We start from the raw sequence: 143,053 nt of genomic DNA, 5'->3' as shown, positions 1-143,053 counted from the left end.
GAATTTGTAATAAAAATAAATAAAAAGTTTAAAAAAGATTTATTTTATCTTTTTATTGGAAAGTCAGATTTATAGAGAGAAAGGAGAGAGAGAGAGAAGGATCTTCTGTCTGCTGGTTCACGCCCCAAGTGGCCACAGTGGCTAGAACTGAGCCGATCTGAAGCCAGGAGTCAGCAGCTTCTTCTGGGTCTCCCATGCGGGTGGAGGGTCCCAAAGCTTTGAGGCCATCCTAGACTGCTTTCCCAGGCCACAAGGAGGGAGCTGGATGGGAAGCAAGGCTGCTGGAATTAGAACTGGTTCCCATATGGGATCCTAGTGCATGCAAGGTGAGGACTTTAGCTGCTAGAGTACTACACTGGGCCCATGCCCTTTATTATTATTTTTTTTCATAGAAAATGTAAAGTATCTTTTAATTTCATTTTCTCACATTTTCTGAAGTGCCTTTGTACATAGGGCTACAGTTATGCAGAATCACTCAATACAAAGCCTGTTTCATAATAACGTATTGAATATATCATGTGGCTTAACATATAGCTCCTCCTAAATGCATATTGCTTCTACATCATCCTAAACTGAACAAAACGAAACAAGTCCATTAGTCGTTATTAGTCAGAGATCATCTGTACGTGCTTGTTATCTGTCCCCTCCGCTGATTATGAATTCCATGAGGCTAGGGGCTCTGTTTTGTTCATTGATATCTCTGAAACAATGGAACATGCCAGCTTGGCATGTATTAGTTAATCAGAAAACATTTATGACAGACCAGGTGACGCTTCTAACCTAATGAGCCCCAGGGTACGGATGGCAGAGCTGCAGATGATCAGCACTACGACGGATTTCTTGTCACTGGTTTTTCCGAAGTTTTACCCATTTAGGACAAATTTCTTTTAGGTATGATGAAAGTCTGTGAGTCAAATCATTGGCCTTGAGGAAACAAGAATCTGGTAGGTTCAGTTCTTCTAACTCAATCCCCCAGTGACTGCTGCTGTCATAGTCCATCAGCTTCTGTAGATCTTCAGGTGTGCCTGGCTTGCGCTCTGATTTTGCAAGAATATCAGTGATTTTCTTCTTTCTCCTCTTCTTAGTCTTGGTGCCACCCTCTTTTGTTGTCTTTGGTTGAATTAAGAAACATTCTTCAGGCTGTTTGGTTTTCTTCGACTGAGCAGGGACTGGAGCTGTCTCCACCTGCTTCAACATCTGATGCATCTGGACTGCTGGCTGCTCCTGCCGGCTGGTTCTCCCTCCACTCGTCTCCAAGATCCTCTGCCATCCCTTCTCGCAGTTCCAGGCCCAGGAAAAAGCAGCCGGCAACCGGCAGCCACACTGCACGCTGAGCCTCCTCCACACCTGCCCTTTATTTTTAAAATGTTTTTGTTTATATATTTGCAAGGTAGAATGACAGAAAAAAAGGGGGCGCGTGCACACACACACACACACATCCTCCGTTTGCAGGTTTACTTCTCACCTGCGTTTAAAAGCAAGGGCTAACCCAGACTGCAGTTAGGAACTAGGAATTCCAGCTGGATCTCCCACACATAAGAACAAGTATTCCAAGACCCTGGACCATCATCAGTTGTCTCCCAGGTACATTAGTGGGAAGCTGGATTAAAAGTAAAAACGGAGATGGGACTTGGTCCCAGACACTTGTGTATGGAAGGCAGCCATCCCAAGGAGCAGTTTAAGGTGCTGCATCAGAGTGCCTGCCCTGAAGGCCATGCTCTTTGGAACCAAGTTTCTCTATGGCCTGTCTCTAATTTCCCTGTCATTTACAGATCTGCCTTGTTTAGGGATTTTAGGGAAACACAGCAGGGTCCCTTGGATTCTGAGCTGTCTAGGCCTCGGGTCTTCCTCATTCTGTCCCCTGCATTTCTCTGGCAACCTGCTTCCTGCTGTCTTTTTTTTTTTTTTCCAGATTTATTTTTATTGCCAAGTCGGATATACAGATAGGAGGAGAGAGAGAGAGGAAGATTTTCTGTCCGATGGTTCACTCCCCAAGTGACCGCCACGGCTGGAGCTGAGCCAATCCAAAGCCAGGAGCCCAGAGCCTCTTCTGGCTCTCCCATGCGGGTGCAGGTTCTCAAGACTTTGGGCCATTCTCGACTGCTTTCCCAGGCCACAAGCAGGGAGCTGGGTGGCTAGTGGGATTGCCGGGATTAGAACAGATGCCTATGTAGGATCTTGGTGCATGCAAGGCAAGGAGTTTAGCCACTGCTGTCTTTTGTCTTAACGAAAAGGTGTGCTCGAGCTCCTGTGTCACACACCCTGTGCTGGTTTTTGAATCTTTGTGAAAGTCTTCCTTCCCCACAGCCTACAAAGACATCCTGCCCACCCTCCATCTTACAAATTAGTATGCAAGCCTCCCTTCGCATGCCCAGCCTCAAGCCACTGACAGGCTGCCTGGCAGCCCGGGGGTCAGCATGCACCTGTCTCGTTCCTGTGGAGTGCTAGGCATTGCTAGCCCTTCAGGGACGTGCACACACCCCTTCCACCTTGAACCTGCTCCCCAGGGTCTCAACTGACCTCGCCGTGGCCATATTGCCAGCTCCCACGTGTAACCGTCACACTGGTCGATGCCAGCTCTGGGTCAGCCTTTGCTTTTCCAAGACTGTGCTCTCTTCCCCCTCGCTTGGAGGTTGCCCATCTCCCGGACTGCTATCCTCTTGTTAGGACGCCACTCCTTGGTTTCCCCAAGAGAGATTTTCATCCTTGATTGTGCCCCGACATCCCGGCACTCCCCAGGGCAGCTTTTGTCTCCTTCTAGGTTTCCCTGGACAATGACATCCTTTTCATTTATGATGGTTTCAGAATCTTCTTTAGAGCTGGCTGTGTGCATGGTCACTCAGGTTTCAGGAACACTACACGGACTTTGTTAACTCTCTTGAGAAAAATCCTCCTCTTCTGATTCTGAGTCTAAATACAAGTTTCGGAGTTACAAGGTCGTGCAGTTCTGTCAGGCCTCTACAAGTCCGAGTCTGGTCCCCAAGGCGACCACTGCGAACTCTGCTGGCTGCTTCATCGGCACGAGTTGTCATGCTTCTAATAATGGGATGTTGTGGTTCATCCTTGTGTTAATTTTTGGCATTTTCCATGTGTCTCAGTTGGTTTGGGCTGTTAGAACAAAATACCATAAACCAAGTAGCCTTTAAGCAATAAAAACTCATTTCCCAGTTTTAAAAAAAAGGTAATTTGGGGCCCGGCGGCGTGGCCTAGCAGCTAAAGTCCTCACCTTGAATGCCCCGGGATCCCATAAGGGCGCTGGTTCTAATCCCGGCAGTTCCACTTCCCATCCAGCTCCCTGCTTGTGGCCTGGGAAAGCAGTTGAGGACGGCCCAAAGCCTTGGGACCCTGCACCTGCGTGGGAGACCCGGAAGAGGTTCCAGGTTCCCGGCATTGGATTGGCACAGCACCGGCTGTTGCGGCTCATCTGGGGAGTGAATCATCGGATGGAAGATCTTCCTCTCTGTCTCTCCTCCTCTCTGTATATATCTGACTTTGTAATAAAAAAAAAAGGTAATTTGGGAAAAATATTGTGGGATAGCAGGTAAAGCTGCCACCTGCGATAGCAGCATCCCGTCTGGGCATTGGTTCACGTCCCGGCTGTTCCAGTTCCCATCCAGCTCCCTGCTGGCAGCCTGGAAAAGTAAGTGAAAGATGGCCTGGTTACTTGGGTCCCTGCCACCCATTTGGGAAACCTGGTTAAACCTGACTCCTGCTTTCAACCTGGCCTGGTACTTAATCTTTTTTTTTTTTAATTTATTCATTTTTATTGGAAAGGTGGATATACAGAGAGGAGGAGAGACAGACAGGAAGATCTTCCGTCTGCTGGTTCACTCCCCAAGTGCCTGCAATGGCTGGAACTGAGCCAGTCCGAAGCCAGGAGCCAGGAGCTCTTCCGGGTCTCCCACGTGGGTGCAGGGACTCACGGCTTTGGGCCGTCCTCAACTGCTTTCCTAGGCCACAAGCAGGGAGCTGGATGGGAAGCGGGGCTGCCGGGATTAGAACCGGTGCCCAGGTGGGATCCTGGTGGGAGCAAGGCAAGGACCTTAACCACTACACTATTGCGCCGGGCCCTGGTACTGAATCTTGTGGCTACCTGGGAAGTGAAGCAGATGGAAGACCTCTCCCTCCCTCTGGGTTTCCTGATCTATCTGTAGCTCTTTCAAATCCGTAAATATTTTTAAATGTAGATTATATATTTTTAAAATTTATATTTTTTAATTGGAAAGTCAGATATACAGAGAGGAGGAGAGACAGACAGGAAGCTCTTCTGTCTGCCAATTGACTCTCCAAGTGGCCACAGTGGCTGGAGATCAGCCAGTCCGAAGCCAGGAGCCTCCTTTGGGTCTCTCACACGGATGCAGGGTCCCAAGGCTTTGGGCCATCCTTGACTGCTTTCCCAGGCCACAAGCAGGGAGCTGGATGGGAAGTGGAGCAGCCGGGACACAAACTGGTGTCCATATGGGATCCCGGTGCGTGAAAGGTGAGGAGTTTAGTTGCTAGGCTACCTCACCAGGCCCAGATATGCATTTTTTTTTTTTTTGTAGTAATTGGAAAGGCAGATATACAGAGAGGAGGAGAGACAGAGAGGAAGATCTTCCATCCAATGATTCACTCCCCAAGCTGCTCCAACGGCTGGAATTGAGTCAATCCAAAGCCAGGAGCTTCTTCCGGGTCTCCCACACGGGTGCAGGGTCCCAAAGCTTTGGGTCGTCCTGGACTGCTTTCCCAGGCCACAAGCAGGGAGCTGGTTGGGAAGTAGGACCATTGGGATTAGAACCTGCCCCCATATGGGATCCTGACATGTTCAAGGTGAGGACTTTAACTGCTGTGGTATCATGCCGGGCCACAGATATACATTTTTGATGATTTTTTTTCATCTGCTTAAAAGAAAAGATGGCTGGGTCAGGCCAAAGCCAGGATTCGGAGCTCTCTCTTTGGTGTACTGTACCCTGGTGTTGCACTTCAGTGTTTGTATTACATCCTGTTGGTTCCCAGGTGAGCCACATAGTTGGCCACGATTAGGTTCCTTGTCCAGCCTCTTTTTCTCTTACGGAACTGTTTGTTCCCGTGCATTTGTAATCGTCTCTTGAGCTAAAATGAATTTGTTTTCTTCCTCTGGACTCTGATGAAGTTATCAGTATTAAACTTAATTTATTGTTTGTTGTTGAGGCTCAGAAAACAGTGCTCCGGGGCCCGGCGACTGCGTGGCCTAGGAGCTAAAGTCCTTGCCTTGAAAGCCCCGGGATCCCATATGGGTGCCGGTTCTAATCCCGGCAGCTCCACTTCCCATCCAGCTCCCTGCTTGTGGTCTGGGAAAGCAGTCGAGGATGGCCCAAAGCTTTGGGACCCTGCACCCACGTGGGAGACCTGGAAGAGGTTCCTGGTTCCTGGCATCGGATCGGCGTGCACCGGCCCGTTGCGGCTCACTTGGGGAGTGAATCATCGGACGGAAGATCTTCCTCTCTGTCTCTCCTCCTCTCTGTATATCCGGCTTTCCAATAACATTTTACCCCTTGGTTGGTTACCATAACTTCATTTGCTTCCATCCAATCATATTTCTGCACGGCTCTTCCTTCTTCATCAGACCCAAATGTGAAAACAGACAGCTTCTCCTGGGGCCGCATGTCTTCCTGTCTGAGACGTCCCCTGTCACAGAAATCCTCATTTAACTGTGTTGGTTAGGTGGCCGAGAGCGTCCTGCCTGGAGCTTTCCCCGCCTGGCTGCATGCCTGCTTTTGGGACTTCCACTGTCTGCCATGCTAGAGTTTCCCCCTTGGGGCTCTGAATTTTCAGTTGCTGATTCCTTATTGTCCCTCTTGGCTTATCCTCTTGAGGCATGTCCCATTTCTCCAGGATTTCTGTGAGCCGGGTCTACATGTGGCTGGTGCTTGGAGCATTATGTCCACAGGTGGCTTTGTGGGAGTTACTGGCCTTAATAATGCTGATAGTGCTGCCCCTGCGTTTGTGCTTCTAATGTGTGTGCTCACTGCTGCACGTCACCATGACGTCAGAGGGGGCCTACTGGCTTTGCCGGCTGTCACCATGATGTTGTCAGAGGAGGGCTGCTGGCTTCGCTGGGCATCACCATGAGATCAGAGGGGGCGTGTTGGCTTTGCTGGGAGTCACCATGATGTTGTCAGAGGGGTCTTCCTGCTTTGCCGGGCATCACCATGGTGCTGTTTTCTGGGGTCCTTCTGTGTCTCAGAGAAGACTCCCCAGTCCTCCCTCTTCTGGGGCCAGACCTAGCTGCTAGTGCTCCAGACACCAGGGTGGGAGGCACCTGGACTTGAACCGGCACTCATGTGGGAGGTTGATGTTGCAGGCAACAGCTTAACATTCTGTGTTATGACCTAATGTTTTTTAAGTTATTTGAAAGGCAGAGGAGGAGATGGATTTTCCTACTGCTAGTTAGTTCCTTAAATACCTGCAACAGGTAGAACTGGGCTGGTTTAAAGCCAGGAGCTAGAGCCCAGTCTGAGTTTCCCATAGGAGTGGCAGGGACCCAAGTGCACGAACCATCACCTGCTGCTTCCTAGTGTGCAAAGTAGCGGGAAGCTGGAATTGAAAGCAGAGGATTCTGGTTAGGGATGTCCCCAGAGGCGCTGTAAGCACTGTACCAGATGCTCAATGTTTGCACATGTGCTAATTACACGTGCAGATGTTGCGGTGCAGTGGGTAAGGCTGCCGCTTGGGAAACCTACATTCGGTATCAGAGTGCTTGCTGGAGTCCCATCCCTTCTACTTCTGGGCTGGCTTCCTGCACATGCACCCTGGGAAGCAGCAGCTGATGGCTAAAGTGCTAGGCTCTACCACCCACTTGGGAGGCCCTGACGGAGTTCCTGGCTCCTGATTTCAGCCTGGCCCAATTCTGGCCATTGCAACCATTTGGGAAGCAAACCACTGGATGGAAGTGCGATCTCTTACATGTACCCCCTCTTTCTCTACTGCCGCCTTTCAAATCAGTCAGTTTTTAAAAAAGTGTTACCATTATGACAATTAAAAATTTATTTATGTTTATTGGAAAGGCCGATTTATAGAGAGAAGTAGAGTCACAGAGAGAAAACTTTCATCCATTGATTCACTCCCGAAATGGCTCAGCAGCCATAGCTGAGCTGATCTGATCCAAAGCTAGGAGCTAGGAACTTCTTCTGGGTCTTCCACATGGGTGCAAGGTCCCAAGGCTTTAGCAGCTGGGAGTACAACTGGCAATCCATATGGGATGCCAGCTCTTGTGAGAGGAGGATCAGCCTGTTGAGCCAGCACACCAGCCTCCATAAATCAGCCTTTAAAGGGACAACAATGGGGGTTCTGTCGCTGGCCCCTGCTTCTTGTTTTCTGGTTGAGCGCCCCCAGTGGTGGTTGTGGCCCCTTTGCTGGTGCGGCTTTCCCATTCCTCTTTCCTTCCAGCTCAGCTAAACATGAACATTTTTCTCAACCTAATTTTTGTTTGAAAGTATCCAGTATGTCTCTGGATTTTTGAACAGGAGGGGGGTCTGGATACCTCGGCCCCTGTCCCCCGCCCCTTCATCTACCTCCCTTTTGGTCGTCGGGCCCAGGAAAACACTCAGTGTGTGTCAGATGCAGCTTACGCCAGTGGAGGGCAGGTGAAGGAAGGAAGGAAGGACTGTCTTCTCACTTCCTGAAGCAGGGACAAGCTCCCCGATTCCAAGGGGGCACCACCTCCTCTCCCTGACATCTGCAGGGGCCCAGGAGGCTGCAGTAGCATCCTCCTCCGGGACTTCTTTACTTGACAGAGTTCCTAGCACAACAGTGGAGAGCAGAAGGGATTTCTCTGTTTTCTTTTTCCTTTAAGTGCTGGAATCATGGAAAGGTTTAACCCTTGCTGGGCGGAGTTCTCTTACAGCTGCCGGGGGCTCCACACAGCATCAGGACCTGTGGAGACATTAAGCCATTATGCTCAGTGAAACAAGCCAATCACAAAAGAACAAATACCATATATTCTCATATAAGGAAGCCAACATTAAAAGTGTAACTCCAACAGTCCAATCTATACTGTTTTTTTTTTTAAGTTTTATTTATTTATTTATTCTTGATTGTCTGTTTGCTCTTTTGGCTGTATCCCATATGTTTTGATGTTTTTATGTCAGTTTGCTTGCTTCCAAATAATCTCTTTTCTCTAGTAGAATTCATCAAGTGCTCATGAGGTATATGATGGCATCATCTTTCCCAAGAGACTTCTGTGTTTCCCTTTAGTTAAGCATGTGTTGCTTACTCAGTGGCACGTTATTTTATCAGGGTGCTGCAATGTGTTGTTGATGCTGTTGTTGTTGTTGTTGTTGTTGTGCTCGATGTGGCTGTTATGAAATGATGTCAATCCGAAAAACAGTAATATTATTTCAACCCCAAACAGTCTGTATCTCATGCAAGAAGATATTGTGACGTAACCAATGATATGAGGCAGATTGCTTATGATCTACATCAAAGAATTGTAAAACCTAATGTACTTGTAAGGCCCCATGATACTTGGAAATGGGGAGGGAGAGCAGAGAAATCTTACATCACCCTAGAAGGTATGAGGAAGATGGGAAATATAACCTATCAAGATCATAACTGGTAACTCATAGACAACAGACTCGAATTAGCATTAGACAATAGCAAAACTACAAAGGCATATGGGGGAATCAGGAGTAATCCTAACAACCTCTTAACAGGAGGTCATACGCATAGAGCAGGGGGGGACCCCAGAGTGGAGCAGGCGGAAAGGAGGAGGCTTTTATCCCAATCCTGAAGACTCCCAGATCCTCACCAAGGAGCACCGAGGACTACATCCGTACTGCCAAGGAGACCACGGGGAAATGGAGTGCCTTTGGAGGCCAAGAACTCTGAGGTCAACCACCCCCATTTGGATCTACCACATGGGATGGAAGAAGCCCAAATCCTGCCTTGCAGGTTCCAAGGTCATCGGAACAACAACCAGGAGCCCTGAGTGGTCCACAGAAACAGAAGAACAGTAAACTTCCTTCGGGACTAGGGAGAGGAGCTTTCTCTGGTCCTTGCCTGCTTCCAACTTTGGGTCCCCACCCTCTCTTGTAATAACCATGAGGAGCGCTCCAGAAACCTCTCAAAACAAACAAACAAACAAACAAAACTAGAATAGATAGAGAACAAAAAGGAAAGCTTAGAACCAGACAGGAAACGGTCAGCAGGGATGCACTTATAACTCACTGGGTGGGACACAAAGTTTAGTTACTCCTCACTGGGGTATGGAAGATTTCTCTGCACACCCCTCCTAAACATGCTCACCTAAACTGTTGACATATATCCTGTTAGAATTATAGAGTTAGACCACCCGAAAAACAGCCAGGTTCAGCGAAATCATGCTTCAATGCTATAAACTGCTAAAGACTAAAATTAAAATAGGCATGAGACAGTTGAATAGCAATCTAAGCCATTTTAAGGTGTATAGAATATGGTTGAATGTAAACCAAAATTGAAATGTCTATGAAGAAGTCACAGGTTGTGGTTGAGAACCTGCATTTTCCTGTTAACATATTGGTTAATCAATACCATGTCAATTAATGCCATAATGTTGTAAATGGTTGGAAATATTATGTTGGGACTTTTAATTGATTGGGATGATACTCTGCGGGCTCTACCTTCAGACCAGAGATGGTCTCACCAAGAAACTATTGAACTTACCAGGACAATAAGATGCTGGACTTTTTGCTTGGTAAATACCTCCAATGAAAGAATGTCAACTGAATTTGAACTATGGAAATGCAACAAGGTGGAGCAATCCATCGTGGGGGGAGGATGTAGGGAGGGGCGGGGGGAATCCCAGTGCATATAAAAATGTATCACATAATGCAATGTAATTAGTTTTTTTTAAAAAAAAGGAAATGCAATAAAAATAAATGTTTTAAAAAAAAAAGATGGCTGGGAACAGAACCCTGGGCCTGGTGACTTCCCCCTCTCCCCCCTGTTGAAAGAAAAGCCTGCCTTTGATGAGACAGACCCGCAGGCTGTGGTTTTCCATTTTCTGTCAACTCCCTTGTCAGGGGCTGCTTATTGATGCCGGGTCCTGTTTTAATTCACACTTCTGTGCTAATCAATTACAGCGTTTATCCATTAATCAGGTGTTCTGACAGGGTCAATAACTGCTTTTTGGGCTGTGTGTTATCAAGCAAAGACTAGGCTCAGGAGCTTATTTTAAAACGTGGTGTGACTTTCCCAGGCTGTGGGCTTCCTGAGCCATAAACATCTAGAGGGGGGATTTTGTATGGGTGGATATATATATATATATGGTCAGTGGCATTTTCTCACTGAACACTTCATTAGCAGGGCTCAACATGAGTGAAGTGTGGACAGGTGTGCCTCTGTTAAAAAAAAAGCCAGCCGACATCAAAAGGCCGTTATTCCCTTCACTTACCCATGGCTGCATTTGCCCCAAAGCGGTGTTAAATAGGAGCTTCCTTCATTCGTGTTAAATGTTTACCAACAGCCTCCTTGGCAGTAGGGCTTGTGAGCAAAGTAAAGGGAAAGCCAAAGTACTTGTAAACCAAGCGGAGGATGCCTTAGTATCCACAGCCGAGTTTTCCTGCTGTAAAGTTCCCGAGGAAGCCTGGCTTTTCCGCAGAGCGTATGTGCTATGTGTGTGTGTCCGTGTTCCCATCTGTGCAGACTCGTCTGGGCAGCCTCTTCGAGCCTCTGCAGCTGCTTGCAGCTTTCTGTGAGGTTGCAGTTGGTCCCAGAGATGAAATCCTCTTAGTCAAGCAAGCCTAAGGGAGAAGCGAAGGCAGCCACGCTTAGCACTTGAGTTGGAGTTTGGGTACTCCAGTCCCCACACACTACACACTACCATGTTCTGGGGCTCTTTTTTTAATGACAGATGTACCCGCGTTTAATTGTTTTTCACCAAGGGTGGAGAAGAAAGACACTTGTGTAGATTTTTCCATTCTGCTGCGTGTCACTTAGCTGCCCTCGCCGTTGTGCCGGCTGCTTTCTCTGCGCCTCCTCTCCGTGGTGAGTGTGTCATTGCCTCACGGTCAGCACTTTTGTTGTCTTTGTTTTTTGCAGCACCTCTGAAGCCCATCCTGGCTTTTATCTCCTTCCCATTCATGCGTGAGGGGACAGTTGTGCCCTGTTTGTGGGGATGTTCCGCTGGCTTTGGAACAGTAGGGCTTCTTTCTCTTCTCCTCTCTGCCGTACAATGGGGCTGAATGTCTGTTGCCGAAGGCACGCACTCATGTGCCAGGTTATTCGGTTTCTAAGAAGTCAATAAAAATACTCTGTTGAAGGCTCTGGCCTCGGCTCACTTGTTCCCTGCCTGCCTGCCTCTCCAGTCCGCGGAGATAAATCGGGCACGTGATCCTCTATGTTAGAACCAAATGTGGCATCAGGAGATACTCACAGGAACCCGTTCCTGGGTGGCGAGTGGAGCAGGTTCACATGAAGTGGGTGGGCTGCAGCTACTACTCTCCCTTTGGGGCCAGGAAGCCGCCGCCCCAGCTCACTGCTGGCAGCCACGATGCAGGAAGATGGGAGAAAGAGCGGAGGTCCCGAGTTGGCCTTGGTCAGATTTCCTGGTGTCAGAAGGCAGCACATGTGTGCGTGTCTAGGGGGTTCCACACAGTAGTTGGATTTTTTTTTTGGTGGGGGGTGGGGAAGCAAGATGTGAGGGTGAGCAGAGAAATCTCCAGTGCCAAGTACATGCTCCAGGGCCATCTGAGCTGCCAAAGGCCAGAGCCATAAAAAGCGAGAGATGCCTAAGACATTTTATTCTCATGTTCAGGGACAGTCTTCAGAATCCTCCCTAATGAGGCCACAAAGAGAAAAAGTGAACAAGTGCTCCCGTGTCCCTCACAAGGGCGTGTTGTTGGGGTCACTTGCCACCAGAGTCCCATTTGCAAAGGGATTGGGGTAGTCCCGTCAGGCATTGCATCAAGAAAAACTTCGATGAATTCTCTCCTCCCTCTTGTGCAACAGATCATTTCAGTAACACTGGGCTACTTCCTTCTGAGTGCTTGCTGAGGCCCCATGTTCTCAGCACATCCTGCTGGGCGTTAACATGTCCAGGCCCACTGGTTGCAGGACAGAGTGCTTCCCCTGGGCCAGGAAGACTGGGTCTCTGAAGCAGGATCATGAATGTGGACTCCAGGCCGAGGCCACAGCCTGCCTTTGAGCTGGTGGCCGGTCAAGATAGGAGAGTGTCATGGTGATTGTTCACTATGAACATCTCTCTCTCTCAGAGATGTGGCAGGATAAGTCTCAAATGTGGCTCTCAAGGGCAGCAAAAACAAGAAGGGAAATGAGGGCTCCCTGGGTGACCTCTAGCTGGGGCTGCTGGGGGCAGAGTGAACATGTGGCCAGGAAAGGCAGGAGCTGGAGGAAGCCAGACTGCCCGTCCCATGCTGTCATCTGTTTGCCATGAGGGCCATCCGAGAGGCTCCAGGGACATTCTTACAGTCGCTGCTGCAGAAGTCGGAGGGTGCTGTTAGCTCTGCACTATTTGGCTCTCTAGTTGGCCTAGCATCTATTTGGAGTACTGAGTTCCACTCCTCCTCGGGGACCTGTCCTCCACATAGGCGTTTTGCAAGCTGGTTTGGGAATGGTTTGTGACGCTTACGTACTGCAGATGTGAAATCCTGTTGAAAAGTCTGGTTTGGGTTTTAATGGACCGGAATAGCTCCCAGAGAGGTGTTGGGGGATGGGCTGCACCTGTTTACTTCCTGCAACCACTGTGTCAGTTCTTAGGATAGTTGACATCTGTCCTGTTAGTACTGCCATTGCACATGCGCATAAAGGCAGCAGGTTAACACCCTGGACAGAGTCTCTTCTTTTGTAGTGAAAGTATATGTTTTTTTTTTGTAAAGATTTGTTTATTTTCTTACAAAGTCAGATATACAGAGAGGAGGAGAGACAGAGAGGAAGATCTTCCATCCGATGATTCACTCCCCAAGTGAGCCGCAACGGGCCGGTGCACGCCGATCCGATGCCAGGAACCAGGAACCTCTTCCAGGTCTCCCATGCGGGTGCAGGGTCCCAATGCATTGGGCCGTCCTTGACTGCTTTCCCAGGCCACAAGCAGGGAGCTGGATGGGAAGTGGAGCTGCCGGGATTAGAACCGGTGCCCATGTGGGATGCCAGGGCATTCAAGGCGAGGACCGAGGACTTTAGCCGCTAGGCCACGGTGCCGGGGTGATTATCTTCTGATGATACAGTTTAGGGAGAAGGGAGAAAGAGGAGCACTGTGTTCTAAGCCACTTTTTTTTTTTCTCAGTAAGTATTCTTTTTTTTTTTTTAATCTTACTTAGTTTATTAGGGAACAAAGTGTCAAGGGCTACAGGGTGAAAGTGGGTAATACCATTGTTTCCACAGCAATATCATTTTACCCTGTATCTGGGGTCAGGGAAAAAAGCAAAGGGAAAAGCCTCACCCAACCTCCCACCCATCCCAGATCCCCAACGGGAGGCGCGCTCTGAGGGTCCTGCTCATACAGTTTTGATTGTTCATCAGTTCTGGATTGCTGCCAATATCTCAGTTCCAATCGCAATGAACCCTATTCAGAGTCCACTGGCTAACAGTCTCTTCATGGTTGGGGTTCTAAGATCAGCAGTTCAGTTGGAGCGATCTCCAAAGAAACTTCATTTGAGATGATCCCAGGCCTGATTCTTGCGCAAGTTTGCTGGTCGTTGGGGTTGCTGGGTTCGTTCTGTTTCCAGCCCTGTTTCCTCGTGAACCAACGGGTGTTGTAGTCCAGTTCGATCCTGCCCACTTCATACTTGGTCCTCACGCAAACCAGTTGGAGCTGCAGCCTAGTTGGGGCGACTCCCCATAACCCCCACCAGTTCTGCCCCCTACCCTGGTTCCCATGGTTGCCAGTACACACCGCAGCTAAGCCACTTTTTATTGGAAATTCAGATACACAGAGAGGAAGATCTTCCATCTGCCAGTTCACTCCCCAAGCGGCCGCAATGGCTGGAGCTCAGCCATTCTGAAGCCAGGACCCTGGAGCATCGTCTGGGTCTCCCACACGGGTGCAGGATCCCAAGTCTTTGGTCTGTCCTCCACTGCCTTCCTAGGCCACAAGCAGGTAGCTCAGTGGGAAGAGGGACCACCAGGATTAGAATCGGTGCCCATATGGGATCTCGGCGTGTTCAAGGCTCAGACTATAGCCACTAGGCTACCACGCTGGGCCCATCATGAGCCACTTTCTTTTCTTTTTAATTAATTTATTTTTTTTTTTAAAGATTTATTTTATTTTTATTACAAAGTCAGATATACTGAGAGGAGGAGAGACAGAGAGGAAGTGGAGCTGCCGGGATAAGAACCAGCAGCCATATGGGATCAAGGCGAGGACCTTAGCCACTAGGCCATGCTGCCAAGCCCTTTTTAATTTATTTTTAAAAATTTTTATTGCAAAGTCAGATATACAGAGAGGAGGAGAGACAGAAAGGAAGATTTTCCATCCGATGATTCACTCCCCAAGTGACAACAATAGCTGGTGCTGTGCCAATCTGAAGCCAGGAGCCAGGAACTTCCTCCAGATCTCCCACGTGGGTACAGGGTCCCAAGGCTTTTGGCAGTCCTCTACTGCTTTCCCAGGCCGCAAGCAGGGAGCTGGATGGGAAGTGGAGCTGCCGGGATTAGAATTGGCGCCCATATAGGATCCCAGCACTTTTAAGGCAAGGACTTTAGCTGTTAGGCCACCACGCCGGGCCCATGAGCCAGTTTCAACCCCTACTGAAAAGTTCCACTTGAATTTTATAGTGCTACAGTCCTTTCCCTTGTTTATAGTACTGAGTCAGCATGCTTAGTGATATCAGCACTATCTCAGTGTGCTTGGTAGTATTAGGACAGCGCTGTGGGTACTGTGCGTGGGGTCAGTACTGTGGGTACCGTGTGTGGGATTAACACTGTGGGTACTGTGCGTGAGGTCAGTACTGTGGGTACCGTGTGTGGGATTAACACTGTGGGTATTGTGCGTGGGGTCAGCACTGTGGGTGCCGTGTGTGGGGTCAGCACTGTGGGTGCCGTGTGTGGGGTCAGCACTGTGGGTACTGTGTATGGGGTTAACACTGTGTCTTGTGTGCCCTGGTTAGCACTGTGGGTACTGTGTGTGGGATTATCACTGTGTCCTGTGTGCCTGGTTAGCACTGTGGGTACTGTGCGTGGGGTTAACACTGTGGGCACCTTGTGTGGGGTTAGCACTGTGTCCGGTGTGTGCGGTTAGTGCCTTGGTCTTGTGTGTCTGTATTGGGTTGCTGGACAGGGCTGTCTCAGTTGCTGCAGGGCGCATCTTTCTAGCTTTCAAGGGTCAGGCCGTTTATGCTGCTGGGAACTGGCCTCTGGCTTGAATAGCAGGAACCCCTGATTCCGTTTTTTGCTCTGCTCCCTGTTTTATTTTGTTTTAGTAGCACTTCGCATGGAAACCATAGCACAGGCTGCAGATGTGCCAGAGGCCTGGCGAACCCTGGTGGGCAGCCCACCCCTCAGTGCTAAGGGGTGGGCAGCAAGTGTCTGACAGCTGTCTGACTGCCCTCCTGCCTGGACGGCACGCACACTGCTTCTCAAAGCCCCATCACTCCCAGAGGCTCAAGCTGCGGAAAGCAAGGAAGCCAAGGTGGAGGGCCACAGCCTGGGGTGGTGTTAGAAGGAACAGTACCTCAGGGCTGGGGACCAAGCCAGCAAAAAAGGCCTCTGAGCGAGCGTGGAGATCTCCAATAGCACCACTTCTGTTAGCAGTCAGGGCTTAGGAAGGTGGGGAGGAGGCCTGGCTTTATGGTGCTTCCGGGTAGGCCAGGTGCTGACAGCCCACACTGTGGGAAGAAAGCACACAGAGACAGAAGTTACCTGGATGGAGGAGGCACGCGTGCATCGGCAAGGCTTGTGGAGAAGTTGAGACAGCAGCAGGTGTCGGATGCAGTGAGTTAAGCTGCGGCTTGGAGCATCCCTGCCTGATGTCAGCTGTGCTTCCTGCTTCCTGCTTCGGGGCCTGGAAGACAGTAGGAAATGGCCTCAGAACCTGCATTCCTACCCCAAAACAGAGTTCCAGACTCCTGGCTTCCTCCTGGCTCAGCCCTAGTCAATTTAGATATGTGGAGAGTGAGCGAGTAGATGAGAGATCTTTCTCTCCCCCAGCCCACCCTAGCTCTACCTCTCAGATAAGTCACTATAATTTTTTTAAACTCTTTTTAAAAAAGATTTATTTATTTATTTATTTATTGGACAGTCAGATATACAGAGGAGGAGAAACAGAGAGGAAGATCTTCCGTCCGATGATTCATTCCCCAAGCAGCCACAGCTTCTGGAGCTGACCCAATCCGATGCCAGGAACCAGGAACCTCTTTCAGGTCTCCCACGCGGGTGCAGTGTCCCAATGCATTGGGCTGTCCTCGACTGCTTTCCCAGGCCACAAGCAGGGAGCTGGATGGGAAGCGGGGCCTGCCGGGGTTAGAACCGGCGCCCATATGGGATCCTGGCACATTCAAGGCGAGGACTTTAGCTGCTAGGCCACCACACTTGCAATGCCTGCTTGACTACCAGGCGGTGAAGGGAGCCTGCAGCCTCTACCCCCTTTCTGCTCTGGGTGGGCTTCCTACTCAGTCTGCCCGTGGTTGTCACTGCCTGGAACGCAGCCCTGAGTCGGCTACCAGATGTTGTCTCGGCGTATTGAAGGGAAGAAGGAAATTACAACAGAAGCTTTGAATGGGCTCAACTTTAATTTTGTTCGGACCTAACTGGATTGGGGCTCCGGGGTTAAGATTTTTCCTCGTTCCATCTGAGTAAGCTGGGAAATCTGCCATCCTTAATCTCCTGGGAGAAAAACTTCTCTCTGTGGTTTCTGGCTCATGTCTTCCACCACACTCTGCCTGCTTGTAGACAGACGCTTTGTGGGCTGCTCTGAGCCCCGTCCCTTCTCCTTCCCCACCCTCACATCCCCTGAGATCCCACAAAGCATAGGGAGCCCCTGGAGGACTGAGTTTCTGGGTTTGGGGTTGTAAAAGGCAGAAAAACTGGTCTGTTAGAATTTTATCAAAAACAAACATTGACTTTGGAGGTGGGAGAGTAAGAGCAGTGAGGGAAACTGAGAGATTTCATGAGCAAGTTCGTGGAAAATGATGCACACGTTATCTTGCGTTCCTGTGGCCTGTCAGCTTTCTGAAGTTCCTGCGTGCAGCACAGGCTGTCGCGGCTCACACCTTTGGTATACTGCACAGAATCAGCAGGTGCAGCTGTGGGAACCAGGGGCCCTGAGAGCGTTTTCTTTCCTTTTCTTTTGCTTTCTTTTCTTTTCTTTTCAATACTTATTTGTTTGAAAGGCAGTTACGGGGTGGCTGGTGCTGGCAGGAATCAGAGAGATCTTCCAGCTGCTGATTAATTCCCCAAATGTCCGCAGTAGCCAGGGCCAGGAGGCCAAAGCCAGGAGCCAGGAGCTCCCTCTAGCTCCCTCTAGCTCCCCCCTTCCATGTGGGTGCAAGGGCTCAAGCATTCAGGCCTTCCCTGGCTTAGATGTTGGAGCTAGATTGGAATTAGAACAGGTGGGACTCTTAACTGGCACCTGCTTGGAATGCTGGCATGGCAGGCAGAGCTTTTACACACTGCACCACAGTGCTGGCCTGGCCCTTGCCTTTCTGCTCATCAGCTTAGTTAGGATCAGGGCACTTCTTGGGCTGTGAGTCAGGGGTAGGGTGGGGTCTTCAAAGTGTGCCCATAGTTACCTAAGGCTAAGTCCTAAGAGGTATTCTTGACCGGATTGGCAGGCCCAACCCTGCTCTGTTTTCCATCAGCCCGCAGCCTAACAGTGACTTGTCTAGCTGGATGATGGCATGATGGGCCAATTTGACTTTTTTTTTTAAAGATTTATTTATTTTAATTACAAAGTCAGTTATACAGAGAGGAGAGACAGAGAGGAAGATCTTCCGTCCAATGATTCACTCCCCAAGTGAGCCACAATGGCCGGTGCGCGCCAAACCGAAGTCGGAAACCTGGAACCTCTTCCAGGTCTCCCATGCGGGTGCAGGGTGCCAAGGCTTTGGGCCATCCTCAACTGCTTTCCCAGGCCACAAGCAGGGAGCTGGATGGGAAGTGGAGCTGACAGGATTAGAACCGACGCCCATATGGGATGCCAGGGCGTTCAAGGCGAGGACTTTAGTTGCTAGGCCACGCCGCTGGGCCCTGGGGCAATTTGACTTTTATCTCTAGGTGTGCACAGTGCTATCCCCACTCCCCGGGAACCCTGTAAAGGAACCCACTCCTCTCATGCCTGGAAAACGTTACTGAAAGATTGTTCTCAACTTGGTTTTGAATGTCCTCGTGCATTTTCCATCCTCCCTCCGTGGAGTACTGCCTTCATAACCCATGGCAGTCTCTCCCTGTGCCGGAGTGGAGTGACTGCCAGCCTGGCCCTCTCACACACACACACATTTGTTGAGCCCTATTCTTTTATTATTTTTTATTGATTACATTGCATTATGTGACACAGTTTTATAGGCACTGGGACTCCCCCCGCTCTCCAAACCTCCCCCCCATGGTGGATTCCTCCACCTTGTTGCATTACCACAGTTCAAATTCAGTTGAAATTCTTTCATTGGAAGCATCTACCAGGCATAAAGTCCAGCATCTTATTGTCCAGATAAGTTCATCAATTTCTTGGGGAGACCATCTCTGGTCTGAAGGTAGAGCCCGCAGAGTATCATCCCAATCAATTAAAAGCCCTGACATTACATTAGTAACAATTTATAACGTTATAGAATTAGTTGACATGGTTTTAAGTAACCAATATGTTAAAAGAGAAAAAAAGAAAAAGAATGCAAGTTCTGAACCACATCCTGTGACTTCTACATTGACATTTCAATTATTAGTTTATATACAACTGGGTTCTATACACCTTAACATGGCTATAGATTACTATTCAGCTGTCTCATGTCTATTTTAATTTTAGTATTTAGCAGTTTATAGCATTGAAACATGATTTTGCTGAACCTGGCTGTTTTTCAGGTGGTCTAACTCTATAACTCTAACAAGACATATGTCAACAGTTTAGGTGAACAGTTTAAGGAGGGGTGTGCAGAGAAATCTTCCATACCCCAGTGAGGAGTAACTAATCTTTGTGTCCCAACCAATGAGTTAAAAGTGCATCCCTGCTGACCGTTTCCTGTCTGGTTCTAAGCTTTCCTTTTTGTTCTCTATCTATTCTAGTTTTGTTTGTTTGTTTGTTTGTTTTGAGAGGTTTCTGGAGTGATCCTGATGGTCATTACGAGAAAGGGTGGGGACCCAAAGTCGGAAGCAGGCAAGGACCAGAGAAAGCTCCTCTCCCTAGTCCCGAAGAAAGTTTACTGTTCTTCTGTTTCTGTGGACTGCTCAGGGCTCCTGGTTGTTGTTCCGATGACCTTGGAACCTGCAAGGCAGGATTTGGGCTTCTTCCATCCCATGTGGTAGATCCAAATGGGGGTGGTTGACCTCAGAGTTCTTGGCCTCTGAAGGCACTCCATTTCCCCGTGGTCTCCTTGGCAGTAGGGATGTAGTCCTCGGTGCGCTGAGCCATATTCTAAAGCCACAGGTAAAAATGATTTCAAAGGAGAAAAAAGGCATCTCCATTTTTTTTTTTTTTGCCTGAATCCTCAACTTCTTTTTTAACGAATGAAATTGTTCTGGACTATATGGGTGTCAGTTAATATGGTTTGACTTCTGCTAAACCCCAGAGAACTGATGTCATTTATGAAGTATGGCATAATATAAGGGTGCTTCCAGAAAGTGCATAAAAAATGGAGCCAGAAACTAAGCTTATTTGGTGTAAAAAAAAAGTATAAATTTATGCATAGTTTCTTGTCCTAATGTGCATTTTCTATGGTCTTTTTGAAGGTTTGTGTGTTGTCAGTAGCTTTCTGCTTGAAAACTTATAATTACAAAGCCGTAAACGCCTGTTTTCATGTATGAAACTACCTATTTCATTTGGGTTGTTTCATGGTTGGAGATAATGCAAATAAAGGACTCATTGAAATTTAAAAAGATTTTGGGATAGTCTAAACTGGCTTTTAACTCTAACAAGACATATGTCAACAGTTGCAGTGCAGAACAGTTTTAGGATGGGTGTGCAGAGAAATCTTTAATACCTTAGTGAGGAGTAACTAATCTTTGTGTCCTACCTAGTAAGGCATGTGTGAGTCCATGCTGACCATTTCCTGTCTGGTTCCAAGCTTTCCTTGTTGTTCTCTGTCTATTCCAATGTGTGTGTGTGTGTGTGTGTTTTGGGGTGGGGGCTCCGGAGTGATGGTCCTTGCAAGATAGGGTGGGGATCCAAAGTTGGAACTATGTGAGGACCAGAGAAAGCTCCTCTCGCTAGTCCTAAAGGAAGCTTACTGTTCCGATGACCGTGGATCCTGCAAGGAAGGGTTTAGGCTTCTTCCATCCCATGTGGTAGATCCATCTGGGAGTGGATGACCTCAGAGTTCTTGGCCTCCGAAGGCATTCCAGTTCCCCATGATCTCCTTGGCAGTTGGAATGTCGTTCTTGGTGCCCATACTGATAGTGCTTGGTGAGGATCCGGGAGTCCCCAGGGTTGGGATACAAGCCTCCTCCTGTCTACCTGCTCCACCCTGGGGTCCACCCCTACTGTGTGCATATGACCTCCTGTTAAGAGGTTGTCAGGATCGCTCTTGATTCCACCTGTATATCTTTGTAGTTTTACTATTGTCTAATGCTGATTCAAGTCTGTTGTCCATAAGTTACCTGTTATCTTCCTGATAGGTTATACTTCACGTCTTCCTCACACATTCTAAGGAACCAAGTTCAGCAAAATTAAGCTTCAACACTATAAACTGCTGAATGCTAAAATGAAAATAGTCACGAGACAGCTGAATAGTACCCTATAGCCATTTTAAGGTGTATAGCAGCCGGTTCTGTGCATAAATTAAAATTGAAATGTTGGGCCCGGCGACTGCGTGGCCTAGTGGCTAAAGTCCTCGCCTTGAATGTGCTGAGATGCCATATGGGCACTGGTTCTAATCCCGGCAGCTCCACTTCCCATCCAGCTCCCTGCTTGTGGCCTGGGAAAGCAGTCAAGGACGGCCCAAGGCTTTGGGACACTGCACCTGCATGGGAGACCTGGAAGAGGTTCCTGATTCCTGGCATCAGATCGGTGCAGCACCGGCCCATTGCGGCTCACTTGGGGAGTGAATCATTGGACGGAAGATCTTCCTCTGTCTTTCCTCTCTGTATATCTGACTTTGTAATAAAAATAAATAAATCTTTAAAAAATTTTTGAAATGTCAATGAAGTAGTCACAGGATGTGGTTAAGAACTTGCATTTTTAAACATACTTGTTACTCAATACCATGTCAATTAATTCCATAATGTAAATTGATGTTGATGTTATGTTGTGACTTTTAATTGATTGGGATGATATTCTGCCAGCTCTGCTTTCAGACCAGAGATGGTCTCCCCAAGAAACCGTTGAATTTATCTGGACAATAAGATGCTGGACTCTATGCTTGCAATGAAAGAATCTTGACTGAATTTGAACGTAACACTGCAACAAGGTGGAGGAATCCACCATGGGGGAAGGGTATGGGGAGGGGTTGGGGGAATCCCAGAGCCTATTAAACTGTGTCACATAATGCAATTTAAAAAGAGACACAAAGAGAAGTCTATGTTTGAGAATTTAGGTTTGTTCTCCTATGTTATGAGGTCTGGTACCTTTCATTTTTAACACTATTTGTGGTTTTAGAGGCTCAGTTTGGGTTGTAGGTACCTAAACAGTACTTTTGTAAATGTCAGTGAACACAGACGTATAACCTGCTTGTATCTCTGTTCAGCACAATTCTGAATTTAAAGGAAAGATCATCCTAGAGAATCTTTTTAAAGGGAAATTTTATTTGATGTGGATATTGCTTCAATCTTGTATATATATGTATTTTAAGATTCCTTTATTTTTATTTGAAAAGCAGATTTACAAATAGAGAAAGAGAGACGGCTCTTTCATCTGCTGGTTCACTCTCCGAATGGCTGGGCCAGTCCCATGCCATGAGCCAGGAGCTGCTTCTGGCTTGCCCACAGAAGTGCAGGGGCTGAAGCTCCTGGACCATTCTCGGTTGCTTTTCCAGGTGCATTAACAAGGAGCTCGATTGGAAGCAAATCAACAGAGTCTCAACTTGGTACCCATATGGGATGCTGGCGATGCAGGCACCAGTTTAACCCACTATGCCATAATGCTGGCCCTCTCTATATTTTCTATGGTGTCACCTGCTTAGCCTGGCCATGGGCTTCCCAGTTCCATTGACACGTGTGTCACTGTGTTCTGGCTGACAGAACACTGTTCCAGACCTGGTGTCCAACTCATGGGGGCCCAGGGAAGGGGAACCACTTCTCAGTAGAGCCACTGTTATTGATCAGACTTCCTGTGTGGGAGACAGTCAAGTGCGTATCCTGTATCATGTCATTGGCTTTTCACAACAGTCCTATCACCCTGTCAAACTCATAAATCTGAGGCTGAGGGAGTTTTAAATGTGACATTTAAAATGTCCCCAAGCTCAAGTCCACTGGAGCTCAGAGCTGGTGCTATGGATGGCTAGACTGTCCTTAACCTTCACCTCCCTTCCAGGGAGCAGGAACTCAGCTGTCAGGATGCGGAACTGCAGTGGTCCCTGCTAGCCTTGCAGCAGAGCTGGAGGGAGTTCCAGGCTCCTGGCTCAACTGTCCCACACTGGCAGTTGGGGCCATTTAAGGACTGAACCAGCAGCTGGAAGATCTTTCTGAATAACTCTGTTTTAAATAAATCAACCTAGGGGCTCATCCCTGTTTCTTCTGGAAGCACAGACCAGAGAGGTCACGTGGGAAAAGACATCACTGATCGTCGTGCCTCTGTCCTCTCTGAGCTCAAGTCCAATCCCACCCTCCTGCAGGACTCGCTCCTGGGTCACCACCACCCGTGTTCCTCTGGAACCCCCAGCAGTGGCACCAAGCACAGACATGAGGCAGTGTGTGCACTGAAGGTGACTGGGAGCCAGCCTGCCACACAGCTCACCCCCAGCTTCTAGGGCTGCTGGCTCCTGCAGGCTTCAGGGTAACCTGATGCTTTCTGGAGGCTTCTGAGGAATTGCGTGCGCGTGCAATTCGCTCTGTGCCTGGCGCTGCAAGTTTCAGGCGATGAGAAATGAGCTTCTTGGTAATTGAGAATGAAGTTGGGGGAAGAAAATTTTATTGTTAATCAAGAGCTTAATTGCCTTTGGGACATTTTAAATAAATGCCGTGTTGTACTTAAGGAGCAACGTTCTGTAAGTGAGACGCAAAAACTCTTTAATTAAACTGTCAAGGGTATTCCCTGATTGAAATATCTGCCTTTATCTTCGTAGTGAAACCTTCTTAATTCCTGTAACAACTCAATCAGGGATGGAGTAAATTAAGGGCTGCGTGAAGGAAGCTATCAATTGCATACAATTGACAGAGATCATTTCTGGGAGGGTCTTCCTCATGCTGCTGTCGTATGTGGGCCAAAAGATATTTGGGGAGCTCTTGTCCAGAAGCTGTGTCTCAGCCTGCGGCACCCACATTTTGTGGCAGTTCTGCAGTAATGTGCACACGGCTGTTAGGAGAGCTCCTCTGAGAGATGGAATGCGTTTTCTGAGTTTCTTGGTTGTTGAGCAAAGAGACATTTTCCCAGCTGATGGTGTGGGCAGGTAGGAAGCGACTAGGTCAGTCAACATACCTGAGTGTGGTCACCTGTATACCCCTGCGTTGGGTGCTGCCAAGCTTGGGCCAGTGTTGAGGAAGTGAAATTGATCCAGAAATTCAGCAGCTCTTGTCCTTTCGGTAGGAATGTGAAAGAATGCAAAGCGTAGGTATGCTGAAGGTTGTATTCAACGGGCCGCACGGTCTGTGGGCAGCAGTCGGCTGACACCCAGCTAGGTAAATGTAGGTGAATGGAAGGAAAGAGCAGAGGAGTGGGCGCAGGCACCGGGGGCGGGGCGGGGGGACGACTCGCCAACGCACCTGTCACTGCACTGCGTGTCTTTCTCTGGCTTGTTGGACACTCAGCTGCAAGTCTCACTGTGCCATTAGCTCACGTTGTCACGAGAATTCAGCAAGCACAGAGGCACAGACATCAGTGGCGTTCTAATGGTACCTGTGTAGCTTGCGTTGCTGTTTCCTGTAATTCAGAAAAAGAGAAGACTTGCTGTCAGATTTCAGCACCGAGGATTAAGTCTGCTTTTTGAATGTGTGTTTCGGCTGAATAACAGGCAAACAGCTGACACGGTCACCCAAGTTTTCACTCTCTTTTTCAGCATTCAGTGATGTAAGCAATGAAGCGCTCGAGAGGGTCTGGCGTTTTCAAGTGAGCACCCTGAGTAAGATATGTGGTATTGTATTTCTTTAAATCACTCTGTGATATTCAACGCATGTGAGCAAAATCAGGCCAGCTCTTTCCTTCCCTGCCCCAGAAGGACAGGGTGTACTGTCTTGGGACCACGCTGGCTAGCCTGTCCCCCGAGAAGCTCTCATCCTTAGGTTTCCTACTGGGAGCACCCAGGGATCTTACGAAACCTCAGGTGCAAAATTACACTCAGTTCTCCAGCCGTGGCTGCAGGCCTCAGGAGCCCTGTCTGACCCTGCTGCAGACAGACCCGCAGGACGCACGTGGAGCGCTGACGCAGCGTCTTCAGTGTTGATTCCCTGCCTTGGGAAGACCTGTGCCCGTGCCTCTGTGCACAGGGATGAGGATATCTGTGTACAGTCCCTGTCAGCGTCAGCGTGTCTCTGCTTACCCTGAAGAGGTGGCTACACGCCCCAGGGAAGACGCCTCTCTCCATGCCAGCAGCATCCGTTTGTAATGGTTCTTTGAAGGCCTCTTCTCTGCCGTGAACGTGCCTTTGAGAGCCAATGGTGAATATGCAGGGTACACAGTTAAGGGGGTCACGGTTCTTGGGACTAAACTCTCCTGCCGTTGGCAGAGCAACAGTAACTGCAAGCAGCCCTTAAGCCCCAATGGTTGCAAAGGAAAGAGTGCTGCCCACTGCAAGTCTTGGGGCCAGGCACTAGAACTGAATGTTTCCGTTATTCTGTGTGTGCTGGCCTTGCCTCTCGGTTCACTCACCACAGTCAGGAGGTATCCATTGTGTGACGCGATGTCCATGTTCCTACTGAACGAGCTGCAAAGTTGGTGCCTGTAGATTCTGCTTCTCTCTAGCTGGGATTTTTTTGGATTCATAAACAGGCGCCCCGTAGCTGCTGTCCCAGGGACTTCGCCTGCCAGATTGTAATCATGGTAATTAGCATGGAATGTTCAAGTCCTGCTCTCCCTCTTTATCAGTGCACACGGAGGAGAATTAGTGGCAGGAACTTAGGGTCCGGTCTTGGGGTGGCTTTCACCAGTCTATGGTGGACACTGTGTCTGGGGAATTCCCAGATGTACGTCAGGGACAGGGAAGTGGTGCAAAACCTGGGGTGGCAGAGGAAAGGAAGACTATTGATGCAACACCTGTCAAGGGCACGTGTGCTCAGGAGTATCCTGGTGGAGACAGATCACTGTGCATGCTTGTACCCCAAGTTCATGATCAATGAATTTGCTTTTCTCTTTCTTGCTTAGGCCAGTCTTAGGTTTTCCTAAATTGTCTCTTGTGAGAAGTGTTCCCTTTCTCTTCCAAAGAGAAAGTGCCTACAGATGACAGCCCAGGAGCTGGTGAAAAAACTCTGGGTGAGATAGGTGTTTGATGACACAGCTGGGGCAGCAATGTGCTGATGCCCTTTTATGTAATAAATGATCTGGGAAGTTGGGGGATGTTGGAGACACAGGGATACCCCAGGTAAGCCCCGGGGTACTTTCCTGTCAGGTACTTGCTCTCCAGTTCCTGGAGTGGGTTCCTCAGCAGACCAGTGAAGGCAGAGGCAGTAAGATTCAGTCTTAGGACATGGGGCCCTTGTATTTACCAGTGGAAGGTGAATGATTTATGTATGAATTGGAAGAGTGACTGCTGAATAAGGCTTAGGCTTCAACTTGTCCTATGACAGGATACATGGCTAAGTGCTTTCCCAAGCATCTAATTGCCAACATAAAGCTATTTGAGCAATACAATATCTCCAATGATATAATTAATCAGCTCAAAGAGAGAGGTAGGTAAATTAAAAAAAAAATGTGTGTGTGTTTTTTTCTTAAAGTTTGATTTTCCTAGAGATAGAAGCCAAGTGGGCCAGTGACCCAGCTGGCACCAGTCACCTGAGAAAGGTGCAGCCATTGGCCAGGGGACTTGCCTGGTGCTTCAGCTTGTGGCATTTGCATTGATTGACTAAGCTCGCCAGAATATGTATATGGAAAATGAGAATTGTGGTAAGTGTGTTTTGCATGTGTGCTGCCACAATGAGTTTGCTGCATGTGTTCAGTGAACTCCTGGGAACCTCATTTGACACCTGCGTTATGGTCTACATATTCACATGGAAGTGGGCTTTGTGTATCCACACAGACTTCCCATCTGCCACTCATCTGTCCCGGGGGATGTGCTGTCCAGGCTCCAGGGACAATGGCGGGGCTCCCCTTGTGCCCGTTTCCAGAAAATACAGCCGGTCCTCCAGGCCCCTTGGGCTCTTTCTGAAAAAGCCACTTGTTTCCAAACCTTGTTTAGCACACTCTTGGTATTTTTTTTCCCGTGAAATTCTTTTGTAGACCAACAAAGAATCTTCATTCTCAGTTTTATGTTTTTAAAATTTATTTATTTTTTTTACAGGAAAGTCAGATACACAGAGAGGAGGAGAGACAGAGAGGAAGATATTCCATCTGCTGGTTCACTCCCCAAGTGAGTGCAGTAGTTGGTGCTGAGCTGATCCGAAGCCAGGAGCCCAAAGCCTCTTCCGGGTCTCCCTCACAGGTGCAGGATCCCAAGGCTTTGGACCATTCTCCACTGCCTTCCAAGGCCACAACCAGGGAGCTGGATGGGAAGTGGGGCCTCCAGAATTAGAACCTTTGCCCACATGGGATGCAGGTGTGTGCAAGGCAAGGACTTTAGCCACTAGGCTACTGTGCTGGGCCCTCAATTTTATTTTTTAAAAATATGCTAAAATTGACACTTTTTATTTTTATTTTTTTTCTTTAATATTCATTTATTCATTAATTACATTGCATTACATGACACAATTTCATAGGTACTGGGATTCCCCCCCCTTCACCCCAAACCCTTCCCCCATCATGAATTCCTTCACCTTGATGCATAACCACAGCTCAAGTTCCGTTGAGATTCCCTAATTAAAAGTTTACACCATACAGAGTCCAGCATCCCACTTGTCCAGTTCAAGTTCAACGGCCTCTTAGGGAGGCCCTCTCAGGTTTGTAGGCAGAGCCAGCAGAGCGTCACCTCGATCAATTAGAAGCTCCAACATATCATCAGCAACAGTCCAGGTATGATGAGGCTGGTGCAGAGTCCACTGATTGACGTAGTCCGTCTTAGGGTTTCCCCTTGTCCAGTTTTCCGCTCCATGCTTCTTGCGTTTATTTGTAGAGTCAGTGTCCTGTCAGAGGAACTGTTCAGGTTCCTCCCTCCGACTCCTTCATGGTGTCGGGCTTCACGCATTCCAGCAGGTCCTTCGGCCAGCTCCGCTCTTCAATCCATTCTGGTTCCTGCTGTTGAGAGTTTCAGCCCAGCCACGGCTCGTCCATACCCACGCGTATCTCATATATGGCTCAGATGGGGTTGAGGCCTAGCCGAGCCCGTCCAACGTCTATCCTGGTCCTCCGGAGCACCAAACTGTGCTGTGGTCTAATCCAGCATGGTGCGTCAAAGCCGAATTGATATTTGTGCCAAGGGATTACAACTGTGACCCAACCAGAACTCAGCCTCCCTCCAGTTCCTGTGCCCCTTAGTGGTAGGCTCCACGCAGCCAGGGCCTCCACCACGCTCTCCAACCAGGCCTGTTGCCAGCCACTGTTAACTATGCCAGAGGTTGCTCTGGTCAGCCCAGAGCGTCCTATAGATTGTCATGCCTCCTGCATAGACTCCACTGGCCCTTCTAAACCGTCCAATGGGGTCAGAGTGTCAGGGGATTGGTCCACGCATGCCTCACACATTCTAGCCCCGAGTATGGTTCTTGAATGCCAGTCAGTGTCATAGTAATGCCTTCTGTGACCCCTCTGCTGATCCCTCATCCTATCAGGTAATGGGGCATCCTGCTGGACAAGCCCGGAATTTTGCCTTTTAAGTGAGCTGATGTTGGCGATCGGCACTATAAAGTGACTACAGGTTCTTCAGAGGAAGATTAAATGCCTTTGAAAAGCTTAAGGACTAATACATATTCTCAGAGTACTGTGGGTTCAGCACGGAGCGTCTCATGCAGCATATCAGAGAAACCAAATTCCAGAACTTCCTGGCCGGGCGGCCAGCAGGCGAAGCCTGGCGCCAAATGGCGCACTGGCCTCCCGAGAGCCTCGCACCCCATGTACCTGCGCAGGTGGTGGAAAGCTTGGCTGTGTTAGGCTGGAATCGTGGCAGGGACCCTCGCACCCGGGCCGCATGGTGGCCCGGGGCCAAGCTGCTTGGGCCCCCGCCTAAAATTGACACTTTTTAAAAAGAAGAATTCATGTCTAGGCTTGGCACCTCATCTAGGTTGCCCATTTGGGAGGCAGTGGATAAAGCACTTCAACCATCTGGCACTGCCTTCCCAGGCATATTAGCAAGGAGCTAGATCAGAAGTAAAGCAGCTGGACCTTAAACCAGTGCTCTGATTCGGGATGTTGGCATTGTAGGCAGTGGCTTAACTTACTGCACTACAATGCCAGCCCCTACTTATGTCATCTTAAAATAGTCATTATTTTGGAAAGATGAAGAGATACAGAAAGAGGGAGAGATCTTCTATCTACTGATTTTTTTTTTCCCCATGCCTGCAGCAGCCTGGGCTGGGCAAGGCCAAACCAGGAACTAGAGATTCCATCTGGGTCTCCCACAGAGCTGGCAGGGAGCCTGGCACTTGGGCCATCAGCTGTCCAGGGTTTGCATTAATAGGAAGCTGGAGCACAAGCAAAGTGACCAGGACATAGACCACGCACTCCAGGATGGGTGTGGCCCCTGCGGCTTGCTATTTTGACATTTAGTCTTATATATGTTGAGATGCTGTGCTTCAACTAAAATATACTTTAGCCAAGCATCAAAATCACGGAATTACACCTGTCCCCAACCTGTTGTCAACAATGGCTCTTTGTTATTTTAGAAATGTGGCAGAAGGGGCTGGCTCCATGGCTCAACAGGCTAATCCTCAGTCTGTAAGCACCAGCATCCCATATGGGCACCAGTTTGTGTCCTGGCTGCTCCACTTTCCATCCAGTTCCCTGCTTGTGGTCTGGGGAAGCAATTGAGGATGGCCCAAAGCTTTGGGACCATGCACCTGCTTGGGACACCTGAAAGAGGCTCTGGAAACCTGGCCTTGGATCACCTCAGTTCCAACCATCACAACCATTTGGAAAGTGAACAAGTAGATGGAAGATCTTTCTGTTTCTCTCCTCTCTGTGAATCTACCTTTCAAATAAAAATAGATAAATATTTAAAGAGACAGAAAAGAAAAAACACAGCAGAAAAATACTACTAAAATCTAGTTGGCTTCAAGGCCAAATAAGGGACCTGGCATGGTAGCCTAATGGCTGAAGTCCTTGCCTTGCATGTACCGGGATCCCATGTGGTCACTGGTTCTAATCCCGGCAGCTCCACTTCCCACCCAGCTCCCTGCTTGTGGCCTGGGAAAGCATTCAGGGATGGCCCAAAGCCTTGGGACACTGCACCTGCGTGGGAGACCCGGAAGAAGTTCCTGGCTCCTGGCTTTGGATTGGTGCAGTTCTGGCTGTAAATCAGACGGAAGATCTTCCTCTCTGTGTATGTAACTTTCTAATTAAAAAAAAAAAAGTAAAAAAAAAAAATTTTAAAAGCCAAGAAACCCAACAGCTGCAACATTTTCATTTCTTTAAAAAAAAAAAAAACCAAAAAAGTAATAATTTCAGAAACAACTTTAAAATTGATGCCAAATTTTGTGCAAATGCTTCTCAGGTCTTGCTTTTATGAATAAAGCTGTGAATTAGGCACACCAGAAATGACTTCTGTATTTGCTTAAGAAGTTCCAGTTTCTAGAAAGCCTCTGTTTGTATGTCAGTGATCCCAGAGGACTGTTGGGGGGTGAAGAGACCCAGCCCCGGTGGAGTGTCTTACTTGGCTTCCGGGATCTGCTCTGTCAGGGACTGGGTGATCTGTTTCGGTTGACTCGATTCTTTCCTGCTTTGCTTATTTCTTTTGTTGCTGGGAGCTGTGGGTGCTTGTCTGTGCCCTTCCTTGCTTTCCAATTTGCCGTGGGCTTTTTTTTTCGTTTCTTTTTCCTTGTGTTTCTCCCTTCCCAAAGAGAAATTGTTGCTGATCAAATTTAAAACTGTTTGGGGTGGAGGAGCCCTGCAGGGCCTTTTTAACTCTTCAGAACCGTAAAGGGCCTCCAGCAATAAGTACCTGAATTGCTTTTAATTACACAATAGAGCTTCATCATTTTGCTCCAGATGTTTTTTTGATTGATGCTGCCAGGCGATCTCAACCGCGGAAGATGGAATCAAGTGCTTCTTGAAGTGACTCTAGCTTCTTGTGGAAGCAAAGGGAAAGAGGAGAACACTTAGTTCCTTTTTGCTTGAGCTGCCTTTTTTCTTTGCTTACCCATAAAGCAATACAATTAACAAACATTATCCCCAGAGGTGAATTGAAATGTACATACAGACGGAAACCTGCTCTTGACTGCAATTAGACATATATGATCCAAGGCATTCTGGCCATTCATTAGTGCTAATTGTTTGAGAAACAAGTCCAGAACAAATGATTAAAATATAGGTGCTGTAACCTGGATTATTGCCATGTGTGCTAAAATGCAGCTGCCCCACGCGCTGCTTTGGAAAGCAGCTCTGGCCCTGTGAACGGCCTCTTGCTTCAGCTCGGTGGTGAGCGTGTGGTGTTTGTGCAAGACCTGGTGGTGTTTGTATCAACAGTTTCTATCTTTCCTTCTTAATGAATGAGAATTACTACAGGAAGGCTGGTGTTCTGTAATTTAATACCTGATGCTTTCCTGTGCCTTTGGGTGGTTCCTGCAATCAGTCCGACTTTGGTTACTGGCCATCGGGAGACCCTGAAGGCTTCTGTTCGCCTCCTCTGCTTCTTACCGGAGAACATCCCTTGCAATTATCCTGCTGTGGTTGGTTTTTCTTTTTTTGCGAGTTGGTCATCAGATGCGTGGGTGGAGAGGGAGAGGAGCATCCTATTGATCCTGCAGTGCTGGAGGCTTGGATCAGACACAGGAACCTGGCAAGGGTGACCTCGTCAGACATAAACTTTGGGGAAGCTGGTTGCCCCTGTGAACCACCAGCATTGCCAGGGTGCTCATGGCTGAAGCATCCCGGTTCAGGACCTGTCAGCCCCAGACAGGACCTACACGTGTGGAGCTCACCTAGCCCAAGTTGACCAGGGAGTAAGGACAAAAAGAGTGACAATTTTGTTTCCTTGGGATGTTTATAGAGGTGTGAGGACAGCAAGTCAGTGAGAGACTGAGAGGTCTCCCAGAGATGGCAGATGGCACTTGTATACATGAAGCGACAGGCCAGGTGGGTGGCAGCTGAAGGCCCTTGAAGTGTGTCCGACAATGGATGTTCCGGCCTCCTGGCTTGTAACTCTGGACTCGGCTCCTCTGCCTGAGTTCCTGCAGCCAGAGCCACAGCAGGGACCATTTGGAGATCCTCCGTTTGGTACCCTACAAACCTCTCACAACTCAGCCTCCATGGGTCTGTTGTTGTCACCCACATCATTGCATATCATTAGTAGGCTCTAATGGAAGACAGAAGAGGGACAAGGTAGATCTGGAGGGATTGTGAGATTAAATTCACCTTCAGAATTCCTGAAGCTGCCCTGGCTGTGCAGGCCACTGGATGAACCAATTCAATCTGCCTGTCACTGTCATGGAAGACTGCAAATTGAGTCATGAGCTGTAACCTGGATTTTTATAAACATGAAATGCAATTTGTGACTTTTAATCCCTTTATGTTTATAATAATACTATTATTTTTAGAATCTGAGCATTCAACGTAGTGAGACCTTAATTGCATATTTTGAGAAGAGTGGGATTTTGTTTTAAAGATTTATTTTATTTTATTTTATTGAAAAGTCAGATATACAGAGAGGAGGAAAGACAGAGAGGAAGATCTTCTATCTGCTGATTCACTCCCCAAGTGGCTGCAATGGCTGGTGCTGAGCTGAACTGAATCCAGGATCCAGGAGCTTCTTCCGGGTCTCCTATGCAGGTGCAGGGTCCTAATGCTTCGGTCTGTCCTCAACTGCTTTCCCAGGCCACAGGCAGGGAGCTGGATGGGAAATGGAGCCTCTAGGATTAGAACCTTTGCCCATATGGGATCCTGGTGCATGCAAGGACAGAACTTTAGCCACTAGGCTACTGTGCCAGGCCCAAGAGTGTGGGTTTTGAGAAGAGCTGTGGATACAGAGCAAAGAAACTGCACTTTGAGTTGGTGCACTGCTAAGCAATATGTTGAATAAAAAAAATCCAGTTCTCCTAAAATTTAAGAAAGTTCTGAGATGTAATGCCTTATAACAGTTTTAAAGAGGGTCTGGTACGGTGGCCTACTGGCTAAAGTCCTTGCCTTGAACGCGCCAGGATCCCATATGGGCACCAATTCTAATCCTGGCAGCCCCACTTCCCATCCAGCTCCCTGCTTGTGGCCTGGGAAAGCAGTAGAGGACGGCCCTGCACCCACGTGGGAGACCTGGAAGAGGTTCCTGGTTCCCGGCTTCAGATCGGCATGGAACTGGCCATTGTGCTCACTTGGGGAGTGAATCATTGGATGGAAGATCTTCCTCTCTGTCTCTTCTCCTCTCTGTATATATCTGCCTTTTCAATAAAAATAAATAAATCTTAACAGTATTTAAATAAACTGGCGCACATTTAATATACTCTAGAAAAAAATTGTGTTAGAGAAAGCTTGCCTGATAACATTCATATGTTTAGTTTTAATTTTCATCACACTTAGCTCTGAATAATCAAGAAGGAAAAAACAATCTTGGTCGTATCACAAGTTACACCCAATCAAAGCCACACACACGTGGTCTGTGATCACAGCTTGTACTCACAGCTTTCATGTGTGTAGTATGGGCCTGCCAGTTAGACTCGTGTTTTTCCTAGAAATTATTCAGTGCTAGAGAGAGAGCAATTTGAAACCCTCTTAAGAGCCACAACGTGGGATAATCAAGGGACAGAGTGTGGTTCCCGAAATGTCAGAATTGTGAGCTCTGTAACATCTCAGCAACCTCTCATTGGGATTGACAGTTGAAAGGAAATTTTGAGAGAAGCAAGGAAGAAAACAGAGATCCCACGATCACAGATCATTTTCATGACAGTTACCAAAATTAAAAAAAAAAAGAGGTGGGTAAAACTATTTTCTCAAAATTGCAGAACCGTCTTCTGGAGGAAGAAATTGCTGCCCCGTGATTACTTTCCTATCAAAGAGCACAGATTGGGGGAGGTGAATTCATCTGAGCTTTTGAAACTCTTTGCAGAGAAGCCATAGTTACATCTGTTGTTAGGGTCCGGTTTTGCCCTGGTTTTGCCCCCCCCAGAAATGACAAAGAGTCTCACTGGTAATGCGAAAGCAAGCAGAGTTTATTGTGCCAGCTTGCTGGGGTCAGACCGTTCTTGGGGCACACAGGCCAGCCAAGGAGGGGTTGGACCCCGAACCAGAGAAAGGCCAGTGATTCTATAGGCCTCTCTTGGGCATTACATACATCATAGCCAAACACAGCAAGTCAATTTTAAAGAGTAACACATTATCCAATCAAAGTAACACACTTCAAACATCATGGCCATGGGTTCTGGGTATCAATAGCTCATCCTGTTTCCTGGAACTGGACAAATGCCCTGCCACCCGGGTGTATTCTATAGATAGGGCTGGTGGCACTGGTCAATAGCCCTGACTCATCCTGACTAGGGTGGCATCTCCCAGTGGTCCTGGCTTATCCTAACTAAGCAAAGCAGCAGCTTGGCATCAAGGGGCCTGACAGCCTGGCCTAGCATTCTACTATTCTAACACTCTAACATTATACTGACACTCTAACAAAGGCAGTGGTTCTGGTGTGTCCTGCAGGCTGGCCTCAGGGTTTACCACCCGCTCTCTGGACAGGCGTCTACTTAGTAGGCTGAGTCCCCTGATTTGGGACTCCTCTGCTGGCCTCACTCTTGGAAATCCATCTTTACTCTCTCTGTAGGGTCGGGGCTGAACAGTTCAGCTGAGCCACACCACCAGTTAACCATTAACCACGGACAGCCTTTGACCCCTTTGTGTCTCCCAGAGCCGGCTGGTAACAGCCCAGAAGAGACGAGATGCTGATCGTTTTGTGCTCTTCAGGGTACTCAGTGAAGGGGATTTCCCTCTTGACCTCTGTGTCACCCAGGGCAAAAAAAGTCCCTCCCGTTGTCTCTTCAGAGAAAATTTGTGTTCCTCCTTCCCTTGTCCAAAATGGAGCAAGGGATTACGGCAAGTGCCCACTCACAGGCCCGTGTCCATTGTGGTCCCCTCTTGAATACAAAGTCAGGGGCTTGGCTGCAAAGCATAATGCCGCTCTCTTCTGCCTAACCCTAACCCGCTTCTCTTTGCTTGCCCCCTCCCCCATCCCTGGTCCTCTCCTCCAACTCGCCTTCCTTCTCAACATCCCACTGTCCCTACACATCCTTTCTCTTGCATTCCCCTCAGCTGGCTTCAAGAGGCAGCTCTGGAGAGTGGCAGTGGAGCACACAGCAAGGGCCTGCCGTATTCAGTACTTACCTGAATGAGCAATCAGTGTTGAATCTGATCAATAAACTGCTTATGAAATTATGAGAGAGTGAGAGTGATGAGGCAAACACATTTGGTGATTATTAGAGCTGTTTTAGGTTAGTTCTGTGACACTGAGGGTATCCTCATTATGTTTTTGAGGATTTATTTATTTTTATTGCAAAGTCAAATATACAGAGAGAAGGAAAGGAAGAGAGGAAGATCTTCCGCCTGATGATTCACTCCCCAAGTAAATGCTGCAATAATTGGAATTGAGTCGATTTGAAGCTTCTTCTGGGTTTCCCACGTGGGTGCAGGGTCCCAAGGCTTTGGACTGTCCTTGACTGTTTTCCCAGGCCACAAGCAGGGAGCTGGATTGGAAGTGGCGCTGCCGGGATTAGAACCGGCGCCCATATGGGATCCCTGCGTGTGCAAAGTGAGGGCTTTAGCCGCTAGGCTACCACGCTGGGCTTGGTATCCTCATTATTATGCAGCCGCCACCCCCTCCACAAGGCTGGCATGACACAGAAACCAGCACCCTGTCCCCATGAAACATAAGTCCTCTGCCCGACCTCTCAGCACAGGCCTTACTACTTTGTCACCATAAACCTAGCGTTGTGTGTAAATGCGACCTGTATGCTACCTTTCTCCCCACACTGGCCTATTTCACTGAGTAGATTAGAAAGTTCTAACTTGGGACGTATGCATTTCCCTGCTTTGTGGTTGGTGTCACGCAGTTCACGTGTAGGGACTCACTTTGCCCCTTGATGTGGATGGTTTCCAGAGGCCCTGAACCTGTCTGACAGATGCTTCCCACAGAGTGGCAGGGAGGGGGTGAAAAATGAGGGGCAGTGACACAAGGATAAGGCCTGTGCTTGTCCTCTACCCCGTGGCCAGTGTCCTGTTTGTGGCTGCTTTGGGTTCAAGACCACTTTTTCATTTCGGCACCAGGTGGAGCGCTTAGTAACTGCCTCCTGAGAAAGTTTGCCTTGACAAGGTCTTCAAGGCTTTCCTGATATCAGCATGCACCTGTCAGTATCCGCAGCACTCGCCAATCTCACGGACAGCCTTTGCCACCGGTGGGAGGGCCAGAGCCAGTCTTTTGCACGCATGTCCTTGGAAAGCTCCCTGTGTCTCGGTGCACTGTTGCCATAGTAACCGCAGCATAGTTCTTCATAGGGAAGGAATCTCGCGGGGAACTCGGGAACTTAGCAAAGTGAGAACACAAGTAGGCTGCAATTATTACGGATGCTGGTGTAAGTGCCTAGCTATTAATAGTCATCAGCGTGGTTGAAACTGGCAGGTGAATTTTGAAAGGCAGGAAGAATGGGCTCTGCTTGTCAGTTGGTGCTGCAGCTTTTTCTGTATCCATCAGAATTGCCAGACAAGGTTGAAACTGTGGGCCATACAACACAGCATTCAGGTTTTCCTGCTGTAGCTAGTCAAAGAAGAAGCCCTTCTAGCACTGCGATGCTTCCTCAGGAAACAACCACACAGCATTAAAGGGCACACCATTGGCAGACTTCTCTGCAAAAAGTTTTTGTTTTCAACCTTTATTAGCTCTTAGAGTCAAAATCTCTGTAAGGAGCTTACAGGACCATAGACTTTCTGTGTGCTATCCATTGTGGAAATGTACTAGTCTTTTTTTTTTTTTTGGATTTATATATTTTTTTATTGGAAAAGCAGATTTACACACACACATAGAGATAGAGATAGAGAGAGAGATAGATAGAGAGAGAGAGAGAGAGAGAGAGAGAGAAGGATCTGCTATTCACTGGTTTACTCTCCAAATGGCCACAGTGGCCAGTGTTGGGCTGATTTGAAACCAGGAGCCAGGAGCTTCTTCTGGATCTCCCATGTTGATGCAGGGTCCCAAGGCTGTAGACCATCCTCCACCGCATTCCCAGGCCACAGGCAGGGAGCTGGATGGGAAGTGGAGCAGCCAGGACGTGAACCAGTACCTGTGTGGGAGGTTAACACTTGCGATAGAAGATTAACCACTTGGACCAACGCTCTGGTCCCCTGGTCTGTTATCTTTAAGTTATGTCTCTTTTTTGTTTTTGTTAAAAAGAGGATTTATTATTAATTAATTTATTTGAAAGGCTGAGTAACATGAAGACAGAGATCATCCATGCACTCGTTCACTCCTCAAATGGCCACAATAGCAGCTCTGAGCCAGTTCAAAGCTGGAGGCCAAGAACTCCATCTGGGTCTCCCACGAGTGGCAACTGCTCAAGCTTGTGAGCAACTTCTGCTGTTTTCTCAGGCATATTAGCGGGGAGTTGGCTTGGAAATAGAGGTGCCAGGACTGAAACCAGTGCCCAATCCTCTTCACCATAGTGTCAACCCCTATTTTCTTATGGTTGAAAACAGATGTACTACAAGTGGTGGCAGCAGGACAAATACAAGGTGACTCTTGGATTACTATGGTTCATACCCTGGCCAGGGAGCAGCCTGGTCCCCCGGGAGCATCTGCATTGGCCTCTCTACATCCCGAGCTTCTCACTTGTCACCTCTGCATGGCCATGTTCTTTGCCTTTGAGGAGGCCGGCTCCTCCTGCTGGCGCCTGACACTGTCTGAGCAGTCAGGTCCGAGTCTTGGTGGGGGACTCCCCTTTCTCTGTGTACTCCTCTTGGTGCCTGAGCCTGGTGCTGGTGTGAGACTTGAGGCTGGATGCTCTATCTAATGCTACTTGCTGCCAAGTGTATACTAGGCAATTCTTCCTTTCCCAAGTCACCAACATATTTTAAAATCAGATTTTTCTAAAGTAAAATTGCTGTTTTTGTTTGTTTTTTGTTTGTTTTAAATACACCTGCTAGGGCCCAGCACAATTTAGCCTAGTGGTTAAATCCTTACGTTGCATCCACCGGGATCCCATACAGGTGTCGGTTAGATTCCTGGCTGCTCCACTTCCCATCCAGCTCCCTGCTTGTGACCTGGGAAAGCAGTAAAGGATGACCCAAAGCCTTGGGGTCCTGCCCCCATGTGGGAGACACAGAGAAAGCTCCTGGCTTCAGATTGACTCAGGTATGACCATTGCAGCCACTTTGGGGGATGAATCAGTGTATGGAAGATCTTTCTGTATATTCTCTCTGTAAATTTGCCTTTCCAATAAAAAAATAAAATAAATACACCTGCTATAGCATAAACATTTCAGCCAAATAAGAGCATGTTGGGTACTAGGCCAGTAATGAGTGGGCCCAGCCTTGTTGCTGGTGTCTGAGATCTCCCAGGGTAGGAGGTGGGAGGGTGTGTTCTTGTGGTGTGTAGTGGCTGGGCTGCTGCTTGCTAACTTGGGGTTCTGTGTGAACTGCCTTCAACTTTGTCCTCGCAAAGACTGCAGAGCTTCCCAACCAGACCCACTTTGTTGACTGCTTTTCTGAAAGTTTTTTTTTTTTTAAATATTCTTACTTGAAAGGCAGATTTATAAAGAGAAATGGAGAGAGAGAGAGAGCGAGTGAGAGCGAGCACGCCTCTATCCACCAGTTCATTCCCCAGCTGGCCACCATGGCCGGAGTTGGGCCGATCCAAAGCCAGGAACCTGGAGCTTCCTCCAGGTCTCATGTGGATGAGGCCCCCAAGGACGTAGGCCATCTTTTGCTGCTTTCCCGGGCTCATTAGCAGGGAGCTGGATCAGAAGTAGAGCAGCTAGGACTTGAACCATTGCCCATAGGATGCCAGCATTGTAGGTGGAATCCTAACCCGGTGTCTGTATGGGATGCCAGCACTGCAGGCAGAGCTTTGCCTACTATGGCATGGTGCTGGCCTCTGTTGAGAGCTTTATCCTCAGACATTTTGTCAAATACGTTTTCTGTATCTACTAAGGTGATCACGTTGGATTTTGTGAAAGGTATAAATTTCAGACAAATTGGCTGCAGCTAGAAAATATGTGACTGTAGAAAATACACGAGAAGGATAAGTGGTGGTCCCCAGATGGAGACAGTCTTTTTTGTTTGTTTGTTTGTTTGTTTTGAAAGATTCATTTATTTGAGAGGCGGAGTTGCAGAGACAAGGAAAGAGAGAAGTTTTTCATATGCTGATTCACTCCCTAGATGACCATGCCAGCGGGAGCTGGACCAGTCCAAAGCCAAGAGCATATTCCAGGTCTCCCATGAGAGGCGCAGGAGCCTTCCTGATACTTTCCCGGGTGTGTTAGTAGGGAGCTGGATTGGAAGTGGAGCACCTGAGACCCTAACCAGTGCTTGTGGTTTCTCGTGGATTGAAAGTGTCTCTTTGAGGTGAATTCTTTTGAGTTCCTTCTTGCCGGGTGGCTGTGGCCTAGGAAGAAAGCTGTGTGGTGATGTCTGGGCAGCTGCAGGGAAGAGCCACTCCTGCCCTTCACCATGGGCTAATTGATCTGGGGCCTGCCCTCTAGGTACAGAAGATGAATGGAGTTTGCCTACAGGGAGAGTGGTCACAGCCGTCTAGCTGGGTGGGGTCCCTGCCTGGCTCGCCCTGCCACTGCTTGTGCCTGAGACCCGCTGGTGTCCATCCTCTGGTCACCTCTGATGGGTGCTCTTAGCCATGTACTGTAACCACTCCTTTGCAGAAGGCTCTGTCAGAAACTTCTGAATTTTTCCACACCTTGTAAAACCAAGAGCATCCAGCTGTTGTCCTTTCTGTTCTCTGTCACCACCCTCCTCCACGGCCCCGTGTTGATGCCATGACGTGCTCTTCCAGGGCCAGAAGTGGGAAGTTGGCACAACCTTTTCCCATTCTCAGCTTCTACCCTCAGCTCATATTGGAAGTTACGTTGCCCACCATGCACTTCCTGCATGAGGCAAGGGCCACACATTGGACCCCCTGGGACATGGGTCCTGTGCCTTGACTGCGTGAGAGTCATCTACAGAAATTTGTGGAGAGCCAGATGCCCAGACAGAGCTCCCATCCTCAAGTTCACTCCTGCAGTGCTTGCAGCATCTTGGGCTGGAGCCAGGAGCTGGAAACTCAACCCCAATCTCCCTGTGGATGACACGGTCATCACTGTTGCTTTTCATGAATTGCTGTGGTGGGAAGCTGCTGTCTGGAGGTAGAGCCAGGACTCCAACTCAGATACTCTGGTGTGTACTGAAAGTGTCTTAGTCACTAGGCTAACTACCTATTCTCTTGCAGAACTTTTACAAGTCCCAGTGCCTCAGTGCACCTGGACCGATTACCAAAATTGTATGGGCTTGGTATAGCACATGTGAAACTCTCTGAGGGATTCCAGGGTGCAGCCAACCTGGAGAATCGACAACCCAGGACAGTGCTTCTTGAACTCTTGTGGCTCTTGTTAGCATGCAAGAGTTGCATGTCATTTCTCCCTTTTTTGTGTTTGTATGTTTGTTTTTTTAAAGATTGATATATTTGAAAGGCAGAGTGACTGGGAAAGAGATTTTTCATCTATTGATTTACTCTTCAAATGGCCACAATGACTGGGGCTAGATAAGGCTAAAGCCAGGAGCCAAGAGCTCCCTGCAGGTTACTCATGTAGGTAACAGATCCCCATAGACTTGGGCCACCTTCTGGGTTTCCCAGTGCCATTAGCAGAGAGCTGGATCAGGAGCAGAGCAGTCTAGATCCAAATTGGCTCTCCAGTAGGAGTTGCTGGCAATTGCAGTTGGCGACTTAACCTGTTGCGCCCCAACACTAGCCCCCAGATGTTGCATTTTTTGCAAGCTCCCCATCGGAACAGACCATCCTGCATGACGTAGGCAGCAGCCGGTTGCTTTTTATTACGGTGGCCTAGCGACGTTTGATAGATGCTGGAGCTGGGATCTGTTCCTGGTGTGGTTCATTTAATTGCACAGGGTAGGGCCCAGCCCAGAGTTGACGAATTTTTTAAAGCTCCCCAGGTGATTGTTTTCTCAAATCCCAGGTTGAGAATCCCTGTCATTAGGGACTAGTTACAACTCGAGTTACAAAAATGGTTAATTAATAGCATCAGGAGGAGGAAAAGAACAAGGCAGAAATGAGACCAGGAAGCCCTTCCGCCCCCGCCACTTTGGGATTTGGTGTTTAAAAAAAGGTCCCTCTGTAGACGGAACTCACCATAAGGCTACCAGATTTTTTTGTATGCATCTTAAGCTCATGCTTTGCATATTGTCTAAATACATTTACATGTTGACTATCAAGAGGCCCTAACTCCAAATACGTAAGACGAAATACAGTCCATTAGATCCTTTCTCCTACTGCAGTTGTATTCACACACAGCAGTCAGCTCTGAACAATGTCCAACTACAGAACAGATTTGGGAACAGCCGGGGCTGAGGGAAGGAGAGGGCTCACCAGCGGGCAGGGAGGAGGGCGTCTCCAGGCAGCCTGCCCTCCTCCTGAGCAGTGGCGGCTTCTGCACCTGCCTGGAGAGCCCCTCGCCAGTCCAGAGTCTGCAGTAGCACTGGAAGGCCCTGTCACCTGCGCCTTTCTTCTTTTCATTCTTTGGGTTGCTTTCCGCCTCCAGCCTTCTGTGTGTCAGCTCTGCACCTGCCTGACCCCATTTCACAGTCTGCTCTCCCTGCTGCTCATGCTGCCTCCCCACCAAGCGTATCCCAGGGCAGCTTGGAGCTGACCACTGCATACAGTTGTGCGGGATCTGCTGTGGGCAGGGGAACTTGTGTCCTGTAGCCTGGTCCCAAACCCCCAGGTCATGCTGCAGCGGGAGTTGGGCTACTCTTCACCCACTGCTCTTCCATGTCCTTTGGTAATCTGCACATTTATGTCAGGTGTGCTGGTGGAGACCAGGCAGGTCTCCCATTGGGTGTTTCCTAAGTGTTCATGGAATGAATGAATGAATGAATGAGTGAATGAACAAATGAGACTTCCGAGTTGTGTAAGGGAAAGTATAATGAAGCCCTCAACTGGGATGTAACATATTATGGGAAGGGAGGGATGGACAAAGAAGGGGTGAAAGGTTGGGACTGGGTCAGAGATTCCTGGGTGGGGAAGGGTAAAGGGGGGAATGAAGGTGACTTCCTACTGCGGTTGCTGTTGATGACAGGAACTGTCTAATTAAGGGGACCAGGCACAGCATCCCTGGGGCTGGAATATGTTGATTAGCACACATGGGTGACAAGTGCTACAGCTACATGCTCCTTTTACAAAAATGCGTTTATTTACAGAGGCAGAGATCTTCCATCTTGGATCACTTGCCCAAATACTTAGACAACAGCCAGGGCTCAGCCAGGCCGAAACCCAAACCCAGGAACCCAATCCAGGTTTCCCGAGGGAGTGGGAGAGACTCAACTGTTTGAGCCATCACCTGTTGCCTCCCAGGGTGTGCATTAGCAGGCAACTGGATGGAAGCAGAGCTAGGAGAAAAACCCAGGCCTTGCCAGCAATGTGTCACTACATCTATTGTCCGCACCCAGTAGCTTTCTTACTCTTTTTTTAAGATTTTTTCCCTGGAAAGGCAGATATACAGATAAGAGGAGAGACAGAGAGGAAGACCTTGTGTCTGATTATTCACTCCCCAAGTGGCCACAGTGGCCGGTGCTGAGTTGACTGGAGCCAGAAACCCAGAGCCTATTCCAGGTCTCTCATGGGGGTGCAGGGTTCCAAAGCCTTGGGCCATCCTTGACTGCTTGCCCAGACCACAGGCTGAGAGCTGGATGGGAAATGGGGCTGCTGGGATTAGAATTGGCGCCCATGTGGGATCCTGGTGTGTTCAAGGTGAGGACTTAGCCACTAGGCTACCATGCTGGGCCCAGCTTTCTTACTGTTTCTGGTGAACTTTCACCTGTGTGAGACATGGGCTGTGTGCCTCCTCTCCCTGACTGCCAGTCAAAACAGAGTTCCACCATCTACAATTACCATTTTGTAGGTCAAGCCCCAGCAATTTCAGTTCAGGCTAATACTTTCTGCTCTATTATGCTGCCACTTGAGACCTTTTAAGTGCTTTTATTGGTTTGTTTTCAGCAATTTGAAGGAAATAAAAAAAAAAACTAATGTTCTTTCCAACAAAGAGAAAAATAGGTAAAAAAAAAAAAACTCCTTGGAAGCAAAAATGTCTTAATCCCAAATTCTGGAGTACAGAGGCATTCCCAACGACATCGTAATATTTTCCTTTAACAGATTTTCTTTGTGGTTTTTGGAAAAGCTGAGGTAATATTGCGCATAATATTATATATAGCACAGCAAGGGGAAGCCACCAACTGAAATGACAACATCCCATGTTGACTGCTGTTTGTGCCCCACTGCACATCACTTCCCATCCAGCTCCTTGCTGTGGTGACTGGGAAGGCGGTGGGAGTTGGCCCATGTACCTGGGCTCCTACCACTTGCCCAGGAAACTCAGAAGGAGTTCTAGACTCCTGGCTTTGAAGGAAGAGAGATCTTACATCTTCTGGTTCACACTTCCCAAGTGGCCGCAATGGCCATGCCTGGGCCAGGCTGAAGCCAGGAGCCTGCAGCTTCCTTCAGGTCTCCCACGTGGGTGCAGGAGTCCTAGTATTTGAGTCATCCTCTGGTGCTTTCCCAGGCATATGAACAGGGAGCTGTATTAGAACTGGAGCAGCTAGAACTTGAACTGGCATCTGTGTGGGGTGCTGGCATCTCATTTTGGCCCCTAGCATTATATTTGCCTTGTTGAATTAATTTCTCGACATTTTATTTTTTTATCCTTTTGCATATGGAATTAATTTTATAGTTTCCTTTTTAGATTGTCTTTCTTAGTATATAGAAATGCAACTGATTTATGTTGATTTTGTATCTGCCTCTTTGCTGACATCATGTATTAGGTATGATAGGTGTGGATTTTTGTTGTTTTGTTTTGTTTTGGTAGAGTCTTAGGGGTTCCAGCTTATAGGATCAGGTCATCTGTGAATAGAGACAATTTTCTCCTGTTACAGTTCAAATGCCTTCTACTTATTTTTTGTCTTGCCCAATTGCTGTGGCCGGATCTTCCAGTACTATGTTAAATGGAAACAGTAAAGTAAGTGACCTCGGGCATGGCTTGCCCAGTGGCTAAAGTCCTCGCCTTGCATGCGCCGAGATCCCATATGGGCGGGAGGCCCCGCTTTCCATCCAGCTCCCTGCTTGTGGCCTGGGAAAACGGGAGAGGACGGCCAAAAGCCTTGGGATCCTGCAAGGGAGACCCTCCTTGTGGGAGACCTGGAAGAAGCTCCTGGCTCCTGGTTTTGGATTAGGTCAGCTCTGGCTATTGTGGGCTCTTGGGGAATAAACCAGTGGGTGAAGAATCTTTCTGTCTCTCCTTCTCTCTGTAAATCTGCCTTTCCAATAAGAATAGAATAAATCTTTTTTTTTAATTGATCTGGAATCCTTGACTTTTCCTACTGTAAAAGCTGTATTTGTAGGGTCAGTACAGTGGTATAGCAAGCCAGTCTTGTGTCTGTGGTTCTGTGATCACATGCCGGCTGGCTCCATTTCCGACCTGGTAAGGCAGTGGAGGATGACTCAAGTCTTTGGGCTCTGCACCCACATGGGAGACCCAGAAAGATGCTCCTGGCCTCAGATCAGCTCCAGTCACTGTGGCCCTCTGGGGGAGTGAACCAGGAAGTGTAGGATCTCTCTCTCTCTGTATCTCCTATATAAACTTTACCTTTCAAATAAAAATAAATAAATCTTTAAAATATTTTTATTTATGAAAAGCTGTATTGTCAGGAAGGCTCTATGTTAATCTTGATATGTTTTGATTGTTTTCTCTTTAATTAGCATTCAATTGTGGATACTACCATTGTTCGGTACTGTTTGGGTATCCACTTTTTGCCCTTTTCCTCTAAGATGCTGTCTGGATAGTGTACCACACGTGTTTTTCCAGGAGGAGCTAGGTTTGTCCTTCTTGCCTTAGATAACTACACCACTTAACAGTGCAATCTTTAAAGAAAAGATTAATTTTATTTATTTGAAAACCATGGTTACAGGGAGATCTCCATTCATTGGCTCAGTCCCCAAATGGTTGCATCAGCTGTGGCTGGACCAGGCTGAAACCAGAAGCCAGAAGCTTCATCCACATCTCCTGTGTGCGTACAAAGGACCTGGGCGGTTTTCCTCTGCTTTCCCAGGCACATTAACAAGGAGATGGACCCGAGGTGGGACAGCCAGGATGTGAATCAGTGCCCCGGTGGGATTTCAGAACTACAAGCAGCAGTTTAATCCAGGATACTAACAGTGCCAGCCTTAGTGCTATCCATTTATTAAAATCTCAGTCAAAATGATATTTCAGGCCCAGCGTGGTGGCCTAGCCACTGGAGTCCCTCACCTGGCATGCGCCAGGATCCCATATGGGGGCTGGTTCTAATTCCAGCACTCCCCCAATCCCATCCATCTCCCTGCTTGTGGCCTGGAAAAGCAATTGAAGACAGCCCAAAGTCTTGGGACGCTGCACCTGTGTGGGGGATCCAGAAGGGGCTCCTGGTTTTGCATTGGCTCAGCTCCAGCCATTGCAGCTGCTTGGGGAGTGAATCATCAGATGGACGGATCTTCTTCTCTGTCTCTTCTCCTCTCTGTATATGACTTTCCAATAAAAATTTTTAAAGAATGATATTCTATTTGTTCTTTGGCTGGTTATTTCTATTAGTGTTTGCCTAGTCTTCCACATGTGAATGTGCCCTAGCATAACTGAAAAAAGACTACCCACATGTTCTGTCCTGATTGGGCTTGAAATAAGCTTCTTCAGAAGTTTGTAGATAATAAGATTCTCTTCAGGACCAACCCCAGCTTGTTCTCTTGCAGGAAACCGTCCCCAGCGGTGGGCGTCCCCAGGCTTGGCTACAGCTCCTTGGCCTGTCGCAGGTACATTCCGCGGAGGGCAGTGCTCTATGTCCCTGGAAACGATGAGAAGAAAATCAAGAAGATTCCATCCCTGAAGGTGGACTGTGCGGTACTCGACTGTGAGGATGGTGTGGCTGCCAACAAGAAGGTGCTGGGTGTGATTTCATAATGGGGTGGGAGGAAATGGTTTGAAATGTGGTCACTTGTCTTGGTCACTCTTTGGAAAGACTTTGCCATGCTCATCGCTGGCTGATAACAAACTTTGATGCGGTCTTTATTGTTGGTTCTGAATGTGTGTGTTTGAGAAGCAGCAAGGGTCCTACCATATCATAACTTAAGGTTGAGGTGACCGTGTAACTTACAAAGACGCAGTTTGGGATGTCATATTTGCTAGCTTTGGTAAAGGAGTCTGCCATCATAGTGTGTATTGTTGAGATCAATTAAGTGCAATTAGGAGTAGGTTTCTTCTTTTGACCACCATGCATGGAGTAGTACTCTCATTTCTTCTGGGACAGGTGCCAGGAAGAGAAGAGACAGTCTCCTGTGAGTGAATACCATATTCCTTCCTTAATTCAAAGGAAGCTCCACATGGAACCAAGGGTTATTGGAACTTCTGGCAGATCTCCTCATGATCTGAGCAGACAAGTGAGTCTTAGAAAACACCCAGCTATAAAAAGCTTCCTGCTGGGCACTTGCATAGCGGGGACTTTTTGTTTCATTCTATTTAACTTTGTTTTCTAAATATTATTGTTTTTTTTTAAATAATGAACATGCACTTGTTCAGCAGTCAGGTAAGATGTGTAAACTTTTACAGTGATAATTTATGTTGATGTAGAACTTCTTTCATCAAAAAACGTTTCACTTGTCCTAACCTTCCCAGTCCCTCTGACAGGCAAGGTTGCACTGGGAATGGACGATGAGACTGGGACAGGGAGGGACCTTCTCTGGACTTGTCCCTGTTGGGGTGGTCTCTTCCTTGGGTGATCTGAAACACCATGACTGTACCGTGCAATGTTCTGAGCTAATTGGTTTACTTGGAGCTTCGAGCAGACAAATACTGGTCTTAATTTTAGAGAAAGTTAATTTATTCTAGTATGAAACCAAGGCTTTCTGAAGTGTTTAGAAAAGGATTAGAATAAGGGTGTGTTATCTACCGTGTGTCAAGGAAAATACAATTAATCTTCTTTCTCCCAGAGATTAAGGCAAGTAAGGCTTTTTATTAAAAAAAAAATGACATAATGTAATTCCAGTTTGCTCCCCTCCCAACACTCATGTAGAGTTCACGCTGGAATTAGGTGTTAAACTGTCATTGCAGTTCTGTGTGACCCGAGGCAATTCACTGTACTTCTGTGCCACAATTTCTTATCTGTTCTGTAGGGATGACAATATCTTCTTTTGTCAGGGGCAAGGATTACTATGAGAAGAAAGTTGACAAAGTGCCTGAGAGTAGCTTGATTTCCTTTAGAAAGTAGATTAGATAAGTCCTGTAGTAATCCTGATTAAAGGGGAGTTTATTTGAGCATTGTAGCATGGGGAGGCATCAGGTACCCTGATAAACTTCTAATCACATTTCTTGACAAATCTTGGGGCCGTCCTTCCACACCATCCTGAGGACGTTTCTTGCCTCCCAGGTGTGTTGGAAATATGGCCCGTGCCTATGTAACATTTCCTTGTTTATCTGTAGGAGAAGCCACTGAGTTTAGGTGTGAGGCTTGTGTGGGAGAAGGGGCAGACAGAACCAATGGTGAGTGAGCTGGCCCTGCCGTCTTGTAGTGCTTGTGGGTTTTTCTTTCTCTTAAAATATCTGAGACTTAATTTCATCTTGTAAATTCCATTTCATAACCCTCTAGCCCGTTGAGATCTTCCTGGGTTTCGATTTCATCATCCAACATTTAGATCCTCTGAGAATTTGACAGGCTCACCACAGGGAAATTTAACAGATTTTTGATGGGGAGATTGGAGATCTTGAAGCCAAGTGTCACACAAACATGTGCCACTAAAAACTTGTGTTTGAGTTTATTCAGCAGACATTCATACAGCCCCTGAACTTTGGCAACCCAAGGCGGTGTTCTTATACTTACTCTTCTCCAAATCATTTGGAGACACGATCATCTGGGGCCTCGCGATAGAGAAAGGTCAAGGTTGTGAAGAATGCTGTGTGCGTGGTCATTCGGTTGACTGGTTCTTCTCAAACCCAGTCCCTCCATGAGGAGCTAATGACTCTTTTTTAGGATACCTCCAGTGTACCTATCTGGGAAGGACTTCTCAGGCTAGTATTGTGGCATAGCAGGTAAAGCCACCTGGGACTTGGGCATCTGCTTTGGGTGCTGCTTCGTGTCCCTACTGCTTGGCCTCCCACCAAGCTGCCTGCTAATGGCCAGAGATGGCCTGTCTGTTTGGGTCCCTGCCACCTACCTGGGCTGTGGTGGAGCTCCTGGCGTTGACCAGGCGCGACCCTGGCTTTTGTGTCCACTCGGAGAGTGACCCCAAGAGTGGCTCTCCCTCTCTCTGTCTGTAACACTGACTTTCAAATAGGCAGATAAATCTTTAAAAAAATAAAAATAAAAAAGAAGGAAATAACTTTTGAGAACTTAAGTAACTTATTGCTAAGAAAAAAAACCCATATTAAAATGTCCATTTCAGATCTAGTTGTAGTTTTTTCAGCTCTAAACTGTTATTGCCTAATTCTGCTCTCTTGGAATTATTAAATGCAATGCTTCATATAATTTTTGAATTAAAAAAACGTATTTCACTCACTTGTTCCTATCGAGTGGGTTTATAATGAAAACATAGCACCTTCCAGCACTCTCTAATCCTATCCTGTTAATCCATTTGCTGTTGAAGTAGCTCCTTCAGTGTCGGGGGTCACAGCCAGCTCGTTTTCCCTGGCATGGAAGATGGAAGCCCTCCCTGCCTGTCTTCACCTTCCCTTGATCAAATTCGCAGGGAGGTGTGGGCCATCTAAGCCGCAGCTTGACAGACCACGGCAGGATGCGGTGAGCCGAGAAGGTAGGGAGAAGTGGAGGAGATGGAGGCAGAATGCCGGCTACCTCACTTCAGTAAATAGTATTCTTCATGTGTAAGTTTAAATATGTAAAATTTTAAAAATATTTAGATTTAAGTAAATCCTGAGGGCTTTTTCACCTCAGCACCATGGCAGGCTGGAGAGATACAGAGACGGTTACCTGGTCCCCAATCCAGAATAGTCATGCACTGGCAGCGAGACAGGCCAGAGGGTCAACCCTGAGATCCAACAAGAGTGGATCTTTATGTTATCCTTTGGCTCTAGATATTTTTAAAATGTAATTTTAATTGCTGCTTTGCTTGCACCATGAAAAAAGCAAATGCATCAGAAACTATTGTAAAGAATCAATTTGATTATTTTTATGTTTGCTTTGATCCAGTTTTCTTCCTTTGTTTGTTTAAAAAGATCCACTGCAGGGCACTATTTTTTTTAAAGATTTGTTTACTTTTATTGCAAAATCAGATATACAGAGAAGAGGCGAGACAGAAAGGTAGATCTTTTGTCTATTGATTTACGCCCGAAGTGGCTGCAGTGGCTGGAGCTGAGCCAATCTGAAGCCAGGAGCCTGGCGCTTCTCCTGGGTCGCCCACACTGGTATAGGGTCGCAGTGCTTTGGGCCTCTTCCACTGCTGGAGTCCAGCTCCAGCTGAGTTCGGAGCTCAGGAAGGGTGCATAGAGTCAGCGATAAAGAAAGACACGGACGCTGTCACTTGGTGCCCCCTCGCAACCGCTCAAGAAGCTGTCCTTTTTATTTACTCAGACACATGACAAGCCTCTACATAAACAACTAATTGTTCTATTTTGACTTCAAGACTAAGAGGGCATGTACAGACATTTGGTCATTCCGTCTGCACTTCAGGGCTAAGCAGGTGCCCCTAAAGATAATTCTGCAAAATACCATATTCTTATTCTTCAATGCAAGCCATTATTCATTCCTCAGTAGTAGTCATGGAGCGACAACCAGGACTCCAAGGCCAAGGCACATGCGATTACCTGCTAATCAGTATTATATTCCTACCACATTTCTATTTCTACAATTTACTCATTATTTGATGGGAAAATAGATTACAAGGGAAAAAACGTAAAATCCAAGACAAAAGTTTCAAATATTAAATCTCCCTACAACTATAGGCTCTACAACCCCATAAACAATAAAACAATAATTAAGAGCATATTTCCTTAATAAAAGCATCTTTAATTCCTCTAGCTAAAAATTATAGAAGTGGCTAAAATAGTTACATTTTCTATGCTCCAAAAAAAAAATTGCAAAGACAGGCTAACCTTTGAGATAACAATAGCTATATTTATTTATTTATTTTTCAACAATTTCATTTTTATTAGGCTATCGCCCAAACAGGATGTCTAATTGAATAAAATATTTATGTTTGTTTAAAGCAAGCATTGTTCATGAAATATATATCCTAAAGCACTGGTGAAGAAAAATTATAATCTTGTGAATAATATAATTTTCTGTATTTATTGTATAATTTCCTATTCCTTTTATTTTATCCCTTAAGAGTACTTTAGCATTTTACGTTTTCTCCAACATCAGATTCTTTCGAAGTTCAAAGTGATCTTTTACTCAAAAATTCCATTTACTTTCTTTACCTTACTTGATACCTATACCAGTAAAAACAGCCTATATTTTCACTAACTATATTTATTGCCATAGCAGTTTCAGCTCTCACTCCCATCACTTGCATTAATATTTAGGATGCTTATCAAGCCCTTTCCCAGAAGGTGTGCTACATGTCTGGGCCAGAATCAGAGGCAATGCTTAGCACACAATAAGGTGTCCAGAAATGGCATGGGCTTAATTGTGCTCCTGTGTGTAAATTGTCAAAGGCCCACTCACCAAGACATTATCAGTGACATTAACTCTCAAGCTCACATCGGTTGCAAAAGCCATCGCATAGGGCAAAACACAATGCCTCAATGGATTACAGAATTCTTAGTGGAGTGCTTGAGTGTCCATGTACACGGGGTGAAACAGCGTCAAGGTGGTCAGAGAGACATCTGCCGGGCCCTGCCAAACAGCCGGAAGCTCCCCTGGGCCCTGTCAAACAGGGGAGCTGTTCTCTTCACACCTTCGTGCCATCCACACCTACTGCACGGACCCCGCACTCCACTGCTTTCCCAGGCCACTAGCAGGGAGCTGGCTAGGAAGTTGGGAAGTGGAGCTGCCGGGGTTAGAACCGGCGCCCATATGGATCCTAGTGCGTGTAAGGGGAGGACTTTACATGCCAGGCCCCAGGGCACTACTTTTTAAAATCCAATAAAATTAAATTGTTAGAAAATAGTTAAATGATGCTGGATTGTCAGAACAGTCTCAAGTGCTGTAGAAGTTTCTAGACTTAACTCTCCACAGTGTACTCTCTTACATGGCATGGTGAGATTTTATGGAAGAGTGGGCCACAGACCACACTTGGAGTAGCAAGGACTTTGAGCTTCAATTTTGGCATTTTTTAAAAAATCCTTTATTTTTTCACATGTAGTGTAATAGTGACTAGAAAATGTAGTGTGAATCACGTTCTTTGAAATGTGCTGTCCTACTTCATGGGCTTGTATATGAGATAGTTTTGAAGATGTTCCATGGACTTAAAAATAAAGTATACTTTCTATTTACTAGCTGCAGCGTTCTGAATACTTTTCCATTTGACTAAGTTTGTTAATTATGCTGTTCATGTGTGTAAATTTGTATGAATCTTCATCTGCTTGATGTATCAGTAACTGGGAGGCTAACTGAAATCTATACCCCAGGGGATAATATGCCAGTTTTTTTTCCTGTCTCTCTTTTTCAAAGATTTATTTATCTATTTGAGAGGCAGAGTTACAAAGAGGAGGAGTGGAGAGAGCAAGAGATGTATCTTCCATTTGTTGGTTCACTTCCCAAATGAACGCAGTGGCCAGGCCTGGGTCAGGAGCCAAAAACTTCTTTCAGGTTTCCAGTGTGGGTGCAGGGACCCAAGCACTTAGTCCATCTCTTCTTTTTTTTTTTTTTTAGAAAAGATTTATTTATTTTTAATTGGAAAGGCAGATATACAGAGGAGAGACAGAAGAAGATCTTCTGTCCGATGCTTCACTCCCCAAGTGACTGCAACGGCCGGTGCTGCTGCGCCGATCCAAAGCCAGGAGTCAGGAACCTCTTCTGGGTCTCCCACATGTGTTCAGGGTCCCAAGGCCTTGGGCCGTCCTTGACTGCTGTCCCAGGCCACAAACAGGGGCTGGATGGGAAGCAGGGCCGCCAGGATTAGAACCAGTGCCCATATGGGATCCTGGCACGTGCAAGGTGAGGACCTTAACCATTGCACTATTGTGCCGGGCCCTTGGTCCATCTCTTTATTGACAAGGAGATGGATCAGAAGTGGGAAAGCCAGGACATAGTCCCATGAGGGATGCTGGTATGGTGGTGACATTGCTTGCCATGTCACAGCAGGCAAACTGCTGGTAGTTTGAGCTTGTGTTAATAGATTTAAAATGATTATGTCTTGCTGGTATTATGGAATCAGATCTCTCTTCTCCCAGTAATACTCTTTGCTATGAAGTTTATGTGATTCAGTTTTCATCCATTTGCTTTCAATTTTTCATATTTTTATGTTTTATATAAGCCTCTTACTGTTTTACTTTTTTAAATCGTGTTTGAAAGTCAGAGTTATGGAGAGATGGAGAGCCACAGAGAGAGATGGTCTGTTGGTTCACTCCTTAGATGGCTGCAGTGGCCAAGGCTGGACCTTCAACCAGGGTCCAGGAGCTTCTTCTGAGTCTCCCATGTGGGTGCCAGGAGCTTAAGCACTTGCTTTTGTTGGTTTTACCTATTATGCCAAAACAGTAGCCCCCTGTTAAAAACTTTTTTTTTTTAATCTTATTTCCATTTACCTGAAGATCAGAACAACAGAGAGGGAAGGAAAGAGGGGAGGGGGTGGCAATGAAGGTAAGAGAGAGAGCGAGCAAGTGAGCTCTTGAGATTGCGTTTGGTTTGCTCTCCAAATGCTTGCAAGAGCCACAGCTGTGCTAGGCTGAAGTACAAGCCTGGGTCTTCATGCAGGTGTCCACATGGCTGGCAGACCCAAGCACTGGAGCCATCATGTGGTGCCTCGTGGGGTGCTCCTAGCAGGATGCTAGATCAGAAGCAGAGCAGCTGGGACTCCAGGGTGGGCTGCAGCTATCTCAAGTGGTGCTTATCTCAATGCACCGCAATGCCTACACCTCATTTAAAGTTCTTCTATCTCTGTGAATAATCTTTGTCTTTAAACTGGAACATTCTTTTTGATGTGATCACTGACAAGTTTAGGTTTAATTGTATTATGTTTTGTCATTTTTTCCCTTTGTGTGTGTTTTTTTTTTATTTTTCTAGCCTCTTAAATGGGCTTTTTTGGTTTATTTTCTTGGTCCTTGTTTTCCTTTTGGTTCGAAAGTTATGATTATATTTTTCATTTTAAAATAATGCTTGGAAATTTTTCTGCAGAGAGACGAGTGTTGGTTTTCTTTCTTCTAGTTTTAAAGGTTTATTTATTTATTTTAAAGGCAGAGGTAGGGAGACACAAAGATCTTCCATCTGCTGAATCACTCCTCAAATGGCCACAGTGGCTGGAGCTGGGCAGGTGCAAGGCCGAGAGCCAGGAGCTTCTCCCGGGTCTCCATGTGCGTGTGGGGGCCAAATTACTTGGGCTATCCTTTGCTGCTTTCCCAGCACAGTAGCGGGAAGCTGGTCAGAAGTGGAGCATCTGGGATTCAAACCAGGACCCGTATGAGATGCTGATATTGCAGGCAGTGACTTTTACTGGCTGTCATAGTGCCAGCCCCTCTATTTCTAATTTGTATTAGTTATCCCTGAAACATTACCAAGCACACTTAGCAGCCTAAAATTAGTCTGTGTCTTTGTGGACTGCACAAGAATACTGGAAAAGTTAAAGTTCAAGCATTTCTCATGAGAAGTGAATGATTTCTACCTTGTATTTTAGTTATCTCTAACACCCTGTATTTCACATTGTTGTGATTCGTTTTCATATGTGCAATGATTATTTTGATTAACCTACAGATTTTGCCACTTTCTTTGTTGCCTCTCAGATTTTTTACCAGGGGTCAGCTTTCTGCTGAGGAGCATGCTACAGAATTCTCCTAGGGTAAAAATTGGCTGCTGGGAGACACTCAGTTTTTGCTCATTTGAAGATGTCTTCATGGGCCCAGCCTTATGGTGTTACAGGTAAAGGTGCTGCCTATGACACCAGAGGATCATATGTGTGCTGATTCCTGTCCCAGCTGCTCCACTTCCCATCTGGCTTTTTGCTAATGTGTCTGGGAAAGGCACTGGGAGGACAGCCCGCATGTTTGGGCCCCTGCCACACATGTGGAAGACCTAGATGATGCTCCTGACTCCTGGCTCCTGGCTTTGGTGTGGCCCAGACATGGCCATGGCAGCCACCCAGGGAGTGAGTAGCAGATGGAAGTCTCTCTCTCTTTCTTGCACTCTTTAACTCTGACTTTCAAATAAATAAACAAATCTTTGAAAATATTTTTGTTGTTTGGCTCAATGCAGAAATATAGATTGACAATTATTTCAAAACTTCAAAGATATTACTTTGTTTTCTGGTTATTGTTATTGCTATTAACAAGCTCCAGTGTCAGTCCAAAAAGTAGGCTTTTTGTGTTCTTTGGTTGATTATAGGATGTTTTTATCTTTAGTATATTTAATTTTACTAAAATATGACTAGTTAGAGTTTTTTCTTGGTGTAAGCTCTGTTGGTTGTACTTCTTACTCTTGTAGAGATTCGCTCTCTCCCCATCTTTCCTGTTCTCCCCTCAGAGATCCCTGTTAGCATCTGTTGGAGAGTTTCTTAGTCTATCCTCTGTATGTCTTAAACGTCTTCTGATTGTTCTCATCTCCTTGTCTCTCTGTCACATCCTGGGTTAATTCTTCATCCTTCATTTCTAATTTCCCACTGCTCTCTTCAGTTGCATCTAATCTGTTTAACCTGACCTCTGAGTTTTTATTTTTCATGTTTGGAAGCCCTGTTTCTTGTGCCAAATCTTGCTGGTATACTCTAAATCAGATAATCCCAGTATTGGAGATCTAAATAACTTTGTATTGTTACTGCTGATGCTTAAGAAGGATGGTGTGCCTGTATTCAGGGGGACCTCAGGGAGTGGATGGGGAAGGATGTCCTCATGTTTGCTCTGGTGCCAGGGACATTACTGGTCTGGGAGTTTCTGCTTCTCTCTAACCTTGTCAAGAATCTGAAGGCTAAATATTCTGGTACTAGGTCTGGTTCAAGGCATTTGATTCTCAGTTTTCTTCTTTTTTTTTCTCATCCCTCACAAATCAGAATTTGGCTTGCTGTTTTTGCCTTATGTTGGTGTCTGGAAAAGTTCCTGACAGTTTTACGAGCTGAGGGATGCATTAAAAAGTACCTCTGTTGAACTGTGTCCACTGTTTGGGGAAATGTGGTCTACCATATTGCCAGAAGCAAAGTACCCATCTTGGGAAAAAAAAAAAACCCAAAAACTTTTTGAAAACAAAATTTTAATAAGCCCCAAATTCGTTTTTACAAAAGATCAAATCATTGTACAATGAAGCAAGCCCCTAGCCATAACTCCCCCTCTGTTGCTTCTGGTGTCTCATTGCTTTGGAACACTGTATTTTCTGCAATTTCAGGCATCATAGATTGATGCCCTGTAGGGGCAGTGCCGATTCATCCCTCCCCCCACTCTCCCAGCACGTGTGAGCCTTGCTCCTCCCCTAATTGTTGGCTTACGTTTATGTTGTAAGTTTGGTGAGATTAGTAGCTGTGGTGTAAAAGCTGTTTTGAGGTGAGGGTGTGATAATAAATGGATGACTTTCCCTCTTCTGCCCTACCCATCGTCTTCTGTGCAGGTGGGAGTCATTAACCAAGTCTTTTCTGGTTAATCACATTTTACCAACACACCTTCTGAGTGCACCCAGGAGTCCATCAGTTTGTCAGCTCTCTGCCACCGCCCTGGAAACCTTCCCCTTGAGGGACGCCCTGCTTTCTGCCGGCTGACTTTTCGCTTCTGGATGCCTGCATGTTTGGATGCTGCGCCCGGGTCTGCAGAGGTTTGCAGGACAGGCCCCGCCTGCCAGTTGTGAAGCCATGAAGCAATTTGTGACCCTAATCCTGTTTCCCTTATCTGGTTTGTCAAGCAGGGGCGTGTCGGAAGTTTATGGTCTGAGGGCCCCACACAGACCCCTCAGGAAGCCAAGAGGTGGCGCTGAGTTGGCATTCCAGGAAGGCCCCTGGGCTAATGAGGCCTGAGATGTCACCTGTGGGCAATTTAATTGGACACCAGTAACCAGCTCAGTGGAAAGGCTGGGAGGCTTGGCAACAGAAAATGCCATTTAAATTTCCCCCATTTTGACACTATCTAGCCAGGAAACTTAAATCCCATAACCTCGGGAGCCTGTTTCCTTAATCTGTCCCATGAGGTTGGTGATAATGAAACACACACCACCCCCCACAGAGCCAGTTGGGGGCCCAAAGCAGAGGTGCACTTTGCAAACCCTGGAGTGCTGGATAAACAGTGCCACTTTGTTTTTCTGTGTTTTTTCCCTTTTTCTTTTTTTTTTTTAAGCAGCAGTATCATTTTTAAAGAGATAAGGCTTAGAAAATTCAGGGGAGAAGGGAAGAGTTGGCATGTTCCCTAAAGTGTGTTTTAGTATGAAAGCTCCACCAGAAGGCCAGGCAGACGAGGGAACTAGGTTCTGACTCTTGTCTTGGCCTCACAGTGTGAACTTGAACACATTATTCTCTGCCTCAGTTTCCTCTGTTGCCAAATGGGAATATGAAGGTGAAAACAGTACTGCCCTCCCAGGTTAGGACGGATTGGGTTGCTATGTACAAAGTGCTTGGAACAGGCCTACTCTGAGCTTGTGCTCAGCGAGTGGTAAACAGGGACATAGCCCCGGTCTTAGCAGTACTCCAGGCCAAGGCTCTGACAGCCTTAGTGCAAGTCTCTAGTAATTGCTTCACGAGCTAAGGTTTACTGGTGGTGATTAATTAATGCCCCATGCCTGACTCGCACATGGTAATGTACTGGGCAGGTCAATTTTTCCTCTAATACCATAGGTAGTGTGCCAGTTTTGCTACCTTTTTTTTTAAAGACTGATTTGTTTGACTTAAAAAAGTGACAGACAGAAAGAGATCTTCCATCCACTGGTTCATTCCCCAAATGGTCAAACAGCTAGAACTGGGCTGACCTGAAGCTGGGAGCCAGGAGCTTCTTCTGGGTCTCCCACTTGGGTGCAGGGTCCCAAGACCTTGGGCCGTCCTCTACTGCTTCTCCAGGCCACAAGCAGGGAGCTGGATGGGAAGGAGTGTGGCTGAAACTTGAACTGGCGCCCATAGGGGATGCTGGTGCTGCAGTCAGGAGACTAACTTGTTATGACACCGTGCTAGCTCCCTATTTTGCCATTTGTAAGAGATCTGTCTCTGTTACATAAAATCTCTGTCTCTTTTGAAATCTAAAACACCTCATGGATTTACATGTCATCCATAAGCAGGGGTCAGGATAATCTTCCCTGAGTTGTCCAATTTTAGTATTACCAAACTGAGCTCTAGACTTTTTTAAAAAAAATTATTTGAAAGGCAGAGAGACAGAGAGAGGGACAGTTTGAGACCTTCCATCCACTGATTAACTCCGCACATGGTCACCATGGCCAGGGATGGGCCAGGTAAAAACTAGGACTGTGTAACTTCATCCAGTCCTCTCACCTATGAGCCCCAAACACAGATTCTAGATATAGAAAAGTACTACTTTTCCATTCACTTGCCCTTGCAGATTTTTTTGAACACTTCAAGGATAGAAACAGCTCCTTTAGAAATCACCCCTGCCACCACCAGAAACCAGAGAAAAAAAATTATTTATTTATTGATTTGTTTTGGAAAGTCAGATGTACAGAGAGGAAGATCTTCCATCTCCAAGCAGCCACAATGGCTGGAGCTGAGCTGATTCGAAACCAGGAACTTCTACTGGGTGTCCCACAAAGGGTACAGGATCCCAAAGCCCTGGGTCATCCTCAACTGCTGTCCCAGGCCACAAGCAGGGAGCTGGATGGGAAGCAGGGCTGCTGGGACATGAACTAGAGCCCATAAGGGATCCCAGCACATGCAAGGCAAGGACTTTAGCCACTAGGCTTCCCTGCCAGGCCCAAGAAAATTCTTTATTGAGCTGTTAAGCAATAGAAATTTGCTTTGCATTTCTTTATGGTAAACTTTCTAAAAACTGGACCCAGCATTGTGGCATAGCAAAGTAAGCCTCTGCCTGTGCCTCTGGCATCCTGTGTGAGCATTGGTTCCAGTCTTGGCTGCTCCACTTCCAGTCAGCTCCCTGATAACGTTCCTGGAGAAGCAATCCAAGATGGCCCAAGTAGTTGGGTTCCTGCCACCCAGCTTGGGGACCTGGATGGTCTGGCTCATTGCTAGCTGTTCTTGTGAATTGGTGAGTGGAAGATGATCTCTCTTTCTGTCTCTGTCTCCCTGACTTTATCTCTGTTTCTCTCTCTCTGTAATTCTGACTTTCAAATAAATACATCTTTTTGTACCAAAGAAACTTTTCATTCGTTGATTTTTCTGTATTTATCTATTTGAGAGAAGGGGAGGCAGACATGCACCTCTCTACTGCTGGTTCACTCTTTAGATCAGCCAGAAGCCCAGAAATTGGTCTGAGTCTCCCGTGTGGGTAGCAGCGACCCAAATACTTGAGCCAGCACCTGCTGCCTCCCAGAGTGTATACACTAGCAGGAAGCTGCACTGAGGCACCCGGAAGTGGAACAGAGGTGTCCCAAACGCACCCCCTAGTACCGGGCCAAGTGCCACCCTCCTGTCTCTTGAGGTTGCACTTCTGGGCCAGTTGCTTGAGCAGCTTTCATAAGAAAAGGTGCCAGCAAAAGGCAACAAAATCAGCAGGGAGGAGTGGGGAGCTCCAGGGCAGTGCATGACCCTGGTCTGTGCCCTGAATGAGAAGTGTCCCTCTTGGGGGACACCTGTGGGTGGGCAGAGTTGGGGTGCCTGGAGAGAGCAGCAGCCACCCTCCCCGAAGTTGTCCTGGGGAGTGCCCCTCTCAGCCACCTGCTCCTGAGGCAGAGGGCCCAACGCTGCCGGGAGAGCTTCAGGGCCAGTTGTCCTCCACCAGGAAAAGCAAGAGGAAGCTGTTTGCCTTCTGAGAACAGTGCAGACATAAGCGGTGCCCTTCCTTTCTTCCGTCTCCCTCCATCCCAAGGATCTGGACCTGGGGAGGCATGAAGAAGGATTAGCAACAGTAGAGGAGACAGGAGTGGAGGGAGAACCGTGCCACTCTGTGTCTATGGATGACCCATTCCTGGGTGACTCCTTCCCTGGCGACAGCCCCGTCCTTGGCTCTTCTGTTCCATCACCTGTGTGAGTTGCTTGTTAAGCAGCACCAAACCTCCAGCGTGCTTGTTGGTTTGATCCTGCTCTCAGTTAATGGCCGTATGAGTTCCTGCCTTTGATTAGCTATGCAGAGGGATGATCTGCTCCCGTCCTGAGCAAATATGCTCTGTCTCCTATGCATTTCCTCCTTGCATCCATGTACACACACACACACACCCCACTGCCACCCCAACTTGTAAATTCCTTGACTGAAGGGGCGAGGTGTGCTTTGCCCACAGGGTCAGAGGCCCATGGTGGCTGTTAAGCTATCTACACGGGCAGGCATGTGGTGCCAACTCCTCTTCCAGGGGGAGTGGAATTAGGATGGGAAGGCTCCTTGCCCAGCTGCTTGCTTTTACTCAAAGACTTAAGAGCTTGGGCGATTTCATCAGTAGGTGCTGGTTTATCTGTGAGTCTTTGGGGGCAATATCACAGGCTCAACTGTGCTTAGGAACTCCATAAGGTCTTTTTGATGGTTCAAGGTTCTGATCTCAAACCAGGGTTTCACAAAAGTAGGCAGGTGTTTTCAGTCTTTCATTAATCCCTTTCTACCCTTAAATAACCTGTCCCTCTTTTGAGTAATTGTTAGAAAAAAAGAAAACCGAACAATCTTTTTTTTTTCCCTTGCATTTTTTCCCCTTCAAACCAGACATGTTCTTAATGCAAAGATTCAAGTATTTCTATTAGGGTCATAATAGTCAGCAATTTCCAGTTAATGAGCTCAACAAAGTCTTTCTACAAAGAGATGTGGGCTTTAAATGGCCAGTTATTTCCTTTCCTGCATTTTCTAGGAATCCAATTAAGTAAAAACCAAGTATGATGTATAATATGATATATCTGACTATGTTTAAAAGCTCAAGCTTGGGCAATAAAATGTATCTTTGAGCTAGCTTAAAATTAAGACTTAAAGAACAGAGAGCTAAGAATCTGGCTTAAACAATCTGAAGTGTCATTAACATGGACACTGGAACCATTTCCTCCACCGTGAAATGAGAGAATGCGGAGACCGCAATGAGCATCATTAAGCTTAATGTACTTACTTCCGCCTTAGCTACTAATTAAAAGTCCTCCCCTTCTTTATTTTAATATTGGAAGCAAGTCTGAGGGTAATGCTCACAAAATAAACCCAAAAGGTTTAATGTCGCTGAAGAACTAAGTGTAAGGGTTTTTCAGGAAGCTTGTGGAGGCGGCCTCAGGACATCCTGGGAAAATGCCTTGCTATTTACCTGTCTCAGAAAACCCAGCAAAGTTGTGACAATCTTCATGTTTACTTTAAGAACACCCAAGAAACTGCCCAGGCCATCAAAGGCGTATAAATCCAAAAATCCACCATTCCATTGTCATAGTGGTAGAGTTGGTAGGTGTGCCCAAGCCTAAAGGTGGGCTAGACCTAGGGTCAGTGGCCCAGAGGAAGTGCTGAACTTCTGTTGCACCTGCTAAATGATACAGAGAGTGACTCTGAACTTTAGGATTTGGGTATCGATTCTCTAATCCTTGAGTACCTCCAGGTGAACAAAGCATTCACCAAGTCCCAAAATACGGACTGAAAAGGAGCAAATTGTTCCTAAACTGGAGGAAGTAGATGGCCCTAAAGAGAAAGACCTCCCAGAAGAAACCAGAGATATAGCTTGAAATAAATGTGTATTAAACCAAGAAAGTTCATGGGAATTCCGTATCATGAAAAAAACAAAAACTATTCACTGATTCCAAAATACCTTTTCTCTTTTGGTTCCAGTTTCTGTGGTTTTGTGGTGTGCCCTCACAAAGGGAAGAAGACTTGAGGCCTTGCAGGGCAACATAAAGTAACATGGGTGAGGTCAAAAAAGAGCATTTTTCTTATTTCAGTGGTCACATTTATCAGAAGGTATTAAATACCAAAATGTCTTCAGTGGATATATTTTAAGGTTCCATGTAGTGTCCAATTTAGATAGGAAGTATTCTCACACTTAGGTATTCTTAATGTATCAGAGTATCACAGGGTGGTGATGCCGATGGTTTATTTCGTTATTCTAAGCTGCTGTGTCGGCTTGGGAACATGATGTTTTATTGGTGAAAGGAAAGGAAAGTGACTTGTTACGGGCAAAGGTTAAGGGCTATCCCAAGACACAGCCTGTATTCCCCTGGAAGAGAACATTGTTTCAGAGAAGGTGTTGCCATTCTCTCTACATGATCCAACTGGTTAGCAGTTGGGTGCGGAATTCACAGCCACTTGCTAGGCTAAGGAGCAGCATATTCTAGAGCAAGCTGTTGATCAGCTCTAGATAAGCAGACCAAGAAGCTACCCCTTACAGAGCTGTGAGAAAAACTTGAAAGCCTAAAGGGAAAGTTGAGAGAGCTAGCTTGAGATAAGGTGTGGGAGGGACTTCCCGAAGGCTCCACAGGTTTGCTCTTGGTGGTGAACTTGTGAAGGAAGCTGTTGTCAAGCACCCACCTACACTCTGCTAAGCCTTTCTTGCACAGCCCCTGAGTCGTCTGCTGTAGCAGCCAGCAGGCTGGTGATCAGGCCCAACTGGTTAGCTCTTCACTGAAGTGTCAAGGACTTTTCTTCCCCATAGTTGTGGGGAGCAGTGGTCATGGTGCCGTGGGTAAGCTGCATCTCGTGTTGGAGTGCCGGCTCATATCCTGGCACCTTTGCTTCTAAGTTTGTTTCCCGAATGGGCATCCTGGGATGGCAGAGGATAATTTTGAGGAAAGACTGAAATATTGGCCCCGAAGATTGACAAGATCCCCACCATTTTGGACCCAGCACCCTTCTGGATACCTACCACCCCAGGTCTCATCTTCCTCCTGGCAGTTCATATCTGCATGCAAACTTCATGCCCTTTACGTTCCAGTTTGGTTGTCCACCATCTGCTGTGACCCTGTCACGCTGTTCCCACCAGTCTGCTGTAACCTCATAGCACCATACCTGACAGACCTATTCACCAATCCCTCATAGCCCACCCATGGCCCTATCTGCCAATCCCTCATGGTCCCATGATACCTGCCCCCACCACAAAGGTATACTCCCGTGTGTGTGCCACCCCTTCTCTCTCTCTCTCTGTTTGCAGCCCCTTGTGTCACTATGACAGGAGACCTCTCTCTGCCTCTGTCTGCCTCCACTCCTGTCCTGGTGGCCATCTTCCATGCATGGCTGACTGTGTCTGGTGTTTCAGGGTTGTGGCAACAAACTGAAAAGAGCTTATACCGTAAAGAGACAACACTAGTGGGGACTTGGGTCCATGCTACCCATATGGGAGATCTGGATGGAGTTCTCAGGCTCCTGGCTATCGCACACATCTGGGAAGTGAACCTGCTGTTCAAGATTGTCTCTCTTGCTCTGTCGCACCACCTCTCCCTCTGTCCTTCAAATAAATAAATATATCTTTAAAAATTAGTCTGTCAGAGCCAAGGGTGCCCAAGGTGTGTATGAAGAGCTAAGATTGGAGTGAGGACAGGAATGGGTCCTGGAGAAGCAGAGCAAGGAAGGCTCACTGGTGAGACCGCCATGGCTTCCTGGGCTGGTAGCCCTGCCTGGGCTTTTCCTCTTTTTTGCTGGAGCTGTACCACAGGCATCAGCTTTCAGCCTTAAGGGGCTGAGTGGGGGCTGGGTATTATCACCCCTCCCTCATATGTTCAAGGCTGGAGAGTGGCTTGCTTGAATCTGGATCTACTTCTAAACTGAAAGCAACATCCTACATTTGCTGTTTCTTACTTCTACCCTGCCTGGGCAGGCCAGGTGTTGGAGCTGACCATGGTACTGAAGGTAGCTTGACTAGGGATGTTAAGAGAACATTTACCTGCGTGCTTTTGCCATTGGCAAGTGCTCTGCATGGAGCAGCTTCTCTCATGTACACAGAAACTCTGTAAAAGGTGTGCCATTACTATTCCCATTGACAGGAGAAGCAGAATACAGAGAGGCTACCACGGTTGCCCAAGGACACAGCTAATACAAGGAGAAACTAGGCAGCCTGAACCCTGATCATTACATTTGCTAGGAAGAGCCATCCAGAACTTATTGAAAGAGCCATCCAGAACTTGTCAGATGCGCATGTGGCCAGGGTCACCCTGGCAGGCGAGAGCCAGGCCTCCCCATCTCAGGCTGCCCAGCAGGTTGGTGTAGGTTGTCGTCCTGGAAGGCACCTGTGAAGGTGGGCACCCACATAGTGCATCGTGACAGCCACCACACCTTAGTGTAAAGACATTTTCCATGTCTGTTTCCATGTCTATCTTGGTCACTTTGTGGAACGAGTTGATTGTATCTCCCTAGCACAGCAGAGCGCCTGAGACAAGTACACCTCAGCAAATATTTGATGAATGCATACATACATGACAAGTAGGCACGTATGTAACTGTTAATAACTTACATGCTATTTCAGCAATGGTAGAAGCAGCATGTTGTGGAAATTAGAGCCCCTTTGTATATATTTTTATATTTGTCTTACTCCATTTTGAGAGTCCTGTGGATTTCAGAGTGCATGCTGATTTCTCATGACGCCATCTACAAAGACAAAAACAAGAGAAACAACTCAAGTCTTCATTTGAACTGTTTTGCCTAAATATACATGAGTGCTTTTCTAATCACGTGTTAGATTCGAGACTTTGGGCTATATTTTAGGTTTGAGGTCTGGTCTTGGGGAGGTAGCTCTGTAACCGTAATAATAACTGAGTTATCCCTGGTAGAGTGCTGTGAGCATCCTGTGCTGACAGAACTAGAGCGCATGCCGATCAAATTCACCACTTCAGGCCCGAGTTTATTGCCATTCACTTCTGTCAGGCTACGGTTTGGTTATATTATATGAACATGTGAAAGATTTCCATTTCTGTCATGTTAGCTGTTCTGCAGTGTGTGTGTGTTTTAAACAACACCCCATAGCTGAGCTCCTGGAGGACCAAGCCTATTTTGACAGCTCCCCTTAGTCCGTGCCTCACCAAGCTCAGTCTCTGCCAATATGTTTCACATGATTTCATGGACATGTGTAGCGCGCCTGTGTAACTTGCAAACACCCATACATTATGACAATAATAATTGGGTTTTGATGTAACTGGAACTCAGTACTACCAAGCTGCCAGCATTGCCTTTTGGCTACCAGTACCAGGCAGGGAAATTATAGTCTGACTGTCTTCCTGTTTATTGATAAACAAAGTGGCCAGCCCAGCAATGGAGCCTGATTAGCAGTTTGCACCCTTTGTGAAAGGATAAACAGAACCCTACTGTTTTCTGTGTTTGACTGCAATTTGCATCTTTAAAGAGATTGGACTGCCCTGAGATGCACGTTCAACTTCCTAGTGCCTGCACGTGCTTTGATACGCTCCATGTCAGCCTGCTTGTTCTGCTCTCCTTCATCTTGAAACAATATTTGCTAGTGTTTCTCTGGGTCCCATCTGGCTTGCCATAAGCTTCCCCGTAGTCACCTGTCTGAAGAAGGCGGGGAGGGCGCGTGCGAGAAGTGTACTTCTCTTTCTCTGTGCTCCAATTCTGCCTTCTTCCAAGGTCTTTTTTTTTTTTTAATACCTTTGTGCCCTGTTTTCAAAGGAGCAGGGATCTGAGGACAAAAGGGGGTCTGCTCACACTCACTGGGCCATGGGTTTACCCGGGGCTCCTTCCCTTCCTCTCAGCTTAGCTTGCCTCCTAAAAAACTGCTTTTTCCTTCTGTAAAGAGAAATATCCTGTTAGCCTTCCACCTTGAGTTTGAGGTAATGTTCTGTTCTGAAATGTACTCCAACCTCATTAAGTTCTTCAGCTAAAAGGTAACAGACCCACTGGTTGCCTCCCCTATAATTATTTTCAAATGAAAAATGAGAAGATTATTTTAACTTGAATTTGCATGATCTAAAAGGGAACATAAATACATGTAAACATGCATTAGCCTATTTAAACAAACTTTCTCCATAATCTTCACCAGTTGCAAACACCATTTGTTCTGAGATGCCGCAGGATTGCACCCATGAGGCCCCAGTTATCCCACTGAACCATTTCCTTTTATAACTTCAAAAGAAATGTTGTGTGTGTACTGGGAGTTGTGGAGCATTAAGTGTAGTAAGACATACATTGTACCTCTGCTATTTTGTTAATGCCATTAGGGATTAAATTAGATTTTATAGCTGTTGTAGAAGTCTATTTGGTAGTTAACAAGTGGGATCTTTAAATCCTGGAAAACATAATCCTATTATAAAACAGGTGGCTGAATTAACATTACGCAGGAAGGAACCCTTCATGGATTAGCAGTTTTTGACAATAACAAAGAAAATCATCAAATTCTCTGGGGGATATTCCATGCTTTTCTCAAACGGAAGAACAGAATTAGGAAAGGGAGCAGACGTGCCCTGCCGTAGCCATTTCTCCTTGTCAGCGGCAGAGCAGGCAGGGCCAAGAAGCAAAGCCGGGCGCTGCATGCCCGCATCCCTGCCCGGCACTGCTGCTGGAGGTGGCGTCTCGGCAGCCCACCTTCAGCCTGGCACTGTCAGTTCTCTGTGCCAGTAGATCCTTTTCCTGATTTGCTTCTGTGACCAGCAAAGTGCAGAAAGTCACTGGAGATCAGTGTCTGTGACGGAACCACAGATGCATGGGGGATGAACCTCTGCCGTGGACAGCGAAATCAGGAGCGCTTTCTCATTGATTATTAAGCCTTGGTGTCGAGGAGTTACAGCTAGAAAGGCCTTTGTAGATTTATTGAATTAAAGTCCTATTTCACGTTTTGTTTCAAACACTGTGGACAGATGGATCTCCTGTCTGTCTCTGTGCTCTCTCATAAGCTCACATATGTGTACACGTGTCTGTGTATATACACTTCAGATGCAGATACGTAGATATACACACATCTTTAACAATGTATGGGTGGCCCTCTCATTTTTAAATAAGAGCCCCGAGTCTTAGAGATTGGTTTCTCCTGTTGGCGAGGGTTATTATTAGCACTCGAAGGACTTGCCAATTTTCGTTTGCCCGGGTATCATCTTAGCAGATAATGACATGGGGCTCAGTCACTGGCACAGCATCGTGCTGGATAATTGCAAGGGCATCAATCATGTGCGTATCTGGAGCAGGCCATTCTGTGGCAGCCATTTCATCTGTGTGGAGGAAGAGAGCTGGCGCTGGAAGCAGGGAAGGGTGTGTCCTCGGGACAGATAATCACACGGGCATCAGTCATGTAGGTACCAAGGTAGATAATCCGTGTGTGCAGTGGTCCTCTGGGCCAAGGGGGCTGGTGCCAGCGCAGCACTGGGCCTGCGGTGCTGGCTGGCCTGTGAAGCTCCTGAGGAAGAAGAGGCCAGCGCTCTGTCAGTGCCCACAGGTGGCTGGCTGGGCGCTGTGTGAGGGAGCCCCAGCAGGGGTCCAGCCGAGATGCTGTTGGGTTAAGGGTTAGGCTCCTGAACATGCCAGTGCATAAGCAGGGTCCCCTCCTCCTACCCCCTTGATTATCTGTAACTTTCAGGGATTTGTGTTCTCTTGTCAGGTATTTCTGTGAATGGTCCATTTTTTCTTCTTCCCACCCCAGGCTCTGATTTCTTGCTCAGTCCGTGTGACCTGGGTGTGGCTTCTGCCCCAGGGGAGTCTGGGAGCTTGAGTCATCAGTGAGCTGTGTTCTGCTGACATGGTGACTGGGCCAGGCCAGTCCCAACGATCACAGCACGTCTGAACAGTGAAGTCAGACTAAAGTGGGGAAATGACACTGGGAGTCCTTCCTTTCTGGCGCTGCTGGGGCAGCTGTATGTGTGCAGGGCTCACCAGAGAGGGCAGAATTGAGCTAGGCACCTGCCTTGGAGCGCTCACCTGAATCAAGAAGCCCTCGGGGCTTGTTCGCTCTGTGCCTCCCCGCCCCCGCCTCGCCCCGCCTGGCTGCTGGAGGCCCCAGGCTCCCTGCTCTCTAAGCTCCTGGGCTCAAGCTGTGAGGAACGTTTATTAAAGACCTTTAAATGCAAGCTTAATGTTTCCCCTTGCCCACTCCTATTACTTTGATATTTGTCAAGTACTCACAACGTACACGTGAATGTTGAACTGCGGTTTTTAACCATTGAAATAAACATTAAAAATCATTCATCCTCCTGGCAAGAACCATACTATGCCAAGGCATTCTTTTACTGCCATTTCAGAAAACTGGAGTGTTTGAGCATCCTGGATGCTTCATCTGATGATTACTGATTGGATACAGTCAAAAAGTCTGGAAAATAAAGTAGCGGAAAACTCCTCTCGCTGAAATTCAGTGCTAGCATGATGGCCCGTTTCTCTGTCAGTTGATAATGTTAGTGCTGCTGCCGCGCTGTGACTAGGCAGAGGTTCGGAACCACACGCTGATTGGACAATTCATACAAACACCTCGTAAGAGAATACGAGTCATTGAAAGCTGCTCATCTTCGCTGTTTCAGTCTGTTTGGGCTGCTGTAATGAAATATCAAAGAGTGAGAGAGTACTTGGTGAACTTGTTTCTTAGTTGCAGTGGCGGGGACATCCGCTCCCTGCTGAGGGCGCTCTGCCTGCTTCACAGGCAATGGCCTTCCTGTTTACTCTTGGCCATCTGCGTCCCAGTGCGGACAATCACTGACGACCCCATTTCTGAACTCTCCACTCTCCTGGCCTGCTGCCCTCCTCCAGGTCCCACGCCCCAACTCCACGACATGGGGGTTTGGCATCTCCACGGGAGGATTTGAGGCAGGGGAGGGGATACAGTCGATAGCAATCTTAAAAATTCATTTTTTCAAAAAGATTTATCTGTTTTTATTGCAAAGTCAGATATACAGAGAGGAGGAGAGACAGAGAGGAAGATCTTCTGTCCGATGATTCACTCCCCAAGTGGCCGCAATGGCCAATGCTGTGCCAGTTCAAAACCAGGAGCCAGGAACTTCCTCCAGGTCTCCCACGCAGGTACAGGATCCCAAGGCTTTGGGATGTTCTCGACTGTTTTCCCAGGCCACAGGCAGGGAGCTGATGGGAAGTGGAGCTGCCGGGATTAGAACAGGAGCCCATATGGGATCCCGGCACTTTCAAGGCGAGGACTTTAGCTGTTAGCCCACGACACCAGGCCCAAAAATTCATTTTAATCTAGTGATCTCAAACTTTTTTTTTTAATTTCTATTGCTAGACATAATTCACTCTTTACGGAAAGCAGAAGGTAGCACATCTGGCTTGAAATTCCCCTCTTTTAGAACTCCAGACTCCAGTGGGAGTTTACCTAGGGGGCCGCATAGCTAAAGTGTGTGAGGCTGGACTCATTCATGCACTCCTCATCTCTTCAGAAAGCCCCTCTCACTGATGGATGCACGCGTTCTCACCTGCTACAGGTCGCTGTTTGTGAATTATATGAATGAATGACAGTGAATGGTCCTGAGGGCTTGTGCGTCATGTTGTTGGTGCTCTGTCCACTCCGGGCATCACGCATGCTCTTCTACCTGCAAGATGTCCTTGGGTGCACCCTTGTCAGGGGCCTGCCGGCACCTAGCAGACCCAGCTGTCTCCCCGGCTTCATGTCCTGAGTGTGCCCCGTGGACCACCACTTTGTAACATGTACCACACCACTAGGCCTTGTGCTGTGCTTGTCTGCAGGCTTTGGCTCTCTGTTGTCAGCACCCCAGCCCTGGTCCACGTGAGGCAGGAGGTGTGTGGCTGTGGGGGGCTCTCTGCATCTGTCCCACTCCTCTGCACCAGGTGCTGCCATCCCAACACAAAGATGCTGTGGGACTGGGCCACCACGGAGTAGTCAGTCTTTCTTGATGGCAGCTGCTCTCCAACACCTGTGAGATATGTAGAGTGGCTTGCTGAAGGCTTCTAAGGCGGTTTTCCTTCCTCTCGGAAGAAAAGCATAGCCAATCGGTCTCCTTCCCCTGCTAACAGTGACACAGGCAAGTTGCCACTGTCAGTACGAAGGACTGTCTGCTTGAAACAAAGGCAGCCTTGTGGGTGGCAAGCTGGAGACTGAACAAGCATCCTCGACAGTGTTGTTGAGCTGCTTGGCTTCGCTCCTCTGCTGCTGGACACTGCACATAAAACGTCCTTCATGTGTGATGAAGGCAGTCTGTGTTAGGTTTGCTCATCCTCACAGTCTGGGGGTACTGTGCAAGGCTTATGGGCCTTGGCAGCAGACACGCTGCCTTTCACGCTTTCTTCAGTGTTAACCAAGCCCTAACTTTCCCAGTGTGTGGACTGCACAAAGTCAAGTGGGCTTGATGTGTGAATTAAACGAAAATCTGTATGTAAAACACCTACTGGAGTGCCTAAAACACAGTAAGTACTCCACAAATGTTATTTTTTTCTCTTATGAGATTGTCCACACACTGCTTTTGAGAGCTGCACTGGGTTGAAATGCACACACTCCCAGCACCTTTGCACACACAGGGCCAAGTGGTTTAGTCTGGTAGGGGACTCCGGCTGACCTTCACTGTCACTGTCACAGTGGACTTCCTGGCAGCCCCAGCTGGAGAAGCACATGCCCCAAAGGCAGCTGAGAGAACCGAGACCACACTGAGGGCAAAGGCAGAGGAGACTTGCAAGGGAAAGGGGTGGATGGTTTGCTCTGCTTCCAAGGGTGCCGTGGAGACGGATAGTCACCGAAGGACTCAGCAGGACCAAGAACTGTGTAAGAAGCAGCAGTGTGTGAATGGCCTCCATCAACAAAACAGAGGCCCTGACTCCTAGTAGCCACACATCAGAAAATGAGCCAAGAGCCTGAGCCAGATGACCCCAAGGACTCTTGCAAAGAACTGAGTTTGACATTGTATTACTCTTCAGTAGCTCTTGTACTTTGGATTTTTAAAAGTTAATTTTGATTTTTATTTGAAAGGCAGAATTACGGAAAGGAGGAGAGGCAGAGAGGTCCTCCACTTCCTGGTTCATTCCCTGGATAGCCACAACAGGCCGAGCCAGGCTAGCTCAAAAGTAGGAGCCAGGAGCCTGTTCTGGGTCTCTCCCATGGGTGCAGGGGCCAAGGACTTAGGCCACCTTCTGCTTTTCTGGTCATAAGCAGGGAGCTTGGTGAGAAGTGAAGCAGCTGGGACATGAACAGGTGCCGAGAAGGGATGCTGGCATCACAGGTAGATGCTTAGGCTACTGTACCATGGCATTGACCCCTCACTTTTTAAAGAGTTATTTATTTTTATTGGAAAGGCAGATAAGATTTATGGAAAAAAGGAGAAACGGAAGGATCTTCCGTATGCTGGTTTACTCTCCAAATTGCCACAATGGCTGGAGCTGGGCCAATCTGAAGCCAGGAGTTAGGGGATTTCATCCAGGTCTCCCACAGGGGTGCAGGGTCCCAAGGTATTAGACCATCCTTTACTACTCCCATAAATAGGGAGCTAGATATGAAGTGGAACAGCCAGGACACAAATCAGTGCCCATTTGGGATGCCACACTTGGAGGTGGAGATTAGACAGTTGAACTAATACTCTGGTCCAGGAATTTTTTTCTTAAACATTAACCTCTGACTTTTTTTTTTCTTAAAGATTTATATATATTTTTATTGGAAAGGCAGATATACAGAGAGGAGGAGAGAGAGAGAGGAAGATCTTCCAAGCGGCCACAATGGCTGGAGCTGACCGAATCCCAAGCCAGGAACCAGGAGCTCCTGGTCTCCCATGCGGGTGCAGGGTCCCAAATGTTTGGGCCATCCTGAGCTGCATTCCCAGGCCACAAACAGGAAGCTGGATGGGAAGCGGGGCTGTTGGGATTAGAATCGGCGCCCATATGGGATCCTGGTGTGTTCAATGCGAGGACTTTAACCACTACGCTATCACGTCGGGCCCAGGAATTTTTTTTTAAGATTTATTTATTTGTATTGCAAAGTCAGATATACAGAGAGAAGGAGAGACAGACAGGAAGACCTTCCATTTGATGACTTACTCCCCAAGCAGCCGCAATGGCCACAGCTGCGCTAATCTGAAGTCAGGAGCCAGGAACCTCCTCCAGGTCTCCCACACTGGTGCAGGGTCTCAAGACTTTGGGCTGTCCTACTTTCCCAGGCCACAGGCAGGGAGCTGGATGGGAAGAGGGGCCACCGGGATTAGAACTGGTGTCCATATGGGATCCCAGTGCATTCAAGGTGAGGACTTTAACCACTAGGCTACTGTGATGGGCCCCAGCACCCCAGGAATTATTTTGTTTCTTTCTTTTTTTTTTTTAATCATTTAGTTGTTTATTTGAAAGGCAGAACTAAGAGAGAGAGAGAAAGAAAGAAAAAGAGAAAGATTTTCCACCTGCTAGTTCACTTCAAATACCCCTAACAGCTAGAGCTGGAACAACCCAAATAAATCCAAGAAACAGGGACTTCATCTGGGTCTCTCATGTGGGTGCAGGGGCCCAAGGCCTTGGACCATCTTCCACTGCTTTCCCAGGTGCTGGCTTGACTTTAGCCACTATGCTACCATGGGCCTTGCCATATGCTTTTGAAAGTTATATTTGAGGTTGCTCCCAAAAACTCATGGAAAATTTTTATATCTTTTAAATAATACTTGTTTATTTGAAAGATACAGTGACAGAGGGTAATATCTAGTATCCATTGGATCACTTCCCAATTAGATGCACTAGCCAGGATCAGGAGATAGGATTTCCATTTGTGTCTCACAATGGTGAGGCTTAAGTACTTGGACAACCACCCACTGTCTTCCTAGGCGTATTAGTAAGAAGCTGGATTGGAAGCAGAGCGGCACTGTGCCATCTGTTGTATCACACTGTGCTGGTATGATACCAGCATCACACAGTGGTACCTTAGGCTGCTGTACAACTTGATGCCTGCAGTTTGTTTAAAATTTCACTTTTTCCACAGGTTTTTTTTTTTTATCCTTCCTAGTATTAATGAAAAAAGATTAAGTAATTTTTTTTGTTTGTTTTATTTTAAAGACAGGGAAAGGAGACACGGAGAGATTTCCATCTGCTGATTCATTCACTAAATACCTTAACAATCAGAGCTGGGCTAGGTCAAAACCAGGAGCCTAGAACTCAATCCAGTTCTCCCACACAGGTGAAGGGACCCAGGGACATATGCCATGCCCTGCTGCCTCTTGGGGTGCACATTAGCAGGGAGCTGGATAGCAAAGGGAGAGGCCAGTGCTCAAGCTCAAGCCCTCAGAGGAGTGTGGGTGTGCCAAAGCATCCTGTCATCTCAAACACCCACCCCAAGTACTTCATTTTGATGGGGAGTCAGAAAGTGAGTTCCTAGCCCACTGAGCTCTGGCCTCGGTGGAACAACCAGCTGTGACGAGACACTCCTGCTGAGGTGCAGATGGAACACTTGGACCTCTGTCCCGGGCCCAGTGTTGATCCTGCAACCTCAGGATGTGGAAGGGCGAGGGAGGAGGGGCAGACACTGTTGAGTGCCTGCTGGGATTATTTCTAGGTGCCTCTGCATCCATTAACTTATTTAACCATCAAAACAACCCAGCAGGTGCCCTTATTTTTGTGGACAATCTTGTCAGGTACTTAAAATTTTAATTTTTATGCTTTTAGTGACAATGACTATCTTTAAAAGGGAAAAAAAACAAATCTTCTGAATCCACTGATCTCAGGGAATTTACTGCTGTATTTGCCTATTCTTTCCAAGTCTGTATTCCATCATAGCCATAATTTTTATGTGGTTGCATTGTTGTACTTTAATTCTACTCTCTAAATTGCTTCAAAAACTTTGTCTTATTTTAACAGATATGTGATGTCTATCAAATAACTTTGATTCAGTTATCCATTGCCCTACTGCTTACTTTTTATTTATAATCTCTAGATTTTTACTATAATTATATATTTTAATTAAGGTATAGCTTAAAGCCTTTAATTTTAGCAATAAAAGCATCACATCAGACTATATCTGTAGGACTGGGGTTACCAGATCAGCAGATAGAAACATTTTTGTGACTTTTATTCTATATTGCCATAATATTTAAGATATATTAAAAGAATTATCATTCAACACTGATAATAATATTTTCAGCAGCAGTGTTGAACATGCCAATATCTCCACATTAAGAGCTACTTTAGGGCCCGGCGGCGTGGCCTAGCGGCTAAAGTCCTCGCCTTGAAAGCCCCGGGATCCCATATGGGCGCCGGTTCTAATCCCGGCAGCTCCACTTCCCATCCAGTTCCCTGCTTGTGGCCTGGGAAAGCAGTCGAGCATGGCCCAATGCATTGGGACCCTGCACCCATTAGGGAAGACCCGGAAGAGGTTCCTGGTTCCCGGCTTCAGATCGGCGCGCACCAGCCCGTTGCGGCTCACTTGGGGAGTGAATCATCGGACAGAAGATCTTCCTCTCTGTCTCTCCTCCTCTCTGTATATCTGACTGTAATAAAATGAATAAAGGCCATGCCGCCGGGCCCTGACTATACTATTTAGCATATAAAAAATTATTGCTTTAAATTTTTAAAATAAGAACTGTGTTGTTTTCTGTGCCGAGCAAATGTGCTTCCCTGGGCATTTTTTTCTCTTGACATTCTTTAGCTCATCTTCACTGGGAGACGAGTCAAAGCAGAAGTGGGGCTCACTTCCTACCTTGTTACTCCTTTGACCTAGGACAGAGTATATTTCATTTTCTATTAATCTATGTAGTTATTTATTGTTCATGGTACAGTTCCATAGGCTCAGGGATTTCCCCTTTTGCCTCCCCCTTAGTCCTTCCCTGTTTCGCCCCCTCCCACCCCCCATTGTCCTGTGAGGCTTCCACTGCATTCAGTCTCGCCGCTGGGTTGTTGCAGTAAGAGGTCAGGGCACTGGAGCTTATTGGCACATGGGTGTGATGAAGCTGGGCCGAGCCCCGGCATTCCACCTGTGTCTGGGATAGCGCTGAAGTCTTGTGCTAAAGGTTGATGGATTGTGGGCAAAGGTTCGATCTAATTATGAGAGTTTGTCTGTGGGAGGTCTTGGGGTCGCTGGGGGCATGCCCTCAGAAGGGAATTCTCATGAGAGGATTGGTAAATTAAGTGAATTCAGCTTAGCTTCTCCCTCTGTGTCCTGGCTCGCCATGTGACTACTTCAAGCTGCCACCAGAGGCCAGGCTGATGGGGCCACCCAATGTGGAACTGAATAGAAGTTTCCCTTCCCAAGAATCTTCTTGCAGGCATTTAAGTTAGAGTACTGAGAAGCTGGCCGACACAACACTTAGCTGTCTCCATCCTCACTGGATGGTCAGCGGCAGTGCACGGTGAACCGATCTCTGTTTTGGCTACCCCAGAGCTAGCGTTCACACGGGATTACTGTGTTTCCATCCATATGCAAGGAAGGTGACCCCTTGATGGCAGCCAGTCCTGGCCTCACTGCGAATTCCTGTGACTAACTGGCTGCGGTTGCTGACCCCAACACTGACTTTACAGAATGGCCATCAACACAACTGTAATCAGTACAGTTCAGCCGAGACATGAGGAGGACCATTAGTCACATCAGCCTTCCTGTGGTAATTCCCTTTGGAGCTCCTGCCGAGTAGATGTCCCTGCCACATCCACCTGCAGCGCTCCTGAAAGCCAGGGTTACTTCGGAGAACCTCCCTTCCTCAAATGGCCAGCGTCCACTTGGAAGACCATCTACCACCACACTGAGTTCAAGGTCACAACTTTGAAGCCCGCTAAGTGGAGGCATTTCTATTTCAAGTTTGGTCACAAATGAAAGAGAAGGTTCCCAAAGTCTCTGGTGAAAGTTGGGGGAGAGAAATCTCCTTTCTGGGAGACAGGCACCATGTCTCCATGCCTGGTATCCCTCTTTTGGCACCTTCCCCCTCCCAGGGGCACAGATCCTGGATGAAGAAAGGAATGGCTGGGGGGCCCTTGGCTCTCACGCTGTTCATGATTAGCTGTTTTCAGTAATTACGCCCCTCCATCCAGGGTGTGAGGCTGGCACCTCTGGTAATGAGCTGATTCCTGGGGCTCGTGAGTGAAAGTCTGTGCCGCCTTTGCCTTGGCCCTCGCTGCTCTCCTTGGCAGGCACTGAACTTGCTGACATTACCAGGGTGACAGGTTCCTCTTGGCCAACATGAGAACGCGGGCAGCCTAGCCAGGAAGAGCTCCGAGCAAGCTATGGGAGCTAAGGAAGCTGGCTTGTCCCCTAGGAGCCAGCCAGGGCATCAGCTCCTTTGCAAGGGCAACTCCTGTCCAAGTTTTGCCCTGGTATAGCACAGTAACTCATCACTGGTGAGGCAGGAGTTGTTTTCTCTCCCACCCCAGGCCATCCCTCTTAGAAGTGTCACCACAAGCGTGCTGTCACAGAACTTAGGCCAGGTGAGTTGCACAGGAGTCCAGCATCCACTGAGATAAACATAAGGTGGGAATTGTTTCATGTGATGAGGAAACAAAAGTGAGGGAGGCTGAGAGTGTATAAAACAGAACTTTAGGCTGTTTAGGACTTTAGGACTTTAGACTGTGGAAATGATATTTGATCTTAGATCTGACGGATGGACAGTAATGAGACCTAGTGTGGAGCAGAGAGGAAGTCTCTGGACCTAGGGCAAGCTTGTGCAAAGACCCGGGGACAGAAAAAAGCTTGGGACTTCCAAGGAATCATGAGGAAGGCTGTTTGGCTGGAGTATCCAGAGCCTGAAACTGTGTATGCCGAGGGGCAGGAATGAGATGATGCATGCCCCGGCACCATGCTGGGGATTTTAGATGTGACCTGCAGGTTGTGGGATCCAGAGTCGAGCAGTTACAGCACTTTATTCTGCATGCTGGAGGACAGAACCAAGCTGTGTGAGCGAGGCTGGGGAGACCACGTACATGTTGCTGTGAGAGCGAGTGTGCAGAGAGGAGGGCGCCAAGGAAGGCAGTGACTGCCGAGACGGGACTCCCTCTCCTTCCTTCTTCCTCACGTGCCCAGTCTGCTCCTGGGGACGGCCATGGCTCATCTTACTGAGGCTTACTTTCCAGTCTTGGGAGTCAAATCCCATGCTCCTGCCTGATGGAGGAAGTCCCAGAAACAGGTGCCAGGCCAGAGCAGACCCTTGGAGGCAGGCCGCTTGGCAGTTCAGGAAGAGCTCAGGGCTTCCTCCGCGGTGCGGCAGCCCTGCTTGTGTCGCTTGAAGAGCCCTGTACCAAGAACCCTGGGATCCCCCAAGGTCATCTCATTTTGGTCAGTCAAGGTCAGGTCCAAGGAGCATCCTCCTTGAGATAGTGCAGGAAACAATCAAAACAGATGCAAGCCCCGCCTTGGGGCAGAAGACCACTTTGGAAACCAGGGGGTCAAGTGCCCATTATCCAGGTAAGCAGGCTCTCCCTGGGAGGCCAGCAAATGCATGTCCGTGTGCCAAGTGCACAGGGGCTGAAACCATGGGGGCCACCTGGGAAAGGAGGCCTCATCCAGGCAGTACTAATCAAACTGGACAATGCCACAGCGCTGGCGTGGCTCCGCCAGGAGTGAGGCAAGAACGGCCACGGGAGGCAGGGCCTCCCTTCCTCCAAAATCAATGTCCCTGTTAACTTGGGCAGAAGAAAACCTGACAGCTCTGGAAACCTGCCCGTCTGATGAGAAACAGGAAGCTGAGACGCAGTTGGAGCCGGAGGGAGCCCAGAAAGGCAGCTGCCTGTTGGGGGCCTGGTGGCAAGTGCTTTCAAGCTCCGTGCTTCTTGACACCAGGGAGCACAGGTGCCATTGCTGATCCCACGTGACCCCTCACACCCTCTCCACCAGCTGCCCCTAAAACAGTTGGCCCCTCTGGTGTGCCTGGTGGGATCTCCTTTATAAAGCATCCACCGAACAAGACGGGGCACTCAGCTTCTGCACCCCCATTCCCGGGAGGCACTCCATGTTGTTTTCTGGGGTGTGCGAGGCAGCTGGCGCATCTGAAATGTACAGGAAAACAAATAAGAGTCTGGAGCATCCCAGTAGAAAGCACACTTCATTGAGAAAGGGATGCTCTCCGCCCGCCCCAGGCCTACTGGACAAAGATGGAGGCGTGGGTCTACCGTCCTTTCATCCAGAGAGCTCTGAAAACCAGAGTGTATCATGAGCTTATGGCTGACTTCCTTAGCTTGACCCAAACTGATGAGACCATTTAGCCACTCCATCCCCTGTTTATGGCTGTTACATTTTCTTCCCAAGTTTTGGGGAGGAAGAGTGTAAAATAGACCATGTAAGCAAAAACCAAATGCTTCATGGGCCTCAGGCACATTTGTCCCTAAGGTTTCCCAATTAAGAAGTTAGAATCTTATGTCGCTGCAAGTTGGAGGACTTGTGAGCCAGCAGAAAAGCAAGAAATCTAGAGGAGACTGTCTGTACTAAAGATATTTGATGGACACGTAGGTATTTGGGGTAAGAAAGTTGCAGAAATTCCCTTTTATGTAGTCCGAGTAGAGCTCAGGGAAAATGGTATGGAGTGAAACACATGCAGTTGGCAAGCCGCGAGGACCCTGGTCGTTGGTGCTGGCCCATGCGGCCTTCAGTAACACGTTTTTCCCTCTGCCTCTCATCCATCCGCTGAAAGAGTCAGATACAGTGATTGCCACGCAAGGCTCCCAGCGTTCAGGTTCTGGGTCCTAGGAACTGCTTTGGAGAGGGGCAAGGGACCGAGTAGAGAGTGCTCGGAAAAGGTCTGTTTTCCCCATACAGTGGGAAGAGGAAGAACAGAGTGACACGCTTCGGACCCTTGCTGAGCCTGGAAATAACAGCCCCTCCCCTGCAGTCCAATGACTCATGGCAGTACCAGGTACCTGCACACAGGTCCCGGGGTGGCTGGGCCATCAGCACAGGCTGCATGGTAGCAGCCCTGGTAACTGGTGGGGCCGGAGAGGGGCCCTGTGGTGCTAAGGCTGTGACACCGCGTTCTGCTGAAATCGATTTGGCTCTGTTTCATGCATACCTAGCAGATTTACCAGATTGTGAAAATGAATGTTTTCTCTGCGCGTGGCTGATTTTTGCATGCATCTGTTCACCCATCTAAACCTTAGTTACATCCTGCTAAGAGAGTGAAAGGCTATAATTTCTTTCTGAATCCAAAGTGGTCGAGGCACCAAGATTTCTGCTTTGAAAATTCTGCACCCAAACGATACACCACTTTTCGCATTGTCTCTGGGGGAGACAATGGAGTGGTACTGGTACCACCATGTTTCTAGATTTGCCAGTGATTCTGACCTCCCAGGGGGTCCCATGCCTGAGAACATGAATCCCAATATATCCTGTGGAATGCAAACCACGAGTATTTAACCTTACCATTTGCATCTGACCTTAATAAGCTGTTGCTGGCTTGTCACGCCCCCATCGTAGATGAAGAGCCTTGTCTCCCAAGTGTCGGGGGTCAAGTGCAAGGACAGCAATACTAGTATTTATTTAGTGCTGTGCATCTCTGGGGAGCTTTCATTGCCCTTAATTAGTAAACCAGAAATAATTTCTGCTCAGTAGCCGGGTATGACAGTTGACAGTGTTAATGGGGACAGTATGCTCTGGTGACTGCACGATGAGCTGCGGAATCTTTCTGACTCTGATTTGGGCTCTGCCTCTGCCCCTGATTGGATGTCTGGCTTGCAGCAGGACATCTGTAAAATGAAGCTAGTGACAGGCATGTCACCCAGAGTGGGCCTGTGGCTTAATTTTGAATAGGCATGTCAAAGGCACAGCACAGAGCTTGGTCTAGCTAAGTGATCAGTGTATCGAACCTGGAGACCAGACATCACCCCCTGACTGTCCCCATGTCCTTCAAGCTTTGGGAGGCTTGAAATGGATAAGACTATAGGCCATTGCCATGGACTAAGATCCCAGCACCCGCCCCCTTCTCAAACTGCCAGCACCTCTCTATTCTTCCTACCTTATTTTGCAGAAACGTTTGAGATTCTTGGTCTCATTCCTCATCCATTCCAGTCTTACCTGTGTGCTTTCCACTGGGGAAAGACAAACAAGCTTCGTTTGTTTTAACTGGTTAAGATAGTTCTTTCCACCTTGAACTTTTTCATACTAATCATATTGAGGGTGATTAGTAAATATTTTTAGAAAAAGTTGTTTTCTCCCTGAAGAGTTCCTTTTTTGAAGATTTATTTTGTTATTTAACAGTCAGAGTTACAGAGAGGAAGAGAGAGAATGTGAAAAAGAGAGAGACAGACTCTCCTGTCCTTTGGTTCACTCTCCAGATGGCCGCCAGCAACCAAGGCTGAGCCAAGCTGAATCCAGAAAATTCATCCGGTATCCCAGGTGGGCGTACAGGACCAAGTGCTTGGGTCATCTTCTGCTGCTTCCCCAGGTTCATTAGCAAGGGAGTTTGATTGGAAGTGGAGCAATTAGGACATGAACTGGCGCCCAATATGGGCTGTGAGTATTGTAGGTAGTGGCTTTGTACACCACTCCACACCACTGACCCCACCCTGAAGGTTTCTGACACCAGGCTTTGTATCGCCATTCCATGCCTCACACACACCCCACTACCCCTCATTTAGCTGCTCTGGGTGACTGCAGGTGTGGGTTCCAGAACTGAAATCAGAGGCACAGGGTTCTGTTGGAAAAGCAGGAGCTTACCCAAGGTCACATAGTTGGAACTGGAGACTGAATTCAGAGTTTAGGAGCCAAACCTGGAAGTTTCTTTATCTCCCAGGCAACACTTCTGCCTTTGAACTTCAAAATAACAGGAAGGAAAAGAATGGGTCTCCGAAAGCATGATGCCTTGACTGGATTCTGGGAAGCGGACCCACCAGTCGCTAGACACTTGGAGCCATCCCATGGAGCATTCTGGGTAATTGCATTCCCAAGAACGGCAGGTTAAAATCACAGCCCAGGAAGTGAGGTAGGCTTCCTGTACTTGTGCCTCTGCATGGGGTATTGGGTGTGTGTGTGCTGTGTGGCGTGGGAGATGAGTGGGCCCAAAGAGCATTCAGAGATCTGTCAGCAAGTCAGCTGGCTGCATAGGAACAGTTATGTGTGCCCGCCCCAGTCATTCCTGAACTCTTCCCGAAGTCCGTGTCCTAAGGGTTATGCTCACAAGGATTAATTCAGTGTCTGCCAACTATCCAAACATTGAAGAGACAGCACATTGCATCATCTTGCCTGGTGATGAGAAATATAAAATAGCAATTTTCCTATTTTTTTAAAAAAAAGATTTATTTTTATTGGACATTCAGATATATAGAAAGAAGGAGAGACAGAAAGGAAGATCTTCCATCAGATGATTCACTCCCCAAGTGGTCACAATGGCTAGAGCTTTGCCAATCCAAAGCCAGGAGCTTCTTCCGAGTCTGTCATGTGGGTGCAGGGTCCCAAGGCCCTGGGCCATCCTTGACTACTTTCCCAGACCACAAGCAGAGAGCTGCATGGGAAGCAGGGCCTGCCAGGATTAAAACTGGCATGTATATGGGATCCTGGTGCATGCAAGGTGAGGACTTCAGCCACTAAGCCGCTGTACCAGGCCCCAATTTTCCTTTTCTAATGGTCCAACGTAAACTCTGGCTCTGACTTAGATGTTTGGCATAAACAACACTCAGCCAATGACCAACATGATTTGGTAATGTGTTCTGATTTGAACAGAATTAGTCACCAAATGCAAATGGCTGATCCCAGAATGCCACACTTAGCACAGCTGCCTGTTTTCCAGGACATGGAAGCCCCTCCCAGGTGCTCTCTGGATGTGTGGTTTGAAGGTCTGCTTGAAGGCAGCCTCCAGGAATGATGGCCTCGATCTGATTGGCTGCAACTGCAGCAGAATCGTTCTGAAAATAGGCAGGAGTTGTAGGACTCAGAAAGTTGGGCAGGTGCCCTGTGAAACAGGCCCCACTGTTTTCTGAGTTCTTTATGTTTCTTTCTCCCACCAACAAATGCAGGTATTGGGGTCTAATCCCTGCTGTGATTATTGGGGGGTACAAGGTCTTGTGAATAGGATCAGTGCCCTTGCCAACAACAGAAACAAAAACAAGAACCTCTGGATCAGCATGTGACACAGTGGGCTAAGCTGCTCTGCTCAGGCTCCTGGGAAAGCAGTGCGTGGTGGCCTGGGTCTCTGCCACCTGCCTGGGAAACCTGGTTGGAGCTCTTGGCTCTTGGTTTTCACCCCAACTGTTGCAGATATTTTGGGAGTGAGTCAGCACTCCACATATCCATATGAATCTCTCTCCGTATCATTGTTTCTTTGAAAGAGAAAAGAGAGACTGAAAGAGATGGGGAGGGTGGAAGGAGGGAAGGAAAGGTGGGTAGAATGAAAGGAGGAAGCAAATAGTCTGTTTAAAAGCAAAAGACTTGGGCCTGGAGTGTAGTGGCTAAAGTCCTTGCCTTGAACGAACCAGGATCCCCTATGGGCGCTGGTTCTAATCCCGGCAGCCCTGCTTCCCATCCAGCTTCCTGCCTGTGGCCTGGGAAAGCCGTCAAGGATAGCCCAAAGCTTTGGGACCCTGCACCCGTGTGGGGGAAGCTCCTGGCTCCTGGCTTCGGATTCAGTGCAGCTCCAATCGTTGTAGCCGCTTGGGGAGTGAACCATCAGATGGAAGATCTTCCTCTCTGTCTCTCCTCTTCTCTGTATATCTGACTTTGTAATAAAAATAAATAAATATATTTTTTTAAAAAAGCAAAAGACTCCACTAAGCTTTGTTATCCCTCTGACCTATGCGGTCTCAACCAAAGGCCCCCTCTGCGACCCAGGAAGTGTGTCCTTACCAGATACCACACTTGTTAGCACGTGGGTCTTGAATTTCTCAGCCTCTAAAACTAAAATAATTTCTGCTGTTTAGAAGCCATTCAATTTATGGTATTTTTAAAAAGATTTATTTTTACTTGAAAGGCAGATTTTACAGAGAGGGAGAAGAAGAGAGAATTTTCCATCTGCTGGTTCACTCCCAAAATGGCTGCAGTGGTCGGAGCTGAGCTGATCCAAAGTCAGGAGCTCCTTCCGGGTCTCCCATTTGGATGCAGCGTCCCAAGGACTTGGGCCATCTTCCACTGCTTTCCTAGGCAGGGAGCTGGATCAGAAGTGGAGCAGCCAGTACATGAACCAGTAGCCATGTGTACTGCTGGCGCTTGAAGGTGGAGGATTAGCCAATTGTGCAGCCCTGTATGGCACTTTTTTTTTTTTTTAAGTCACAGCCCAAATGGCCTAAAACTGTCCCCAGAGACAGTAACATGCTACATTTGCACTTGTGCTTTGTGGCTGGGGTTTCCTGGGAGTGTTAGAGGATAGCAGTATGCAACAAGTGGAACTCTTCCCCATGAGTAAGAGGAGATCACCCAGGCATGGATATGAATGACTCTGCAAGTATAAGGAAGACCATCTAATTACGTAGGCTTTGGCTCATCCCTTCCCAGCTGAGTCCGCTCCTAGACAAAGTCTGCTGATCCAGAACTTGAACTTATCCCTCCAGTTTCCTTCCCAGGAAGGAAAATGTGACCTAGCATCTCCCAGGAAGGATGGCAGATGGCTTATTGGCCCTTGAGACGCTGGCCCGCTCTCCGCTGTTTAGCTTTCACAGCACATTCATGTCTTCATATGAATGTCTGAGAAGACATAGGAATATGCTAGCATTAAGCCAAAGCTGAAACATATGGGTGCCAGTGTTTGCCCTACTTCTCCGCAGGTGTGAAAATTTAAGTGGCAAAGATCAGCAAGCTGGTCACCCATGTCTCCTCTGGCTCCCAGTCTTAGCAGTTGTATATTGGCCCGGGTTAGGCTGTGACCAGGAGAATGGAGAAAGAAGGTACATCTATGGCTTTAGACCTTGCCAGTAATACCTTTCCACTTTCTGTGTCCTTTCTGTATCCCTGGGCTGCTTGTGAATAAAGATTTTGGGAGTTCTGGACAAACTGCTAAAGGCACTGGCAGCCCAAGTCCCTGAAGACTGGGCAGAGCCAGATGGGGGGAGGGAGAGAGAGAGAAAGTGAGAGAGAGAGAGAGAGAAAAAGACACACACACACACACACACGCACGCACGCCAGGGATTAGATGTGGCATGAGCAGGAAAGGCGCGTTCTGTTAAGCCTTTGCAGTTGTGGGATTTCTCTGTTACAGCCGCTCCCACCACTGGAGCTGAAATGCGTCGTGAGGTTGTTCTACCCTCTTGAGTTCCATGGCCGTAAGATAGGATTTGCTTTTTACAAAGCTCCCAGTAATCCACTTCAGATTGCAATGTGATGTGTGTAAAGCTGCTCGCCTTGTTCCCTGCTCTTTTCCAGTGCTTCCCCATGCACTTTCCCCGCGGCGTGAGCAGGTTAGCGATAACCTTTAACTCCTTTGCACTTAACTCACCACAAGATTTTCTCTCCGTCACCACGATCCTTACAACTATAACTATTAATGGCTACTTAATATTCCATCAAGCTGATGCATCACAATTGTTCAAAACAAATGTGAGATGCACTCTATTTTGGGAAAATCCAACTTTCTAAAACAAACCAAAGAAAAACATTCTCTACGAGGGGTCTTTTGAATACTAACTTATGCTCGTGTTTCTGAGCTAAAACTGAAATTTTTAAAAAGTGGGAGAACCTCAGTTACCTGCTGACCAGAGTAAAATATCTGAGGTCCGGCACTGCGTGTGCGTGTGTATGTGTAAAGGCAGTTGAACAGAAGGGAATGCGGGGGGAGAGACAGACAGGATTTGCCTTTCTTGTTCTCACCTTTTGGTTCCATTTAGACCTGGGATGGTGCCTGTCCACATTGCTGAGAAGAGATTGTCTTTCTTTTTTTTTTTTTCCACTTGGCTCCCTGATTCAATTGCAGATCTCCTTTAAAAATATCCCTACAGGGCCCGGTGGCGCCGGGATCCCATATGGGCGCCGGTTCTGATCCCAGCAGCTCCACTTCCCATCCAGCTCCCTGCTTGTGGCCTGGGAAGGCAGTCGAGGACGGCCCAATGCATTGGGACACTGCATCCGAGTGGGAGACCTGGAAGAGGTTCCTGGTTCCCGGCTTCGGTTCGGCGCGCATCGGCCCGTTGCGGCTCACTTGGGGAGTGAATCATCGGACAGAGGATCTTCCTCTCTGTCTCTCCTCCTCTATGTATATCTGACTTTGTAATAAAAATAAATCTTATAAAAAATATATATATATATCCCTACAGGGCCTGGCACGGTAGCCTAGTGACTATAGTCCTTGCCTTGCAACCACTGGGATTCCATATAGGCGCTGGTTCTAATCCTGGTGGTCCTACTTCCATCCAGCTCCCTGGACAATCAGATATACAGAGAGAAGGAGAGACAGAAAGAAAAATCTTCCATCCATTGGTTCATTCCCCAAGCGGTCACAGTGGCTGGAGCTGAGCCAATCTAAGACCAGAAGCCAGAAACTTCCTCTGGATCTTCCACATGGGTGCAGGGTCCCAAGGCTTTGGGCCATCCTCTGCTGCTTTCCTAGGCCACAAGCAGGAAGGGAAGTGGAACAGCCAGGACATGAACCAGTGCCCATATGGGATCCCAGGTGTTGTAAGGTGAGGACTTTAGCCACTAGGCTACTACGCCAGGCCTGCGATCAAACTTTTTGGGACCTGAATCCCAAGAGAAAACTCACTGAATTGCCATTAGTGTGGCCTGAACATGCTCCTCAAATGCTCCTAAACGGCCAGGCTGCTGGTGTCTATTTATTTTGTTTATTGATTTATATTGGAAAGGCAGATTTGCAGAGAGAAGAGACAGAAAGTTCTTCTGTCTTCTGGTTCACTCCCTAAGTGCCCACAACGACTGGAGTTGAGCCAATCCGAAGCCAAGAGCTTCTTCTGGGTCTCCCATGTAGGTGCACAGTCCTCAGGCTTGGATCCTACTCCACTGCTTTCCCAGGTCACAGGTGGGGAGCTGGATGGGAAGTTGAGCAGCTAGTATACAAACTGGCATCCATATGGGATCCTGGTGCTTATAAGGGGAGAATTAGCCAGCTGAGCCATCACCTCGGGCCCCAGGGCACTGATCTCGCAGTCCAGTGGTCTGGATTTCCTTTTTCGGCTGACTTGAAAGCCTTCTCCCTCCTAGCTCCCCAGCTAGATCTTGTTGGTGAATCGATTTCAGCTGGGCCTCACTGTGCTGGCTGAGCACTGGAGATGTTTGTCTCTAATCAGGGCTACATGTCTCTGGCCTGGGAATGCTTATGTTCCTGGATTTCATCTCTCTTTCCCCACTTTTGGATTGAAACAAGCACAGGATAATTAGAGCAGAGACCATTTCTGGCAAATAAAAACACTTAGTAGTTGGAAAGGTATGTTTTAGTGAAGATTGTTTATAAACACACCTCTCGCTGCCAAGATCCTAAAGTCTAATTAATTAGTTATCACCCAGCCCCGCCTTGCTGCTTCCATCACTCGCTTCCATCTTCATTTATACACACACACACACACACACACACACACACATCCCTCATTTTCTTCTTTATTTTGTTGCTTCTTTATCTCAGCCTGCACGAGTCTATGCAGAGTTGCCTTCCCTTCTTGCCGTCTTGTCCCCCCTGCACACTAGTGAAATCTCTGATTTCATCGGGCTGTGTCTGACCGAGGGTGGCAGAAGCACTGGGCATAATGTCTGGTCCAGAGCTGGCCGCCCGGGTGATGATCCGCTGCAGAAACAGCCTTGAATGTTTGCCTAATTATGTGTTAGGACGCATGTTTCCACTTCTCAGAATAGATTTACATCGTGCCTCCTACCCTGCCGCTAATTGTACAGAAGCCATGCTCTGGCTTCACGTGGAGTTGCCTGACCTCAGGGAAAACACAGGAAGCACTAAAGGTACCTGGTCACGCCTGAGGACACTGCCTTCCACAGAGGACTCACATGAGGGGAGTCGCATCGTTGTTGAGTGGACAGGTGGGGAACTCCACACACTGTGGTCTCAGAGGAGGAGGTGGTCACCAACCATGAGCACCCACAAAGGAATGGGGACAGCCCAGGAAGAGGTGAGACGGATGACCTCACAGGCACAGCCTCTGCCTGAGGTCTGTTGGCTAAAGGGTTAGAGGGTGTTTGGAGTCTGTTGTCCACCCTGAGCCCAAGTGCCACCATCTAGAATGGGCAGAATACCATCAACCTCGCGAGGTGGCTGCCAGGATAGGACAGTGCATTCGAGGTCTTGAGTCTTGAGGCTGTCACACACACACACCCTGCGTCATGTTCAGGCACACTTGGGGACTGTTTGGGCACAGCAGGGATGGAGCGTGTGTGCCAGAATGGGGCAGGTGGGCAGTACAGGTGAGCATCTGCCCGTTGGCTATGGCTGGAGTGAGTGCCGCAGTGGCAGCAGCCAGTTGCGAGTCCTATTCCCGGGGGGAGAAGGGGACGCTGCTCACTGCCTGCCCAGGGCTCAGGATCACAGCCCTATGCATGTGCGTAACTGTGAGTAAGCAGCAGAACGCCAGACGTCACCACTTGTTGGAACAGCCTCCAAAAGGGGAGAGCCAGGCTGTTCAGGGACCAGACATGTATTTTCTTTTCTTTTCTTTTTTTAAGATTTGTTTATTTGCTTTTATCGGAAAGTCAGATGTACAAAAAGGAGGAGAGACAGAGAGGAAGATCTTCTGTCTGCTGAATCACTCCCCAAGTGGGTGCAATGGCCGGAACAATCCAAAGCCAGGAGCCAGGAACCTCTTCCAGGTCTTTCATGTGGGTGCAGGTTTCCAAGGCTTTGGGCTATCCTCTACTGATTTCCCAGGTTACAACCAGGGAGCTGGATGGGAAGTGGGGAAGCCAGGACACAAACCAGCACCCATATGGGATCCCAGTGTGTGCAAGGTGAGGATTTTAGCCACTAGGCTATGTCACCAGGCCCTGTTATTATCTTTTTCTTTATAATTTAGAAGAAAGCCACCGCCATGATGCTGATTTGTCCATGTGGTGAGGCTGTATGTGCTGTTATTTAATCCAACACTAATCAGGGTAGGTAGGGCTAGGAGGGCGTGGTTAGCACCTCTCGTGAGTAGACTTCATGTGTAGGTTACCGTTCCCCATGTGGCAGGGCTTCCTTCCAGCTTGGATGCCTTCCAAGCCAAACTGGCCTTTCCTGGGAGAAGCAGTTATGCCTTGGAATAGTGTCAGCTCCTACCTGAGCAGATGACGTCACCTCCCTACAGATGACAAGCCCGCGGTGGCCACGGTGCAATTCGTCGGTGTCTGTGTGTCTCCTGTAGCTTCTCAGAGGGCCTGACTGGTGCAGCTGCTCACTCCCCAAGGTTGCTTCTGCCCACGTAACTCCATCTTAAGTCTCAGCAGCCCAGGGCAGAGCGTACTGTCTCTGCCAGGAAAATCAGCTGCATTGCTGGAGTAGCAAGCCGCGGAAACCAACCCCAGTTCATCCAACCCTGATTAAGCTTTGATAAACCTGAAGAATACATTTTACCTTTCTCCCGTTCTTCATTCATTTTTACCTCTTTAGAAGTCAGCTGTTCAGTATGACTGCATCCTAACCCTCTGTCTGCCTCTGTTGTTGGTAACTGCCTGGTAGTAGTAGCCCATTGTCCCCGTGTGAACACAGCTGCCAACCTGGGATTCCCATGAAGCACCGCGCTGCCCTTGTCCCGCGATACTGAGGCTTGAATCATAAGCCACCTGCTTCCACACGGCTGTCTTTTCTTTCAACACTGAACTTGTTCAAGTGGTCATCTCCTAATGCTAGAGTCCAGCATCTCTGGGAGATGCAATCGCTTCCTTGTTAGAAGTGGTATTTCTATCTTCCCGTCCCGACCTGCGAGCCTTTATGTGTGCTGTAGTAACCCACGGATGCCACATGCCTCGGCTTTGGCCGTTCCCAGGCAGGCTGGTCGGGGTCTGGACCCACGCGTCATTTAACAGACTTCAGGTCGAGGAGGCTCCCTGTGGGGTGACGTGTGAACCTCTTCAATTGTCTCTGACTCTGCTCGGTACACACATATTGATCCTGCTGCCTAATCCTCTGTGCTGGTGCCCCGCCCAACTGTCTGGCTTGGGTGGAGCCCCTGAGGAGAGGCGAGAGAACATGGCGCCACTGGTGCCATCAGATGCCTCTTAATGGTCATCCTCTGGCAAGCCAGGGACCCCCGAAGAGACCGTGAATGAGGTCTTGCTGCTGAGGGATGTGGTCACGGTCACTTGAAAGAGTCCCAGTCTGAGCCTCAGGACCCCATGCGTGGCCCATCATCCCAGTTGCAGAGAGAAACCGGACAGGCCCTCCCCTTAGGAGCCTGTCAGCCCTGTGATGGTCAGCCCAGAGCTGCTCAGACAGGCTGCAGGCACGCACTTGCACACCCCCTGCCAACTGCAGTGCCCGTTCTCAGCCTCTGCCACCTGGGAACCCCCACACCAGGACAAGACCATCAGGCTTGGCTTCCTCTGTCAATGCAGAGCTTGCCGTTGGCCAAGCTCCTGAAATATTCATATTCATACATACGCTGGGCTCAGACCTACACTTTCTGCCTGCAGAAGCAGTGGTGTGTGAGGGCAGGGTGTGGTCAGGGAGGGTCTGTCTGTTCCAAGCTGGCAAACCGACCGTTGATGGCTCTCCCAAGTTTTCCTGCTGCAGCAGCCAGAAATGGGCCATTGGTCAGGAACCATGTACTGGAAGAAAATGGGCATCAGCAAGTTGCATCATTTCCCTTCCTTGTAGCCAGAGTGTGTTTCCTGGAAGCTCAGGGAAAAACAACAGCATCCCTTCTGCCAGATGCCCCTCTGGAGACGGGGGACCAGCAGGTGCGATGGGGTGGACACAGGTTATTTTCAAAGACAGCTTGAGAGAACGCTGTGGAGCCTCCGTCACTGTCTGTCCTCTGTGAAGGAACAGTTTGAGAACAAGGCTACGAGCATATCCCATCTATTAAAGGGCAGGGGCTGGATCTGCGTTTTTAGCCAAAATGGGTAGTACCCATCAGACTCAATTCACAGTTGTTTCTGAATCTTTCCCAAAACACCTGAGCCGACAGCTCAGGCACAAAGGTTGGCTGAGCCTCCCCGTGGCTCCCACGTGAGCTCAGGGTGTCTCAGGACTGAACGTTTTACAAGCAGGGTGCTCTCATCAGACGGGGTTATGCATTTGTGGGAATTATTTTTAAATACTCTAAAATGGTATCATTTCCTAGTTGCAAATTATTTAGGTGTATTTGGAAGCTCATTAAAAGGGAAATGTCCTATTTTGTAAAGAGCAGCATTTCTACAATTTGAAAATCAGATGTTCTCAGTGGGGAGCAAGGTTTTAGCTTTGTCAGGGTTGGCTTTTGCTAAGTGCATCCCAGATTGAAAACCTAAATGCAATAACTACAGGAAAAGGCATGGGGGAAGTTTATGTTGGAGAAGCAGGAGGGAGACACACGCATATATAATACATAGACAATTTATCTGTGAATTTAGAAAGCCTTTTCATGTCATATTTTTTTTTCTTCTCCCATCTTGCTAGTTACTCATTATTTCGCTGTGAGCATGGCAAATATGGAAGGCTGCAGCAGCGCCAGGCTCCACCATGGTGCCCAAAAATTGGCTTCGTGCATATGCTAAATTAGAGATTGGCTGGCAGAAGCAGTTAACAGATCCTAGATTGGCAGGGATCCCTCATGAAAGAAAAGCAGGGCCACGAGCCCAGGGGACTCACTTCAGCCAGCAGCACCGTGACGGGCTCCACCCCACATGCCAGAACCTGCTGCAAAAGGAATCCTGAGCCCTTGGCAGGCACCTGCTCCCACCCGAGTCTCACAGCCCACCAACGTTTTGTGGGAACTCCCTGCTCATGGAGAAAGGGCTCTGTTGAACCTTTCCTGGGGTAGAACTTTCTGATTTATCCCCCCCCCCCAGTGTACTCAGGTCATTTGTAGTCACCTCCTCCAGAGAAGGGGCTACCCCCAGCATGGAAGGAGGAAGGAGGGGCTGGTTACTGCCACACACCTCTCTCTTTCTGCCTCCCTTGCAGATAAAGCAGACTGGCATGCTGGTTGTGGTATAGGAAGAATCAGTGCAGCGAAGAAACAGATCGGGCAGCCAGCGCAGGGCTGGCGTGCCAGGAGGACCCACCATCTGTGTCACCCAGAGGACACCTCCTCCACTGATGAGGAGCTGGTCGATGGCTTCCCCTTCCTTAAAGATAGGCTTTATTTCCTGGGTACTGAAGAGTTGCAGTCAAAGCTGATTTGTTGTTGATGATGATGATGACCTGGAACCTCTGCTGAAATCTTGAAGAGTTGAGCACCAAAAGGAAATGAGGAGACTTATTTTCTAGAGCAGGTGCTTTTAACTGAAAGGATGCTGCTGTGTACTCCGAAGGCTTTCCAGTGAGGGTCAGCTCCTTTACAGCTCCTCTAAGGCACCATGGAGAACCAAGGGCTGAACTGGGTGACCACAGTCCCATTCGTCTTCTGCAGGTGACAGCCCATCAAAGTCACACAGGTTGCACACACACGTGTGTACACACACACACAGTCAATATTGTTAACACATTCCCTGGGGAATGAACTCATTGCAGGACACCAGGGCACTGGAGTTAGAGTTCACTGTGACTTCTCTCAGAGCAGGCAGTAAGCTACACTCTGTGTCACATGTGACGTAGTAGGCACATGCTTGGGTGGGCATCAGGAGGCTTGCCTTCACCTGTTGGCCTTGCCTTATTCATGTGTGGCTCCTCGGGGACTTTTGTCTTTTCTCTAAAGCAACCAGACAACTGTCAAGCATCTCAGAAACCCTGCAGGTGTCTGCTGTTACAGTTATGGCTCTCACCCAGCCATCTATGCGTGCATTTTTTCTATGGTTGATGACATTGTTAGGCCTCAATGCGCGAGGTAGGCAGCTTTCTTGGTGATAAGAGTCTGCATGCAGAAGTCTTCAGGCTTGGGGTCACATGCATCTTCCCCCCTCTCCTTGTGGGGAGCTGTACCCACAGAGACAAGTAGCAGGCAGAGCAAGAACAGGCACTGAGGCACGGAAAACAGTGAGGCCGGTTGTGGCTGCGGACAGCACAGTGAAACGTGAAGTAGTATTGAATGTTGGCCAAGCATGGAAAAATGGACACCAAGGCATTCTGCGGTTGTGGGTGCCACCAGGGCTGGGAATGTCTCAGAGGAGTGGCTCCAAGTCATGTCTAAAGTCCTTGCAACACAGCTACCCTCTGGCTCTGTCCTGCTTCCTGGAACACAACCCCAGTCCTGGAGGTGTTACCAAAGACCTACAAGTACCCCAGGCACTGAGTACCTACATAGGAGTGTTTGCTGGAAGCTCTTTCAAGGAACTGTTCATTTATGAACAATGCTTTTCATGGTGGAATGAATCCTGGCCCCTGGTGTATGTGTCTGCCCCCACCCGGGGAGCCTGTGACTGTGGCTGCGTGGGGAGAGAGTGTCTCTGCAGGTGTCATTCAAGGTCTTGAAGAGAGCCTCAGGGATTATCCAGGTGGGCTGTGTATCTGATGACAGGTGTCTGTAAGGCAAAGCACATGGAGGGCAAGGCCCCGTGAAACTGGAGGCAGAAAGGTGCAGCTGCCAGGGCTAGTAGGAAGCAGCTGCAGATTCTCAGGGGCACAAGAGGAAGTGGGGGGCAGGGAGAGACCACAGCCCTGCCAGCGCCTTCACTGCCAGTGTCTAATCTCCAGAACTATGTGATTGCCTGCTGTCGGAAGTTGGTGGTAGTTGTTAGGGCAGCCCTAGGATTCCATTCTGCTTTAACAAGTGCATTGCAAAGAGTGGGTATCATCCATCAAGAACACTGACATCACAGTTCCTAGTTACGTCATCATTGCTGTTATAATGAAAACTCTAAAATCATTAACTTTAGGTTAACTGATGAGCTATGGTGCAGTTTAACTTAACTAGCTGCTGCTTGCAATACTGGCCTTCCATATTAGAGTGTCGATTTGAACCCTCATTGCTCAGCTTCCTTCCCAACTTCCTGCTGATATACCCATAAAGGCAGTAGAAGATGGCCCTTTTCACTCCTACAGGAAATCTAGATGGAGTTCCAGGTAGCCCTAGCTATTGCAGCTGTTTGGGCCAAGAACCAGTTTATAGAAGACCTCTCTGTCTCTTTATATGAGTATGTGTGTGTGTGTGTGTGTGTGTGTTTGTATCACTCTACCTTGTCAAATAAGTCTTCTACAGCAGTAGTAATTATTAAACATGAACACTAGACTTCTTTGGAGTAAGCAATACTGTGGTTTCAGAACACCTGTAGGTGCCATCTTGTAAATGAATCACCATTTTCACAAAGTGTTTTTCACAGAGGGAAGCAGCCCACTTTCAGAGCAGAGTGCTGTACTTGGAGAGTCCTCTATCTCAGGCTCAGTTTTGTTCCTGTATCACATCCACCCTCCTCATCCGGGTATTGCAGCATCACAGAGCACTGGCATCAATAAAACTCTGCTGTTTTTCTGTGCCTGCATCAAGCGGCTGACTCCGTGGTCCTGGGCCAGATTTCCTTGGCTCGATTGCAGAGCTCTCTCTCAACACATCTTTGGAGAACTGTCATCTAATGCAGACTTCATTTCAATTTGAGAGTATGATGTCGATCCATTTGGTAGCTCACCATCATGGATGAGCAGTTTACGGTGTTTGTGGCAATATTGAATCCACTCTTTTCCAAGTGGGTGCTCATTAAAGAACAGCACATTGTGCCCTTGTTTCTCACAGTCCAATTGCAGTGTCTGAGCAACCTGGCTTTGATGGTCCTCTTCATGGGGAGACCTAGGAGAGCAGTTACCTGGCCCTGATCGCCATTCTTCCGGCACTTCCACACCTCTGTGGCCGTACCTCTCACTGGTTTCTTTTTTCTTTCTTTTTATTATTTGAGCACATTGACATGTGTTTGGCACCAGGACGGAGGCTGTGGATGGCCCATGTTTCCAGCTGGCAGGAGGACTCCATGGAGGAATTCGGCTTGCTGTTGGAATGAGACAGAATTCAGCATCCTTATCTTGTCTGTTCCTCTCAAGATAGCAACTGTTTCCTTAATCAAATGCCCAAGATCCTCGGGAAGATACAGGAGCAAGATTCTTGTGCTTTAGGATGTTGTTGCCCATCACAAAATGCACCTATGTGTCACCTGACCTGAGGGCCACATGGGGTTTGGAGGCAGTCGAGCTTTTTGGCTAGTTTCACAGCTTCAGTCTCAGCCTCAGCCAGGCAGAGCTGCCGTGGCCAGAGGGCAGAGCTGCCATGGACAGACCCTTCCCCAGGAGCATATGTGCAGCCCATGTCGTGCCAGATGGGAAGCAAAAACAAAAGCACTTGCTTCTTTCTTCACATCTTCAATTTATCTCTTCAAAGAGCCCACTCTTGATCCCACTGCTGTTTCTTCTAGTTCCTTGTTAAATTTGATTCAACAGGAATGAACATTGTGGTATGGCAAGTAGAGCCACTGCCTGCAGGGCTGGCATCCTATATGGGCGCCAGTTCAAGCTCTGACTGCTCCACTTCTGATCCAGCTCCCTGCTAGTGTGCCTAAGAATGCAACAGAGGAAGGCCCAAGTACTTTGACTGCTGCACCTGCTTGGGAGAACTGGATGAAGCTCCTGGCTTACAGGAGCCATTGTAGCCATTTAGGGAGTGAACCAATAGATAGAAGATCTGTCTCTCTCTCTCCCTCTCTGTCTATAACTGTGCCATTCAAATCAATAAAATAAATCCTCAAATTTGACTGAACAAATGTTTATTAAGTTCCTATAGCCTATTAGCCAAGCAGAAATCAGCATGGAAAGGATCTTTGTAAAGTCCATGAAAACCACATATTATGGTTTTTAAAAATGATGTGGATTTTAAAAATTTCAGAATTATAATAAACCTGAGAAATGCCTTGAGCAGGAGTCGTGTTAGTTGTTAGACCACTGAAGTCCTGGAATCAGCTCCCCAACACACTGGCAGAGATTCCACGCATGAGGTGGCGTCTGCTGTCCCGTGTCCATCACCTCTGAGTTAGTGAGGCTTGTTGTATAGTTCTCCCACCATCCTGACTCCTTCCTCTTAGGAAGCACGCACTGTACCTTGCTCCCAAGGCTGCTGTTGGGGGACAGTTAGCAGCTGCGCTGTCAGCCCTGCCAGGTTAGTTTGGTGCCACGGCTCAATATTGCAAGGCCATTCAACTCTGGCCTGAGGTCAACTTCAATCAGATAAAGGAACTCCAAAGGTACATCAAAGCATTCATGGAAAAACAACTAAAATATTAGTTTCTTAAATTTTTATTTCACTTGTTTTTATTGGAAAGACAGATTTACAGAAAGAGAGACAGAATCTTCTATCTGCTGGTTCACTTCCCAGATTGCCACAGCTGCTGGAGCTGAGCTGATCCAAAGGAGCCTCTTTTGGGTCTCCCAGGCAGGTACAGGGTTCCAAGCCTTTGGGCCATTCTCTACTACTTTTCTCAGGCCACAAGCAGGGAGCTGGGTGGGCAGTGGAGCAGCTGGGACACAAATTAGTGCCGCTATGGGATGCCAGCACTTGCAGAAGGGGGATCAGCTAGTTGAGCCATCACAGCAGCCTACTCTGTTTTTTGTTTTTGTTTTTGTTTTTGTTTTTTTTATTAAAGATTTATTTTATTTTTATTACAAAGTCAGATATACTGAGAGGAGGAGAGATAGAGAGGAAGTGGAGCTGCCGGGATTAGAACCAGCGGCCATATGGGATCAAGGCGAGGACCTTAGCCACTAGGCCACGCTGCCGAGCCCAGCCTACTCTGTTTTGATGAAAGAAATGTTTCAAATCCATGCAGTTTTTTTTTTCCCAATGAAGCTTTTGAAGAACCCATGTATTCTAATTTCTTTCCTATTGACCGTTTTGTTTTTCAGTTGGCTTAGATTTTGGGTTGTCCAGAGGGCTTATTTATCCTCCTGAGACCCTCAGTAGACACATCTAAGTCTGAACCAACCACATAACCACTACCCAAAATTTCATCTGTTGTTCTTCCGTGTGTTGTTAGGACACACCAGCTGAGAGAGGAATTCTCCAGGATCTGCCAGTCGCTCAGCTCTTCTCTAGCTTGGGGGCCTCTGTTTCCCTGTTCTCCCACCACCCTACTCTCCATGTGTACCCCATAAGTTCCTCGTTCAGAGGTCAGCTTCCTCTGGCTTTGGGGCTCTGATGTCCTGATCCATGGGGCTGAGTGTTTGTGTCCCAGCCTTTGAGATGGAAGGGGAGAGGTGGAAGCAGTTAAGAGATTAAAGGTGCTCCTCCGCACCATGTCTGTGTCATTCATTTGCGAGCTGCTGGGGGAGACAGGACAGGCAGGCTCTTGGAGGTGGACCATGTGCAGAACCTCAAGGCAGGAGGGGAGAATGACGCCGCCATCTTTGCCACACCCCTGTGTGAGCAGCACGTGATGCCTGTCCTGTTACCCATACATTGCCTTTTTGCATTTCTGTGCTTTGCTAGGAAAGGTGCATTTAAAAAAAAAAGATTTATTTATTTTTATTGAAAAGTCAGATATACAGAGAGGAGGAGAGACAGAGAGGAAGATCTTCTGTCCGATGATTCACTCCCCAAGTGACTGCAACGGCCAGTGCTATGCTGATCCAAAGCCAGGAGCCAGGAACCTCCTCCAGGTCTCTCACATGGGTACAGGGTCCCAAGGCTTTGGGCTATACTCAACTGCTTTCCCAGGCCACAGGCAGGGAGCTGGATGGGAAGTGGAGCTGCCGGGATTAGAACTGTCACCCATATGGGATCCCGGGGCACTCAAGGTAAGGACTTTAGCTGCCAGGCCACCACGCCAGGCCCAGGAAAGGTGCATTCTTATACCCACAGGACCAAACACAATGTGTAGCACAACTGAGGAGTTGGACAGTGAATGAATGATGAATGCATTCCCAACCCCCAACCCAAACTAAACTCCAAGCAAGAGTAAAAGAGAATTAAAGGGCAACAAGATTTGAAGGGGCTTGTGGAGGTGTTTGTTGGAATAGTTAACCATGCAGTTCAGGGGTAGTGGCAGGCTGGTGGGAAAGCCTGTCACTGGCCATGCGTGGGGCCAGGAGTTGGGGGACATTTGAAGGCCAACACTGACAAGGGCAAAGGGGCAATGAAGAAGCTGGCTCAGGAGAGGATGGCTTCATCATTGGAGAATACCCAGGAGGTGTGAGGTGGCATTTCCTTCAGAGCCACATGAAGAAGCTTCCATGGAAGGGCGTGGTGTGGAATTAAAGGAGTGACCTGGACTCGGGGGGCAGGGAAGTGGCCCAGATAAGAAGGATGCCTTGGGCCCAGCAGCGTGGCCTAGCAGCTAAAGTCCTCACCTTGAACGCGCTGGGATCCCATATGGGTGCCGGTTCTAATCCCGGCAGCTCCACTTCCCATCCAGTTCCCTGCTTGTGGCCTGGGAAAGCAGTCGAGGACGGCCCAATGCATTGGGACCCTGCACCCGCGTGGGAGACCCGGAAGAGGTTCCTGGTTCCCGGCTTCGGATCGGCGTGCACCGGCCCGTTGCAGCTCACTTGAGGAGTGAAACATCGGACGGAAGATCTTTCTCTCTGTCTCTCCTCCTCTCTGTATATCTGACTTTGTAATAAAAATAAATCTTTAAAAAAAAAAAAAAGAAGGATGCCTTTCTGTGCTCCTGCATACAAGGGGCGTGACATAGAGTCAGCAGGCCCTGACCCACATCTGCTCCCACCAACAGTGGGTGGTGGTGCAGAGTGGTTGCTGATTTGCAACATTTCCAGAAGTACGGTGTGAAAACAGAGGAGGTCAGGGCAAAAGAAATCAGACTTGAGCTGAATAGAGGTGCATTAGAAATGGACGGGCCTGTGCTGAGCCCCTGCTGATGAAGAGAATGGAAGAAGCAGGTGGTTGGGGTAGGGCTTCAGGACTGGTGGCCAGGCGGTGCGATGTTGCCCAGCCCCAGCAATCCAGATGGTGCTCCCATGGTGTCACAGAGTGGTGGTTGCAATTGTCTGTAAAAATACATATATGCATTTTCTAATATTTAAAGATTTCACGTAATAAAAGGTGATTAGCATAAGGTGCTTCCATGCCACGTTGGAGTGCTTGGGTTGTGTTTCCCAGCTCGAGCTCCAGACCAGTTCTCCAGAAGAGAACTTCTGACCACTTCTGACCCAGGCACGCAGCAGCGAGGACTCAGGCAGTTGGGTTCTTGTCACCCATGTGGGACACATAGTTTGAGCTCCTGGCCTGAAGCTCCAGCCTTGGCCCATCCCTGGTTATTCTAGGCATGGGAGGGGGAAGTGGTTGAGAATTCTGCTTGTCTAATAATATGTTTTTTTAAAAGATTTATTTTTGTTTTTATTGGAAAGTCAGATTTACAGAAAGGAGGAGAGACAAAAAGAAAGATCTTCCATCTGCTGATTTACTCCCTAAGTGCTCATAACAGCCAGAGCTGAGCTAATCCAAAGCCAGGAGCCAGGAGCTTCTTCCAGGTCTCCCACATGGGTGCAGGGTCCCAAGGCTTTGGGCCGTTCTCGACTGCTTTCCCAGGCCACAAGCAAGGAACTAGATGGGAAGCTGGGCAACTGGGACACGAACCAGTGCCCATATGGGATCCCACCACATGCAAAGCAAGGACTTTAGCCACTAGGCTACCATACTGGGCCCATCTAATAATATTTTTAGAAAGCATACAAAGGTACTTCCAAAAAGTGAAGTGGAATTTCACAATTCCATTGTAAAAACATGGAACTGAAAAGATACTGGGCTGGTGTTATGGCATAGTACGCTGGACTGTCACCTGCTGTGCTGGCATTTTGTATAGGCACTGGTTTATGTCCCAGCTGCTCTGCTTCCAGTCCATCTCATTGCTAACGGCCTGGGGAAGCAACATACAATGGCCCAAATCATCCACATGGGAGTCCTTCAAGAAGCTCTTGGCTTCAACTTGGCTCAGCCTTGGCTGGTAGCAGCCATTTGGGGAATAGACCAGAGGATGGGAGAGAGAGAGAAAGAGTGTGTGTGTGTGTGTGTGTTTGTGTGTGTGTGTGTGTTGTAAGGTGCAGGGGTTTCCTTCAACTTGGCTCAGCCTTGGCTGTTAACAGCCATTTGGGGAATGGACCAGAGGATGGGAGAGAGAGTTGCAAGGTGCAGGGATTTCTGTTTCCTGTATATGCAGAGGCCTCTCCTGGCACAACTTCTAACCCTCCTGTGTGAAGGATGCTGTATCATTCTGATGTGTGCACGCATTGCAGGAGTCATGAGCGTCCACCCAGTCTGTTCTGCCAAATCACACCTGGCATGTGTTCGGAGACAGCGCTGGCACAAGGCCTGGCCTCTGTCTGGGACCAAGGCCTCTGACTTAGAAGCCAAAACCTGGCAGGGGTTCCAGGAGCCTGGCTCACCGGGCCGGCATATTAGCCTGCTTGTTCTCTCGTGCAATGCTTTATGGAAATCTACCGGGCACCGAAAGAGGCAAGAAAGCCCAAGTGGCCGTGCCCTGCACCTGCCTGGCACCACTGAGGGAGCGAAGCTGCTGCGAAAGTCAACATGAAGAACTGGCGAGGGACTAAAGTGGAAAATGCATTGAGAAAAGCCAAGAGCGGTGCCAGCCTCTCAGCATTGTGAGCCCTTTCTCAAGGAAGACTTGGAGCTACGGAGGAACCCGTGGTCCCAGGTCCATGAGCCCAGCTCTGCCACATCCCACAGCTTCACATGTGTGGCATGATGCAAAGACAGCGCAGGAAAGACTGCCTCCCGGGAACAGGTGTTTAGCCCAGTGGTTAAATTACCCACGTGCCATGTCAGAGGGCTAGCTCTTGCTAATCCATATGCTGGGGGGCAGCAGTGATAGCTCACATAATTGGGTTCTTGCCACCCAAGTAAGAAACTTGGATTGAGTTCTAAACATGAGCAAGGCGGGCCCAGCATGGTAGCCTCGTGGCTAAAGTCCTCATCTTGCATGCACTGAGATCTCATATGGGTGCTGGTTTGTGTCCTGGCTGCCCCACTTCCCATCCAGCTCTTTGCTTGTGGCCTGGGAAATCAGTAGAGGATGGCCCAAAGCCTTGGGACCAAGCACCCACATGGGGGATCCAGAAGAGGCTCCTGGCTCCTGGCTTTGGATCAGCTCAGCTCCGGCTGTTGTGAACACTTGGGGAGTGGACTTCCAGTGGACAGGAGTTTCTCTCTGTCTCTCCTTCTCTCTGTAAATCTGAATTCCCACTATAAATCAGTCTGGCCTAGCTCTGACTGATGTGGCTAGTCAGTGAGTGAACCCAGTGAGACCTCCTTCTATTTATTTTGTAAATAAATAAATAACTCATAGTGCAGATATTCACCAAGATATGCTGATTTAAAAAAATGATCAGGGGCTGGCATAGTGGCATTGCAGATTAAGCTTCTGCCTGTAATGCTGGCTTGTCACATGAGCATTAGTTCAGGTTGTGGATGCTCCACTTCCAATCCCATACCATGTTAATGCACCTAAGAAAATCAGCAGAGGTTGACCCAAGCTCCTGGGCTCCTGCCACTTATGAGGGAGACCTAGATGGGCTTTGAGGCTCCTGGCTTTGACCTGGCCCAGCCCCAGTTATGGTGGCCACTTTAAGAGGGAACCAACAGGTAGAAGATCTATTTCGCTTCCTCACTACCTTTGAAATGAATAAACTAAATCTTAAAAAAACCCCAAATGGTCAGCTGCTACAAGAATGAGGGTGTGAGGGTGTATTTAAGCAACAGAAATCAGAACTACAAAGCTGAAGCCAACTGTTAATGTGCTGAGGGAGGGGTTTGTTTTGCTTTTTAAATTCCGTGATCTAGTGCCATGCACTTGCGAGGGGCATTTTTGGTGTCCTATTGCTAACATCACACAGCGCCTTGCATTGCCTGATTTCTCCATTCCTGGCCACCAGGACAGGAACTCGACGACTCCTGTCGGCAAGGCTGTTGCACGTAATGGGGCAGGCCAGGACCCGCCGAAGCCAGTCCTGGCTCCAGCTGCTCCTGCCACTTGTGCAACCCAAGTGCTTGGGCCTGCGTCTGCAAGCTCGTGTCATCCGCTCCTCCCGGAAACAAATTTCTTAGCACCAGCACTGGAGAGAAGTGTGTGGCGGCCACCAGCCCATGGCCTGGCATCCCTGTAGCCATGTGGGCACTGCTGAGCCCTCTCCAGAGATTCAAGGCCCAGGTCACCTGCAAAATACGAGGGGTCAGAGGAATGGATGTCTTCTAAGAGGCTTGGCTTTGCAAAAGCCTGGTCCTTAATATTTGCGCAAAAGGGGCCGATTTGGATCCGTTTCTAAGCAGTGGGAAACCATCAGCTGCAGCATGCTCTGGGCCTCGTCGCTCAGGCTGCGCACAGGTGACATGCCTGTTGGGTGATGCGCACATCTGCAGCGCTGGCAGGGCTGCCTCATTAAATGAGGAGACGATCCCTCCTGATTTACCATGGAGAATGAGAGCGCGGAGCCCTGGCTGCACAGGTGATCTGCTGGCACCTGCTGCCAGCATGGAAGCCGAAAGCGAGGGGTGGGTCCTTTGATGACGCTTCCCTTTTGCTTGTTTACTTTCTTTTCACATAGCCTGCGACCCAGCAGGAGGCCTTTAAAGCCAAAATAATTAATTACCTCCTCTAACCCCAAAAAAGTGGTGAGACACAAATATGATGAGGAAAGGCCAGCTTGGCTCCCGCGGCAGTAGCAGCCGGGGAGGTAGCCACTTTCTCAGGCCTTGGGGCTAGAGGGAGACCAATTAGAAGATGTTCTGGAGGGTCTAGGCCAGGCCGCTCTGCTGTGTCCTTCATGTTTCTGTGTCAGAGCACTGGACTGTAAGCCCCAAAAGCGGGTCATCTCTTCCCGAGAGGAAATGGACGAACCGGGAGGCCAGAGGCCCTCCCGTGGCCAAGGGAAGCTGCCCTAGGGCAGCTAAGACAGTCTCTGCTTTTGGAAGTAGAGGACATGCCATCGGGGCACAGGGTAACGTTTCAGGAACTTTCCAAATGTGCCACGCAGTCCTGTCCTCGTGCCACCTTCACCCTTCCCTCCCCTGACACTGGAGGCCCGGCCTGGTCAGTGCGTTTCTAAGTCCTAGGGTGTTCCTGCCCCTTGTGAATCTGCATCTTCCTGTCCATCCCAACAGCAGCCACCTCCTCCCCTGGCCTGGCCTACTGCGTCCCCCTGCCCTTCTCTCGCGTCTGGCTCTGGCTGCTGGCCACCCCTCCTCGGCATCCCTTGAGATCCTCCCTTGAGAAGCCAGCTCCAGTCCAACCTGGCCGCTCCTGCTCCTACTTAGCCTTCCCGGCAGTCCCAGGCCTCCACTCCATGTTCCTTGCTGTGACTGGATGGTCAGTTTCCCCAAGTCAGGGAGGAGGGACTTCGTGCCTTCCCTCTCTACCCCTCACCTGTCTGCAGCACCAGGAATACTGGATTGAGTGGTTAATTGCTCTCATACGTACACCAACCCCAGGGCATCAGGCCAAATTCAGACATGGTATGTAGCAAGTTTTCTCTATGGGCACTCAAGGAAAGGGCAAAAAAAAAAAAAAAATCCTCTCTGTTCCCTAAATATCTTCAGATGGCTACAGGTCTGAGCTCAGGTTTGTGAAACGGCAGGGGGAGTGGTGGCAGTGTTCAGTTTTCTTCTGGCACCTTCCCTGTGAATGGTAGATGTGAGCACAGGAGGGAGGGGACCAGCTAAAACACTTGTACCATACAGGAGGTGTCCCATCTCAAGCACCTATCCAGATCCCTACCTGGGCTTCTGCTGTGCTGCTAGGGACCAGAAATGACAGCGCCATCCCCAAAGGAGACAGCTATCCACACAGACCGAGCTGAGCAGGGTGCTGGTGGCTGGTCTTGAACACAGTGCAGCGTCCCAGGCCTTGTTAAAAAAAAAAAGTGGAATGCAATGTGCACACTGGGGCACTCCAGTGGAGTGCGAAGTTGCCGCAAGATGCAGAAAGCAGGGGCTGCCATTGACCTTGTCATCATCAGCTCCTTGAGGATGAGGGGCCTAGTGTCCCACAGGAATGGATGGCGTGGTCCCTAAAGAAAGCCTAGTGCACGCAGTTAAAGAAAACTCATTAGGAGGGGGGTGGGGAAAGACAAGGTGAGGAAAGGAAGAGGAAGAGGAGTGGAGGTAATGGACAGGTCTGGAGCAACGGGAAAGCCGAAAGGCAGGCAGTGGCCCTCGGGGCCCTGGCAGAGCGGCTGGAGGAGTGTCGCTTCTTCCCACCTGGGTTTTCTGTTCCCAGGGCATTTTTATGATGTTTTATTGAAGAATATAAGCTGAAGACACAAAGTAAAAATAAAGCCCCCAACCTCACACCGTACAGAAAAAGCAAATAGTCACTGTAAATCAAGGCCTCCAACTCTGAGATGCAAACGGAGACGTACGTCTTTGTGACCCTGCATCAAGCAGTGGTCTCCAAATGCTAACAAAAGCACAGGCGAGCAAAGGGAAAGAGGAGATACATTGGACGTTAGGAAAAATTATAACTCTGCTGCTCTGTGGGATACTGTCAGGAAAAAAAACTGCTACAAAAGGGGAAGAGATATTTGTAAACCATGTATCTGATAAAGGCTTAATATCAAATGTATATAAAGAACTCTTACAACTCAGCAGTGAAGGGAAAAGACACCCAGTATAAAAGTAGAAAAAAACAAAAACCTTCAGTAAGCCTTCTTCTACACCTATGGTCAGCAGGCCCGTGAAAGATGCTGGTCACCATGGCTCATGAAGGAAACGCAAGCCAAAGGCGCAAGCCTGCAACCGCGGCCGGGCCAGTAGCAGTTGTGGGTGGGATGTAGTCACCTGTGAATCCTGGTATGTGGTTGCTTTGCACAGAAATGGTACGGCACTGTTGAGAATCAGTTCCTCAACTAGCTAAACATGGAACTGATCTATGACCCAGCACTTGTGCCAGGTGTACACCCAGAACAGCTATGAGGGACTTAGAAAGGGACACAGATGCTAAAGGAATTCACAGTAACCAAGATGTGGGGACCTCTGAGCATCCATGAACAGATGAAGGATGAGCAAAATGTGGTGTATACACAACTGGAATATTATTTAACCATAAAAAGGAATGAGGTTCAAATATGTGCTACAATAGAAATAAGCCTTTAATAATTATTATCACGCTGTGTGACATAAACCATAAGCAAATATTGAACATCTTATGTTTTCACTCATATATCAACAACAGAAAAATTTACAAATACAAAAAATAGACTGCCAATTCCCCTGAAGGAAGATGGAGAGTTATTCCTGAGAGGCTAAATATTCACTGTGACAAAGTTTTGAAAATATTTAAAATGGAAGTTTTGATGTTATGTACATTTTGCTAAAAAATTTCAAAAATGAGCAGAGACTTTGATAGAAGAGACATTTCTACAAAAAAATACATGTAAGTGGGCCATAAGGGTGATGCCAGTCAACACCACAGTGAGGGACTTTACATCGATTGGGACAGTGGCAATGCAAACGTCAGGCAGCCGGAAGGGCACCGGCTGGCCGCACTTTGGGAAACAGGTGAGAGTCCCTCAGAAGCTTGCACATGTGAGCAGCACATGCCCAGGGATGTACTTCTCCTCAGGTGGTGTGGCCAAGAGAGGTGGCAACATGCATCCACACAGGAACACGTTCTGAGCAGCAGTTCTCCCAAGAGCCAAAAGGAGGCCAGGTGTCCATGACTGATAATGAACAAAGCGTGGTCCGTGCACCCAGTGCAATGTAAGTTGGTAGCGATCAAGGAATGTGATGTGTGGTAAAACATAGATGACCTGTGGAACACAGGAAGTGAGAAACATGTCACATGGGACGACATGTTTCGTGGTTCCATTTATGAACCCAGAAACTCACCAGTCAACTCTGAAAATCTATCAGCATCCTGGAAGTCTTTTTGAAACAAATACTAGATTACATTTCATCACACAAATTTCCTCAGACTTCAGTAAAACTGCGACTGTCCCATCTCCTCACTCATGTGTCTGGTCTGCCGGCCAGTTGCCCTCTCTGCCCTTGGTTCCATCTGTCAGTCACCTCCCCTTTCTCCTTCCCTTGGCAGTGGGCTGCCCCGCCGTGCACGTCGCCGTGTGGCCCAGCGGGCAGGGCTGACGCTCCCTCGGTGCTTCCGAGGTGAGGCTCGTGCACAACGAAGCACGCACATTTCTAGTGTGCAGTCTGCGAACTCGGACAAATACACAGACGTGGATAACTCAAGTGAATCCATTGTCCTAGCATTAAAATTTAATTTTTTAATTTCAAAGAAACCTTCAGATTCAGTTCTTGTCATAGATCTATTGTATTTTAATGAGGCTTTGTGTGTGTGGGTGGGTTCCTCTTTCAGTTAAATCTCTGGAGCGCAGCAATGCCAATTTCATCCTACTGTCTGAGCTGACTAGTGAAAGCTGATGTAGTGTTTTACTCTGCAACTACATGTTAATGTATCTTATATCACTAATGCATCAAAACTGTGGCTGTACCAAGGTTTGTGTTTATAGAGGAATCAGGCTGTAAGCTGAATCGGCTCATGTCATCATAGATCTGTAGTCAGAAACAGGCAAACCAAGATTTATTTGTCAAGTGGAAAAAAAAAAATGATGGAACAGAAAACTCAGCCCTGTCACCTTGCCTAATGAAGCAAACGACTGTGGCTGTCAGTGAGATATCAGTTTTTGTGATTGTTATTGTGACAAATTTGTACAGCTCATATTTTTGTAAGAAAAATCTCCCATGCTTCTCTAGTGTTAACTACCTGTTTTCCCGTCGCAAGCACTTCTGTCTAATACGGACATAGCAAGAGAAATCACGTAAGAAGGAGGGCCTTCAGTGGGAGAGTTCACTTGGAGACGTGTTCATTCCAGACTGGATCTTGACGTCTGAAAGCGTCTTCCCGAGACGATGAGTTCGGAGTCTTCTGCTCCAAGTCGGGAGCGCTGCTTGCCTGTGACATTCATTGTCCAAATGAGACTAATGCAAGAAGAGGCTTTTTTCGAGCAAAGCGAGTGATTATCAAAATGTGCAGGACAAAAATATTAATAACTACTGTTTTTTTTTCTTCCCCCCAATTTTCTATCTCCCGGGAGTTCAGAGCCCTAACTACTTCTTAATTACAAGTCGCAGTCAGGCTGCCTGCTCCTTGTCACTCCTCTTGTATCCATGGATGTCCTTCTACATATCCTGTGCATGGGACTATGTGTTCAAATTCAAGGTTGGGGTGGTGAGGCAGAGGGAGAGGTGTTAATTCAGACGTTATGACACTGTGATAATGCTGTTATTTAAGGCACGTATTTGGGTATGTTGGTGCTCTGTAGTTTTATAAGTAAGCCAAAGGGGGTCCCCTCCTGGCTGCCATAGTCCTCCTCGAATCCCGTGTCCTGTATGTCTCATCCTATCCGAGAATAGAATTGATGCTGCTCTAATCCCTGGAAGTTTGGAACTAATGAACTGACTGCTGAGCCGCCGCCACGGAGCTTGGTCCCAAACTATCCTGTACTTCACACTCGATTTATTCTCCAGATGGCGAGGCTGCGCCGCCCGCCGCGCGGGACCACCTCTTCCACTGGAGTGTCAAAGTGGACGGATGTTGTTTTCTTTGTGGATTTGATCATTCTGGGCTAGAAATTCACAAGGATGAGTCATTGTTACTCTGTAATGGGCATCAGTTGAACTGACTGCATGCCTGTTTTCTGCTTTAATTTTGGAGTTTGCAGGCCCCGCATTGGGGGATTTACCCGCTTCCTACATCTGGGAAGCGGGTCTCTCCCCCAGGTGATCGGAAGGCAGCCTCTGAAATCATAGCACGCCTTGTTTCCTGGCTCAGACAGTCTCAGAGTAGGGTGGCTTATGGAGAAGGACAAGTTTATTAGCCCCTGGTCCAGTGCACCGAGCAGCCCATGGCATGAAATAGTGATTGGAACCACACCTCCCAAACAGGAAACTGCAGGACAGCCTCATCTGGGTCAGCTTTGTGCAAGTTCAGAACCCACTGTGGAGCTGGTCTCCTTGAGGGTCAAGTGCATCTCTTTAGGGACGAAGACCTTTCAAATACCACTGTTTGTCAACCCTTAGGGGAACAAGTCCATTCCGTGGTTATAGAAGGATTTACCTTTGAACACGTTTGACTGCAACCCCTTTTAAGCTTGCTTTTAAACAACGTATGCTCCCCATACACGGGAAGCCTCCCCGCAGCAAAGGGGCTTTGGTCTGCCTCTCTTTTTTCCCCCTTCCTTCTCCTACAAGTACATAACCCCCCTAATGAGCTCACTTCCCCCAAGAGTCCTTCTTAAATGATGGGGTTTGCCAGAGACCATGGAAGGTGGAGAGATGGTCCTAGTCGGTCAAGGTCGAGGGATTAGAGAATGACAGAAGGGAAGGGCCAAGCGGATGAGATGGTGGAGGTGAAAGTAAGGCATGTGCTGGTGGAAACAGCTGCATGTCTGACTCACTAACCCAACCCCAGCACCACATTCAATTGTTCTTGGAAGCCGCTTTCCCCTCAGCCCCACAGATGGCACGGGTGTGTTTGCTAGCATAGGAACATATTTCACCATCAAAACACCAAAAAGAAAAAAACAATCAACATGCTTGCTGGTTGGTGCAAATTTGGTGAGGTTGTTGGGTATTTGGGTGTGTATCAGAGAGATGCATGCTGTTTGTGTAAACTGGTCCAAGCGGCAGCATGTTGCTGGTGAGGCCACTGTGTGGCCACACACTTCTGAAGCCATCGTCCGCCTCCCTGTACTCCTCTCTCTCTGTCTTTTGTTAAAAAGCTGCAGAGTAGCAAAGTAGAGAGGTCTGTTTTAATTCTGAGCCAACAACAACAACAACAAAGGTTTAATAAAATGTACTCACTGCTCATGATTATAACATTGCAAAATACTAATCAGATTATGCCTGAACTAGATGCTTCCCTTGCAGTCATCAGGCTAAGTAAACTGGAATGTGCTGAAACCATGGCAATCTGACTTTAGATTAAAAAAAGGAGAAAAACACAGATTCAGAACTTGAGTTCTGAACAAACAGTTTCCTTCTGACTTGGTTGAAACAACCTGAACAGTGGAGAGGTCAGGCTTTGTTTGATGTTAACATGAACGACGCAGGGAAGCGATGAGGCCGGAATCCCAGCATCGTTGAGCGCACGTGCAGATCCAAGTGGAGGGCAGAGTTGATGAGCCGAATCATTCAGCTTTAAGATGCATCCCAGCCTGCAGGATCTCGGAGTTGGGTTTTATACCCGCTGCCCCAGCAAAGCTCTGTGAGGCTGATTCGGCTGTTGAAAGATAACCTGGAAGCTGAAATGTTTGCACACCAGGGCGATCCTGATTGGTAGCCATGAAGGATACTCGGAGCATAACACACTTTAGGTTCTCCAAAGACAAGGAGTTGTTTTTTTTTGGGGGGGGGATATATTTATTTTTATTGGAAAGGCAGATTTATAGAGAGGCGGGACAGAAAGATCTTCTGTCCTCTGGTTCACTCCCCAAGCAGCCACAATGGCCAGAGCTGACTGAGCCAATCCGAAGCCAGGAGCCAATAGCCAAGAGGTTCCTCCAGGTTTCTCACATGGGTGCAGGGTCCCAAGGCTTTGGGCTGTCCTCTACTGCCTTCCCAGGCTACTAGCAGGGAGCTGGAGCAGCTGATACACAAACCAGCACCCATATGGGATCACAAGCATGCAAGGTGAAGATTTAGCCACTAGGCTATCGTACCAGGTCCACCAAGTTTTATACACATGTGTTGCCCAAGAGCTGGATGTCTTTGTCTCAAGTGCCCCAGGCAGCTGTAGAACCATGATACTGAGCTAACTTCTACTCTTCGCCTGCGGTGTTTTCCTATTTACTGGTTCTGACAGGACTGCATGGTAGACTAAGCAGATAAGTTCATAGTTGTGGGACAAAGGCATGATGCAGAATCGAACTAACCATTCTTGGCTGTGCCTCCTCTGACTTGGGCTAGCAGAAGCTCTCCTGCTTTTTGTGTAAGGCTGGACTGATTTCTAGTAGAGCTCTGAGTCAGGACTGCACGGGCCCAGCCAAGAAGGATCTCCCAACAACTCATTTTTTTTTTTTGAAGATTTACTTATTTTTATTAGAAAGTCAGATTTACAGAGAGGAGGAGAGACAGAGAGGAAGATCTTCCGTCTGCTGATTCACTCCCCAAGTGGCCGCAATGACCGGAGCTGAGCTGATCCAAAACCAGGAGCCAGGAGCTTCTTCTGGGTCTCCCACATGGGTGCAGGGTCCCAAGGTTTTGGGCCGTCCTCAACTGCTTTCCCAGGTTACAAGCAGGGAGCTGGATGGGAAGCAGGGACTGCTAGGTTTAGAACCGGCGCCCATATGGGATCCCAGTGAGTGCAAGGTGAAGACTTTTATCACTAGGATATTGCACAGGACCCAGCTTTGCCCCGTTCAGCCCAGATCCCACTGGGAAGCCTGCCTCGCCTCCATGTGGTCCACCACTCTGGGAGCCTCTCATTGACTGGACATACACTCAGTATTGGCTTGAAGACTTTTTTCCTTTGGTCTCTACTTTGGCTTGCTGCTTTCCTAGATGAGCATTACTGTTCACATGGCTGGATATAGTTGCCTTGAAAAAGCACCCAGCAGCAGTGAGAGGTTTTAACATTTTATTAGTTTCATAAAAACCCTTCCCAAATGAAGCACGACTTTTGATAAGTGTTCATTCTGACAATGAGAATGTGTTGAGGGCTGTTGGCAAGTTGGAGGAATTTGGTTTTGAAACTGAAATTGGCAGGAAGTGCTTGCTTCTTCCCAGGGCCAGCCCTCGGCCCTCACGAGGCTCCTTTCCCTTCCCCTTACCCCACCTTCCTTACCTCCTACCCCAAAGCTAATAAATCACCCACAAAGCTAATAAATCATGGTATCTTTGGATACCAAAGCCGACTTTCAGCCGTTCAGCTCCTCTAAGCTGCGGAGCCAAGACTCACAAATCAAAGGGGGAAAAATGTATGTGTCAGCCACTTGGGGAGGGGATTTCTTGGTGATGTTGCTGCTTCCCCCTGAATAAGTTGGAGCTTTCTTTGTAGAACAGAGTGTCAGATTCCTGTGAGCTGCTTCTTAATTGAATGTCAAGATGCAACTGCATTGCACACAAATAAAGTGAATGAACAGAAAAGCAGGATGCCTATTTCCCTCCTCATGTGGCCAGGCCGGCGGATGAGGCAGCCGCGAGGCAGATGCTCACCAGTTTCTCAGTTGCTGAAGGAGAAGATGCAGGTCGGGGAATTAGAACCACGCTTGGCACCTAGTGAGTGCTCAGTCCTGAGTAGTGAGCTATTGGTGATGCTCCCTGTCCAACTGGGAGGTAATGCTGTTGGCGGGAAGACAGTACCATGTGTTGGGGATGGCCACAGGGTCACCAGTGGCTTGAATGAAGTCTAGACACCAGTGGCTCACGTGTCAGACTGGAAGACTTATCCCAAGTAACGCTTCTCTGATGTACAGGAAATGTGTAGATACGACGAGCAGATTCCACCTAACCCACGCAGCCATCAATGAGCCCATTCTATTGGGTTCCTTCAGTAATGGAAACAAATTTAGGAGATGTTTCTTATCAACATATACAGAATGAAGCCCGACTGAGAATAGTCCAAACTCTTGAAGACTTTGACCTGGGCCCGACTGAGAAGTGCGTGAGAGTCAACGCGGTGTCCAGTGGCCTGGCCGAAGAGGATCTGGAGGTCCTTCTGCAGTCGCGGGTCCTTCCTTCCAGCCTCATGCTCCCCAAGGTGGAGGGACCCCAAGAAATCCAGTGGGTGAGTCGCTTTCCCATCTGGCTGGCCTTGAGTGCCGTAGCTGTCCAGACCATGCACAGCAGAGAGCAAGGGGATTGGGAATTAGCAATGAGTGCCAGAAACCAGTTCCTGCCTACCGTGAGAGCCTGGCTTTCCCCCAAGGTTCTCTCTCCTGGCCGATTTGTGATGTGCACGGCACAGCCATGGCCCCCACCCCCCCCACCCCCGCAGACCCAGCAATGTCCTAGCATGATGTGCGTTTTGTCTCCTCTCCCACCCCACCAGCGCCACCCCCTGGAAGAGCCAGCACCCAGGGGGACTTCCCCAGATGCGTTTGGGCAGCAAGAGCAGGCTAGTGGCAGATGAGAATTGCACCTAGAGGATGGGAGGACAAAGGTCACTCTGTGGGGGCAACTGGAGGAATAAACAGGAAGCTTTTAACTAGTGGTTTTAATTAGCACAGATATTATTTCCTGAACAGTTCTCCAGTGCATCCCTTTTAAATTGCTGACAGGTGTGTTTGCATTTCACGACAGACTTTGCAGCCAATAAAAATCTGAAATGCAAAGCAGTCAGGCCCGTCAAATTACTTATGAAAACTTTTGAAAGGGGCCTAATTATACCATGATTGTTTTGGTCGTGAAATGGTGCAGGGGTGGGCGGGCTGGGCTATACTGGGAGTTTTCTAGTATTCTAGTTTTCTAGTAGTATTCTCTGCTGAATAAAACAGCAATTCACGGCGCCCCTGGGGCCAGGGCCTATGGGATGTGAGTGCGGGCTGTGTCTGGGACAGATGAGTGGGCAGGGAGAGTCTTCAGACGCCTCATCGAGTGTTATCTCAGAGGCTGTGGCTGCAATCATGAGGCTCAGCTCAGGCCAGTCCAAAGGCAGGCATCTTGACCACTGGGCTAAGCATCTGTCTCTGCTGGTCCTTTTAGATATGGGGCTGTCCAGTGTGAGGCCTCTTGGCCACATGAGGCTGCTAAGCCCGTAAGATGTGCCCAGTGCCAATTGAGATGTGCTAGAAGTGTGTAAAATACACACCTGGCTTGAAGACACACCTGGCTTGAAGGGGTGAACAACCAACGGCGGGGGGGCGGGAATGTTAAAGAACATCTCAATAACTTTTATACTCATTGCATATGAAAATGATCATATTTTGATCAAATGGGTCGCATATCAGATATGATTAAAGTTGCCCAGATCCTGTTACTGCCTCAGTATCACTATTCAGAAACAGTGCCACTCACAGTTGCCATTGTAGAAAGGGACTTTAAAAATTTCATGGAAAATGTATAATATGAAAAAAAGAATGGGTTTCCAATTTTTTTTTTTTTTGAACCAAGTAAGCTTATCTTTCAGTTCCATTTTCCTGGAGCCTTTTGAAAGCTGTTGAGCAGTCATGGGTTGGACTGTTCTCAAAGCCCCTTACTCAAGGACCAGTATTAGACATGGCCGACCCAGGGTTCTTGCCACAGCGCCCCTCTGAAAGCTGGGAGGTGTGCTCGGAGTTGTTGCTACCCCGAGGCTTCTGCCCTGTTCACAGTTATCTGAAGTTGATTGCGGCGCTTCTGTTGCCTTTTGGTTGTTTATCACTGAGATTCCCCTGGTGTTGGGGGTGAGGGGCTAGGCGAGCCTCAGCGGCTTCCCTAAATGCCTAGGCTTGGAGAAACACACTGGAGTTTAAGCGGGACTTCTAGTTAACAGCAGCCTAGGGGCTGTTTATTTTATTTTATTTTTTTTCCCTCTCTGCCTGTATTTCTGCGAAGCATAAAACCCATAGCCTGGTCCACAGCTGAAAGATGGGCTTACTTGTTCCCTTTTGTGTGAGAATCTCTTGCTTGCCTTTTGTCGCTAGTGTGGGTGCTTGTTTGACTGGCATGGCTTATTGGACTATAACAAGCGTAACTCGGTCTCCTTTGTGGTGGGACAATTCTCCCACAAATCCCGAACAGTACGCATTCTTCCAACACACTATTGGGTGTGCACTGGAACTGAAAGAAGTGCTAGGCCCTGCTACCTCCTCTCCTCCTCCAGCCCTTTGTAAAGCCCCCCTCCCTCCCCTCCTCCTCCCACCCCCCCACTTCCCTCCATCTCACTGAAATGAACACTTTACCCGGCCGGAAACATTTAATCGTGTGCTTTTGAAAAAAATTAATTGAAACTTCTCCAGTAGTTACCTTTTGTGTTGGTCCTTAATGCAATTTTTTTTTAAAAGCTGGGGGGAGGGGAGGAGGAGAGAAGGAGGTAAAGGAGGGATTGGAATATTTAATTTTTTAAATGCCCCCATTGGGTTTAAAACAAAAGGGTTCAGAGGGTTTCTAAGAGTGGGGACTGTGTTGTAATGCATTTGTCTAGCTGTAAACTTTATGATTTTTGTGGCTGTAACTTTTATCATAAAGAGTGGGACAAGCAGCATTGCAAGGTGTTTTTAAATAAAAACATTTAAAAAGTCTCCTACATAATTAACACCCAAACCACAAATACTGTGCCACCCCACTTTCTCCCTTAGATGTGATATAAATTGTTTTCTGTTGCCTGGCGTCAAACCCTGCACGCGCTGTTCCCCTCGCATTGTGCCCTTCTCCTGGTTCCTGCCATGTGCCCTCGCCAGGAAAAGTTCCCTGCGAGGTGACCGACACCCTCCGAAGGAGGGAGGGGCCGGAGAGCAAGTGGGAATGATTCTTCATTACTGGAAGCTGTGATTTGTGTGAGCCTAATTGTAAAGTTACTGCAAATTGCTCCAAAGCTTTTTAAAGATCCCCGTGATTAGATTTTTGAGGTGGGGGCTGGAGGGGGCACAGGGTGACAGGGGTGCACCGACTTGGAGGGGGCAGCTAAAAGGGGAAATAACACCTCTAATCCTGCTTCTGGTAACCGGGCTGCTAGCTTTTAAAATGAGTTTCCTTTCTATTAGTCAGAATATTATGCTAAGCCTTAAGCATTAGTTTTTTATGTTGCCATAGCAGCCTTATTCCTGCAGGGTGGTGACCTGTGATGATTACAGTACAAAGCTTATGGGGTCTTGAAGCCCCCTTTGAAGATGAAAAGTCTTTGATGGTTTATATTTATGCAAATCTCTTAGATATGATTTACCCAACTGAGACTGAATGGAGAGATGATTAAAATTCTCCTTTCCTTTGATATCCATTAATGGCCGAATATTCCTTAAATTTAAAATGGATATATATGTTTTCATCTTTATTTACAAAAAATATCTTTATCATACCTGAGTTTCTTTTTTTTTTTAATCTGCCCACATCTTATTAGAGTGAGAGAGACATAATAGATTTACAACTTAGAGTGTGTTTTCCCCCTTCCGCGTGGGGGGCGGGGGCTCTGTGCGGGGGCTTTTGTATGTTTCCAGATGATAGATTTTGGAATTTGGGCTACCCTACTGGCGGCGCAGAGCTAGCTGTGAACTGGTCTCATGGAAAAAATTGGCGAGCTTTGGTCTTCAAAGAATTAAACTTCCTTTTTAAGGTCTTCCTAGGTAAGCTAAAAATCAGGAAGAGAAAAAAAAAAACCTGTGAACAAAGGGTACCAGGGCCATAATGAATTAATATGGATTCCACATAGAAGGCCGTGGAACAGGCCCGCCGATGGCAGTGCTGGCACAAAATGACAACACGGTGGCAGGTAGAGGCAGCCTGCATTGTCTCCGCACCCATGTTTGCATTGAGGAGGAGGGCGAGAGCTTTTCAGGGGTAGCTCTCCAGCGGCACCCCCTCTCCTTCCAGCTCTGAGCCTCTTCCAGGCCTCAAATGGCTCCTTTAGGGGGAGAAAAAAAAACTGTAATGCTTTATTTGCTGTGGTGGGAACTTCATTACCTTTTTTCTTTTGGTCTTTCCTCTTCTTTAAAAAAAGAAAAATTCTTTTGTGTGGACGAAAGTGGCTGGGGTGTCGCTTCCTCAGGTCACAGGCTCAGGGCCTGCTTCCCCGCCTGCAGTTCAGTGTGTGTACATTTTGTTTATGATACTTTTGATTTTCAGTTTTCAGACAGATTTTTATTCCACTTAAAAGGCCGAAAACTTGAACAACCAATGAATTTAATCCCTTTTGTGGAAACTGCCATGGGTTTGCTCAATTTTAAGGTAAGACGACCATCATATGATTACTAAGTTGGCATTTAAGATTTTGTTGATCCCCTACAGGAAACTTTTGTTTTCTGTTTTAACATCTGAAAATATTTTTCGAGAGAGATTTATAAGCAAGATGAACTCTGTGAGCCATTCGTTACCTATCGTAGCCAAAAAAGTCAGGCAGCATCTTAGAAAACAAAGACATCGGTTCAACAGAAGCAGTGAGCTTTCCAATGCAGGATATGTACGCGAATATGCACAGTTTCCTTGTAATGATTGCCATTCAGTAATTGCTGTGTGAATATACACTTTGCACAGTTACTTTTGTTGATTTAAAATGTACGTGAAAACCGAATTTGGGGATTATCTCCACATTGCTCTTTTCTGTCCTGTGTCTTTTCCATGAGATTTCCTGGCTTCTATAGCAACAGTATCCATACCCTCTCTAGCAGATGAGATTACTGTTTGTAAGTTTATGCACACAAAACAATTTGTAGGCCAAGTTTGCCCCCATTAGCACATAAAAAGGTTTCTAGGATACGCTGGGGTAGATGATCAAAGCCCCGTGTGGCCGTGCATCGGTTGGCTGCGTAAAACTACCTGCCTCCCCAAATTCACGGCTAGCGTGGGGCTTCCCCTTCCTTTCCCAAAACATGCCTTTCCCATTGCCCCCTGACCTGGGGATGTCCAGCCAGCATCCCCTTCTAGGGTTATTCTTTTTTTTTTAACCCCCTTCCAGAGGGCAGGAGAAACCACTAGAAACAAAGGCACAAGGCGGGTGGTATGTGGCAAAGGGAGAGCGAGAGAGACCCTCCTGGGACGGCACAGGAGGGCCACATACTGTCAGGGGGCTGTGAGTAGGGCTGCTTCTGGCCTCATCCTGTGGCCAGCGCCCCACACCACCCAGGTCTTGCAGCCTGCCCTGGGACCCTCGGAACAGAATCAAAAGCAGAGCCTGTATGCACCCCCAGATTCACGCAGAGACTTAATTTTGAGCACTGTCTCGCCATTTTAATGTACTTAGCAGCACTTGCAGTGCCTGAAATCAATCAACAGTGTGCCCATCAGTGTCTCATTTCTTTCTCACCCACATACATTAGCAAGTTCTGCCTCTACCTTTTAAGATCCAGGGTTGCATCTATAATGCATGTTATTTGTCTATACGTCCATGCATAAACTTCAGGGTTGCTTTTATTAACACATCCTGGATGACTTGTTGCATTTTTATTTTCCCCTCTGGAGTTGTATGGTTTTTGTATTGTTTGTCTTTAATCCTGAAACCACCTAATTGATCCTAAAGTAAATAATCCAATTAGTTTGATTTAAAAATTGCTTCCTTCTCTCCTGTGGTATTCCGTATTTATTATCTGAGAGTCTCCAAAAGCAAAAATAAATTGTGGAATATAAAGTACATCAAAATGATTTCTCTAGAAAGTCCATCAACTGCAATTTGAACATTACAGCCATGTGAACGGGTTGTAACAGATGTACTTGTGCAATTCATGGAGCAAAGCCAGCATAGCCAGTCTAGTCATCTTGAACTGTAGCGGGTATGTTTCGGAATAGGGGTGAATGGAGGCTGCAGCCTGAGGCGGGCTGTGAGTCAGGCTGTGTCACCCCCCGAGTCGCGTGCCCCTCTCATGCACACGCTCCTGTGGGCCCGGCTCTGCTCTGGTCTCTTGCAGGCTGTGTGTGAGGAGATGCTCAGGATCGGGCCTACAGTCGGTCTCTTCCTCGATGGAGTCGTTTTTGGAGGAGAGGATTTCCGAGCCAGCATAGGTGTGTGTGTCTATATTTTTCTTTGCCCATGGTCATTTACAAAACAAGCAAGCAGCCAACACCTCCTTAGAATGGGTGGCTACCCAAGGCTGTCCTGCCTCTAGAACACTGCTGATCATTTATAAAAATAAGAAAGAAAAAGCCTGGTGCAGCCTCAGGTATGGTCCGGGGAAATGCGGCCTCTGGGTTGCTCCTAATCAATGTGTCACGTGAACCACCTCACTTCCTTCTTTTGCCGGCACCTCCCCTAAACACACACACTTGCGAGGCAGGCTTGTTGCCTTCATGAACCATTTGTTGCATGAGCCACAGAAATGGAAGTCATCTTGAATACCGAGCCTTCCCAGCCATTCCAGAACCCTCATTGTTATCTCTCTACAGAGATGCTCTCGCTGCCTTGAATTTTTTCTTCCCGCCATCCCTCGAGCCCTGTGCTTTCCATCCTTGGCTGTCCGCAGAACCCAAAGCTCAAAAGGGCACCTGTGAAGAGGGGCCAAGTGACCTGCAGCCCGGCACTCTTCTGGAGCAGTGAGCAGAGCGGTCCGGTTATAAACAGAGATGTCCCTTGCTCCCCACTGGCTGGAAACAAAGGACCGTATTACCAGGGCCGCCTTTCCGGGAGAGCTCTGTGCATCCAGGCACCCGTGGACCGCAACAGTGTCCTCTGCTTTCCAGGTTCTCCCGGCAGACCCTGCAGCTCCTGGGGTGCTGGGCGCCCCATCTCAGGACAGTAGCCCTAGCACAGGCCCTTCAGAGCCCAGGGTGACAAGCTCACCGCTCTTCCCCTACGTGCCTGCCAGACCACTGTGTGTGTGGGTGTACTACCAATAACAAAAAGGAAGATGATCCCAGCGGGGTCACTTGAGACCCCCTGAATGGCTGATGGGCGCTTCCGGAGACAGGTAGAAGGGGTGATTGGGAAGACCCTGCATTTATCTCCACCTCCACGGCCCGTTCTGCCTTGGCCAGGGAGAAGGACGCATCTACAATGCCAGGTCTTTCTCACTCACACCCAGGTATTGATACCCACAATGCAAACTTCCTGTTCCATGCCCATCCGCAGGTGCGACAAGCAGTAAAGACACGCAGGATATCCTGTACGCGCGGCAGAAGATTGTCACGGTGGCGAAGGCCTTCGCTCTTCAGGCCATAGACCTGGTGTACATCGACTTCCGAGACGAGGCCGGGCTCCTCAGGCAGGCGAGGGAAGGGGCCGCCATGGGCTTCACGGGTATGTTCCCCCAGCACGCCTCACAAACCAGGGCCCAAGGCAGGAGCATTCCAGAGCAGCAGCAACGGAACCCAAATCAGTGGTGCTGGGCACCAGCGGAAGTGTGGTGGACTCATTCCACCGTGTGTGGCTTGTTAAAAAGCCGTGTCTTTGGCCCTGTTGCTCAAAACACAAAGCCCTCATTTTATTTCCTCTTTGAATCAGTTACCATGTTTTTCCTGCCCGCTAATGTGTTGGACTGCACTTTTGGCTGACTGCAAGGCAAGAGGAGAGCCCACTGCCGAAGGGACTTGCCCTAAGATTTGGGCTGATGGTTAGACAAAAAAATCTGCCCCAAATACTCAAAAATCAATTCTAAAAAATTAATTTAGCGGCATCTCCTTTTCTTCCCTTTAACTAGCTTTTGCTCTGTGACTCCCAGTGCCTCGCCCCTCTCCACCCCATTCAGGAAGCATGTGTCCACGCACCTGTGACATCCATGTGTGTGCACTGGCACTAAGATCACGCCACGAGCTGCGGGTGGGAACCAAAAATGGTGTTTTACAACAGAAATCAAATTTCAGAAAAACCTCTGTTGGATGTATATACACACGTATGGTTACTACACACACACACACACACAGAGGCCACCATGGGGAAAATTACAAAAATCATAAGCTCTTTTACCCTAATTTGTTCTTATGCTAAAATGACTAAGAATTCTTTTTTTTTCAGACTTTCTTTTTTTGACAATCTTGACATAATTAGGGTAAAAAGGTTCAAGCACTACAGGAAGATGGGCAAGACAATTAGTTCCAAAGAATTCTAATTTCAGAAATATTAAGAGACAAGCATTCTGATAGTCTAATATGCATATAAACGCACCTACTTAGGGGTCAGTCACTGAAAACCTATGCACAAGGTGCCTTGCTGGAATCTGAACCCAACATAAAATGGAAAGACTTAAAATTTTTTCATTTTATTAAGGGATTTGAAAGGATAAGTGTCTGGAAAGTGGGACTCAAAGACAAGTTCATTTTGGTGCAAAGCATTGTCCTGAAATCTATACACTGTTTTCATGGTTCCGTGACCTTTCAAAAAACTCTCCAAGCTCGATGGCTGTGTTTTGAACCTAAAGTACTAAATAAATATGATCTCATTCTTCCATTAGGCAATGTGATCCATGACAGAGAACTCTCGTTCAGTCACCTGAGTTAGCAGTAAATGACTCCTCCCTGCATTTTCGAGGTGATTGAGAACGTTGGAGGTCCCTCTTGCAGGTCAATGGGAGCTGACTGCCCACAAGATGGCCCGACAAGGAAAGTTGGAAAAAAAATCCAGGAAATCTACCTAATAGACCCTGATGTTGTTGTTGGCCTAAAACGTGCGGCACTGGCTGCCAGGCAGCCAGATGCTCCTGTGAAATGGGAACTAATTCAATTTAAAAAAATCCCTGGCCCCTGTCAGCATCACTCACTAGTACCTGGGTCTCCTCCGCCGTCTCTGGGATCTGGGTGTGCCCCTGAATTTCCCCGGCAGCCCGAGAGCTCCTACAGGAGACAGGGTGGCATTTAATCGAACCCTAATTCAATCACGGAAAGCATGCTCTTTCAAATCAGGTTTAAATTTCGAGACTGTGCCCAGCTCAGCATGAGAAGCTTATGGGCCTGGCACTATTGTCTCTTCCCAATGGGGAGGGGTAAATCAAAGGAAGAATGGGATCGGGAGAACGGGTAGGATAGAGGGCATGGTGCCATGGTACAGCTGAGTGAGCGAGGCAAGCACCCCTGAGCCACGCTCCGGAGCCATCTCACAATTTCTACCAAGAACGTCTTTGCTGTCCGAACTCTATTTCTTCACATATCTCTAGCAGTTTTCAAAAAATCATGGCTTTTACTGAGTATCTCAAGCCACTCAGGATCTGTGTGTCCTAACTGTGTGCCACACTCAGAGTGTGCACAGGAGGAGGAAAGAGGGAGAGGCAGGGAGAAAGGAAAGGAAAAAGAAAATGTGTCTCATCCGAAGCAGGTGGGTGGAAGGTTTAAACCAGCCCAAGTGCTGTGCCCTCCATTACGCTGAGACCCCGAGCATGCGTCCGCAGGGTTTGCTGTACCTGTAAGCACTGCCCTTTTTCAGAGGACTTGTGGTTCTGTAAATGTTAGCCCCGCAGCGGACAGAGGGCTGCGGTATCTGTTCCATAAACTTTGCCTCCCAGCCTTATTAGCCCCAAAGGTTGATTTGAAGTCAGTGCAACTGGCGCTCTAAATGGCCACTAACTTTAGGAATTTTTTAATAAAAAAGAAACCAAAAACTTAATCTTGGGCTGAAGCTTTAACAGCCGAGTTGGTCCTTGCAGGTCCTCCGGCAGTGCATGCTGAGAAGAAAGGGTAGAAATAGGAGGCGCTCCGGGTTTGCTTCTGTTATTGTGGTCTTTGGGAGAAGACAAAAATGACCCCATCATACAGTCACCTAAAAGGCTTGACAGATATTGATTTAAAGCAAGATATATCAAGTGGTACTGTAAAAAGGATTTCATGCTCATCAATTTTAATGTCTTCCAATTTTGCACCCTCACAGTAACTTGTCAATAACACTCTTCTGTATAAAATATCTGCTTCTCCCCGCCCCCCATGGCATTCATGTCTGTGAAACAGTTGTTAGATTTGAGAAGGTAGCACAGGAGAGCACTTCATGCGCAGGTGTTTCTAAGCTCCAAAAACGGAATAGACATTTCAGCCTGTTTACCCAAATGCTTGGGGCTCATCAGTCATTTCACAGAATTTTATGTGGTTTATGTTGATTTCTCAAATTATAGTGCCTGTACCCCAAAGCTCCCACAAAATGTGGCTTTTTATAAGGTCGTGTAAATTATGTACATAAATAATGAAATCCAGGGCCAATAATGATAGGAACTGACCACCGGAATCAACATCCTATTTTAATAATATTGTAAAAAACTCTTAGGGCATTTAAATATAATCTAAAAAACCCTCCCATTTGTCATTACTTATGCTAGTTGTTCCAGAAACTATAGGTTTCTAGTATTTTATCAATGAAATAGTAATGTGAGGATGTTTTAATTATGCCATTATGAAGATATTGTTGTGTTTATCCACCAAAACTCTTTTTCATGAAACACTAAATTTTTTTTTACCAGTGCTGTTCCTTTTGCTACTAAACAGAATAACAACAGAGCAAGAATTGACATTTTAGTCAACATCAGGGATGCATAGCAATTTGTGTTTAAATGTTAAACCGACTATTTCACAAATAGAACAAATGGACATAGCAACGAATACATTCAGCAGAGTAAATGGCCAAGTGCACATTCATTTTTAATAGATTATGTCCGTAAGTCCATCACACAATATAGTGTCATCATTATAACGTTAAATTAGGTTGCATTTTATTAATGACCTGGTTAGATTCCACACATCCTCGCTTGTTACACTGTGCTCTAATGACGGCATGATGTCACAGAATCTTTTGACCTTGATGTTTCTATTATGTTCTTATTTTTAAATCTTTAAAATTTAAAAAAAATGAGTCAGATCTCTTTTTGAAGATATTTCTTCAGAGATAAGATTTCTTTTGAGGTGGGTTGGGCATTAGAAGTGGGAAATACCCAACCCTCAGTTTGTAGGCAAAAAGGGAAAAGCTACTCATTCTGGACTAAGAAACTTCCCATATTTGTCTTCAAAAAAATTTTTTGAATGAAATAATCCAAAGGTACAGTGTTGCCATCTGCTATTTCACTGTACTGAATCAAATATGTCCACTGAAATCTAGTTTTCTACTAGAGGTTAGAAACGACACATTTCCCCCAACAGAGTAAATACAGGCTCTTGGGTAATGTTTTAGTGTCGCCGTGTTTGCATCCACGTTATGAGAACAGCCATAACTCTCTGACAAGAAATCAAGGACATCAGCAGAAGCCTACAAAAGCAGCATAAGACAACTTTTAAACTTTGAGAGGATTCCCTTTAATGCCTGTCCAGCCCTGACTTGCAGACCTCATGCTTCCAAGTCCCAACCAGAGCAGGTGCCTTGTTAGTGCACCTGTAGCCACAAGCGGCAGACATGATCTGCCGAGCAGTTGCATTGCCATAGCATCGGAACACAAACGCTCCCATTGTGCAGTTTGTTCTTCTGTGGTATTCCACAGATGCCTCTGCCTGCCTGCCTGTGGTTTGGGTGATTTTCTTTAACAACTTTGTTCTGAATTAGCTCCTGACAGTGTCAGGGGCATGCAGAAGCCCGGCGCAGTGGACACATCTAGTTTGCACTGTGTCTCACGGCTCCTGGGTTACCCTTCTCTTTGCAGGTAAGCAAGTGATCCACCCGAACCAGATTGCCGTGGTCCAGCAGCAGTTTTCTCCTTCCCCTGAAAAAGTCCAGTGGGCCGAAGGACTCATCGCTGCCTTCCAAGAACACCAGCGGTTAGGGAAGGTAAATGTTGGCTCTGGCTGTGTCTGGAGGGAAACTCATGTTTTAAAATATCGTGAGGGAGGAACTGGGGGTTGGGGGATCATATTTTTGGTTGAGGGAATGAGGGGACAGCACGACACTCATCAGGGAGAAAATTACTTAAGGTGGAATTTTTCCTTCCCAAGAGCCTAACTATTCCACTCAAACTGACTCGCACGTCTCATTTTATTCCTCTCATAAAATGCGCTGGCAGCCTTAGAAAAAATGCAAGTCTGCCTGGTTTTCCTCTGTAGACTTCGATGCGGCATTCATAGGAAAATAATTTTAGATCAAAGCAAGAGCAAGTGGTAGTGAAATAAAGCCAGTTTGACCAAATGGTTCTTGTGGAGAAAAGAAATCAATCTCGAGTTGTATTAATTTCAGGGGGTGGGGTAGGGAAAAGCACAAAAGTCTCCTCCGGTTGAATCATTTAAGAGTGGGAGGTGGGAGATGTGTTTGCACCAATTTCTGGACCTGAGATTTGGATAGAATGGAAAGCAAATTAACACTGGAATACGGTTGTTCCTAATTTAGTGCATCATTGAGCCTCGCCTTTCCTGCTCCGTGGGTTTCTGCTATGTAAATATTGCAGTGGTGATGTACAATCTGTCTCCACTTTGTGCCAGTAACACTTAAATTAGGTGTCGCCTGAAGGAAGATTTTATGCTAGTTGCAGCATTGTCAGTTAATTATCTTAAAGGTTATTTGCAATAATACCGTTTGCCTCTTTTTAAGCGGCTGGCAGGGAATGTTGCATTTATAAATGTGTCCTAGAGGTAATCTCCAAATTCAACCTCGTGAGGGCCTAAAGCAGTGAAGTTTTGACGCCTGTGGTGCAAGATTACTTAGGAGACAAAGAATACTGAAAAATTATTAAAGTTCCAGGTAGGGAGAGGCACTCCTAGTTAGTTAAAAAGAAAAACTGATGTCTCCTGCACTTTCCATTGGCAGCAAGAATACCTGAGAAATCTCAGAAGGTGAAGTGGGGACCTCATGAACACGGGGCACACCCTAGCCAGGCCTGTCACCCAGTAGTGCATACATGCTCATCTTTGCACAGACTCACACTTGATCCCCAAAGGCTGATTACTTCATGATGGAAAAGCCCGGTTTGGGGACTTATACCTGTGTCACAATCACTAGGGTCCTTTGGTTTCACACCACAGTAGCCATTGGAAAAAACAAAAACAAAAACAAAAACACATTTCCTACAGCACATTTTCGGATGGCGTTGTTTTATGTCAAGGTCCCCAGTGACTAAACAGAGATGTCCGTCTCCAGGCTGGCATCATTTAGACGTGCAGATGACGCCATCCTCCACCTCACGCACACTCCCCTGTCCCTTGGCTGGGCGCCTCAGTGCCCGCTGAGGACAGGCACGGGAGAAGCACATCCCGTGAACCGAGCACCACGGCAGCCTATGTGCATTGGAAGGACCCAGGAAGCAGAGTCCAGCATGGACACTGCCCACATGAACCGTCCCAAGTGGCTTGCTTGCACTGCGAGCAGCATTGCACGTGCCAGGTGACCATGTGGCATTGGAAACAGGGGCAAGGAGGTGGTTACCTTCCCTTTGAGTATGCACCCTTCCTCCTCCTCCCACACCCCTCAGTGTTTCAGGTTTCTGAATGAGTGATAACAACTCTTGTCTTATCTACTCTAACCTAGGCTTCCCAGGGAAGACAGCAGCAGGCTCGCCCAGGCCTTTTTGAAGATAGCAACCCATATTCACTTCTGAACTGCTGCTGCTGCTGCTGTAAAATAGAGTGCCCTCTTTCTGGGGTCCAGGTTTTTACTGCCTCATGGCCGGCTTTTTCTGGCCACAGAACCAAAGAAACTGGAGCACAAGGGAGATGAGTATCATCAGGTCATTTCTTCCCTGCCCCATTGGCTGGGTTGTGTTGCTCACAGAAAATTCTTCTGGTGCTTTGTCCAGCAAACTCTAAGCAATTCAAGTAATGGGGCTTCCAGTAGAGATGTGGTTATTTCACCCAGTTAGCAAGTTTCTTTCTCTACCTGTAAACTGGCTGGCCACGAAAATGGAGTCTGCAGGTAGGTGACCCCAGGTCTGGTGGACCTTCTCGTAGTGGATGCAGAGTGGATTGTGTTTGGAAAGATTTTGTGGAAATGGGCTGCTCTGGTGCAGAAAGTGCCGCTTCCAGCAGGCGTTGGCTTTATTCCTATTCTGTGTCCTGATGAGAACATGAGCGCTGGGACCCTGGCTCAGGTGACAGGGATGGGAGGCTGACAGCACATGCCCAGAGGAACACAGATTTCTCAAAGATGTTTTCTCTCTTTTGATGAAAATGTCATTCAAGGACTACTTTTCAGTAGAAATGAATCAAGAAGGCAAAAGTGTGTATCTTTGCTTTGCATCACTGCTTCCTGTTCTCATCTTAAATTAATATTCTGCCCAAAGACCAGATTTAGCTGAAGTTCACAGTTCGCAGCAAGTCATTTGTGTTTTCTGTAGCAGTAGTAGTGGTGATAATAATGAAGTTCAACTTTCTCTTTCTCTCCAAATAAAATTTCACAGATGCGCTTAGATCATACATGGATAAAAATTTGAGGTTCAGTCTGTTATTACAGGATTTTTTGTTTTGTATTCATTAGAAACCCAAAGAAAATTAAGTTTGATGCCCTTATTTATAGCAGTTACAAAATATTTAGGAAAAACAATTGTCAGCACATACAGTCTGCTAACTGCCAGCGGTGATGCAAGTGTCTGTGTTGTTTCAAGAAACAGAAGGAAATCTGAAGGGTCGAGCTTGCTGCCTGACGGGACAGTTCCCACCAGGGGGAATTAGGGCCACAGAATGGCATCGAGGGCACAAGGCTCGCTGCCCTCCCTCGGATCTGCTGGAGCAAGTAACTGCAGCGTGTGGCCCTGCGTCCCCACGTTAACTCCCGCACGCTAAAGCACCGCTCTGTAGTGGTCAGCAGTTGTGAGGCCTCGGCCCACAGCGTTAATCTAACACATCCATCATCCCTTCTTCCAGAAAAATGTGTTTGACGCTACAGCCTGCCTGTCATTCCGTATTTGAACCTCAGATAATTTGGTCAGATACATTTTCTAGGATAAACCATTTCCATGTAATTTGTTTTAGATTCACAAACGATACTCTTAGAAACCTATTTCTTTTTTTAATATATTTTTTCATACCAATGGCAACTACAATATTTGGAAATTCTCCATTCAGAGCTAAATGTAGTAGTGCTTACAAATGAAATCAACCAAGAATGTTTGAAAATCGGATCACGAAAATGACATCAAGCAGAAAGCGAAGGTTTACTGATACCAACAGAAGTGATTTATAAATACACGAACATGCATGCTCTCTAAATGCATCCAAGGGTGAATGACATTGTGTATGTTTTGTGTCTGTGTGGTTAGTGCCACATTCTTTCTCTTTGTATATTCCGTGTCAGACCAAAATGTCACCTAAAGGAAGCCATCAGTGGTGTTTTAAAAATGATCCGTACATGTAGGAGTCCCCTTCTCCATGTGAAAGGAGACCCTCCCGGCAGAGTGAGAAGCAGTAGCCAGTGTGGTCAGTGTGGCAGGTGTGTACGGGCTCCGAGCTGGGACACCTGCAGCCCCACGGCCGCCTCCGCACTTCTCCAAGCACCCTGTCTCATTCATAGCGGCATTCTACGTGCTGTGTTCACTTTGGGAAGACGTGCCTTTCACCTTTTTCAGTATTTTTTCATTCATTACAGGTTCGCAAGCTAGTCAAAAAAAGAAGACAAAAACCCTCCAGGGAAGGCAGGGAGGTTCATCTTTATAACATAGGTTCATCCTTTCTCAACCTCTTGGCTAAGATCAAGTGTAAACTCTACATTCAGTTCACAATTCCTGATGGTCACTACCAGACAGAATCACTATGACCATTGCACGTAACCAAAACACTCCAATCTGACTCATGAGAGAACACTAGTGTAAATTATTATCCACACTAAGAAGCACATCACACACTGGATACAAATTAGGAGCCTATCTCTTTAATAAGATCAACAGAAAGAGTTTTCCCTCCTGCAATTCTGTCCATCTCAAAGACTGCAGATAGCAGCCAGCCACTCCCAAACATGGAGAAGTGATTGTCGCAGGTGTTTGACTGTGGCTGCCACACCTGTCATTGGTAGAGCTGTCACAGGTATCGCAGCAGCACACACACCTCTCATTTGTGTCTCCAGGGTCAGGCTTTACAAAAGAGATACTGTTGGGGCCAGATGGCCTTCTCAAAGGCTGCCTGGAAGCACTCAGACATCCCTCCAGCCAAAAATACTGTTTCCGCTTATTCCCGAGCCAGAAACCCCACGGCCACTCTTTCCCGCAAGCTAAAAGCCCCATCTCAGGAGGTGGGGGGGGTAGCTCTATCTAGTGCAGGGCTGGGCCCCTCCTGTGCCCAGCAGCTTGTCCTCCCATGATGCTTGGTGCCCACCCCCCTTTATTCGTGAGCAGAACACTCAAGTCAGAGCCTGTCGTAGCCAGTAAAATGAAAGATCAGGAGACAAACCCTGAGCGACCCGGTCATCGCATCTGGCCCTTTATTTCCGTATGCCATCATTTTGACTTTAAAAAGTCCAGTTCTAAGAAAAGCTGTGGGATGACTATGATGGGGATTAACACCAAATTTTAAATGTTTAAACATTAGTGCTGCCAGTATCTGATCTTATATTTTTCAGTGGCAAATGGTTTACTATAAGAGGAAGAGTATTTTCTTAATGAAAGTTAAATCCAGTATCATTTTAAACTGCTTCCTCCTTATAACACATTCTTCACATGCTCTTTGTTTTGCTTTAGAGATTTATTTTTATTTTTCAATTGCAAAGTCAGATACGCAGTGAGGAGGAGAGACAGAGAGGAAGAAGATCTTCCGTCCGATGATTCACGCCCCAAGTGACCGCAATGACCGGTGCTGTGCCGATCTGAAGCCAGGAGCTAGGAACTTCCTCCAGGTCTCCCATGTGGGTACAGGGTCCCAAGGCGTTGGGCCATTCTCAACTGCTTTCCCAAGCCACGAGCAGGGACACCATGCTTTTCTATATATATTTTTTAGATTTATTTTTATTGCTAAGTCAGATTTATAATGAGAAGGAGAAACAGAGAGAAAGATCTTCTGTGCACTGGTTCATTCCCCAACTGGCTGCAGTGGCTGAAACGGAGCCAATCTGGAGCCAGGAACTTCTTCCAGGTCTCATCTTTTAAAGGTTTCATGTTTAGTTTCATCTACTTGAAAGGCATGGCCACCCAAGGAGAGTTCTACCATCTGCTGGTTCGCTCTCCAAAAGCCTCCAGCAGCTGGGGCTAGGCCGGGCCAAGGGCAGAAACCGGAAGTCCATCCGGCTCCCACTAGGGTGATGAATCTTACGGACTTTGGCCATCCCCTGCCACCCTCTAGGCCCCTTTAGCATGAAGCTGGTTCAGATGCAGAGCAGCCAGGCCTGCATGCAGCCTTTCCGTGTGGGATGCAGACATCTGGAGCAGCAGCCTAACCCACCACACCACGATGCCTGCCCCCCTCAACAAAATTTAAGTGAAATAGTTTTTAGTTTTCAGGAATGTTTAAATGCTAAGGTTTAATTTTTTCAAGCAAATCACAGGCTTAGCTGGGTGGAGGTTCAGACATCCTGTGCCAGTCCCTGCAGTGTGTGTGATGGAGTGCACTGAGACCCAGTCAAGGTGGCTGGTGACCCTGGCGGCCACCATGGTGATGGATCCTAGCTGGTCAGCAAAGACATGAACAAAGGGGCTGGCTCGTGGCATAGTAGGCTAAGCCTCTGCCTACAGCAGGCCAGCCCGTCTGAGCACCAGTTCAAATCCTGGCTGTTCTACTTCCAGATCCCTGCTTAGGGCCTGGGAAATCAGCAGAGAATGGCCCAAGTGCTTGGGCCCTTGGACCTATGTGGAAGACCTGTAGGAAGTTCCTGTATCTCAGGTTCAGACCAGCCTAGGTTTGGCCATTACAGCCATTTGGAGAGGGAATCAATGGATAGAGGATTGATTCTCTCCTTGTCTCTCTGTTAACTCCGCCTTTACAAATAAGACCATCTCAAAAACAGAAAAATATATGAACAGAGTCAGCATCACTATAGTTACTGGGGTCACAGAGACCCCCGATACGCACGAGGGCCTGGAAAACGACTACAGCAGGAGCAGGACCCTACTCAAAGAGCTGCCTGAGTCCCTGTGTGCCCTCTCACGCACCTCACCTGGGTGTCTACGCAGAGGACTCCGGGAGGGGCCACGGAGGGGCTGGCCCACCCGTTGAACTCCCTGCTAGTGCCACTTTCCTGTCCTGTTCCTGTCTTAGAAGTAAACACAGAGCCATCTGTCCTAAGGGTGACTGCCCTACTCCCCCCTTGCTTTCCTGTCCCAGAATTCCCTGCGTGGTCCTTTCTTGACATCTTTCCCTGTCTTACCCCAGCACCCTCACACCCCACCACCATCTCTTGCCTGCTCTCCTTCACCTATTTGGGGTGAAGAAATTCAGAACATTCTGTAACGGCATTTCTTCATGAGGTTTGTCATCTTAAAAGCAAGTAGGTAGGATTTTCCTTGCAGATATAAACCAAGCATTTCTCTCTCTCTCTCTCTCTCTCTCTCTCTCTCTCTCTCTCTCTCTCTCTCCCCCTCCCCCTCCCTCCCTCCCTCTCCTTTATCCTCAAAGAGAGAGAGAGATTCTATCTTCTCTATATTCCTCCCTGCAAACTCCAAAAATGGGACACAGAATGCCCTAGCAGCTATGGTGTAGCTAACCACTTTCCCACATCTGACAGCGCCAAGAGGAATTACCTAGCAGCTGTGCTTTTAACCACATAGGGCACTTCATGCAGGATGAGTACCATGCAAACATTTGAAATGTATTTCAGTGTTGTGTTACACTAAACTCGACTTGTCTTTTAATTACATTTCCCATGATCTCTTTAAAACAAGATTTATTTATTTTTATTAGAAAGGCAAATTTACAGAGAGAAGGAGAAAGATCTTCCATTTGCTGGTTCACTCCTCCAGAGCTGAGCCGATCTGAAGCCAGAAGCTTCTTCAGGGTCTCCCATGTGAATGCAGAGTCCCAAGGCTTTGGGCCATCTCCACTGCTTTCCCAGGTCATAAGCAGGAAGCTGGATGGGAAGTGGAGCGGCAGCTGCAACATGAACTGGTGCTCATATGGGATCCTGGTGGTTGCAAGGCAAGGATTTAACCACTGAGCCCTCCAATGATCTCTTTGAAGCACTCTCATATGTGTATATGATATTGGTCTGTTGCTGCCTTCTAGAACAATTGAAATGTTTTTGATCAATTGTTTATCAGCTATTTTTCACCAGCAGTGCTTTGAAACATGTTTTACTGTACCCTCTGGTCCCTGTTAGCTCATTTAGATCTGCTTTCCAAAGAAAGAATAAATCGGGCCCGGCGACTGCGTGGCCTAGCGGCTAAAGTCCTCACCTTGAAAGCCCCGGGATCCCATATGGGCGCCGGTTCTAATCCCGGCAGCTCCACTTCCCATCCAGCTCCCTGCTTGTGGCCTGGGAAAGCAGTCGAGGACGGCCCAAAGCCTTGGGACCCTGCACCCATGTGGGAGACCTGGAAGAGGTTCCAGGTTCCCAGCTTCGGATTGGCGCGCATCGGCCTGTTGCGGCTCACTTGGGGAGTGAAACATCGGATGGAGGATCTTCCTCTCTGTCTCTCCTCCTCTCTGTATATCTGCCTTTGTAATAAAATAAATAAATCTTTTTTAAAAAAAAAAAAAGAATAAGCCTACAATGTGTGAAATAGAGGACACTTAACATTATGGTCTTAAGTGCAAACTGCTGTGGAAGGTGTGCCTCATCTGCTTCTGCCATAAGCAGTAGCCCGATCTTGACCCAGTTTCAACTCAATGGGTTATTAAGCATGTGAATTCCTACACATTTATCTTTACCTTAAATTTTTTTTTCATAAAATTTCAGGGCAGGCACAGTGGCTCAACAGGTTAATCCACTGCCTGCAGCAGCATCATCCCATATGGGCACCAGTTCTAGTCCTGGGTGCTCCACTTCTGATCCAGCTCCCTGCTAACGCACCTGGGAAGGCAGCAGAGGATGGTCCAGGTGTTTGGTCCCCTGAACCCATGTGGGAGTCCCAGAGGAAGCTCCCATATGGCCATTTGGGGAGTGAACCAGCATGTGGAAAATCTCTCTCTATCCTTCTCTCTGTAAATCTGCCTTTCAAAAACAAAATCTCTAAAAAAAAAATTAAATTTCTACGTTCCAAAAGAAATCTGAGGTGGAGGTGGTAGACGCAGGATTATCCATCAGTGCTAAAAACCAGTAAATCCTGAGCATGAGCAGCAGGCGTATCTTAGGAAATGCTAATCACATCTCAACAAGTCATTTAAAAAAACCAGAAAACTAAGCACAAGCTCTCATTTGCTGGCAAAGGTGGAAATTCTTAGATTTCAGTATCCTTATCAAAAATATTTAAAGACTTGTTGCTCCAGGCTGACCATTCTGCCTGAATATATTAAAAAAAAAAAAAAAAAAAAAACTTGTTTTGAAAGACCGAATCAGAGAGCAAGCGAGAGCTTCTATACCTCTACCTGGTTCAGTCCCCAAATGGCTGCAACAGCCAAAGCTGGGCTGCTCAGAAGCCAGGAGCTTTACCCAGTTATCCCAGTGGGGGCAGGGACCCAAGCTTCTGGGCCATCTTCTGCTTTCCCAGGCATATTAACAGAGAGCAAGACCAGCAGTGGAGCAGCTGAGAACTGAACTGGTGGCCATATGGCATACTGACTGTAAGCAGAGGCTTAGCATACTACACCAGGATGCTGGTCTCATGAGTAGCTTGATAAATCTGGTGGCAGTACCATAGCACAATGGATCAAGCCACTGCCTGGGATGCCAGCATCCCAGAAGGGAGCCCGTTACATGTCCTAGCTGCTCCACTTCCTATCCAGCTTCCTGTTAATGGCCTGGGAAAGGCAGCAGAAGATAGCCTAAGTACCTGGGCCCTTGCCACCCACAGAGGAGACCCAGATGAAACTGGCTCCTGGCTTTAGCTTGGCCCCTGTGGTCGTCTAAGAAGAATGAATCAAGGGATGGGAGATTCTCTCTCTCTCTCTCTCTCTCTCTCTCTCTCTCTCTCTCTCTCTCTTCTCTCTCTCTCTCCCTTTCTCTCTCCCTCCCCCCTCCCTCCCTCGCTCTGCTCCCCTCTGTCTCTGTAAACCTGACTTTCATATAAATTCTTTCAAAAGAGAACACCAGCTGCTTACATGTGATAGACTCCAAGAGGGATTTTTAAAGCAGAAGGCACTTTGTGTCTCCCACATGTGAGTCTGAGCACATTGGTGGCTTGGCAGGCTTACGGTCAAACCCCACGTCAATCAGAGCCCACGTTCCCCTCCACTCTCCTCCCCGCTGCTTCGCCACCTCAGCCTGTGCTGCTTTGCTGCTGCCTATCCGTCATCCATTGTGCTGCCCATTCCCCCCTGCCTCCCCCAAACCCATCATGAAGTCCACATTAGCTTACCAAGCACAAACACAGATATTTTTCTGTTTGTTTCTATGAGGGCTCAAGTGAAACGATTCCAATGGGCTAAGTGTTCCTGCCATCTGTTCATCTCACATCCTCTCCATGTCCACATCCACGGAGCCCCTGTCCCTCCCCAGGGCTCCCGGCCTTGCCCTCCTGCTTCTCCCACGCCCCTTCCCAGCCCTACACCTGCTCCCTCCTCCAGTCTCCTGCAGCACTCTTTCCACCTTTGTTTCCCTACTGATGCCCTGCCAAAACAGCGCACCTCTAGTCCAGCTTCGCAAAGAGATGCTGGCTCTCTGATGGCTGAGACTTGGTCGGACCCTGGGAGCCACAGGGGCAAGTTTGTTTCCACTCATTGTACTTTTCAGAGACACCAACGTTTCTCAAACTCCGACATCACAAAAACCTGCTCACGATCCAGACACTCTGCCTCTACCTGATGTTACTGTGGTAAATGAGAGTCAACAAGCTCCGGCAGCCATGCGGTTGGCCATGGTGCTGGTGGCAGCTCAGAGGTCACAGCATGGGCATGGGTGGCACAGCATGTCACGGCAGTGATCACAACAATGGTAGCAGTGGTAGCAATAATATCTGCCAGTCAGAGGGCAGCAGGTGCAGCCGGTGACCTGATGGGGCCCTTGTACCCATCCTTGCCACAAGCCTACAGGGGAGGGATTCTCTCCGTCTCACCGATGAAGGAACTAAGGCTCAAAATGGGAACCTTCACAGCTAGATCAGGGCGCTCAAATTCAGATGTGACTGAGCCCCACGCCCATCTTCCTGACCTCTGTATCAAGCTGCCCCAGGGGAACAGAGAAGCAACCATCTCTCTCTAGGCATCCCTGTAAATGGCTCCTGGATAGCAGGGTTTCCTGGAAGGTTGTGGAGGGGCTGTGTGGAACAGTGGTCTGCAGAACCATCCGAGGCCAGCCCTAAGCTGGCAGCAGGCCTGTACCATGGCCCACGTGACGGCCTCTATTCCATTGCCCATCCATTGTGCTAAATTCTTATGTTTTTAAGTAGCCGACCTCTACAGGGCACAGTCAGGGCAAGGTATGATAAGATACTTTCTCCAAGCTTCTCATCTTACAGAACTTGGTAAGTCCACCGTGTCCCATGGCACAGGACCTCCCACACCCACTGCCAGCCAGGGGCCCTGGGGTCCTTTCCAAGCTGCTCAGTGCAGCTCTCCACTCCCAATTTTCACTGCCCCATTGGGTCAGGCAGAAACTCCAGCCCCTGCAGCTGCTACATTATTAGGAGATCATGAGAGAGACCTCCCTGCAAAAGTCAGGGTGAGCCAGCCCTGCATCCCAGCAAGGAAGGTAACAACACGAACCCCTGTCCCTGTCTGACTTCAATCGAACTTCTAGAAACTTCACGTAGAGACACATTTGCAGCTGTAAATTACTTGGTGATAGGAGTCAGTGGCTGCTGACTTGTAATTCAAAAACATTATAAAAAATATCCATCAAATTATCACCATAATGTGGCTTATTAAAGGGAAAATATTTTCTACATCTCCAAGGTCTTCAGTAATATTCTTTCCCTGTCATTGTGACAGTGTTTCTGACAGGGTAACTGTCCAGGAAATAGAGGTTACTCGATTCACATCCAAAAAGATTTAATGCCACTTCCTTTGTAGCCTTCTAGAAAATTCTTTAAGACTTAAAATTGTGTTATTGAACTGTATTCTGCCATCATGAAAATGAATAGTTAAGAGTTCAGTGGAAACTCAGTTGTAATATGGAGATCTTCAGATATTAATGGAAATGTATGTTATGAAACAATGGCAGGAATTTTGAGTTTTTGACTAAGATGAACATATTTGATAATTCTGTAAACTTTTTGAAGTAGGCTTGGATGCTGTTCCCCCAACAAGCAATGATTGTGACTGTGTGTCTGCATACTACCCATGAACCCACCCCAAGTCCAGTACCTCTGAAGGAACAGTTTAGACATGCAGCTTTTTGCAAATTATGCCACAATAAGATTTAAGAATACACAGTACAAGGGCACTTCAAAGGCGCATGGAAAATGACAGGAAAGGAACAAGCTTACTTGGATGAAAAAAAAAGTGTAATCCATGTAGTTTTTCCAAGTGTGCGTTTTCCACAGACTTTGTAAACAATCTTCATATATTCAGAATGAATGTATGTTTTTTCACATGACAAATTACTTATCTGATTCCATCCAATAATTGTTCACACAGATGTCTGTTAATTTACAAACCTCATTCTCTCATAAAAGTTCAGAATACTTCTGGAACCTTCCGGGGACCATGTTAACTCTTACCCATATTACTCCAGTTTCAGCATGTGTGTTACTGAAGCAAGCACTGACTTTAAAAAAAAAAATCGAAATAATCTTGTTCCCTACAGTTATCTCAGTCATCAGTGTAGTCAGGTATACTTTGGGGTGCACTGGTTGGTAGCAAGGATTTGAGATTTGGGTGAAAAGCCTATCCTCCCAGTACGGTCCTTCCTTAAAAGAACTCTACTGGTCCCAACCCTGCAACCATCAAGCTGAAATAGTCGTGCCTTCCTGTGGCACATGGCAAATATGAGATGTGCTAGGAAAGCAGAAATTCATCAAGGGACCCTCCTCTGGGGTAACAGATCTGCCTAGTAATCCAGACCCCTCTCCATGTCCCTTCTAGAGCATTCTAGTGCTTACTGAGACCATCGTTGACCAAAGCATGGGCTACTGCTATCCAGGAAATCCTCCGTGATGGGAAGATGCCACCCTTTTTCTGCCTGCCTGATCCATCCAGCCCCGCCCTGGCCCACACCACACACACCAGTGTAGAAGCAGGGCTGGGGAGTTCTTACAAAGGTCAGGTCAGTTCATCCCTCTAGTATGCCACATTATGGTGATAATTTGGGGCAACCCTTGTTCAGAAGCTAGGGGGCCAGCCCACATCTTAGACAGAAGGAACGTGTCCCTCTGCCCCCAGGTGGTTCACCTTCTTCCCTCCAGGGTCCAGGAAGGAGGCAAGTCCCCAGCACTTTTCAGCAAGAATAGAAGACTGCCATGAAGTCTAGCATCTCCAGGTGCCTCATCCTAAGGAAAGTCAAGGAGCTGGTGAGAAGTGGAGGCAGCACCTGCCACGTGCCCCCTTCCCATTGCTCCTTCCTTTGGCTCCCCAGTCCTCAGGTGCCAAGGGCCCCATTTGCTTACACTTCAAGTTGAGGGTGGGCAGCGACTTGACCCTACCTTGGGTCACAGGTGGTCCAGCTGGCAGTGGATGTGGCTAGGGAGGGATCCAAGAACACAACAGGACACCTGGCACTAGGGGCGAGAAGAATCAGGTAGGGACTGGGAGGCCCATGGGGACCAGAAGTGGGTCTGCCTGCTCAGATTGCGCTGCCCTGGAATACCAGCTCAGGCCTGGACACAGAAGCCAAGCTCCTGCCCTGCACCTGTACTTCACTGGAGGTACCACTTCCCAAGGACATGCACTTGGCCAGGACATGCCCCTTGCTGAGATGCACTGGGTGTGCATGTCACTTGTCGGAATAGACCCACCTCCACAGTGACTTGTTTCCTGTCTGCGCCCAGAGACTCGAATCTGCATGAGGTCAGACATCACATGTCAGCCCTAGGCCTCTGTGCCTGATTCCCGTCTGGTACACAGTAAGCTCTGAAGACATGCTGGGTGGCACAGGAGCTGAAGATCATGATGCAGCCAGCCTCTGTCACAGCTTGATCAAGCAAGAGGCAGAGCCTCAAGTTCCTGGGAACTTGTAAGCTTCTAGAAGCGTCTGGAAGGAGTTTGACAATGGAAGAGGGACCTCAATAGCAGGAACAAAGCCTGCAGCGGAAGGGCAAAGGGGTGTGTGTGCTGGGGGGTGTGGGGTCTCTGTGGACTGGTAGGGTGAGAGGTGGTGAGAGGGCACAGCCCGCTCTCAGGAACCTTGGGGTTCCTACTATAGAGACTACATGTGACTCTGTCAGCCCAAAGAGAGCCAGGTGAGCCTTAAGCTGACCCTGTCAAACCTGCTTCACAGCCCAGGTCAGCCAGTGCCTCCCCCAGGAAACATCCCAGCTCTCTACCAACAAGGACTTCATGTGAGACAGGGTAGAGAAAGAGGGGGAGATTGGACATCATGGCCTCTGGTTCTCAGGCATGCCAAAAGCAGCTGGCTGGGGGTAGTGAGGGGAGCTGTGTCACGAAGGCCACCATGGGCACGAAGAGGCTTTGGTATATGAAGGGCATAACCAAGGTGGGGGCATGCTCGGATGATGACCAGCCAGAGCCAGTGGCCTAGGACAACACACAACACACCAGGCACCATGGAGTCAGGCCACTGTGTTCAGGGTGCTGCGGCAGGCAGGCACATGCCACCCCACATCTGGCTAAGAGGAGGCCACCCAGGAAGAAGGGGCACCAGCCCAGCCGCCATATCTGTTCTCACCTTGCCTAGGGACTCCCACAAAGAGCCTGTGCAGCCCCCTACCCTTGGTGGACAAAGCATGGCTGATCTTGGAAAACTTGGTTATGAGGTGCCTTTGGGAGTATCTTATAAAAGGCATGGGATAGACACCGTGGCACAGAGAGCGAAGCCCCTGTCAGGTGCCTGGGATAATGCCCACCTGTCCTGCTGCTGTGCACCTTAGTCTTCATGGAACTCTGCCTTTCAAATCAATCAAAATGTTGAACTTAAAACAAGAATAAACAAGAAAAGAGGAAGGGAGGGTCGGTTGTCATGTCTGCTGAGGTGCTGGTGTCCCACAGGGGCTAGTGGGAGTTCTGGCTACTCCACTTCTGCCCAGTTCCCTGCTTATGGCCTGGGAAAGCAGTGCAGGATGGCCCAAGTTCTACCTGTGGGAGACCTGGAAAAGGCTCCTTGCTCCTGGCTTGAGACCAGCTCAGCTCTAGCCATTGTGACCATTTGGGGAGGGAACCAGTGGATGGAAGAACTTTCTCTCTCACTGTCTCTCCAACTCTGCCTTTCAAATAAATGAGTAAATCAAGAAAAAGAGCAAGACAAAGAAAGGAAAGGAAGGAAGGAAAAGGAAATGAAAAGAGGAAAGAAGGTAGGCATCATTTGCAGAAAAACTAAAAGTTTGATTGTGCATCTATCAAGGCCAGCCTACTCACTGCCACCAGAGGTCCTTAACTTGAATCTCTATTGAACCATCAGAGCATTCCCCAGCAACCTCCAGCCTTTCTGGGCCCAGAAATGTACATGTTACAAAAATCTTTTTTCTTTATTTGAAAGGCATATTTGCAGAGAGAAACTTCTTCCAGAAACTTCTTCCAGATCTGCCATGTGGGTGCGGGGACCCAAGCACTTAGGCCATCTTCTGCTGCTTTTCTAGGCACATGAACAGGGAGCTGAATCAAATGTAGATCAGCGGGACTCAAACCGGCACCTATATGGGATGTCAGTTGGTGAAGGCTTAAATTCACCAGAACCCTGATGATTCTAATGCAGTCACAGAGCAAACCCAGGAAACTCTTCCTAGATGATAGTCCTTGGAAAGCACAGGCTGGGAGGTCAGAGTGGATTTCCATCCTTACTAGCCACAAAGCCAACTCATGCAAGTGTCTTAGGCTCTCTGTGCCTCAGTTTTCTCAGGCACAAAATGGGGCCAGATACAAAGTCATGGGAGCAAAAAATAGATGGGTTGTGGCCAAGGGCTGGTGGAGGCAGAATCGGGTAGAGGGGGGTGCCTGATGGACTTGGAGTTTCTGTCTTGCAAGATGAGAAAGTTCTAGAAAGGCAGTGGAGGATGCCCCATGTCCTTGAGTCCCTGCCAGTCATGTGGGACACTCAGAAGAGGCTTCAGCCTGGCACAGTTCCAACCATTGTGGCCATTTGGGGAGCGATCCAGCAGATGGAAGATGTCTCTCTCTCTGTCATTCTGCCTCTGTCTTTCAAATGCATAATTTGTTTTAAAAAAAAAAAGGAAAGTTCTGGAGATCTGTGGCATGCATTGCTAAGTACAAACTTAGATATGGCCAAGATGGAACACTTTTGCATGTTTTTACCACAATTAAAAAGAAAAAAAAAGGTTGGGGCAATGCATTTTGTATCTCCTTCCAAGTGTGGCTATTTGTATTTATTTTATTACATGAACTAAAGCATGTAAGTTCTCAAATACAGGCCCCTGTTAACTGCTTAAAAAATTATAGTCATTTTTATTGTAGTCATGGTTGTTAAGGTATTCAGCTGTGAGTAAGTTACCGTTTAAAGGCATTCTCAACAAAATTATAGTCTAGTCTTCCAGCTGATGCAAGTTGCCGGTACTTTTTGGCATGGATGCCAGTTTCTCAGCAAAGCATTGAGCTGTGACGCCGAAATTTGTCGCTAGCCGTTCGTTCAGGATTATTTCAAACCCACCCCACCAGTCCCAGTGGTGTTTTAGACAAAGTATGTTTTTCCAAATTCTGACCAGCGAAGCGCTGCTGGGTCTTGGTCAGGCCAATGTTACAGGTCAGCATGGGGAAGGAAGAGGGACTCTGGACCACGCAGTCTCTGTTCAACATGAACATCTTCCATTTGCAGAGAAGGCAACAGAACAAAAATGCCAAGTTTTGCTTTACACCCTAATTAAGCAAATCAAGCCGGAAACAGTTGCCATTACACAAGAAGCAAGGATCCCTCTTAGCCCTGTGAAACTACACAAGGAATTTTGCATCTTGGACGTACATGGGGAGCCCAAGCCAGACTTGGGAAGTATAGTTGAGACCTGAAGCCACCATCTTGGTTCTCGCATGGCATTTTGATTGCGTGTGCCTCTCCGCTGCTCTGCCTCTTATGCCTGTTAAGGTTTTCATGGGCCAGATGTGCCGTTAGCAGGCCCATCCTCTGCCCCAGCAGGCACAGAACTAAAGGGCCTTTGGTGCGTTCATTTACCCCAAGGCAAAAGCTCAACCATTGCCTTGTTAGAATGGCATATGACCCATACCCTCGTCTCTGTGGAATGCTAACCCTCATCAGATTCCACGCTCTCAGGTGACCCGAACTTAAAATGGCAATTACAGGCTGGAATGTGGCATTAGGATCTTAAGCCACATGGGTGTTTACGATGAGTCACGTTGGTCATTCTAAGCCTGGCAGAGTCGGGCATCACAGGTGAAAATTCTAGGCCTCGTCCATTCTTGAATTTCCCTCAGCCCAAAGGTAAATTTCAAAGTTATTACTAAGGGCTTCCTGCCAGGGTTTTCCAACCCCACCATACATACAGTGAGGACAGACAGTTGTGGCTATTGGGACCTGCTGGCGTGGGCTGCCCTGTGTGTGAACTGGCCATTGCCTTCAAGGATCTGGATTGCTCCAACTAGCCTCTAGGCCTCTGCCTGCAGGGGTGAGGAGGGCTCGAGTGAAGGGTGCTGGTGGCAAGTGACAGGCAGGGTAACAGCAAGATCACACGAGTAACTAGACCTTAACTTCTGGCTCTGGCAGCTGGAGCTTGCTGCCTTCTGGCTGGTTGATCTTGGTTTTTCTGGTGCACCCAAGAAATGCCCTGGTTTTTTTGTCATTTGGAGATCTTTAGTGAAGGCTACAAAGCTCTGAGACCCTCAACAAACACCTCCTAGCCCTAACTACTCAGCTTCTGTTTTCTGGTCTAGAACACTGTCTCATTCATGTGACATATTCAACAAGTGGTACATTTATGCAACAGAACTATGCCGGAAGACAGCCATGTCCTGAAGCCTCTGCAGCTAACACAGTCATGTTCTCTGTCATTCTAGGCCTTTCTGTAGTGGGTACACTGACACAATCATGGCTTCGATGTGTGCATTTTCTCATCACCTTCCAGGTTACCCCACAGGGTCCCCAAGGAGAGGATGCATTGTATCCTGAACACACAGTTATTCTTTAAAACAGCAAACGGGTGCTAGAGCCTGTTCCATGCCACTTTGAACAACTCGTGCCATATTTCTAAAGCCATCTAAGAAAAGAGTCAGGGCTTCCCTTCACAGTCGCTTTCTGCTTGATCTCAAAGAGTTCAATGAGCAGGTTCCCACATCTTACACCAGCTATGTTTTTCCTCTTCATTAACAACGCTCAAGGATCCCCCTCGGCCCCCCGCCTTTCCCTTGCCACTGACTTGTCTTTCTCAGACATTAGGTGTGATCGTCTGTGGCCTTCAGCGGACACATTATTGTCACGCTAGTGTGTACGTGCGCGCCCGGAGAGGAAGCCTGTCGTTTCCAAGCCCTCCCTCAGTAAGTCTGCCTTCTCCATTTTGCAGGGAGCCTTCACTTTCCAGGGCAGTATGATCGACATGCCGCTGCTGAAGCAGGCCCAGAACATTGTCACGCTTGCCACAGCTGTCAAGGAAAAATGATCTGGTAAATGAAGGCCACCCCGGGTGGGCGCAGCCGTACAGTGAGCTTCCTAAAGACAAACCGTAATACTCAAGGCAACTTGTTTGTGTGCCAGCTTGAACCTTCCCTCCACTTCCCGGCTTCCGCTCATCACCGCTGCCTGGCCGATCGCTGTCCCTGCCAGTCTCTGCCCAGTAACACGAACTTTCTTCCTTCGGAAAGCCTGAGTTTGTGATTTTCTTGTTAGAGATGTATTGCAGAACTGGACTGATGATTTCACAGGAGGGACGAAGGCCATGGGGGTACAGAGGGGTGGGCCATGAGCGACAAGTTACGTCTTTAAGGAAATAGATTCTGCCCGAAAATAAACAAAGGTACACCCTTCCAACCCCTTCGACCACTGGTTTGCAATTCCCGCATTGCTCCCCTGGGTGGCCGACACACAGTTCCTTTCCAGACCGGGCTGGTGGAGAATCAGTACAGAACGAAGGAGCTGCGTATGTGCTTCTCGCTGGCCATCTGCTCAGAGGTAGCGTAGGAAATGTGGCCACGTGTTACAGTGGTGACTGTTAACCCCCACCCCACAGATGCATGGTCCTGTGTCCTTGGACCACCGGAGGGAGGTGAATGCTTAGGGGTCAGCAATTACCAGCAATTAAAAAATAAACACACAGACACCCAAGACCCTGGCTGGGTTCTCCCTCTTTATCTTCCCCTGTTTGACTACTTGCCACCTGGGGCCACTGCCCCTCATAAGTGTGTGGCTGGGTGGGACAGAATCCTCAGGCCATAAACTTGTAGTGTCTAGGGAGACACAATGACCACAAAGTGCAGAGTGTGACAGAGAGGGCACATCTGCCCCCCCCCCAGGAGATTTGCATCACATTAGCGACGGTGCCACAGGTCATATGGGTGGTGTGGTTAACGGGCTTAGTAAAGCTGTTTAGAAGAGGTTAACCCAGCTTGCAGTAAGGGTAAATAAACATAACAACCAGCCATTGTTCCCTATTCAGCATGTACTCTTATATGGAAGGCTAAAGGGTATTGAAGCTTCGGAGGGATCAACTTGTGCTTGCCAGCGGACGCCCATGAAGTCTGAAACGCCAACAATCAGAGATTTTGTTTCTGTTCCTCATTAAATCATGAGCTTTTGTGTCGGGACTCCGGACGACTGTTCCCTAAGAAATTAACAGAATGGGAAGTTTTAAATTCTACACCAACCTTTTCATGACCTACACAGCAAGCAACGCGCCTACTCTTAGACCAACACCATGGGGAAGGCTGTTCTGTTTATTTAAATGTGTAAATAGAAAACAGTTGTTTTTTAGGTTTTTTTTTTTTACCTCCTCCTACACCATTGGGGTTTATTGCCTGCAAGGCCCCTAAGCCTTCACTCCAAGCAGGGCCCGTCCGCTTTTGCCATGCCAGCAGGGAGCTCCAAGAGATGACTAGAAGGCTAAGGATGAGGAAAGGCCCCCACATCGCCCCCAGACAGGTCAGGATCTCTCCTCCTCAGGGCAGCCCCACCTGTCATTATAGTGTGTCACCCTAAGGGCAGGAAGTCAGCAGAGAGGCAGCCAACATCCCACCCTCCACGGAGTGACTGGCTTCTCTGCCAAGCCGGGCTTCAGCACCTCGGACAGGGCAAAAGGGGTGGCAGGCAGACCTGGCCCCAGCCAGGTGCCTTGGCATGGAGGAGGAGGCACTGTGTGACTCAGCCCACACAGGGTGCAGGAGAGGGGGGAGCTGCTTTCTGTTACATCTCCCCACAGACATGGGGTCAGGGACAGTACAGGCAGGGCCTACCCCAAACTGTAACAGGATGTTAGCAGCTTACATCCAGGGCCCACAGGTCCTGCAGCCCAACTACCCTTTCCACCCATCTTGGTCAGTCAGTCCACGTAGCCTCTGGCTTCGAGAAGATAGAGGGCACACGTTTTGGTCTCCAAGCTGTCCCCAGAACCAGACAGGTGGGCCCCTTGGAACCATACCCTGCTGTGAGGAATTCCCCACACCAGTGTGCAAGCGACGGAAGCCTACTCCACAAGGCGCACCCTGCTGGCTCTTCCTACCCCATCCACATCCACTTCTCCATCAGGGGCCACTTACTTCAAGCAAAACTTTTTGGTCATCTAAATTTGTCCCCAAACACCAGATTTCTCTCATAAATGGGTGGTCCCCTCTAGGGCAGCTCCAGGAGCCCGGGACCCATCAGAGCCAGAACTGTGGACCAAGAGACCACTCTGTGAACCGAAACCCACACAAGTACCCTTCAGTCACGGTTCACGGTCACGGTCACGGTCACGGTCAAAGCCCCTGTAGTGCCTGGTGCTGCAAAGAACAAGACTCCAGCATGAGGAGACTCTGGGAGACCAAAGATAGCCATAGGGGAGGCAGTGGGGCGGCCCAGAACTGACTGAGCCACACAGTATGCTGGGAAGGCCCAACTTCAAGCCCCAAAACAGACTGTAGAAAGAGGCCCTGGCAGTTAATCAGATTAATTAAAAACCATACCTGTTTATATTTTCTATAGCTGGTCATCAGCCGCTCCATCATCCCACGCCCACCCCTCCTTATTATTAATTCTTGGGGGCTAAATTATGGGCTACACTATTAAAACATTATCGGAACTAATGAGAAACAATTACTTAGAAAATGAGCCGGGACAAGATTGAGTTGTGAACATCAGTGTAGATTAGTTTAATAAATCATCAGGTGCGAGGGAAGGCGGCCCATGTGCATGCAAAACCCCGTCACGGGAAAATGAAATTGAGAAATTTTTTTGCATAATTTTTTCATTAATCTCAATAGGACCCGTGTGGAGTAGATTGCTTTATTCCCCTAATACCTTGCCTAGGGGGTGTGGGGGGGAGGTAGTACCCAGTAATGTCTTCATTGTTTTACTGAGATCTTAATGACAATCTGTGACAACCTCATTTTAATGTATAGAGGAGTATATCAAGACAGTCAGGTTTTATTGAAATGGGGAGGGGGCCTGCGCCTGCATCAGTTCACCGACATCCAAGAGTCATCACTGGCAGGTCCCAGCTCGAATTCTCTGCCAGGGAGAAATCACCAGCTCTCCTCCAGGAAACTGCCCTCCCCATGTCCTGCAGGACTTGGGAGAGAACCTCCCTCAACCGGGCTTGTTTGGCCAGGGAAAGGGGAACAAGCAGCCACCCCCTCTCTGAAACATGCTCTTTAACAACTTTGCATTCAGCAGCCCCTGCTCCTGCGAACAGCTCAGGAAACTGCCTACCTAGATCGGAGTTTTCTAAGACTGCGACAGCGAAGCATCAAGAATCCTAGTGGTTTTAGGTTTTTTTTCTTCTTCTTCCCCATCTGAAGGGCTTGCTGCTGTCTGGGTTTTGGTGTGCAAGGGCAACACTGAATTGCCTGTTTTTATTTTTTCCTCTTGGAGGAAGGCAATGGGTGGCATGAGAGGGGCTGTAACGCAGCCAGCAACAGGCACCCCACGGAGTCCACAAGGACAGACCTCGCACCCGGTTAGGACCAGGCCTGGGGTCAGACAGAGGCAGACAGGCCTCCCTCGAGGCTCTCCCGCTTTCCACTTCCCCATAGGAAAAAGCGTAATTTGCAGACCCCAACACCCAAAAGCCATAAAGCATGCTGCCCAACCTTTCTTGCCAAGCTGTAAGACGAACTGGGACTGGGACAGAGATGGCGGGGGACAGCTCAGAAGGCCAACACGTTGGGAATTAGATGACTTTCAGATGCCTAAGTGGGTACCTGCAAGCAGTGGCCCCCGCATCCATGCAGAGTAGACAAAACGCAGGGCACCAGGGCATTATGGTTTGTGCAATGGGTGAGCCGCCCAACAGTCCTGGGCAGCTAGCTCGACACTGCAGGATATGTATATGTATGGTGTATCTGTTTTGCGCCCAAGTTTTTATTTTAGGAGGAAAAATAAAGTTATGTTCTTCACTGGAAGTGAATGGCTGGGTTTTACTTCTGCTTCTAACCACGGAAAAGGAGAGTGGCAGCGGGGACATGCGGGATTCACCCTGCCACACACACACTGTGCGTATCTCTGCGACTGCCCGGGGGCCGTGAAGCAAAGGAGCCACGTCTCCTTTTGGCCACTGCACCAGGGACAAGCATGCAGGAGGATCCGGGGGAGGGGAGACCGGCGGCTGCAGCTCTGCTCGCACGCCCGCAGTCCCGAGCCCGTCGCGCAGCCGGGCTGTAATGGTGGCAGATCAAAGGCTGCCCCGTGTCCCCGCAGAGCCCCGGACAATCCCACGCCTTTGTGCGCTGTTGCTAGGAGCTCGAGAAACTAAGCGAAAGTGTCAGGAGCATGTTAATCAGACTCGTTACAGTGCAACAATAACGTCTCTCTCCGCCTCCCGCCCCCACGCACCCGGGCCCAGGCTGGGACACCTGCATATGGGGGCTCCCCCGCACACCCTCCCCGGGACGGGCTCAGCTC

The 143,053-nt window shown here is 48.0% G+C and overlaps 1 protein-coding gene, 1 non-coding gene and 1 pseudogene across 2 annotated transcripts; 1 reads left to right on the top strand and 2 right to left on the bottom strand.

Moving 5' to 3' along the window:
- Positions 1-752: 752 nt before the first annotated feature.
- Positions 753-1,341, bottom strand: LOC101529332 (protein CMSS1-like; annotated as a pseudogene).
- A 43,436-nt stretch (positions 1,342-44,777) lies between these two features.
- CLYBL (citramalyl-CoA lyase) lies at positions 44,778-139,771 on the top strand. Its single transcript, XM_012926372.2, has 9 exons — positions 44,778-44,788; positions 45,432-45,618; positions 109,100-109,288; positions 113,260-113,361; positions 115,035-115,128; positions 116,192-116,359; positions 120,663-120,787; positions 138,528-138,627; positions 139,617-139,771. Exons 1-8 carry the CDS (start codon positions 44,778-44,780, stop codon positions 138,621-138,623), a joined length of 972 nt encoding a protein of 323 aa, XP_012781826.2. The 3' UTR covers positions 138,624-138,627; positions 139,617-139,771.
- Positions 56,966-57,068, bottom strand: LOC118758038 (U6 spliceosomal RNA). The gene has a single exon (XR_004995498.1). It is a non-coding gene; the product is annotated as a U6 spliceosomal RNA (small nuclear RNA).
- Positions 139,772-143,053: the final 3,282 nt, after the last annotated feature.

This window comes from Ochotona princeps, chromosome 12, assembly GCF_030435755.1.
Source record: "Ochotona princeps isolate mOchPri1 chromosome 12, mOchPri1.hap1, whole genome shotgun sequence".
Lineage (NCBI taxonomy): Eukaryota > Metazoa > Chordata > Mammalia > Lagomorpha > Ochotonidae > Ochotona > Ochotona princeps.
This window is presented reverse-complemented; position numbering and strand designations above follow the sequence as displayed.

Excerpts from the sequence above, each read along its gene's own strand:
- CLYBL (XM_012926372.2), top strand. Across the intron at positions 109,289-113,259 it reads GACCCCAAGAAATCCAGTGG|TTTTCAGACAGATTTTTATT; the intron begins GTGAGTCGCTTT and ends TTTGATTTTCAG. Across the intron at positions 120,788-138,527 it reads AACACCAGCGGTTAGGGAAG|GGAGCCTTCACTTTCCAGGG; the intron begins GTAAATGTTGGC and ends TCCATTTTGCAG.